A 115,161-nucleotide genomic window follows, 5' to 3' on the forward strand; every position below is an offset into this window, starting at 1 on the left:
TGCCTAGTCCAGGGTCGACTCTCTAAAAAGTCACTCTGGATTCCCAAAAGGAGGGTTTAAAAATACCCAGCTACACAAGGGTTCACTCCTAGAAATTTTGTTAACAATCAGTGGGAAAGCAAAGTACTTGGTGTAAGCATTTTTGAATCCCCTAGCCTATTCTTACAGATCACCGACCTCCAGGGTATGAGTGAACAGGTCGGGGCGGGACCTGGAAATCACGTAGACCACTCCATCTGCGGTGGTTCATTGGCTCCGACCAGGAGCGCACAGTGCGAGGAGACATGAGTGCCCCGCCCCCTTACTCGCACACTCCCCCGCGACCCGCCCCATCGCTTTCCCCGACCAGAGAGTTGCGAATCCTCCGAGGTTCCTAGAAGGTACTCGGGCGGGGACGCTCTGCTCGGCCTGCGCTAGTGGTCGGGCGACAGGCACAGGGACCTTCCGCATGGAGCCCTCAGGTGGAGGTTAGCCGAGGTTCCGACCTAATTCCGAGTCTGGCCTGGCACCTCCATAATGGAGGCCAGCTCCATGGCAGCCGCAGGTGCATCCTGAGGACTTCCTGGAGGAGGAGGCGCGGCGGGGGTCGGAGGCGCGGAGGTTTGGGGAGAAAAGAGCTAGTGTGATGGGCGGAGTGGGGTGCCAGGGGAAGCCACGGTGGCCCCGCCACAGGTGTGAGGGCTGGAGAGACAACCCCCTTTCCTTCGAATCCCGTGCCCCCCACGCCTCCCCAAACCGCCGGTCTTCAGGGCATTTACCGAGAGACTTCCTGAAGACGCCAGCCTCTGAGTATCGTGTCAGGTCTTTTGGCTTTAGAGAAGTACAGAGTCCGATGAACGAATGGCTGGCTAATACTATTGTTTGCTTTGGCTTTGTGTTAGTCGCTCAGCCCCGTCCGACTCTTCCCGACCCCCATGGACTGTGGCCCACCAGGCTTCTCTGTACTAGAATTCTCCAGGCAAGAATGCTGGAGTGTGGAACTTCCCTGATGGTCCAGTGGCTAAGACCCTGCGCTCCCAATGCAGGGGCCTGGACTTGATCCCAGGTCAGGGCTTGATCCCAGATCACGCATGCTGCAACTAAGACCCTGTACGGCCAAATAAATACACATTTTAAAAAAAGAAGAAGAAGAATGGGTAGCTATTCCCTTCTCTAGGGGAATCATCCGCACCCAGGGATCCAACCCAGGTCTCCTGCATTGCAGATTTTGTTATAAATTTAATTATGGATTCTGACTTCCAAACACACGGTGCTCACAGCAGGTAATCTACTTTAGATAGTGAAAGGGTCGATGTCCCTTCCCCAGCCTTGGAGCTGTTGATCACAAGTGCCTCCTTGTTTAAGAGGCAAGAGGGCTTACGAACATTGTTTTTAAGGAAGGAGAACAGCATGTGACAGACTTTCTTAAAAATGCACTTAGATAAAAGAAGGTTTGCCAGTGGCCAGAAAGACAAGCGAAGAAAGTGGAAATCCTCTGTATCTCATCACTTGTGTACTCCCTGAGAGAAACAACACTAGATTTATTATGTTAAAGAACCAAAGTGAAGGCCATAGTTTAAGTATACTGCCAGGCCAACTACCCAGAGCTGCAGAATCAAAACTTAAATTGTCCTAATTTCCCATGAAGAGCTGGCTCTGTCCTTACAGGAAACTTAAGCTTTCTTCATGTCTGGGTAACCTTGCAGCTTCCTAGCAGCTACAAACAAGTAAACTTGTATGCTGGTACTCTTCTGAAAGGACCGTCAGTTCTAGTAACCAGTCCCAATAGAAAACAATGTACTTCCTCATTCCTGTGCATAGGAGGAAAATAATTTTCTCTCCCCCCTCTGAATACTTAGCTGAGATTCCTGCAACAAAAAATGAAAACAAACAAGTTTCTTAACATGTATACCTCATGTGAGAGGCTTCCCAGGTGGCACAGTGGTAAAGAATCCACATGCCAGTGAAGGAGATGCAGGAGATATGGGTTCAAACCTTGGGTCAATATTCTTGCTTGGAAAAGTCCATGGACAAAGGAGCCGGGCGGGCTACAGTCCATGGGGTCACAAGGAGTCAGAAATGCTTGCATATGCATGCAGGCTTACCTTGTATAAACATGGAGATGCCCAAGGAAAAATGATTAACCACTAAGATGGCTTAGAATTCAGGTCTAAATGCAGCCTTCATAGGGAAGGGGGTTGTTTAGTTGCTAAGTTGTGTCTCTTAAGACTGTCTTGAAAGTCATGACTCTTTTGAGACCCTATGGACTGTAGCCCGCCAGGCTCCTCTGTCCATGAGATTTCTCTGGCAAGAATACTGGAGTGGTTTGCCACTTCCTTCTCCAAGGGATGTTCTTAACTCGGGGATTGAACCCACGTCTCCTGCATTGCAGGTGGATTCTTTACCGCTGAGCCACCGGGGAAGTCCTAGGGCAAGGGGAGGGAGGTTCTATACCTGGAAGAGGCTGAAACTGCAGTTAGGTTAAGTATTAGGTGTCGGTTTGCTGACATGGGGCTTAGCACAAGTGAGTCCACATGGCTTGTGAGATCTTAGTTCCCCCAACTAGGGAGTGAACCTGATCCCCAACAAGGAAAGCACTGAATCCTAACCACCAGACCACCAGGGAATTCTCCTTTTGCCCCCCACCTTTTTTTTTTTTTAAACAGCTGTTTTAAAGTGCCTGCAGCTCAAAACAATCAGTTTTCCAAAGTGGTATATTAGGGAGCGACTTATTCTGCCACCTATTTACATGTTTTATAAACTGAAGGGTAAATGCGGAGAGCTTAACTTCTTAAGACTTTCCATTTTGAAGCCTCCTTGTTTGCGGTTTGGTTTTCACTCCATAAACTGTTCATATCAAGTAAAGTCCTCTGAATTTTCTTTTGACAACAGCTGTGCCTGCTCAGTCGCTCAGTTGGTGTCCAACTCTTTGAGACCCCATGGACCCTGCCAGGCTTCTCTGTCCATGAAATATTCCAGACAAGAATACTGGAGTGGGTTGCCATTTCCTCCTCCAGGGGATCTTCCCAACCCAGGGATCAAACCAGAGTCTCCTGCATCTCTTCCATTGCAGGTGGATTCTTTATCACTTGAGCCACCTGGGAAGCCCCTTTGACAACAGTTAGCTCTTTATATATCATATTTAGCCTAAAATCTCTGATAACCTCCCGAAAATCATTGTTACACTCTCTGAGCTGATTCTGTGTGACGCAGACATAACCTTAGACCGCCCAAATGTAGAGCAGGCAAAGGCTCTTCATGCAGAGCTTGCTATACTAAGGGAACTGGCCACCATCAGGTGTTTAGCAGAGACTCAAAAGCAAGCAGGAGAAGCTTTAGATGGAAAAAAGGGAAAACTCAACTATGCTGAGTTTTTAGGAGATTGGCTTGGAAAAGCTGGAGGCAGGTTAAGTAAAAGAAGGATTCCCCTCCACCCGGCCTCGGGGAACGAGCAAATAAAGGAACCAGCAAGTAAGGGAACCTGTTCTTTGTTCTTGCTCCCGGCTGCTGCAGTAGGGGCCCAATAAAACCTTGCTTGGAAAAAAAAAAACAAACAAACAGGGCGGGACATCCTATGTGATTTGGTAGGGGAGCACACCTGACTCTCTGCTGGTCCCGGATGGAAGAGGGGGATACATGTTACGGACAAGTTCACACTTGCCACCCAAGTCCTGACTGGGGGCCTGTTGCCGAATTGCTTCTGGTTTGGGTTCCAGGCCGGAGCTACAGGTTGCAGGTTAGAGTTCTGTTTTTTCCTACAGTCTGGTCCCTTGATATATTGAGTCTCTCATTGAGGTGCTGAAGAATATATTCTAGAGAGAGGGAGAGGGCAGAGGCGAAGGTGTCCGAGGATAAAAATTGGAAATTGATCTAGCATCAGAAATTCCTAAGACCATTCTAGGGATTGCTTTCATTGTAATCCCACATTCCAACACCAAACACTGTGACTTTGTACTCTCTGAGGTTTGTTGGCCCCATTGGCATTCCCTAAAGTCTGTCTAGTGAGAGAGCTTCGATTCGGGGCCGAACTTAATTGTTTTCTTTTTCTCTCCAGCTTAGCCTGATGGCCAGGATCCAGCCCCATCTCGGAGACCAGGCCTTGGAAGCCATGTTCCTGCCAGTCTCATGGAAGGTGAGCTGGGTTCCCCCTGCCTCTACTTCCTTGGTGTAGTCTCAGCGGCCAGGCAGTGGTTTTCACATGACCATTGGGGTTGAGCCATCTTTATCAGCTGGGAGGTGTTTCTTTCTTGGAGGATTTGATGTACAGAGCTTGAACTCTGGGGTCAGACAGGTTCAAATCCAGGCTGTTTTAGACGTGTCACCTAATCTCTCTGGGGCACAGTTTCCTTAGTCTGTAAAATGGGGCCATGACAGTAGGTGTCATGTGAGGATTCAGTGAAGTGAGGCTCATGGAGTGCTTGGCAGAGGATCCAGCGATGTTCCGAGCGCCCTGTAGGTTTTAGCTGCCATCACTACAGTTGCTCCATGTTTGTATCAGTGAGCATTCTTGGGTACCTAGTGTACCAGGTAGTTCTGTCCTTTGTGCTGGGAGAGAGACTCTTACCCTAAGGAGTTTAGAAGCTGTTTAGGGAAGGGGATATGGAAACAAGCTCATATCATTCTGATCTGTTGCATTAAAAGGTACAGTAGAAATTTAGGTACTGAATTGGTAACAAGAGGGAGGGTGATCGTGAGAAGTCGAGGTGAAAAATCAGTGAAAAGTCAGGAGACACGTGAGGAAGCCATTGTGACAATTTGCAAAGACCAGTCTTGGACAGGAGGGAGTTCAAGGGGCAGCAGTTTGACCCCACTGGCCCAGCATGTCCACATTTGCTGCGGGAACACAGAGCTTTGCCTGCCTTTCTCGTGTCATCTTCCCACCTTCCCTGAAACCGGAGGACCTGCACATGGGGATGTGAATGCTCTTCCCCACCCCCCAACCCACCCCCACCTTTGTGTATCCTGTTCTCCCCGCCCCCAGGGAAACTTACATCTGCATATGTTAACACTCAGCTCAAAAATCATCGTTTCTGTGAAATCTCTGATTTTCTGCGGTAACTGTATTGCTCTCCCCTGTGTTTGCACATGGGCAGAGGGCTGGCATGAGGCTCAGAAGGACACTCCAGGGGAGCTGTGAAGACTAAAGTCAGAGGGGGGTTTGTGGGGTGACTGCAGATGTCTGTGTAGGTTTTCTTTACACAACTGGCCCAGTTAGGGGCAGAGAGAGTGGGAACAAGAGGAAGGCAGACACGGGAGCATCTCTGTAAAGACAGGAACAGCGTGTGCATCCTTGCTGGCCTTGGGGAGGGAGGCAGGGGAGGAGTGCGTGCCTGGGGAGGACACAGCTGTTTCTCTGCTTCCTCACTTAACCTCTGCCCTCAGGCACGTGGGGTGTCTCTGCACATGGAGCAGTTCTGACACCAGCTGGGTGCCCCACGATTTGACTCAGTTCTGACACTACCTGAATGACCGCAGCAGAGACCAAACGGCCAGAGAAGCCTCACACACTGACCATGTGTCCCTCTAGAGAGAACATGTGTGACTCTAGTGCAGAAGAAAGAACACGCATGGCCTGAGGGTCAGAACTTGAGTTGAGCCCTGAGTCTACTAATTAACTGGATGAGCCTTGCCTGTAGGACAATAATACCGCAGCCCGCAGAGCTGTGATAGGAGCTGCAGCTGTAATGAGTCTCTGTTTCCAGGGGTTGCTGTCCTTTGAGGACGTGGCTCTGTACTTCACCAGGGAAGAGTGGGACACGCTGGACTGGGCTCAGAAGGCCCTCTACAGGGACGTGATGCTAGACAACTACAGACACATCGTCTCCTTGGGTAATGAGTCGGCTTAAGATTTGACTTTGAGTGTCTACACAAGTCCTCAGTTTCTTATGTGCAATGCCCAAAGCAGAAAAAGCTCTGAAAGCCAGTTTTTTCATAACTCATTTGGCTATAAGACTCAACCTAAAGTCATCAGTTGGTTAAACCTGATTTTATCCTGTAGGAAGCTATTTATCATCCTTTTTCTCATTTGGTCTCCAAATATATATACATAGACAGATACATATATATATATATGGCATCATAAATATCAGAGTGTTTGTTTAAGGTTTCAGCTCAACCCCTGTTGAAGGTGGTACATAATAGAAACTATACCCACACTCAGTCACCTTTCTGAAATCTGGAAAAATTTTGAGTCCTGAAACAAATCAGGCCTCAAAGTTTTCAAGTAAGGGATTGTGGATAATGAGTAGTTTCCTTTTGTTTTAGAGTTTGAAGACATTCATCCCCCAGCCTGAATCCTCCACATCTGTAAGACCTCTAGGAGTTGGAAAGACTGTGGCCCATGCAGATTGCAAAGTCTACCCTCTTCCTCTCTTGAAAAGTCTTTTTCTTTCTTCTGTCTGAAAATGGTTTCCTTCTTTGCTTACACCATCACCGGGTGCCCAGGAGATGATTCTTCACTGACTTCACTTCTGTACCTCCTCGGCTCCCACCTTCCTGGGAGCCCACCCTCGTCTTATTCAATGCAGAGTCTCCTACAGAGGGAGGTTCCTTGATGGATTTTTCTTTCTGGGACATGTTTGACCCTGTGCTGACACTCTTGGCAGATTCTTGACCACCTTTGTGGGATTGTCCACCCACCACTGGATGCTTTAATGCTTATTTTTGTTTTGAAAGCATTCAGGGGCTCCCAGGCAGCCATGTGATCACGTGATCACAGGGGTCGCCAACCAGTTCACTTAAAACCATTCTGTTCTTCACTAGTACACTATTGAGTAAGTTACATGAGATATTCATCATTTTTATTATGAAATAGGCTGTGTGTTAGACAATTTTGCCCAACTGCAGGCTAATGTAACCATTCTTGGCATTTTTAAGGTAGGTAAGGCTAAGCTATGATGTTCAGTAGTTTAGGTGTATTAAATGCATTTCTAACTTACAATATTTTCAACATATGATGGATTTATGAAGGATGGATTTATTGGGAAGTTACCCTGTTGTAAATGGGCTTCCTTTATAGCTCAGTTGGTAAAGAATCCGCCTGCAATGCAGGAGACCCCGGTGTGATTCCTGGGTCAGGAAGATCCGCTGGAGAAGGGATAGGCTACCCATTCCAGTATTCTTGGGCTTCCCTTGTGGCTCAGCTGGTAAAGAATCTGCCTGCAATGTGGGAGACCTGGGTTCAGTCCCTGGGTTGGGAAGATCCCCTGGAGAAGGGAAAGGCTAACCACTCCATTATTCTGACCTGGAGAATTCCATGGACTACACAGTCCGTGGGTTCGCAAAGAGTCAGACACGACTGAGTGACTTTCACTTACCCTGTCCTAAGAAGGGGATGATCTGTGTATATACACACTCACACATGTAGTTTTTTGGGAGGGAGGTGCTCCAGGTCTTAGTTGCGGCATGAAAGATCTTTCGTTGCAGCACACAGACTCTCTAGTTATGGTTCACAGGCTTAGCTGCTCTGCGGCATGTGGGGTATTAGTTCCCTGACCAGGAATGGAAACCTGTGTGCCCTGAATTGCAAGGCAGATTCTCAACCACTGGACCACCAGGAAAGTTCCCAACACATATAGTTTTTAAAAACAAATTCAGATCATAATTTACATGGACTTTGAATCATGCTACATGTGAGTTTTGTATTCTGCTTTAAAATACCTGGGGAAAAAATAAATAAATAAATAAATAAATAAACAAAATACCTGGGGAGCCTTTTCCTGTTTTAAGAAATGTCCTTTGAACTCATGGATTTTCAATATTAGCCTAATATTCTGCCTTTATCATATCTGGCTACACTTGAATCCTTCCCCTGTTGACATTTGGTTTATTTCCAGTTTGTACTGTTAGGATTCTGCTGAACATCTGTGATGCATTAACCTTTGCCCTCATTTCCCTTAGGCTCTATTCCTAAGAGTGAAATGACCATATCCACGAGTGTGAATATTGTTCAGGCTTTCAAGCAAGATGCTGAACTTTCGCAAAGATGGTGCCAATTCCTCTCCTCAGATAATCCTTCTGATTATTGTCCTGATCTCTGCTTGTCGCTGCAGCCCTGCCACCCAGACCCCCAGGGGTAGACTGAGCTCTGGGACCTCTCCTGCCACTCGCTAACCACCACATCCCATTTACTTCCCCACGAGTAGGATTTCAGTTTCCCAAACCTGAGGTGATCTGTCAGCTGGAACAGTGGGAAGAGCCGTGGATCCTGGAAGTGCCGAGAGCGGGGACTAGGAAGGCTTCCGGTAGTGCCTGCCCAGGTGGGTGAGGAGCAGACCTGGCCCCTGGGGGTCACGCAGAGTTGGGGACACCATCCAGGAGGCCCCGCCTGCACCCGGATACCAAACCCAGAGTCTGGCGTGTGTTCTCCTGCTCATCCATCCCTACTGCCCCCTGCTGGTGGTGGCTATGATCATTGCCGCTGTTCCCCGGAGATAATCCCCAGCTGGGACTGGATTTCAAGTCTGCAAAGCTCATCCTCTTTCTCCTGCAATAACGCTCATCCTATTTCTACTCGAGGCAGGCTGGTGCTTTCGACAGCTCTCGGGCCATTCTAGAGACTCCTTTTCTCTACCCTCATCACTTACCCTTTTTCTGTACCTTCTCTTGTTCCCTCGCTCTCATTCTGTTTTCCACATCCCCTCGGTGTTTCTTGATGTTCCTGCCTTTTCCTACTTACTGTGTCCTGATGGCTGCTTCTTTCTACCCTTTACCACATCCCTCCGCTCCTTGGATTCTCAGCCTCAGCTCTTGATGTTTTGGGCTGTTCAATCCTGGGCCTCACAGGATGTCAAGCATCACTGGCCTCCACCTACTACATCCCGGCGGTACCACCCCTGGTGGAGAATCATTGCTCTGTTCCATTGCCTTTTGTGTGGTTTCTCAGGTTCCTTTTCTTTTCTCTCTGACACACTGCCTCCATTTTAAAGCAGTCGTTTCTCCCAGAATTGTGAAAAACATGCTTCTCTAGAAAGTACAAGATGCTCCCTCTCTCCTACAGCTATGTGACCCTGCTGGGTACCAACAGGAAGCTGTTTTCCCCACTAGTGGAGAAGGGTGTGTTCAGTTCTCACGTTCTCTGACACACATGCTTGTGCATATGTTAGTTGGTTAGTTCATGATGTCAAGAGCTCTTTCTGATATGAAAGCTGAGGGACCTATGAAAATCAGAGTACTGGCTCTTTAATATGGCGATGGAACCAGGTGAGCACCTCTTAGCCTCGTTTGAGTCTCTCATATCACAAACAGTTGCTTCTTTCCTTTTCTTCTGTGGCAGTCAGGTAATTTGCATATTCTTTTGATTTGGCTAGATTTGGAAGCCAGATTCCAGATGAAAGAGCTTGCTCCAAAGGAGAACGCTTCTGAAGATTTAATGTTATGGAAGATGTCCTCAGTAAAGCAGAAAACAGCCAAGGAGCCTCCAGAAGAGTTACATGAATATAATGAATTTGTGGACATTTACGGATTTTCACTCCCTGCTACTGGTGATGAGTGCTGTAAGGACTTCCTTCAAAGCCTTAACCTTATTCACAGTTGGAGAGCTCAGACAAGGACACAGCAGGGCAAATATGATGAGTGCAGAAAACCCTACCATCAGAGATCACGGCTTTTGAGGCATAAGAGAACTCTGACAAACACAAAATCCTATGAATGCCACGAATGTGGAAGAGCCTTCCAGCGGCAGGCAAATTTGGTTCGACATCAAAGACTTCACAGTTCAGAGAATCCCTTTGAGTGTGACATATGTGGGCAGGCCTTCAAACAGAAGTCCACTCTGATCGACCACAAACAGTGTCACTCACAAAAAAAGCCATATAAATGTCACGACTGTGGAAAGTGTTTCCGTCAGATGGCATATCTCGTCGAACATAAGAGGATCCATACCAAAGAAAAACCCTATAAGTGCAGCAAATGTGAAAGAACGTTTAGTCAGAATTCAACGCTTATTCGACATCAGTTAATCCACAGTGGAGAGAAACCCCACAAGTGCACTATATGTGGAAAAGCCTTTGGCCGGCACTCAACCCTTATGAGCCATCAACAGATTCACAGTAAACAGAATGCTCACAAATGCAGTGAATGTGGAGAATCCTTTGGTCGGAATGTCGATCTCATTCAGCATCAAAGGATCCACACGAAGGAGGAATTCTTTGAGTGTAGAGAATGTGGGAAAACCTTTAGCTTTAAGGCAAATCTTCATCGACATGAGGTCATTCATACTGGAGAGAGACCCTACAGATGTGACAAATGTGGAAAGTCTTTCAGTTGGCGCACAAGCTTTATTAAGCATCAGGGTACCCACAGAGAGCGGGTATCTGCGTGATGTTAACTGGAAAAGCTACCAATTTAAAGCCCAGAACTTAACCACTATGGCAAGTATGTATAACCTGATTGTTTCATGAAAATTAATAAACAAGAACTGGTTTTTCTATGGGGACCGTCTCTTCATAGGCAACCTTCTGGCTGCAGTAATTAATAGAGGACTTCTTGGTGGTCCAAGGGTTAAGACTCCATGCTTTCACTGCAGGAGGTACAGGTTTGATCCCTGGTCCCCCTGGTCAGAAAAGTTCCACATACCACGCAGTGCTTCCTAGGTGGCTCAGAAGTAAATAATCCACCTGCCAATCCAGGAAACGCAGGTTTGATCCCTGGGTGGGGAAGATCCCCTGGAGAAGGAAATGGAAACCCACTCCAGTATTCTTGCCTGGGAAATCCCATGGATGGAGGAGTCTAGCAGGCAATAGTTCATAGGGTTGCAAACAGTTAGACATGATTTAGTGACTAAACAACAAGGGTATCTATTTATACATTTATACTTATATAAATTTCTAAGGCCTATTTGTGTGTGTGTATATATCCACAACCCCCCCTTTTTTTTTAAATTGTGTTTTCTTATGATCCATTTGGTTACCAAACCTGAGATGATCTGAATTTCTTTGCTGGTGAAATAAAGACTGTGTATCCCCATTAGTGTACATATTCACACATTTTGTTCCAATGTGTTCGGTTATGGAGTGCTGGCTTCCCTGGTAGTTCATCTGGTAAAGAATTCACCTGCAATGCAGAAGACCCTGGTTCAATTCCTGGATCGGGAAGATCCTCTAGAGAAGGGTTAGGCTACCCACTCCAGTATTCTTGGTCTTCGCTGATGGCTCAGACTGTAAAGAATCCACCTGCAATGTGGAAGACTGTGTTCGGTCCCTGAGTTGGGAAGATTACTTGGAGGAGGGCATGGCAACCCACTCCAGGATTCTGGAGAATTCCCCATGGCCAGAGGAGCATGGTGGGCTACAGTCCATGGAGTGGCAAAAAGTCAGATACAACTGAGCAACTAACCACAGTGCAGCACATGGAGTATTAGTGCAAACCCCTAAGCAGTTTTATGTAAAATACCTTACCTTTCTACAAACCAAAAAATTCTGATTTTTGAAACATTTATGCCCCAAGGATCAAGGATCTGGGGCTTTGAGAGAGGCACATGTCATATCAGTGAAGAGTAGCTTCAGTACAACTATTGGGTTGACAATAAATAACATCCCCGCTTCAAGAACTTTCTTTCCGAATGCCAAGCAGAAGCCCTGATAAGACAAAAAGTAAAAGGCAGCTTGGTTTCCTGATGGCAGCTCTCTGCACAGGTAAGAACCAATCTGGAAATCGGCAATCTACCCAGTTCAGTTCAGTCACTCAGACTTGTCCAACTCTTTGGACTGCAGCACGCCAGGCTTCCCTGTCCATCACCAACTCCCAGAGCTTGCTCAAACTCATGTCCATCGAGTCAGTGATGCCATCCAACCACCTCATACTCTGTTGTCCCCTTCTCCTCCTGCCTTCAATCTTTCCTAGCATCAGGGTCTTTTCCAAGGAGTAAGTTCTTTGCATCAGGTGGCCAAAGTATTGGAGTTTCAGCTTCAGCATCAGTTCGTCCAATTAATATTCAGGACTGATTTCCTTTAGGATTGACTGGTTGAATCTCCTTTTCAGTCCAAGGGACTCTCAAGAGTCTTCTCCAACACCACAGTTCAAAAGCATCAATTCTTCAGCTCCATGAGTATGGATGTCCAACTCTCAGATGCATACATGACTACTGGAAAAACCATAGCCTTGACTAGACGGACCTTTGTTGGCAAAGTAATGTCTCTGCTTTTTAATATGCTGTCTAGGTTGGTCACAGCTTTTCTTCCAATGAGCAAGTATCTTTTAATCTCATGGCTGCAGTCACCATCTGCAGTGATTTTGGAGCCCAAGAAAATAAAGTCTGTCACTGTTTCCATTGTTTCCCCATCTATTTGCCATGAAGTGATGGGACCAGATGCCATGGTCTTCCTTTTTTGAATGTTGAGTTTTAAGCCAGCTTTTTCACTCTCTTTCACTTTCATCAAGAGGCTCTTCAGTTCCTTTTCATTTTCTGCCAAGGATGGTGTCATCTGCATATCTGAGGTTATTGATATTTCTCCCGGCAATCTTGATTCCAGCTTGTGCTTCATCTAGCCCAGCACTTCACATGATGTACTCAGCATGTAAGTTAAGTAAGCAGGGTTACAATATACAGCCTTGACGTACTCCTTTCCCAATTTGGAACCAGTCTGTTGTTCCATGTCTGGTTCTAACTGTTGCTTCTTGACATGCACACAGATTTCTCAAGAGGCAGGTAAGGTAGTCTCATATTCCCATCTCTATGGGAATCTACCCTGAGGAAGAGCCAATTACAGGCAACAGGCTTCAGTATAGGAGACTAGCTACCTGCCCTTAAGGCTTTCCTTAGGCTGTGACCAAAAGCTAAACCATACAGTCTGGCAAGTAGGCCTCGGACAATTAAAAATTATTAAAGTAAACCCTTTGCTCACCAAAATGAATCCAGTGTGGGTTCTGAAGGGGACAGGATGCCAAGACAGATGCTTTAGTCTGATCATTCAAAGTGGCAATGTGATCTCTGCTCACCAAGATGAATGGCCACAGAGGACCCCCAAGCCATGTTGTCAACATCTGCCAATGATGCCACATCCACTGTGACACCTGATGGGGCAATAATGGTTACCACAGACTGTTCAGAATCCTGCCAGAAGTTAAGCTTGTGAGAAGCAAGGGCTCACAGACTCCACCTCCCCAACCCCACCGCACTGCCTGGTAGACAGCCCCGGTTGGAAGTGAGGATGTAGTTAGGAGGTTAATGGGAAGGCACAAACCCTGTCCCTTCAGTCCCCACCCCCGAGGCCCCCAGTACAGGGCCTTCCCTTGTCCCTCTGTGCCATTGCCTCTGAGACCCTGAAGTTCTAAGCAGGACTTCGGATCTTCCGGAATAGGGCTCAGAAATGTATAAACAAAGATGGGCTAAGACAGTAGATGCTAATGACTTTATAACTCCTCCCCCAGCTCCAATCAGCTCTTCTATCACTTTGTTAACAAAAATCTAGATTTACCATCTTGCCGGACGCTGTACTAGGGCCTACAGGAAAATACAAAGAGTAACAAGATCCCAACGGTTCTGAACTGTGTGCCCCACACAAAATCCATGCACTGTACGCCCTACCCCCGTGTGACTGTTTATGGCAATAGAGCCCTTAAGGAGGTGATTAAGGTTAAATGAGGTCATGAGTTTAGGTTCCTCAAGGTTAAGACTAGTATCCTTTTAAGAAGAGGAAAGAGACACTGGGAGTGCAGGAGCATGGAAACAGGAATGGCCACAGTGAGAAGTCAGCCTCAAGCAAGCCCTGGGGTGAGATCTCTGAGAAACTCACCCCATGGGCACCACAGGACGTCTTGTCTTCAACCCCTTTCCTAATAGAACTCAAAATTCAGAGTAAGTCAAAGCACTAAGTTGGGCTGGAAGTTGGGGAAGGACACGTGGAAGAGAAACACATCCTGCTGGGGGTACTAACTACACAGCTCCTCAGGGAGCCGAAGGCCAGCAGCTGCCACACGCCTGTAGGACAAACAGGACTGGTTTTCCGGAAGGATTAGCGGAAGCGCGTCACGGTCCCCGCCCCGCCCCGCCCGGAGCTCTACCCCCATAGGTGTTCTCTAGGAATCTAGGAGGTCTTGCGGTCTCTGTGGTTCCTCTATAAATTGAGAGAATTTAACAACCTCCTCCTCAGTCTAAGGAACACCTAGAAGCAGGTCCTCACTAGTGAGAAAGAAGTGAGGAATTGATGGGGTGGAAGGTGCAGCTCCTAAGTTCTGAGAACTGTTAATAGCACACGGTACCCGCTTCACTGGCTCCTTCTACAGGGAAAGGACCGAAAGCTGGTGCCCCGGGCCTGGTCACACTCAGGTGGCTCTGATACTTCTCTGCAGAAAAACGAAAAACCTTGGACAGAATCAGTCACAGTCTTCCTCCCTGCCCCAGCGCTGTGGCAAACATTTCTGTAGAATTCAACCTGCGTGATCCGTGCACTCATTTACTGCTGTAGTTGGAATGCAGGTCCAGATTGTTCTAACTTGCCCCAAACTGACCAAACAAAATATGGTGGTCTGTTTCCCTTCACTTTTGGAGGTTTGCAAGGTAAGATGATGATGGATGTGATGATTGAGTAGCAGCAAAAAAAAAAAAACTTCACCAACATTCAAGTCATAAAACTCTTTTTTAAGTTTTTTCTGCAACTAAGAGATGTACGACTGCAGATTGGCAGAGTTTTCAGGTCACTAAGGAGTTTCTGGCAATCAGAGGTGTTTTTAAAGGGAAGAGGCTGCCTCGGGATGCAATGAACTCATCAGTGGAAGGGTTTCATGCAGAAAGGAAGCTGCCAGGAAGTGTTCTTTCCAGTTCAACACAGTTATTAAGCACTTGTTGCATGCACATGTCTACAACTGAACAGTGATTCCTCCATTGCGCGAAGGTTGAGTTTGACAGTCCCATCAAACCCTTTAAAAGATCCTATTAATGTTTTTACCATTTGGATCAAAACCTTTTTCACATAAACTGACAAGAAGTTTCATCACTTTGTAATGTTTAATCATCTAAGACATAGTCTAGTTTGGTGCTTAAGAGCTTAGCTTTTGGAGGCAAAGTGACCGTGGTTCAAATACTCATTCTGCCACTTATTGGCTGTGTGACTTTGGGCAAGGGAATTAACTACTCTGAATGTCAAGTTTTTCCCAACTGTAAAATAAGAGTGCTATTAAGTGAAACCACCGCATAATGTGAGGATTAAGTGAGGTGATCCACATAAAGCACTTAGCATGATGTTTAAAGCACGGTGGACGTTAACACCAGGCTTTACTGAACTTGTTGTTCTCAATTGTCTTAAATCACCTTTAGTCTTATCACCTTTAGCTCTGTGATTGTTTGTAGGTGACAAGTCTCCTTAAATGCTTCCAAGGAGGCCCTCTGACACTCATACATTACATCAAGTTGGTGGATATTTGCCCCAAGTGTCATTTTCTCTCTTCAATCAGTGGCTTTCAGCCAGAGCCACTCAAATCCACAATCATTTTCATTTTGTTCCTCAAAACTTACCCAAATTGGTGTATCCCTTCCTATCTGTATTCCATCCCAGTTCACCAAAGTGAGTGTCTCCCAACTGAATGGCCGCCACATGACTGGGACTACCAGGGTTCCACCCACCATTGGTGACGAGTCCTTGTTGCCTCGTGGTGAGTGGCCAGTCCATTCTTATAGGACAATTCACGGCACCATACGTCTCTGCCTAAAGCAGAGCCTGAGACAAGCATTCAAACCCACGTGATTTGCTGAGGACAGGAAGGGGAGGAGGGGATAAGACAGCACAGAGGACAAGAGAATGGATGGAGGCAATAACCAAAGTCTTGCCTGATCCACAAAGGGTGGGTCTGGAGCATACTGCATCTGCTCCCCACCCGGAGGCAAGTGAATCAGCCTTTGTAACCCTGTATCAACCAGTCATTGGCTGGGAGTGGGGCAGGCAGCTGACTCCTGGGTGGGGCAGCTGTCTTTACCTGAGCCTCCAGAGAACTGGGTGAGCTGTGAGCATCTGGCGGCCAAAACTCAAGAGCAGCTGGGAGACAGGTATGGCAGCCTGGCAAAGGGGGCCTGGCCTGGGCACCAGTGCACAACACACACAATCAACAGGTATTCATTAGGTGTTTATTGTAATTCAGGCCATCAGCAGAAGCAGGACTTCAGTGGTGCCCAAACGCCTCTCACCGTCTCTCTAGCAAACAGGTTTGTGTTAACGTTCTTTTCCATGTCATCGTCTTCCCCCATCACTCCTTCTAAGACCTTTCCAAAAGGCAGGGTGCACCAGACCCGGACCTCCCTCCTTCTATGAATGTTTACTCTCCAATCCAGTGGCAACCCAAGTAGAAACTCATTCTTTATCCACTATCCTATTGGGGAGATCCACTCCAGGGCAACTGGGAGTTGGCACACATATTGCTTGGACCACAACTCAATTCTCAATTCAATTTGGTCCAACTCCTTCTGTGGACAAAGTTACCCTCATTTGTGTGGGTAACAGAATAAACACCAGTCCACAGCCTGGCCTGTCTGCTCTATTCCCCTAAGGTCCCACTCCCCTCTCCCTAAGACATGACAGACCAACACAGTTTCTCCTGAATTTAAAACGTAACTTCTTTTCTACTAGCTAACCATGGTGCCAGGAGAATCAAAGACAAAACAAAAAGGTAGAGTGTGTTTCATGAAGAAGTTGTTGACTGAATAAGGCAGCAAGAACACATACCACCCAGCCTCTGAACCTCATCTGCACCCAGATATAAATACTTTAAAAATCAATTTCTTTTCAAAGGGTTTAAAATACTCAAGATGGGAATGACCCCTGGAGCATTCCAGTGGCTGGCATTACCGCTGAGGTTCGTTGCTGAGATACCAACACCAAGATCATGCTGAAGTTTCTCTCTTTCACTGTGCTATTCCCTGAATAGATAAGCTGTCAAACAAGGCAGAAACTACAAATGAAGCTTATTTCTACCGAGTTCATGAGGCTTCTCCCAGTGTCAATGTTTTTAGACTCACGTGAAGAATGAGTGCCTTCTGAAGGCTTCCCCCCCGCCCACCGTATTTTTCTGCTTTCCCCATTGGGAAAGCAGATCTGTACTTGCTGTGGATGCTCCGGTGTCCTAAGTTCTAAATGAAGGATCTCAACATATCTGTAGGTTTGATGGCTACGCTGAAGAAGATGCTTGAGGTTGTGACTACATTTGTTATAGGAATAGGGTTACTCTTCAGGAAGGCGTCTCTAAAATTGTGTAAGAGCTGTTCTATGATAGGAACCTCTAGACACCTCAGGTCTTTATGGGATCTGTCCTCTCATGACTTCTCAGATGTTTAAAGAGGCTACAACTCCAACTGAAACTCATGCCGCATTCTTTACACTGAAAGGGTTTCTCAGCAGTGTGGATCCTCTGATGCTGATTGAGATGTGACTGCAGAGCAAAGCCTCTGCCACATTCATTACACTGATGGGCTTTCAGGCTGGAATAGCTTTTAGGATATTGGTTGATGTGGGGACACTGGCCAACGCTTTCTCCACACAGATTACATTTATAGGTTTTCTCTGCGGTATGAGTTCTGTAATGCTGAATGAGGTCTGAACTATAATGAAAGGCTTTGCCACACACATCGCACTTATAAGGCTGCTCTTGCAACTCAATCTTCTTATCTTCGATCACCGTTAAGTTCCAGCTGTATGCTTCCTCGCAAACACCATTCTGTTCATTTTTCTGGCCCATGTGGAGCACCTGGTGTTCAATGAGGCTAACGTACTGAAAAAAGACTTCTCCGCATTCATGACACTGGTGGGACTTCTCTCTCGAGTGAAGCCTCAGATGCCCAGCAAGGTGTGACCGTCTCCCAAAGCCCTTCCCACACTCGTTACACTTAAAGGGCCTCTCCCCGCTGTGCACGCTCTGATGCTGGACCAGGTGAGACCTCACTCGGAAAGCTTTCCCGCACAAGGGGCAGGTGTAAGGCTTCTCCCCCGTGTGGACCCGCTGATGCTGAGTGAGGTGCACACGCTGATTGTAGCTTTTCCCACACTCGTCGCACCTAAACGGTTTCTCCCCGGTGTGTATCCGCTGATGCTGGATAAGATGTGCGCTCTGAATAAAGCTCTTCCCGCATTCATTACATTTATGGGGTCTCTCTCCAGTGGAGGGCTTTTTGTGGGCATAGGTGACTTCGCTGAAATTCATCCTCTTTGAAGAGGGCTGTCCTAGTATCTCTTTCATGGACATTCCCTGCTTTCTCTCCAACTTGCCCTGGTGCTCGTGGCCTTCTCCAAAATCTTGAACTGGAGACACATTTCTTTGGAGTCTGCCTGTGGGTTCCATGTCTGCTTCTGAAAACTCTGAAATTTTCTTCTTGACATTCAGTTTTGTATTCTTACTTCTTCTACTGCCACCTGAAAAAGTCAAGAGAAAATGAAAATGTTATCGGTCCTTTTATGGAAGAAATGGAAACTATCAGGAAAAAATGGATAATCAGATGAAACTATGATGTAACAGGAGTAACGAAGGAGGAGGGGAGCATGTAGGTGCTCTGGTGTCTGTTCGGTGAACAGGATAAAGAATAGAGCGCTTACTTGGGAGGGTGATGAGAAAGACTGAGGACAGGCAGTCAAATGGAAACGCCAAACACTGTTACTACACAGACAGAAAGGAATTCTGACATGGGAGAGGTGGTAGGAAAGGTGGAAGGGATCCTCACCCAACATGAGTCAGGGAGAGAGAATGAGACAGAACAAAGATACACAGCTAGATGGTGAGAACTGACGAAGGCCTGAGGAATGGGAGGCAAAGGAATGTGAGGGGGATATGGAGTTGGAAGAATATCAAGTTAGGAGCCAGGAAAAAGAGAAATGAGCCAGAAGAAATGTTGTTGGGAGTTCCCTGGTGGTCCAGTGGCTGAGACTCTGTGCTCCCAACACAGGGGGCCAGGGTTTAGTCCCTGGTCATGGAACTAAATCCCACATGCTGCAACTAGAGTTTAAATGCGCAACTAAGACCCAGAGCAGCCAAATAAATATTTAAAAAAAAATAAACATACAGTACAAATGATAGTAAAACAGAGGGTAACTCTCCATCCCTGCCTACTACAGCTACCACCACCCCCACCCAGCTGTCCAATAGTTCTAAGCTGATAAAGCAGTTCCTGCCTCGTTTATGCTCCGAAGACCAACTGCTCACACCTACATCTTTGGGATTTCTCTCTGAAGTGGCGCTTGAGGTGCTCGATCAGGTGCGAGTGGCGCCCGAAGCTCTTCCCGCACTCAGGGCAGCCGTAGGGCCGCTCGCCGCTGTGCACGCTGTGATGCTGGACGAGGTGGGAGCTGACGCGGAAGGCCTTGCCGCACACCTGGCACGTGTAGGGCTTCTCGCCGGTGTGGACGCGCTGGTGCTGGGTGAGGTGCACGCGCTGGTTGTAGCTCTTCCCGCACTCACCACACTTGAAGGGCTTCTCGCCCGTGTGGATTCGCCGGTGCTGGATGAAGTTGGAGGCCTGCAGGAAGAACTTCCCGCAGTCATTACACCTGTGCCCCCTCTCGCCGCCGGTGGGTGGCTTCCGGGTCACGTCGGTGATGGCCCCGAGCTCTCTCTTCTGGGGAGGGGTCTGCCTTGATCGCCCCCCTGGCGGGTGGACCTGCCACCTTTCTACCATGCCATGAAGGTCGTTAACTTCTCCAAACTCCTGACTCGAGGGAACAGTTCTTTCAGGGCCTCCTGAAGTCATCCAGGATGATTCAGCTTCATCAGAAATGTGCTTTACTGTGAGTTCCACGTTGTCATTCCTGGACTCATAATCTGAGAGGAAAGAGGGAAAATGGAAATGTTAAATTTACTCCCTGATTCAGGAATAGAGAAAAATTACATGAAACCAACAAGTGCAAGCAAGGCATGACTTTGTAAAGCCATCTGCAAAATTACTTCACAATACAGGCATGGGATGAGGATCAGTGAAGTCGGAAACTGAGGCAGGAAAGGGAAGACAGAGCCGGCAGGAATGGATCAATGGGATGAGACTGGGAGAGCAGTCATTTCATTTAAGGACAATGACTTCCTCTTGACATGGGACTTCCGTCCAGTAGCTGTTTGTGAACACCTGTGCTGTGTTAAATATTCTCAGTAAAATCTGATGCTGGGTGATGTTACTAACCCAGTCCTCACCTTCCCCTTCCTGTTCATTCACAGCCCTGAGAAGAAAGAGGATCTCTCAGCTTTTTCAATCCCCAAAGAATCTCAGTTTGGTGTGAATCAGTCTCAAGAGAGAAAAGCATTCTTTCTACACCCGGAAAGGCCCTACGACTGTTGAGAGGTAAGTCACTGCTTGGTGGTCGTTGATGAATAGACACACTTAAGAGGCTGCAGTCCAAACAAAAAAAAAGAGGCTGCAGTCCATTCCCCGTGTAACTGGATCAGCAACATGCATTTCACTCAAAACATGGAAATTTAATAGAGTCTGCAAAGATAAACTTTCAGTGGTTAACAAAAAACAGGAATGTTTCTTTAAAGGCTAGAGAGAAAGATCATAGTCCATTGAGAACTTTCCAAAAAGATTTTTTATAAAGAGAAAAATTGTTTTCAAACATTACATAAAACGCCCCTGGCACCGTCTGGCATCCCGTGTTTGATCCTGGTCCAGGAAGATCGCACGTGCCGTGGGGCAACTAACCCTGTGCACCACAACTATTCAGCCTGTGCCCCCGAGCCTGTGCTCTGCAACGAGAGAAGCTACTGCAGTGAGAAACCCGCACACCACAACTGGAGAGCAGCAACTAGAGAAACGCCTACGCAGCAAGGAAGACCCAGCACAGCCAAACAATGAATAAATTAACTAAAAAAAAAAAAAGAATTCAAAACAGCTTGGAGAATAATATGCAGAAGAAGTGTGCCAAGTTCTGCAACTCTGAAACCCATTAAATACCTATAAAGTGATTGAAAAAGATAAAACAATACTGACTCAAATTAGACCAAGAAATTAGTTTTAAAAGAAGGGAATGAAAGAAATTTGCATTAAATGTAATATTTATACTACATAAGCAATTCCTTGAGACTACCACTAAGATCCCAATAGACAAGTAAGCAGAGGGCATGTGCAAATAACTCAAAGAAAACACAAACATATATCAATAGTAATAAAGGAAATAGAAAATCTGAAAGAGCAGTAGAAAATGTTCCTTTTTAAATAAAAGCCTGTGAGTGCACTAAACACTTGGACACTGTGGGATAATGCTTTTCAAAAGAAATTTGGGCTTATAAGTGGATGGATTCCATCTAAAGTCCACCAGCGTGCCTGACAGTGACTCTTCCAAAAGAATTCATTCAAAAGAGGCTACAAGCCATAAGCTTCAAAATATCTGCCATAGTGCTGAGGTTTTCTATAATTGCTCCAGGCAGCATAGCCAAATATTACTTTCCAAGATCATTAGCTTAGAAATAGGTTCAAAAATCTCATCTGGGGTACAAAATTCAAGAAGGGATGAGACATGTGAAATGCAGATGCCAAGGCGAATGTAAGGCCAGTGCCAGTGGTCTGAGAATAGTAATGGAGTGAATTAGCCATCCATGCACGTGCTGTGTGGTGCTTAGTCGCTCAGTCATGTCCAACTCTGCGACCCCGTGGACTCTAGCCTGCCAGGCTACTCTGTCCATGGGGATTCTCCAGGCAAGAATACTGGAGTGGGTTGCCATTTTCTACTCCAATCATACTCTTATTATGATGGAAATAATCAGAATAAGTTGAATAAGAGAAAAAAAAAGAGAGAGACGGAGCAAGCTGATTTACTCTCACAGAAAAACAAAATAACCAGTCATGGCAATTACATGCATACATGTATAACAACCTCTGTGCCGTACACCTGAAACTAAGACAACACTGTTAACCAACTATATCCAATATACAATAAAAAACTTTAAATAAATAAATATAACACGCATGCTTTCACTAGATATGCTGAAATACTCTTTATGGATAACAAAATGAAGATGTCCTACACCACGCAAACAAAATCATTCTTACCCATGGAAGTCATACTCCCATAATTCTCCTTCCGGTCATCCCTATAGAGGGACTTCTGGGACTGGTCCAAATGTCCCCATTCTTCCAGGATGAAGGACACAGCCACGTCAGCCACATCTTCAATTTTCACCAACTTCTGAAACATGAGATCGCCACTAAATCCCCATTCCCTAGGCTCAGAAGGGAGGGACTGTGCTTCACGGAGGGTGGGGGAGTGGAACAGGAAAAGACAGTGAACACAAACCCAGACGAGCCCTGTCTCTGGTTAAAGAGATAGAACTCTGATACAGAATCAGGCTTAAGGCAGCTATGTGTCCAAGAGCCAACGAGGGTCCCTCGAAGTGGGCACAGGGACGCCGCTCACCTGGGACCCAGTGGAGAGGAGCGAGGCTGTCAGCTCCTGGCTGTCCTTCAGGGGAAGGGAGGAAACTTGGAGAGCAGGAAGCGCTGAGAGGGGAGAAAAGGAGGAGTCGGTGAGAATCTCTGCCTAGTTCCAAATGCCATCATGTTCTGCTTTTTCTCAAGAAAGCACCATGGTGCCCTGTGGCGCTGAGGCCACATTTTTTGCTTGGCCGTCAAGACGTTCTCCTCTGGGCCCCCACACCTACCCCGTGCTCACCCTTCCCCTGAAAACACTAGGCTTCCTGCTGTGATCAGGTGGTCAGGCTGGTCCCGCTCCTGACCAGGGATGGGACCATTCCCCTAGAAAGGATGCTCTCTGCCCTGTCAAGGTCAGATCTCGTCACCTCGAAGCATCTCCACAGGCCCACATCTTCCATGAAGCTGAAGCACCGCCGAGAGCCCAGGCCTTCTCGAGCTTTAAGGTGCAAACAGATCACCTGGGGGTCTTGGTACAGGGTAGATTCTGCCTCAGGAGTACTGGGGTGGCCCCTGTATTGTGCATTTCTAACAAGTCCGAAGGTGATGCTGGCACTGCCGCTCTTGGGACCACAGTTGGATCATCGGCAAGGCCTTAGTCCACACTCTCCCTCAAAACATGACCGTGGTTGGTTTATAGACAGCCGACTAGTTTGCGTCCTAGTTTGTCTATGAGTAAGTGTACTCTGTGTGTTATAAGAACAGGCTGATAAAGCAAATCTTGCCTTTCAAAACCTCACTGTCTGATGCCAGCATAGGGCAGACAGCATTATCCTCAAGGTTCACCCGAGTTCCGGCAGGAACAGAGGTGGGGCATCTGTGGAGTTGACAGCAGGAGGTGGGAGCAGCAGGAAAGCCTTTCCACAGGAAGTGACTCTGGAAGGAGGGGTGGGATGGAACGAGGTGGGATCAAGGTGCCTTCGCAGTACAGTGACCCACACGTGCAACGCCTGGAGGGTCTGGTCTCCAGATGCTGGTGACCATCTGACATTCTGTTGTCACCTCCGCTGCTCCTTTGTCTGAGATTCATGGGGCATCCGGACCTGCCTCGTGCACCCTGACCTGGACAGATCCACGTGCTATCAACCCTTCACCTGACGACTCAGACCTTCCTATGGCGTCCCGGGTCCTAGAGATGTATTAACATATGCATATGGAGCCTGCATGTGTCCAAGGACTAGGAAGATGAGCAAAGACCCAAAACAGAAGAGACAATGGTTAGAGATGAAAGCCGGAAACAGAGACGGACCTGAACCCCGCAGTGTGGCTAGAGTCGAAATAAGGCATGAAAGAAAGGGATGAACACAGTCTACCCCGAAGCAATCATTATGAGTACAGACTACTTTCCAACATAACTGGAATAACTAGAATAACTACATCCTAAATAAGTCCATTCATTTTTTTAAAGTTCCTGTGAAACTCACTGTTTCTAGCTTTTAAGAAAATGACCTTGGCCCTCTCAAGCCCAGATGAGTCCCAGGGACAGAAAACTAGCCCACGGTGCCATCAAAGGCATGAGGGTGCAGCCTGCCCCAGAGCGTCAAACCAACCACCCAACCCAGTCTTCTCTATCGGAATAAGCAAACTGGCTGGGCCTGGCCAACAGGGCAGAAAAGACAGCAACACAAGAGTTGGACATGACTTAGCAACTAAACAACAACAACAACAAATATGGGGTCCCACCTCTAATCCGGATGGTGTATAAATCAGATCATCTTACTAAATCTTAAAAATTCTAAATTCTAAAATAAATCCAGGGACTTCCCTGATGGTCCAGTGGTTAAGACTCTGTGTTTCCAATGCAGGGGCCATGGGTTCGATCCCTGGTTAGAGTACAAGGATCCCACAGGCAGCAGGGCTTGGCCAAATAAAAAAAGAAAATATACCCCATAGCAAGAGATTCTGATTAGAGATGACAGGCTTGTGGACATGTATCCTCCTAAATGAGATACTAGGTGTAAACTTTTCCTCCTTGACGTGTCTCATAGAGGTTAGTAACAGTGAGGTGAGGGTGACAGGGATTGAAGGAGAGAAAGAGAGGTCAGTTACTCTAAAGCTCCTTGTGAAACGCAGCTTAAAATCAGCTATCACATGAATGACTGAACAGCCAGAAGTGCAGTTAGGAACCGGAGGGCTTTGTCGACGTGAGCCTTAGGACAACACAATGAGTGAAGGAGAGTTGCAAAACCACAATGATACTTTCATAAAAGACTTCTAGATCTTTTAACAGTACTTGTACTTAGACTTGTTTTCATCCGCAATATAGGTTTCGCGTGGCACTGGTTGTTAGTACAGCTCCTAGCCGGCCTCCAAGCTGACCAAGGACTTGATTCGCTGCCCCCACCCTTCCCAACCTCCAGATGATGCTAACTGTGAAGAGCCTGCCGAGACCCAAGTCTGTCACTACAAGAACAGCTTACCCACACAGCCAGGGCACCCACACCCATCCCATGGAAGCCCAGATTCTAACCGTCTTCCTCCAGAAGATGAGGCCCCTGTGGCTCATGTTCGGCCTGGGGGTCCACAGGCAGGAGCTGGTGACTGAAGGACTCGGGCCCGGCTCCAGGTGGCACGCTCTTCGGAGGAAGCCCTTCAGGACACGCCACAATCTGCCAATCATAACCACATTAATCAGCAAGTTATAGGAAGGGCTAAGAGTCAGATATGCAGAGGACACCACCCTTATGGCAGAAAGCAAAGAACTAAAGAGCCTCTTGATGAAAGTAAAAGAGGAGAGTGAAAAAGTTGGCTTAAAGCTCAACATTCAGAAAACTAAAATCATGGCATCTGGTCCCATCACTTCATGGAAAATAGATGGGGAAACAGTGGAAACAGTGACAGACTTAATTTTGGGGGTTCCAAAATCACTGCAGATAGTGACTGCAGCCATGAAATTAAAAGACATTTACTCTTTGGAAGAAAAGTTATGACGAACTTAGAACAGCATATTAAAAAGCAGAGACATTACTTTGCCAGCAAAGGTCTGTCTAGTCAAGGCTATGATTTTTCCAGTAGTCATGTATGGATGTGGCTATATCCATACATATAAAGAAAGCTGAACACCTAAGAATTGATGCTTTTGAACTGTGGTGTTGGAGAAGACTCTTGAGAGTCCCTTGGACTGCAAGGAGATCCAACCAATCCATCCTAAAGGAAATCAGTCCTGAATATTCATTGGAAGGACTGATGTTGAAGCTGAAACTCCAATACTTTGGGCACCTGATGGGAAGAACTGATTCATTTTAAAAGACCCTGATGCTGAGAAAGATTGAAGGCGGGAGGAGAAGGGGACGACAGAGGATGAGATGGTTGGACAGCATCACTGACTCAGTAGACATGAGTTTGAGTAAACTCCGAGAGTTGGTGATGGACAGGGAGGCCTGGCGTGCTGCAGTCTATGGGGAGGCAAAGAGTCGGACACGACTGAGAGACTGAATTGAACTGAACTGAAGAAAGAGTCCAGCAAGTTCACATTATTCTTTCATTCATTCCTTGCCCAAGTATTACCTGTGTGTCTACAACCATCCAGGACTAATTACACAGTGGCTGAATAAACAAGTCTATGTTGAAGACGACTTGCATTAAATACACCAACACACAAATAAATACACAATTATAAACTATGTTACATGTAAGAAAGGAGAAGAATGTGATGCCATGAGGCAGAAGAGATGAGACCAATGTTAGACTGGGTGGCCAACGAAGGCTTTTTTGAGGACGGGTCACTGAAGTCAACACCTGGAGGATGAAAGAAGTCAGCCAGGAGAAAAGTGAGGAGCGACCCAGGCAGACAGAGTGACATACTCAAAGACACTCAGGCAGAAAGCCAGAGTGGGCCAAGTTTAGTCAAGTGGGGAAAAAATGAGAAATGAGCTTGGAAAGATCAATACAGAACTCAAGAAGTCACACTCAGACACCCAGAAGACCAGGTTCAAGTAGGACAGACCAATGCCAAGACTGAAGCTAGTGCAGGACTATCTATCTCTATCTTTCTGCTCTTACACAACCTTAGGATATCCATAGCCAGTCTCTTTACAATCTGCCTCTTCTGGAAAGTACTAGCTCTGTGGCATCGAAGCAGGTAATCAGATCCTGTTTTGAGATAGAATTGCTCTCCCCATGTCTCACCCTCCCTTATGTTTCAAAGCACTTTCAATTTTAACCCTCCTGGCCCTGACAAAACACGGCACAAGAATTACATTAAGAGATGGCTGGGGACTTCCCTGGGGGTCCAGTGGTTAAGACTCTGCACTTCCGATGCAGGGGGTGAGGGTTTACCCTCTGGTCAGGGAACTAAAATCCTACATGCTGCAAAGCCAGAAAATTAAAAAAAAAAAACAAAAAAAAACCAAGCTGCTCCAAGACAGAGAGGACAAGCAGAGTTTAAAAAAACAAGAAAGGGAAAAAAAAGAGGCAGCTGCAACGCAGTTGTGGCAGACATGACTCTGCATGGAAGTGCGTGTCTCCTTACAGACTTGCTCAGGACAAGTGAAGAAAATGCCAAGTAGGTCAAAGGGCACCTGGGCCCCAGAGAAGCGAAGCAGCCCCAGAGGTCCCCTGAGAAGAGGACAGAGAAACCCAGGAGGAGGGACAGAGGATACAGCCTGGGAAAAGGCTTGCCAGAGACAAGAACTACCTGGAGATAAAGATGAGGAACAACGTTGGGGATACAGAGGGCAGGGAGGGAGAAAGGCAGACACAGAGAGCTGAGTAGGCCCTTAGGAAAACCCGCACCTCTGGGCCTCAAATCCCCGACTGATCCCCACCAAGAAATGATCCGAGTGTTCCTTTCACAGATGGGGTCATGTCGCAATGACAGAAGTCGATGTGGAATACCTGCTGTAAATTCTCCATTTAAAAACGCTCTGGGGGCACTTCGCTGGTGGTCCAGTGGTTACAATTCCGCACTCCCAGCATGCAGGGACCGGGTTTGAGCCCTGGCCAGGGAACTAGACCCCACATGCCACAATTAAAGATCTCACGCGCCGCAGCTAAGACCCAGCACAGCCAAATAAGTATTTTTAAAATAAATAAAAATGCTTTTTACTTTAAACTAGGATTTTGAATATTTACTACTATAAAAGAGTAGGGTAAAGTCTGTCCGCAAGTCAGTTTTATAAAGTGTTAGTGTTACTTAGTCTTGTCTGACTCTTAAAGACCCCATGGACTGTAGCCTACCAGGATCCTCTGTCCATGCCATTCTCCAGGCAAGAATACTGGAGTGGGTCGCCATTCCCTTCTCCAGGGAATCTTCCCAACCCAGGGATTGAACCCAGGTTTCCTGCATTGCAGGTGGACTCTACCATTTCAGGCACCAAAGGAATAACCAAATGGCACCAGGAATCTTTACTTCCTGTCCTAGCAGAAGCAATAAAAAGATTCAAACACTCCTGTCTGCAAGACAAACATTCAGCCCAGCTGTAGGGTCTGGCGGAGGGTCTGCTGTAGCCCCCTTTGCTGCCCCCTTGCCTCGTGCGGTGAGCCAGCCCACGATCTTAAGAGTCTGAGGATGCTCTGAACACTGACACCTGAAGGTTCTGGAACACCCTGACCCAGAAGAGAAGAAGAATGAGGCTGGTCCCATACAATGAACGGCAATAGCTATGAAGAATGAGGCAGCTTCTCTAACTAGCTTCAAACTCTCATAGACCCAGGATCCCATAATTTTTGTTTCTTTGCTATCAAAAAACAAAAATTAAAGTTTCAGAGAATGTGGGCCTACCAACAGGAGGGAAGTAGAAAGTCAGGTGATAAATGAGCAAGAATGGGTAAGAAAGGACAAAGGACGAGGAGAAGAAGAACAATGAAAAAATACAGATCCTCCCTTAAATTAACATCTGATTTCAGGCCATCCCAACACAAACATCAACAGGAGTTTTGGGGTGGTAGAAGGTAAGTATTCTAAAGTTCACATGGAAAAAACACAAAATATTGGGAAAAAAAATTTGGAAGAGAGAAACGCAGACCTATTGAATACCAAAACACTTTGCGGAGCTCAAATAATTAAAATACTGCTATGTGAACAGACAGTAAGACAATAAAATAGAATAAAAAGAACAGAAATGGACCCAAATACATGGAAAAATTTGGTATTTAATAAAGATGACATTTTAATCAGACAAGGAAAAAAAGGGACTGCTGGGACAACTGGACAGACATCTGGAAAAAAACTGAGCTATAAACACCGCAAACACCTCATTGCAAAATGAATTCCAGACAGATCAATCATTTCAAAGGGTCAAACAAAAACAATAACAAACACACAATGGAGAAGAAACAATGAGAAAAGTTTCTTATAATACTGTAGTGGAGACAGCCTTTCTAACTATGGTACAAAACCCGGAAATCATAAATTAAAATTTAAACTGACTGCATAAAAAGGAAAAAGAAAAACCAGCAAAGCAAAAAAATCTCCAGAAGCAAAGACAAACAACAAAAGAAGGAAATGACTCTTGCAAATCAGATGGCAGACCCAGTGCTTACTTTTTCTAATAGGTGAATATAAACAGAGCGTTCACAGAAAAGGGTATATGCACAGCCTTTTAAAAAATGTACAGTGATCAAGCTCACTCATAGTAAGAAAAAAAATGCATGTTAAACTTGCAAAGAAATGGAATACTGCGTCTTTCAGACTGGCAACAATCTCAAAGTTGGATAACACTGTGATACCAGGCTTTGAGCAAAAAACTTCTCTGATACATGTCTGTCGGGGATATAAATTGGTATAACCTCTACAGAGGGCAATCTGTCAACAGCTATCCAAACTACAAATGCGTATGGGCTCTGTGCCAACAACTGACTTCTCAGTTTTGATTCTACAACTAACGATGAATGGAAAGGATATTCGTGGCAGCAAAGTTTGTTAAAGATTCAGAGACAATCGAAAGGAACAACTTAAATAGCCTTAAATTATTGTACATCCATACAATGGAACACAATGCAGTTTCAAAGAGTGAGGCAGCACTCTATGCACTGACGTAGAACAAGCCAGGATACACTATAAGAAAAAAAGCTGGGACTTCCCGGTGGTCCAGTGGTTAAAGAATGTCGTGCAATGCAAGCGACATGGGTTCGATCCCTGGTCTGGGAACTAAGATCCCACATGCCAAGGAGCAACTAAGATAGGGCACAACTACTTAAACCCACACTATCTGGAGCCCACACCATACAACTAGAGAGTCCACACACCACAACTAAAAGATCCCGTGTGCTCAACACGGGATTAAGACCCCACACAGCCAAATAAAAAAATTATTAAAGAGCAGGAGATACATTTAAAAAAGAAAAAAAAGCAAGAGGCAGAAGTGCAAGGTGATGCAAAAAACATTTGTGTTTTTTTTAAAAACATCATACACATGGACACTAATACAGAATACAGTGTACCTCTGTAAGGACAGACAAGTATCATGGGACAATGGTTGCCTCTGGTGAGAACTCAGGCAGCTGGGGAATTAGGGGTGGGAGGGGCACTTACTTTTCATTACAACCTTATGCACTTTTTGCATTTTGTATCATGTCACTCAAAAAACAAACAGGGTAATTTAAAACAAACAAAATCGCAGACTCTCTTCTCCAGATTAACACATGGACACTGCTTCTCTTTGCTGGAGTGGCAGGAAATCTCCACAGTGGACCTAATCCCAGGAGAACAAAAGAATATGAATGAAGCACCAGGGCGCTCAAGACCTCACCCCTGCTCAGCTGCTCCTTAACTCTCTTCCTCTTCTTCCTCATTGTTCTAAGGCCTTCTCTTTCACTCACCTGTTGCTGACGTTCCTCTAGTTCTCTTTGTATATTTTCTACCACGGCCACAGCCTCCTCTCCGCTTTCAGGGTGATGCTCTCTCACCCAGGTCTGGAACTGTTCAGGCAGGATGGTCAGGAACTGCTCGAGCACCAGCAGCTCCAGGATCTGCTCCTTGGTGTGTAGCTCCGGCCGCAGCCACTCGCAGCAGAGCACTCGGAGTTGGCTGAGAGCCTCCCGGGGGCCTGACGCCTCGTGGTACTGGAAGTGCTTGAAGCGCTGGTAAAAAGTCTCGAACACCGGCGGACTGTACTCCTGCATCCAGGTGCAATCTTCTTCTTCCACCTTCACTATCAGAAGGTCTTCTTGCTCTGGTGAAGACTCCGAGGGAGGGTCTAGGTCTATAACTTCCCCAGATCCTGTCATTATCATTCCAACTCAGCGGGATCTCGCTCCACGTAAGCTGGGTTACACTGATCAAATCCGTTTCTCTGCTCTCTGAGATCTTCTCAAGGACACTTTCATTACTGTGCAACCTACTGATATATTGGAAATCGTTATTATCAAAGAGATGACAAAGAGGTCATCTATCCTAAAGATGACCATGCAGCAGAGTAACTGACTTTACAAGGTGTATTACAAAACAGCCATCACTCCACCCACAAAATGATCAACACAGAATATTTCTAACATTTAAAAAGTGTAAAGGAGAGACAGCAATAAAAATCTGACCTATGGCCTCAACAAATACAATTTTAGTGGTGAAGAACGCTGAATATCATATAAATAGTAGGACTACTTACTAACTAGTCCAGACGCAGCCGCTCCTCCTCTCTACCACAAGCCAAACTTAAGTCGGAACAGAGGTCAAAAACGTTACAGTGGTCAAAGTCGGTCTTGTCGTTCAAGCCATAAGAGGTTGACTGACCAACAGGAGATTTCATGGGTCCCGAAGAGAACCAGGGTTTTAGATACAGATTTTGCACCTGGATTGCGCACCATCGCCCCTGACCCCGAGCCACGGAAACCAGCCCGGTCAAGGTTAGGGACAGGACCTTCGTCTGGACACAAAGGCCATTCCTTTTGCTCAAGGCCCCCGTCCCTGGGAGCTCTCCTGGAAGACCAAGCTCCCGCAGCGAAGGGTGGGGAAAGACGGGTTTCTTCTTACAAACGGAGATAAAAGCCGAAGCCGACACTCCGCAGCACTTCCTCGCCGGAAGTAAGCACGTCCAAGCGCTCCCGACCAGCGGGGTAGAGCCAGAAATCCCACCCCCGCCCCCCACGAGAGCACTTCCGAGTCCTCTCTAGGAATCCCGGAGGTCCTTGCCTCGCCACAGGAGGAAAGTGCCCGCCCCAGGCTCCGCCCTAAGACCCGCCCCCGGAAGGGCAGTGGGCCAATCGGCTGGGAGATGGATCCCAGTCCAACCTCCAGCAACACGGCCGTTCCCCGCCCACCCACACGCAGATACTTCAACGCTAGCGCCGAGTTGAAAACACTGCCACTCTCTGCCCCCACTCAATGCCAGAGCCGTTTAAACAGTCCGAGTCCGCCCCTATCCTTGGGGTGGGGGCAGAGGCGGGAACTTAGGCGTCCAGAGCGCTTGCTTGGCCACAGTTGCTAGTGTCTAGCCGTGGAACTTGCGCTCCCTCACCCCCGGCGCTCTTCGCCGCAGTTCGAAATAGGTCTGTACCTTTGTGCGAGCCGGCAACCTTCACTTCTCTTTAATGGACCCTTCGGTTTCTCCACCCGAATCCACTCGCCACTCCCCTCACCCCGTCTCCAGACACACCCACCTCCTCACCGCAGTGGTCAGCTCACCCGGCGGAAACATCCAACGTCAGACCGGAGGCCACAGCGGCTCGGAGGACTACAACTCCCAAGAAGCACCGCGCGGGCCACTCCCTCCAGCCAATTGGGGCAGCGGCTCTCTTCGCAGCCTTGGTCTCACGGTGCGGGAAAAGCAAAGAGGCGTTTCCTCAGAGGCCCCAGTGGAGGCCTGAGAGTGTAGGGAGAGACTCGTCTCCTGGCTGCGGAGAGAGAAGGCGGAAGGTCCGCGTTCTTGAGAAGTGGACGAAGTGGTATTTTCAGGGCTTCTCTAGCCGAGGCGGGGGTCCCATCTTTAGTAGTCTCATTTTGTATCCATTTGCGAAGCTACTCGACAGACAGGACAAGAGTCTCTGTCTTACAAGTCACGAAGTGAATGATGCTCACCGACTCCACTCTGAGTTAATATATCCTCCTGAAGGCAGGAGGAGAAGGGGACGACAGAGGACGAGATGGTTGGGTGGCGTCACCGACTCAACGGACGTGAGTTTGAGCAAACTCCGGGAGACGTGAAGGATAAGGAAACCTGATTTGCTGCAGTCCCTGGGGTCGCAAAGAAACGGATACGACTTAAGCGACTGAACAACAGCAAATCCTTCGATACTCCCAGGAGTTATATTTTTATAGTACGTTGTGAATTTTCACTCAAATCAGGGATTTTGAGAATGCCTTGCTCGTGCCGTGGTCTACCTTATGAATGAAAAAATGCAAAAAATTCCTACTATCGCCAAAGAGACTAATAGCTGGAGAGGCTTAAATTGACACTGCGGTTTGTGCAATGTAGTATTTTTATGGTTTTACTTTTTATATTTAGAATCGTCAAAAGTTAAGGCCAAAAAAAAAAAAAGACGTGAAACCACTGAATCGCTGAAGTAGTAATTAGTGAAAGCTTACTGTGCACACACTAAAAAGTTAGCAAACCGGGAGCCCTCAAACCAAAACGTGGAATGAGGGACAGAGGTATATTGTTTTAAAGCATCTTATATAGGGTGGAGGCGTGCTTGAGTACTAAGTTGCTTCAGTCCTGTCTGACTCTTTGTGACCCTTATGACTATAAATTTCTCTTTCCTCTTGATACTAAGAATAGCTCGATTTCTCCTAAGCCATTATAATAGTTTGCTCATGTAACTGATCTTGTTTTCTTCTTGAATTGGCTGCTGAGGTTTCTCAGAGCAGAACTATGGGCTATCTTTTGTCAGTAGACAGGAGTGTACAGTGGGTAAGTTCTAATCCCGGCCTATCCCTGGCTCTATCTTATTTATCCCTACTTTGTTTTCCTTTTCTCACTTTATTTACTTGCACTTAATTATTTTTTTTAAAAGATGAGACATTTCTTCAGTTAACTTCTATGAAAAAAGCACCAGAAAAGGCATTGGGAACACACAAATATATCATTCAGTGATACCAGTGGGAACAGATGAAAGCACTTCATGTTCTGCAAGTGAAGACAAAAGTTACATTACAGGAGAAAGGGAGAAAAGAGCTAAGCAAATCACTTAATCATGATCAGAATCCAGTCATACAGCCCAGACACTGGAACTAGTGGGGCCAAACTGGTAATCAGCAGGAAAGAAGACCTATGAATACATCTCCTCTCACTGGGAGAAGATGAAAAATGCTTGTACTGTCTTCATAGTACGTAATATTCTCTTCTGGATTCCATTACTAGTTACATAGATGGATATTTTCTGGAGCTAGATTTGCCTGTACCATAGAGTTTTATTTGTGAATTTGCATTCTGTCCTAATTCCCTTGCCATCCTTGATAACCTAATCCTAGTCAAAGCCTTGTCCTGCAATATTGGGAAAAGAACTTTTGACTTCCTGCCAGATCACGATAGCATTCCCACACAGATGAAGAAGTAGACTTGTGCAAATTTTCTGCCCTCCAGAGACTTTCAAACCGACTAGGGAGATGAGATGTAAACATTCGACAAGTTATCTCATTAAATTATCACATGTTGCTCCAGATTTGTAAAATGACAAAGATGAGCCTTGAGAGTAGTGAATTTGTTTCTCTTTAAGTGATTTTTAATATAAAAATTGGGCTTCCTTGGTGGTTCAGACGGTAAGGAATCTTCCTGCAATGCAGGAGACCAGAGTTCAATCCCTGGATGGGGAAGATCCCCTGGAGAAGAAACTGGCAACCCATTCCAGTATTCTTGCCTGGAGAATTCTATGGATGGAGGAACCTGTCAGGCTACAGTCCATGGGGTCACAGAGTCAGACAGGACTGAAGTGACTTAGCACGCACACTGGTGTAGTATATATGCGTATATGTGCATTATATAAGATATTTTATTATATTTACATGGACTGAGCGACTAACACTTTCATGTTCAACATAAAAAATAATCCTGAAAAATCTGCCCCTGCCTGTTTCATGTCCTATTAATGTCCAGTCAAAACAGATCACAACAGACTAGTACAGTCACTTCAACTGCTAGAACCCAAAGTAGGAATTGACTACCTGTGCTTTTGCACAAACTTTGGAAAGAATTTTTAAAGTTTATAATTTAAACTTTAGTCCATAAATATGTTGTATGAAATCTTGACCCTGCTTGGGAATTTGCATTCATAAATCAGGACATTAATTGTACTTAAACAAATGGTTTTTAAATGAATTTCCCTTAGTGTAATTTACATAGAGCTTCCCTTGTGGCTCAGTGGTAAAGAACTTGCCTGCCAAGCAGCAGACGCTGGTTCGATCCCTGGGTTGGGAAGATCCCCTAGAGAAGGAAATGGCAACCCAGTCCAGTATTCTTGCCTGGAAAATCCCATGGACAGAGGAGTCTGGCAGACTACAGTCCTTGGGATCACAAAGAGTCAGACACAGCTGAGCACGAACACACACATATGTAGCTCAGATAATTCTTCATTTCTTAAATAATGCAGATGATTTAATGTAAATTTTAAACTAAAGTATGCATGTGCTAAGTTGCTTTAGTTGTGTCTGACTATTGCCTATATATTTAACCCATTTTTTAATTAAAATATGTCTTCAGTCCACATGGACTTTTTCTTTTTTTTTCACATGGACTTTTTAAACTTAATCTCTTCTGTGAAGCCTTTTACCGTACACTCCCCATCAGGCATGGTTGATTATTTACATCTCTGTTTATCCAAACAGATGCTGCATACACCTCAAAGTATTACATTTACCACACTGTCCTGTAATTTAAGTGTCTGTCTCCATGAGGAGACTGTGAGCAACTTGAGGACAGGGAATATATCTTCCCAGTGTTGCATCTATAGTGTCAACTATGATGCCTTCACATGTGGAAGACACTCTACAAACCTTTCTTGCCTAAGTGTAACTGATGGATCAGTGACCACTTTATTGTACAACTGGAACTTTTAACTTTCCCTAAAACCAAATTTATACAATTTTCTTCACAGATAATTTGTTAAGAATGACATTCTTTCTTTTGGTTATTCTCAAATAAAAGTGATGTTTATTAACATAGAAACAATTGAATGGTACATATTTTTATCACCTATACAAGTTTTCATATACAATTATATTTTAAATTTATTTTACGATCATATGAAACATACTTTTAAAACATAAGACATATAATTTGACAAATATATTCTCAAACAGTATAAATGTTTAACATGGTAATGAGCCAACTTTGAGAAGAAAGTTGCTACAAAGCTAAGGCATGTGATTGCTTTTGAATGATTTTTTGCAAAATTTTGATTATGTATTGCATACAAAGGAATGCAAGTGAAACACAGGTTTGATATTTTTCTTTTGTTTCTTTTTTTTCTCTTTGAAACAATGATAAGATTCCTTCTCATACTTAATCTAAAGATGAAAGATTTTCAAGAATTCAAAAGGAATGACATTTATTTTTAAAGGAAGAATATCCTTTAGTTCTGCAACCTTAAGGACTGTAAGCTCCACACTACACGGTGAAAGTGAAAGTCGCTCAGTCGTGTACGACTCTTCGTGTCCTACTCTTTGCGACCCCAGGCACGGTAGTCGGCCAGGCTCCTCTGTCCATGGAATTCTCCAGGCCAAAATACTGGGCTGGGTAGCCGTTCCCTTCTCCAGGAGATCTTCCCAACCCAGGGACTGAACCCAGGTCTCCCGCATTGCAGGCGGATTCTTGACCGTGTGAGCCACCAAGAGTACCTCTGGAAAAGGTAATGATAACAAACCACAGAGATTCAAGTCACTCCTCCGAGGAGCCTAGAGAGGCCCAAGAAATGCCCCGAGGGGAGGGCACCGCGGGGAGCCGGTGACGCACTTCCGACTCTGGCTGTTAGTAATTTTTTGTCGCGGGATTTGACAGCTTCTAGGTAGGGGAGCGGTTTCTGGGTAGGAGGAGTCTGGGAGGGGGCCCGGGGAGGTGGGATCCTTTTAGGACCCGACAGTCGGCAGCCGCTTCTTTGGGGAGATCGGATGTGTTCTGCGGCTTTTTGCTGGGTTTGCTGTCACCTCAGCTGAAGGTGGAACTCCGGGAAAGTGCGCACGAGTGGGAGAAGGATGAGTTGGAGCTGGACCGCAAGTCAAAGCAGGGGCGCCCCTCTGGCCCTAGGTGATGGACTTCGGACAGTGAAAGTGGAGGAAGACTCCCCCGGAAGTGGGGATTCCCACCGGCCCGGGGACTGTCCGGATCGCGAAACTTCCCGATGTCATTTTAGGCAGTTCCGTTATCAGGAGGTGGCCGGACCCGAAGAGGCGCTGAGCCGGCTCAGGGAACTTTGTTGTCGATGGCTGAGGCCCGAGGTGCACTCAAAAGAGCAGATCCTGGAACTGCTGGTGCTGGAGCAGTTCCTGACCATCCTGCCTCAGAAGCTCCAGGCCTGGGTGCGGAAGCACTGCCCGCAGAGCGGGGACGAGGCGGCCACCTTGGTGCGGTCTCTTCAGAGAGAGCCTGCTGGGACCTCACGCCAGGTGAGAGGTAAAAGTGTTCTGGGAGTGGGGATGGAGGTGTGAGGGATGCTATGGGTTTCAGAAGTTCTTTACTTCCTTATTACATTTTGCGTGAACTTTAGGATGTGCATGAAAGAAACAGTCTTTCTTTTGTAGGAAGCGGTGACAAATAAATCCGTCCAGGAAGAGGTCCTTGAGTTGTAGACCTTTCCGCACAAAACCGGCACAGAAGTATTGTTTACTCAGTGTAAAACACCCTCGTATCTAACTAGATTGTTTGGGAAAGAAAGATGTCAAGGTGGAAAGTGTCCTTAAACGATGTATAAGAACAGAGTTCCCCACTACTTTGAATGTGAGCATCCTTTTACTTTTTAACGGTTTGAATGACTTTCTCCCTCCTCCCTCAATTGATAATGATACTGCAGAACAGGAAGAGAGGCCGGAAATGGAGTTAATAATTGACCCTGCCTACATGATGAAGCCTTCATAAAATCACAAGAGTATGGGGTTCAGAGAGCTTCCCAGTTGGTAAGCTCATCTACTTAAGTGGGAGGGTAACACAGCCCTGCCCCCATCCCACCTCCAAAAGGAGAGAAGCTCCTGAGCTTAGGACCCCCCCACCCCCAGACCTTGCCCAATGCATCTCTTCCATCTGAGTGTTGCTGACATATATTCTTTTATAATAAACTGGTAATCTAGTACGTAAAATATTGTCTTGCCTTCTGGAGTCACTAGCAAATTAATCGAACTCAAAGAAGAGTCTTGGAAACTGCCAATCTATAGCTGGTTGGTCAAAAGCAGGTACATAGGTGACAGCGTGGACTTGGAATTGATGTATGGAGGAGAGGAGCAGTCTTGTAAGACAGCTGTTAACCTGTGGGATCTCACACCACCGCCAGGTCGGTGGGGTCAGAGTTGTTAAACTGTAGGAAGCCCACCAGCTGCTGCCGCATAACTGCTTGACCTGTGGAAATGCACACATCTGGTGTCGGACGTGATATCGTTGTAGTGAATATTCAGAGTACTCAGAGCAGAGGAGACACACAGGAAGGTGGTTTTCCTTTACAAGGAGAGGAGAGAGAGGCTCAGGGAAAACAAATAATTACTCCTGTTGGTGAGGTACCTTCCTCTGAAGATAAATCTTTGTATCCATGTCACGCAAGAGGAAATAGTGTCTGAGAGCCAGCACTGGAACTGGGGACTTCGGTTAACCTGTGTATTTTGAATCCATATCAGGTTTCTGTTTTGATAAATCAGAGTGCGTGTATGTGTGCTCAGTTGTGTCTGACTCTTTGCGACCCCATGGACTGTAGCCCGCCACGCTCCTCTTGGCCATGGGATTTCCCAGGCAAGAATACTTGTGGGTTACCACTTCCTTCTCCAGGGGATCTTCCCAATCCAGGAATCAAACCCATGTCTATTGCATCTCCTTCATTGGCAGGCAGATTCTTTACCACTAGCGTCACCTGCGAAGCCCGATAAATCACAGCAATATAACTCAAAGGAGTATTTTGCTCTTCCCTCAAATGAGTGTAGACAGTCCACAGAAAGGCTTTTCAGGGTTGCAGGAGAATGCCTGCTTCTGTCTTTGGTCACTTTGCAACTCCCACATCAGTACAAGGCTCACTGATAAAGACTCCCTCAGTCATTACTTGGTTTCTCAGGGCCTGTGGTCTCTTCTCTGAATCCAGCCTCATGCCGGCACTGCTGGTGACACCATGCTGGGATGGCAGGTGCTGAGGGGAGGTCTCATGTTGTTACAGGGGTTGGTGACAGTCCAGGATGTGGCCGTGTCTCCAACCTGGGAGGAGTGGGAGCGTCTGGGGCCAGCACAGAAGCACTTCTTCAGGGAGAGTGCACCAAAGGATCATGGGAACTCAGTCTCACCAAGTAAGTGCTGGGCTCCGCCTGTCTCCAGCTGGGTGTGACTGGTGGAGGGCTTGCTTCGGAAAATCCCTGAGCCGGGCTGCCATTCACAGAGATTGAGAGCCTTCAAGCCCCTTTTGTGACTGAGGCAAGATCTTTCTGTTCTATGTTGTCAGGTGACAGAGTCAGCTTGTCATATGGTGCATATATTAACAGCCATAGCACCAGCTAAAGCTCTGTGCACCCCCCCTCGAAAGCTATCCCCTCACTCCTTCTCCAGAAGTGACCAATATCCTGATTTACCATTTCTATGCTTGTTGTATATTCTTTGTACATATACATGTAGCCACAGGGAGTATGTATTATATGTAAATATATATAAACATGTAAACATATATAGTATTTTGACATGTTTTTATGGTATATATACGTTGTATTACTGTATGGTTCTTTTCACCTTGCCTTTTTTCTCCACATCACATTTTTGGGATTTTTATCCATGTTGATACATGTAGCTCTAGTTTATTCCTTTTAACATCTCTATATATTTCATCCTAATATTCACTTATCCATTCTGTCAACAGATGTTAAGGCTTCTAGTTTTTCACCATTACACAGAGTATTATGCCATTCATTCTTGTCTGTCTCTCCCTGTGTTCTTATGAAGTGGGGTTAGGGGAAGAGAGATGGGTTGGTGGGTGCAGGCACAAGTATAAAAGGAAAGAAACAGGACTTGTATAGGTAAGCACATTTGACGGGTTAATTAAAATAATTTAACTTCAGGAGTGGTTTCATAGAGAACATGAAAAGGGCTTTGGGGGGGTTGTTTCTCTGCTAGTGCTTTCTTAATCATTCCTGCCAGGGGATGAAATGTCAGCAACTCGCATTTTAATATTTCAGGTTCGGAAACCAGAATTGAGAGCAAAGAGTTGATTCCAAAGCAAGAAATTCTAGAAGAAGTGGAGCCTCCAGGGCAGCTACAAGGATTTCAGGAGAAGGCCCCCCTATCTTCTGAGTGTGGTGACACCCAGCAGGACAGGGGAGAGAAGCCCTTGGGAGACCCCTCATCGCTGAAATGTGACGATTCTCCTGCAGATCAGGGAGTCACCCACATCTCAGATCTCAGGAACGGCCCCAGGGAAGAAGATGTCAAAAACAATGAATTCAGGACCAGTGCCGAGAGTTCAGACTTTGTTCCTGGTCAGTACATCCCAACAGCAGGGAGACCCGTCACTGCGGATGAATATGGGAACAACTGCCAGCACAGGTTAGATATGGTGAAACCTCACGAATCTCTCGACAGTGAGGAAAATCGCCATCATTCGGGCCTGTTTGAGACTCAGAAGTGGTTCCATAAAGAAAGGCCTTACACATGTGACACCTGTGAAAAGAGCTTCAAACAGCGTTCCGACCTCCTTAAACACCATCGAATCCACACCGGGGAGAGGCCCTACGGGTGTCCTGTGTGTGGGAGGCGCTTCAGTCAGAGCGCGACCCTCGTTAAACACCAGCGGACACACACTGGAGAGAAGCCCTACACCTGTCCCAAGTGTGGGGACAGCTTCCGACAGAGCTCACACCTCAGCCGGCATCAGAGAACCCACCTGAGGGAGAAGCGCTGCACATGTAAGGAGTGCGGGGAGACCTGCCGCACCTCCGGTCGTTTTAGACACCAGAGGACACACGAGGGGGAGCGACCCTACACGTGTGAGGAGTGCAACAAGAGCTTCAAACGCTGCTCCGACCTCTCCAAACACCAGAAGATCCACACCGGGGAGAGGCCCTACGGGTGTTCTGTGTGCGGGAGGCGCTTCAGTCAGAGCGCGACCCTCGTTAAACACCAGAGAACTCACACCGGAGAGAAACCTTACAGATGTCTGGTCTGTGGGGACAGCTTCAGACAGAGCTCACACCTCGTCCGACACCAAAGAATCCACAGAAATAAAGTGCCATCATTTTGACCTGCTTCTTCATGAGTCGTTTTATTCCCTTCTCTCTTTCCCTCCTTCTCTTTCTCTCTCTTTCAGAAACTATGTTCTTTGGAGTATTTCAGTAATCATGGATTGTATTGCCTTTTGGCATCACACCCAAGACAGACTGAGTTCAACTATTCTCAGGGTGCCCTTTGAGAGCCTGTTGCCCTGAAGGAGGAGGGTCTGAGTCAGGAGCACCTCCCTCTCCCCAGAACACACTTTCAGCAAGAGCGAAGGTGACCCGTCAGAGTTCTGCCCTTGTCACTCTTCGGGGGCCTGCACTTTTGGACCAAACCTTTTTTTTTCTTTTGAACTTTTTATTTTGTATTGGGGTATAGCTGATTAACGATGTGATTGTTTCAGATGAATAGTGAAGGGACTCAGCCATGCATATACGTGTACCCATTCTCCCCCAAACTCCCCTCCCATCCAGGCTGCCACGCACCATTGAACAGAGAGAGTTCCGTGTGCTATACAATAGGTCCTTGTTGGTTACTCATTTTAAATATAGCAGTGTGTACATGACCTTCCCAAACTCCCTAACTATCCCTCTCTGCCAGTAACCATAAGTTTGTTTCATGTCTGTGAGTCTCTGTTTTATGAGTAGGTTCAAAATATTTTTTTAAATGAAAGTGAGTCTTTTTTTTTTTTTTTTTTTAGTACCGATGTTCTCCATGGGATTTATTTACTTCTTTAGAAATGTGGCATCTCAGTGCCCTGACCAGAGATCGAACGCACAACCCCTGCATTGGAAGGTGAAGACATAACTGCTGGACCACCAGGGAAGTCCCTATTTATATACTTTTGAACTGCCAAAACACATGGACCAGTTTATTGTGAAATACTGCCAACATACAGGCAAGCATAGAATAGAACAATTTTAAAGAACGTTCACAAATACCCCACACAGATGAATCAATTCTTGAGTAGGACATATTTGCTTCATATCATTTTTAAGGAAATAACACACTTGTAATAAATGCCATGTACACTCATGAGCCCTCCCTAAACCCATTCCCCCCACCTTCAAGCTGGCTTAATACCCAAGAAGATGACATGTCTGTAGTTGTCCAGCATCACGTCCCTATAGAGGGCCTTCTGAGCCCAGTCCGACGTGTCCCACTCTTGCCTGGTGAAGTACAGAGCCACGTCCTCAAAGGACAGCAACCCCTGGAAACAGAGACTCATTATAGCTGCAGCTCCTACCACAGCTCTGCGGGCCGCGGTATCATTCCTGTCCTACAGCCATGACATCCAGTTCATCAGCAGACTCGGAGCTCAACTCGTCTCCAACCCTCAGGTCACACATGTTCTTTCTTCCATGCTAGAGTCACACATGTTCTCTCTAGAGGGACACATGGTCAGTGTGTGAGGCTTCTCTGGCCGTTTGGTCTCTGCTGTGTTCCCTCAACTCTACTCTGGCAGCACAGACAACAGGAGAGTGGACGGGTGTGGCTGTGACCCCATAAAACTGCTCCCGGGTCCAGGTGAGCTTGCCGACCCTGCTGTGTGCACTCCCACCTTCCTCATCACGCGGTTCTTCTGCCCAGTTCTCATATGAAAGAGACGGCGCCCTCCCATGGGGATACTGAGAATGAGGCAGCGTGCGGGCTGCTCCCGCAGGGATGGACAGGCTACTGGGACTCACCAGGCAGGCAGAAGCTGCCAGGCTGGCTGTCATGGGCACCACTACCTGCCAGGCCTGAAGGGGGAGGAAGGGAGGGGTCACTGAGATCCAGAAAGTTGTTGGAGGAGCAAGACTGGAGCCGGGGCCTCAGGGGAGGCAGCCCAACAGGAGAGGCTGTGGATAAACGTCCAGAGACCTTCCCTGTGTGGTCCTCACCCCTCCTCTCCTCTCCCCCTGGGCCCTGAAGTCATTCTCTCTCATCTCCTCCAGGGTCTTAAGCAAATGAGTCTTTTTCCTTTTCCCCATTGTGATATTGTGATTTAAATAAGAAATATATATTTGGTCTTCCTGCCTGTTTCTGGCACAGAGTTCCTAAAGTGCTTGGAATTTCTTAGGGAATAAGTGCAGAGGAGCATCTTTTAATATTTGGGCTTTTCTCTTTGGTTTTTTATTTATTTTTGGCTGTGTTGGCTCTTCATTGCTGCACATGGGCTTTCTCTAACTGAGGCAAGCAAGGGTTACTCTTTGTTGTGGTGTGCAGACTTCTCATTGCAATGACTTCTCCAGTTGCAGAGCATAGGCTCTAGGTGTGCAGGCTCCGTAGTTGTGGTACACGGGATTAGTTGCTTCACAGCATGTGGGATCTTCCTGGACCAGGGATTGAATCTGTGTCCTATGCATTGACAGGAGGATCCTTATCCACTGTGCCACCAGCCATCAGGGAAGTCCTCCTCGGTTTCTGAAGTAGCTGCACAGCCACACAGGTGAGAGAAGCGTCTTGTTATCATGATAAATCCCTCAACATCTGAGTTTTATGTTAATGAGGAAAACGAAGGATACAGCTAGTTGCCAGGGCCAAGGCATGTGAGCAAGTTAGAACCTTCACCCCTAGCACCTGAGGGGAGGGAACAGGCTGGGGTTCAATCAGTCCCCAGAGGCCAATGACTTGGCCCATAACACCTATGCAACGAACCCCCATAAAAATGCAGACACTGGTTGCTGAACTGCTGGAGGTGCTGGGGGCGTGCCCGGAGAGGGTTGGAAGCGCTACTGCCCTGCCCCCTGCATCCTGAGCATCTCTTCCCTCTGGCTGATCCTGAGTTCTATCCTTTTACAATGGAACAGTGGTAAGTAAACTGTTTTTCTCAATATTTATTTCTTTGGCTGCTGTCAGATCTTAGTTGCAGCAGGTGGGATCTAGTTCCCTGACCAGGGATTGAATCCAGGTCCCCTGAACTGGGAGCTGGAGGTCTTAGCCACTGGACCATCAGGGAAGTCTCTAAACTGTTATTTCTGAGTTCTGTGAGCCACTCTAGCAGATCAGTGGAATCTGGTCAGGGAACTAAGATATACCACATGCCTCCGAGTAACTTAGCTCTGATGGGTGCCACATCAAAAGATCCTGCAAGCCATAACTAAGACCTGATGCAGCCAAATACATTTTTTTTAAGTAGTATGCATTCTGAAGTTGTTGTATATTCTATAAAGTATTTTATATATGTCAATCAATTCAAGATTGTAGACAGTGTGGTTCAGATATTCTATGTCTTTAATATTTTGTCTAGTTGTTCTATCAACTTCTGAGAATGGAGTGTTAAAATTTCCAATTATAAAAAAAAAAATTTCCAATTATAAAATTGCACACTTTTCTATTTTTATTTAGTTCTGTCAGTCTTTACTTTGTGATTTTGGAGGGTGTGATATTAAGCACATAATATATTAATAACCCAGAATTCTAAATTTTATGTGTAACACTAAAATTGCATTCATAATTGTGACCTAATTACACATTAAACAATTACTCACCTTGGTGAATTGATCCTTTCATCATCATAAAATCCTTCTATATCTAAGATAATATCCCTGTTCTTAAATTCTGTTTTATCTGATATTAATATATCCATTCCAGCTTTTTATGATTAGTGTTTTCATTGTATATCCTTTTTCATCTTTTGAATTTTCTGTATTTAAAGTATCTTTTACATAAATCAAACCAATGTTTTCTTAACTCAGTCTCCCAAATGAGACCTAATCAAACTTACAAGCTTTAGCAAAGCAAACTATAAGGAAAATGAAAAGACTAATATATAGTTTTTGTAAATTATGCAACTAAGGGCTTACTTTGCAAAATATACAAACAGTTCAAACAACTCAATAACAAAATACCAGTCAACCCAATCAAACAAATGGGCAGATGATCTAAATAGACATTTCTCCAAGGAAGACATCCAAATGGCCAACAGGCACATGAAAAGACGCTCAACATTGTTAGTTGTAGAAACATTTAAGCCAACACTACAATGAGGTACTACCTCACATCAGTCAGAATGGCCATCATTGACCAGCCTACAGAGAATTTCCTGGTGGTCCAATAGTTAGGGCCCTGCACTTCCACTGCAGGAGGCAGGGGTTCGATTCCTGGCCATAGAACTAAGATCCTACCTGCCTTGGGGCAACTAAGCCCATGTGCCACAACTAGATTCTGTGCACTGTGATGAAAGATCCCACACATCTCAGTGAATACACTGTGTGCAGCAGCTAAGACCCAGTGCAGTCTAATTAATTAATTTAGAAAGATGATGTTATTAGCAGGAGAAAGATAAAGCAGAAACAAGGACACAAAGAGCTCTTGCGAGCTAATGGAGATTGTTAATATCCTTTTGGCTGCCTGTAACCCTCCTCTCTCATTGAGTTGATCCTTGTGCAGAAAGAATCTCAATCAGTGGTACTTTTCATCTTGGTTGCACACTGATTAACCTAAGAATTTTTTTAATTAACTTACTTATTTTTATTGAAGTATAGTCAATTTATAATGTGTTAGTTTCTGGTAGGCAGCAAAGTGATTTGGTTATATATATATATATATATATAAATTCTTTTTCAGATTCTTTTCTGTTATAGGTCATTATAAAATATTGAGCATAGCTCTCTGTGTGACACAGTAGGTCCTTTTTGTTTACCCATTATATATATAGTAGTTTGGATATGTTATTTCCAAATTCCTAACTTATCCCACTCCCGGAACTTTTCCCTTTGGTAAGAAGAAGTTTGAAAAAAAAAAAGAAGAAGTTTGTTTTCTTTGTCTGTGAGTCTGTTTGTTTTGTAAATAAGTTTATTTGTATCATTTTTTAGATTCCACATATAAATCATATTTGTCTTTCTCTGTTTGACTTACTTGCTGCTGCTAAGTCACTTCAATCGTGTCCGACTCTGTGTGACCCCATAAATGGCAGCCCACCAGGCTCCGGTGTCCCTGGGATTCTCCAGGCAAGAACACTGGAGTGGATTGCCATTTCCTTCTCCATTGACTTACTTAATTTAGTATGATAATCTCTAGGTTCATCTTATGCACGTATGCTAAGTCACTTCAGTCATGTCTGACTCTTAGTGACCCTTTGGACTGTAGCCCAACAGGTTTTTCTGTCCAAGGGATTCTCCAGGCAAGAATACTGGAGTGGATTGCCATGCCCTCCTCTAGGGGATTTTCCCCATCCAAGGATCGAACCCCCATTTCTTATATCTCCTGCATTGGCAGGCAGGTTCTTTACCACTAGTGCCACTTGGGAAGACCAATATTTGGAGGTCTGTACAATCAGGAGATAGTGCATAATTATTTCATCAATTCACTGCCTTATATTCATCATGAATTTCTCCATGTTGATGAAAGGCTGAACACATACTGAAAGTTTTCTCACATTTCTTATATTTGTAGCATTTTTCTCCTGCATGAATTTTCTGGTGTTGAATAAGAGAAGAACTCTGGCTAAAGGCTTTGTCACAATCATTGCATTTATATGGTTTCTCTCCAGTGTGAGTTCTTAGATGCTTTGTCAGGGATGAGCTCTGGCTGAAGGCTTTCTCACATTCTTTACACTTGTAAGGTTTCTCTCCAGTATGAATTCTCTGATGTCTTATGAGAGCTGAGCGGTCACTGAAGGCTTTCCCACATTCATGACATTTGTAAGGTTTCTCCCCAGTGTGGGTTCCTTGATGTTGAATAAGAGCTGAACAGTAACTGAAAGCCTTCCCACATTCACTACATTCATAGGGCTTCTCCCCTGTATGAGTTCTCTGATGTTGAGTAAGGCCTGACCTGTCACTAAAGGCCTTCCCACACTCTTTACACCCATAGGGCTTTTCTCCAGTATGGACCCTTTGATGTTTAATAAGGGAGGAGGTGTCATTGAAAGCTTTCCCACACTCTTTACATTTATAGGGTTTCTCTCCAGTGTGTATTCTATGGTGCTGGATGAGGTACGTGCTTTGGTTGAAGGCCTTTCCACATTCATTGCACTCATAGGGCTTTTCTCCAGTATGAATGATATGATGTTGAATAAGGGCTGAACGGTGACTGAAAGCTTTCCCACATTCATTGCACTCATAGGGTTTCTCTCCAGTGTGGATTCTCTGATGCTGGATAAGGGATGAGCTCCGGGTGAAGGCCTTTCCACATTCAGTACATACATAGGGCTTCTCTCCTGTGTGAATCCTCTGATGTAGGATAAAAGCTGAGTAGTAGTTGAAGGACTTGCCACACTCACTGCACTTCCAAGGCTTTTTCACTGAGTAAATGTTCTGATGTTTAATTGGGTTTGAACTTTCCCCTATTTCAGTACAATCCTCCATAGGGTTTCTCTTGTGCTTAATTACGACTTGCCTTAAATCTTTCTTCTGATTTCCTTGCTGCCTTTCTAACATGCCTCCATATTCCCAGGTTTTTATCCATCCGGAGTCCCAGGAATCATCCTTTATAAGTCTTTCTATTATCAGCTCCCTTTCTGATGATATTCCTTCAGAAACTTCCTGCATTGAAAGGGACACTTTAGTTTCAGGTGTAGATTCAGAATCTGAAATAAATAAAGAGTACAAATATTTGTGTTCTCTGTGTGGAGAGAAAGAAAACGGCTGAGGTAGCAAGAAGTTAAAGAAAATTAAATTGATGTCCTTTAAAAATGTTTGTTTGAATGTTCTCAGAAAAAGCCTCATGGCAATGGCAGGTGACAAAGTTTCAGTGAATAACAGAGATGGGAAAATGATGAAGATGAAGCACAATACAAGGTCAGACAATGATGATGCTACACCTGAAAGAATGGAAAACTGAACAGACTAGCCAGGGAAGAAGATAAGCAGGCAGGATGAAAATAAATGTCAACAAAATAACTGAGGAAGTGGGTGGGTGGGGGGATGAAAACACAGGTCGAGACTGGGCAGTTTTGAAAAAGTATTGAACAAAAAAATCACTTACATGAAGACATATATTAGAGACAACCATATTTGATTTTTTAAATCATTATCTTTAGTCCTTTTTTAAAAGCAGATTTTTTTGTTTGTTTAGCGTATGCTTTCCCTATGATTTTGTGTCTCCACTAACCACTGCCCCCTCCTTCCCTCCCTTCTTTCCTTCCCTTCTTTTCTTCCTCCCTTCCTTCTTTCCCTCTCTCTCTCTCACCTCTCTTTCTTCCTTCCTTCTTTTATTGCCAAAGTCAAATTTATCAGATTTTGGACATCATCTCCTCACACACTTGCTCCTGACTCACCACAGTCTGGCTTCTCCCCCCACCACTCAGTTGGAATTGGTCTCACTGAAGTCACTAACCATTTATATGTCACCTAAATCTAGTGGATCCTTTTCATCTGTAGATCACCCGGGCTCCTCAACAGCACTTGACACCATGTGCTCCTCCTTACAACATTTTCCTGGTGCTTTTCTCCCCATCTTTATTGAGATAGAATTAACATACATTGTCTCTTGACTTCTGTGTTGCTAAGCTCTCCAGGTTTTTTCTCCTGATCCCTACTTATTTGGAAGTTTTCCTGCTGTTTCTTCTTCTGAAATGTTGATGCTTCTCAGTGTTCTGTCTTAGGCTCCCCTCTTTGGTCCCTGCCCCTTCCCACTGTCTCCTTTAAAGACATCATCCAAGACTTCCCGCTGGTCTAGTGGTTAAGAATCCACCTGCCAAGGCAGGGGACATGGGTTTGATCCCTGCTCCAGGAAGATTCCACATGCTGCAGGGCAACTAAGCTTGTGGGCCGCAACTAGTAAAGCCCGCACACCCTAGAGCCCATGCTCCACAGTGAGAGAAGCCACTGCAATGAGAAGCCCACGCACCACAAGTAGAAGGCAGACCTTGCTTTCCGAAACTAGAGAAAGCCCAAGCAGCAACAAAGACACACCACAGCCAGAAAAATAAAAATAATAAATAAAATTAAATATATATATATATGTAAAGGAGCTCTCCTTTTTCAGTTCCACAGATGGTGAACTTTTACATTCCCAGAGAGAAAATAAGCCCATTTCTGAGCTCAAAGTGATCAGGGATCCCCTACAGGATCAGAGCTCTCTGGATCATAAGCAAAACTATGGCATTTAGATGTCATTAGTCACAGCGGAAGTTTTATGTCACAGTAAGCAGTATGCGTTGAAATATAACTTCCTTACCCCAAAATACCAGGTTCCCACAATTCTCCACCTTCATATCCATGCCCATGTACCTTCGGGCAGAATTTATCTGTTCCTCCTCCACACAGGTAAAGTCCATTTCCTCATCCTTGACTGTGGTCAATTCCTGGAAGAATAAGTACATTCTTATAGGACTTGGTGATCCTTGAGGGAAGAGAACAATCTGGAATAGGAAGTTCTTTTTAATCTGAAGGTTAAACCTTTATTTTAACCATTTTAATGGAATATTCTAAATTTTCTAAGCATTAGTCGGAGTTAGGGAAAACAGTAATAATAGCTAACATTTATCATTTTTTTCTATGTATTAAGTCCTTTGAACAACCTCTTGTAATAACTATATTAGGTAAGTACCATTGTTAACATTATCTACAGATGTAAGAACAGATCTGAGATTTGGACCCAGGCAGTCTGACATCAAAGTTAGACTCTTTTTTAAATTTATTTTTTATACAAGTTTTACAGATTACTTTCCATTTATAGTTATTAGAAAATATTGGTTATACTCCCCCTGTTGCACAACACATTCTCTTTTCGAAAATATTTATTAGGCTGTGTCAGGTCTTAGTTGCGGGTTTTACTTGAGGTACACAAGATCTCAGTTCCTGGACTAGGGATTGAACTCACATCCTCTGCATGATAAGGCAGATCCTCAACCACTGGACCACCAGTGAAGTCCCTGCATGACACATTCTTGAGCCTCTCTTACACCCAATAGTTCGTACCTCCCACTCCCCAACCGTGTATCTCCCCACCCCCACAGCTGGTAACCACTAATTTTACATCTGTGAGTCTGTAAAGCTACCAGAATGCCACACTTTTGGCCTCCCCTCCCTGCCTCACTGGCCACATCCTCTCAGTCTCCTTTGCTTCTTCCTCTTCATCTCCCTGACCTCAAAGTGTTAGAAGTTACAGTAATAAGATCTCATCTCTTTTCTACCTACATTTATTTGCTTAGTGATTATAGCTTCATAGTGTGAAATATCATTCATACAGATTCCTCCCAAATTTAAAGCTCCAGCCTGAGCTCCCCACAGAGCTTCAAGTCTCCAAGGAAAAATTACTTTGGTTCAGTTCTCCAGATGAGATTTCCATGAACCTCTGAAGTGAGATGAAAGAAAGAAATGAGGACACACTCTGAACAGCAGGCTGAGATTTCACAGGAGGGAAATGGAACACAAACTCACCTGGAACTCAACAGGAAGAGGCTCTCCAGGAGGCTCCATTCCTTCTGTGCTCTGTTCTGGGGACAAAGAAGCATCTTCTGTAGTCACAGCTGGAAGGAGCAGAAGTAAAGCCATGAAGCAGGTAAACTCTATCTTCCCACTTACAAATCCACAAGGACAAAAGCTATCACAAGCCAGAGGAATTATATACACAAGACTACTCTACTTAACTCAAGATCAGATAAGGATAGAGGAAGATAATAACACAAGAGCACTTTGACCAAAAAGTCAAATGCAAAAAAAAAAAAAAAAAAGTCAAATGCACACATAGTATGTCAATACTTTGGTACACTCCTATGGGAGTAGAAAAGTGTGACCTGTTCTTTAACACAAAAGCAAGCACTATGGAATAGTCTCCCTTCCACGGCCTCAGAGGGAATGTGTATGACCACAGAAGCGCTGAAAGAGGAAGATGAGAGAGGGGAATGTTTCAGTTTTTTAAGAAATCTCCACACTGTTTTCCATAGCGGCTGTACTAGTTTGCATTCCCACCAACAGTGTAAGAGGGTTCCCTTTTCTCCACACCCTCTCCAGCATTTATTGCTTGTAGACTTTTGGATAGCAGCCATCCTCACTGGCGTGTAATGGTACCTCATTGTGGTTTTGATTTGCATTTCTCTAATAATGAGTGATGTTGAGCATCTTTTCATGTGTTTGTTAGCCATCTGTATGTCTTCTTTGGAGAAATGTCTGTTTAGTTCTTTGGCCCATTTTTTTATTGGGTCATTTATTTTTCTGGAATTGAGCTGCAGGAGTTGCTGCCATATGACCCAGCAATCCCACTTCTGGGCATACACACTGAGGAAACCAGATCTGAAAGGGACACGTGCACCCCAGTGTTCATCGCAGCACTGTTTATAATAGCCAGGACATGGAAGCAACATAGATGCCCATCAGCAGATGAATGGATAAGGAAGCTGTGGTACATATACACCATGGAATATTACTCAGCCGTTAAAAAGAATTCATTTGAACCAGTCCTAATGAGATGGATGAAACTGGAGCCCCTTATACAGAGTGAAGTAAGCCAGAAAGATAAAGAACATTACAGCATACTAACACATATATATGGAATTTAGAAAGATGGTAACGATAACCCTATATGCAAAACAGAAAAAGAGACACAGAAATACAGAACAGACTTTTGAACTCTGTGGGAGAAGGTGAGGGTGGGATGTTTTGAAAGAACAGCATGTATATTATCTATGGTGAAACAGATCACCAGCCCAGGTGGGATGCATGAGACAAGTGCTCCGGCCTGGTGCACTGGGAAGACCCAGAGGAATCGGGTGGAGAGGGAGGTGGGAGGGGGGATCGGGATGGGGAATACGTGTAAATCTATGGCTGATTCATGTCAATGTATGACAAAACCCACTGAAATGTTGTGAAGTAATTAGCCTCTAACTAATAAAAAAAAATAAAAATAAAAGTTGCAACACAAAAAAAAAAGAGAGAGAGAGGGGAATGTATGACAAGGAGTCTACTTAGTGATTTCCAAACATGGTGGATTACAGTTTCTCTACTTTGGGCTCTTCTCCTGACATGTGTCTGTTTCCCTTTCCCATCATGCAGGGGCACCTAACCTTTTCATTCTTATCGAGGGTATTTCCTCCATTTGTCCCCACTTTCAACTCCATGTTTATTTGTGTAATTCTTACCATTTTCCTCAACTTCAATGGTCAGATAATCCATGATCAGCTTTTCCTTGTCCTCTTGTTATTGCTAGGACTTCCTCCTAATTCACTGTTTCAGATGAGATAAACATGGACTCTTCAGCAATATATAATCCACTTCTTTGTATAAATCATTCAACTCTACTCTGAAGCTTCAGGGAGAGATTTTGGGGTTAGCCTTGCCCCGCTCTGAAATTGATTACTACTCCCTGGGGCGTCTCCCTCTACCTCTTCTCCTAGGAGGCTTATTCCTACACATTTAAGTCCTAGGGCCTCAGTAGTAACTCTGTTTTAGGTAGAACCTTCATAACTTAGCCTAGATTAAATTTCACAGCTGGAAGACCCTCCTCTGGAGTCCCCAGGTCAGACACTACATTCTACACCGAGGCAAAGGCAGGAGAGCGCCAGGGCAGTGACCGCGAGCCCTAGTCACACACTGGTTCTGTATGATCCACAAATTCTCCTACGACCCTGAAGCACAGAAATGGCTATAAGCTGGCCTGTGATTAACGTCGCAATAACTAAAAGTAGGGCTCCCACAGTTACTCCATCCTTCCTACTCACACTCACAAAACACAGGGCAACTGATACATGGGGTCCTTAAACATCTGATTCTTCGCTCGCTCTTTAAGACCCTGAAAATAAACAGGCCGGGATACCCCTTGCACGTTCACAGTCGAACCCCTTACCCTGGACCCCAAATATAAGCAGCCCCCAAAACTCTAATCCAGACACCGCCCCCCCCCCCCCCCCCCCATCCCTCACCCCCGGTGGCTCAGTTGTTAAAGAGTTGGCTTGTAATACTCGGGTTCGATCCCTCGGAGGAGGAAATGGCAACCTACTCCAGTATTCTTGCCTGGGAAATCCCAAGGACAGAGGAGCCTGGTGGGCTACAGTCCACGGTCCATGGGGGTCACAAGAGTCGGACACGATTTAATGACTAAACCACCAAACTCTAATTGCGCAAGCACAGAAGAGAAATGAGTACGACATGGACTCCATTCTTTTCTTTCTGTCCCCAAAGTTCAGAACCTGTAGTGTTTCAGTGGAGTGACAGGACCTAAAGCCAACACCAGCGGGAGGCGCTCTCGCTCTCCGAACCTCGGAAGCCGAGCCCTCCAACCCCTACTCTCCCCTTCCCCAACTCCCCCGTCGGCCGCGCGCCCTTCAGGCTCCCGGACTCCATTTCCCAGAGTACGTAGCGGCAACCTCGCTTCCGGGGCGCCCCTTCGCTCAGGACAAGGGTAGCCGGCTCGCTACCCAGCCGGAAATACCCGGCGGAGCGCCCGGGGGATGGGGCCGGGAGGCAGGCAAGGCCTAGCCCTTTTCCCGCTGAGGCCGGAACCTGAGAGCCTGGCCCGCGCTGCCGCAGGTGGCGTTAGAGGTGCGCTTGACGGGCGGGTCGCGGAGACTCGCGCCTCTGACGCGCTTTCTGTTACCCACGGACTCGTTGCGGACCTGGTTCCGGCTACAGGGCTGGATCGCCTCCGGGCTGCGCTCTGGGAGGGGCGGGGGAGGCGGACACCGTCGCCTTCTGGACCCACCGAGCTGCGGGGAGACAAAAGGCTCGAGCCCGAGGCTCTGTCTGGAGTCGCATCTGCGCACTTGGAGACGACCGCGCCGGGTCGGGGGTCCCAGCGGAAGGACTCCACTTCCCAGAGGGCTCGGGGACAGCGGTGTCTGTCCTGGGGGCGTCTGCAGAGCGAGGGGAGAGAACTGCGGGCCTTCCCAGTCGGCCTCGAAGTGGAGATCATTCTCCACCTGGTCTCTTTTCTGAATAAACTGAGACGCTCTGAGCGATTTTAGCGTCTGATTATTCGCTGGGGGTGGGCGATGCGTCGCTATGACACAGTCTTTTTGCTATATTTCTCCTTTCTTATGATAGTCTCAATTCTGGAAACCTAATGCTAACGCTGATTTGGTTGAAAGCATTCTGGCTGATTTTAAAAGCATTGGAAGGGGTGAGAGAGAAGCCGTTCTCCTGATAGATGAAAGAAGTCTGAGTTAGCAAGAAAAAGATGTGAGAAAGAAGCAAACAGGGAGAATCGTGCGGACCTAGGAACTTCACTACGGGGAGGGCCACTCCCTGGTACCGAAGATCAAACAAGACAAAAGATACTTATACCCTCAGGGTCAAGAACACTGGAGGCTCTACCTCTAGTTCTTCACAGAAATCCACAGAAACCCATTGCATCTCAGTTGGCATTCTAGTCCAAATCGCCATAGTCACCTAAACACTCTCCACCTCTAATTTTGCCTTTCCTCAATCCCTGCTGTTCAAAGCAGCCAAGATGATTTAAAAATTAAATCTATTTTTGTCACTCTTCTCAGAACTCTTCAGTAACTCCTTCTGCCCTGGAGTAAAATGTAAACTCCTTAATGAAATGAAAACATGTAAGTGAGAGAAACCAGACACAGAAGATAACATATTGTTTCATTTCATTTATAGAAAGTATCCAGAATAGGTAAGTCTATGGAAACAGAAAGTAGATAGATTAGTGATTGCCTAGGGCTGGAGGGGACAGGGGCACAAGGGAGTGAAGGGTGAGTGCTAATGGGTAAAGGGTTGTTTTTGGTGATATTAAAAAAAATTGTTCTAAAGTTGACTGTGGTGAAGGCTGTACAAGTCTGTGAACATACCCAAAGCAGTTCTCTGTACTTCTTTTTTGTCCCACCCTTTTCCTTGGAAGAAAAACTATGACCAACCTAGACAGCATACTAAAAAGCAAAGACATTACTTTGCCAACAAAGATCCATCTAGTCAAAGCTATGGTTTTTCCAGTAGTCGTGTGGATGTGAGAGTTGGACTATAAAGAAAGCTGAGCGCCAAAGAATTGATGCTTTTGAACTGTGGTGTTGGAGAAGACTCTTGAGAGTCCCTTGGACTGCAAGCAGATCCAACCAATCAATTCTAAAAAGAAATCAGTCCTGAATATTCATTGGAAGGACTGATGCAGAAGCTGAAACTCCAATACTTTAGCCACCTGATGGGAAGAACCGACTTATTTGAAAAGACCTTGATGCTGGGAAAGATTGAAGGCGGGAGGAGAAGGGGACGGCAGAAGATGAGATGGTTGGATGGCATCACCGAATTGATGGACATGAGTTTGAGCAAGCTCTGGGAGATGGTGATGGACAGGGAGGCCTGGCGTTCTGCAGTTCATGGGATCACAAAGAGTTGGACACGACTGAGCTACTGAACTGTACTGGGCATGTAAGATCTTAATTTCCAGACCAGGGATTTAACCTGAATCTCTTCCAGCGGAAGCACAGTTTTAGCCACTGGACCACCAGGGAAGTCCTGACCATATGCTTTAAAAGAGTGAATTATATCTCAGTTCAGAGATATTTTGAAACACATTAAATTTATAGTGTGGTAAAACCGGGGAAATTGTTTTACAGGAAGACTTTCATAAGATGTGTGAAGGAGTCTTTTGGGCCTAGAAAAGAGGACAACAGTCTCAAAGGCCCCTTGCTGAATCATCTAACTTCGGAGAAAACAAAACAGAATTTTAGTTCCACCCTGATGCTCCAAGCTGGTGGCATCTATCTGGGACTAATCAACCCCTGTCCAGAAACCTTCCACCCCCTACACCTGCCCAGAAGACTTATCGCCCCCTGTCCAGAAACTTTGCACCCCCTACACCTGCCCAGAAGACTTATCATACCCTGCCCAACTACAAATGTCATCTCAACAAAAGAATATTCAAAATATCCTGCCTGATTAACGTTTCCCTTATCGCTTCCACAAACCTCCCTATAAGTATGACGCCTCCCTGATCCCTCTTGGCGCTCAGCCTGGTCGTTAGGCCGACTGTCGCCCCTCCTTGCCTGAATAAAGGTAACCTACTTCTGTTGAGGTCGTCTTTCCTTTTCTACCTCGCCGGAACTATACCCTACAATGTGTAAGGACGTAGAGACAGAAAGATCCCAGCGAAGTTGTCCATCCACACAACAGCCTTGGTTTTCTCTGAGATGTTTGAATTTGAATCATTTTAAGTTTTCTCATCAGAATGTCCTGTGTTTGACAAAATTTCTTTTAAAAAACATATTTTACTCTTAAAAACAACAACTAGTAATTGCATTCTTTACAAACTAGGGCAAAATAAAAACTCTTCCTCAGAGGTGTGACTCAAGTACATGAAGGTTTGGAGGGAGAGGGTCTCCATTCTGATCATATCATCTCTTCAGTCTCTGTTTTGTGTTTTACTTCTCACATGTCAAAATCTCTTCAGACTGATTAGGAGAGAGGGAGCTCCCTGAGAGGCCAATTTATTTTATTCTCTTCACCACAGCTCCAAAGGGGCTTGGACATCCTAGAACATTATGTGGATGTGTGTGGGTGTGAGTGTAATCCTGTTATGATTTTGCAAATGCTTGGGAAATAAATGACAATAACCGCTTTTTAGAGTCACTCTAAAGAGGAGAAAACCTTCAGAAGCGAAGCAACCAGCGTAGATAGAGGACTCCCCCAGCAGCGCCCGTTTCTCGTCACAGAAGCCGGCGCATGGTCAGTGCTGCAGCAGTAAGTTTCAGGCATCTGGAGGTGCTGAAGGGATGGAGGAAGCGTCGAGCATGACCGGCCCCAGGCAGGTAGCGTGGAGTCCTGCAGGAACACGGACCTAAGGAGCGGGGAGCACCGGTCTGGTCCCCAAACCAGCTCCGTGCCCTCGCAGTAGGACTGGCTCCAGCTAAAGCGCGAGGAAGGGAGGACAAGTGACCTCAGCGTTTCCTTCCACGAGTTGCCCTCCGCTTTCCCTGGATGGTGGAACTTCCCCCTGGCGCCTGCTGATCCTTAGGCAGCTACTGTGTCAGTGGGAACCCACCCACCCCAACCCGCACAGACACACATTCCTCTGGCTTAGGCGCTACGCGAACCTCGGTCCGGGAGAAGGGGCCGGACCAGCAGCGCTGCTCGGAGGATGGGCGGATCCTCAGAAGTCCGGGGACCGCAGGTTCTTTCAGCAGGAGAGGCTCCTGTTGTCCGAGCCCCTTTCCCCTAACTCTGTCTACCTCTACTAGTTTTTCCACCTTCCACCTTGCTTGTTCCTAATTCAGTCGCCCAGTCGTTTCCGACTCTTTGCCACCGCATGGACTGCAGCACGCCAAGCTTCCCTGTACTATTAATACATCCCAAACCCTCTGGACGCAATGGGTAACAAATATTGAATTCTGCGACGGAGTAGTGAGGAAGTTAGCACATAAAATATGAAACAGACTAATACATAAAACACATTACCTTGTCATCCAGGTAACTGTTAAACCCTCAATCCTGAGATTTCACTATTACCCTTTTGAAGACCACATTCTGGAGTCTCTTCTGGTGTGCCAGTGGCTAAGGGTTTTGCCTTACAACGCAGGGGACACAAGTTCGATCCCTCGTTCGAAAACTAAGGTCTCTGTGACGCAGCCAAGTAAATATACCTTCAAAAGCAAAACCCCACCCACAATTTGTAGGCAGGGTTTTCTTCTTTTTTTTTCTTCCTCCTCCTGCCCAGCGGCAAGGCTTATGACACTTTAATTCCCCCATCACTGAGGGCTTTCCCGGAGCTCAGAGGGTAAAGAATCTGCCTGCAATGCAGGACACCCAGGTTCAATCCCTGGGGAACATCCCCTGGAGAAGGGAATGGCTACCCACCCCAGTATTCTTGCCTGGAGAATCCCACTCCAGTATTCTTGCCTGCAGAATTCCAGGGACAGGGGAAACTGGTGGGCTCCATAGGGGTCACAAACTGTCCGACACAACTGAGTGACTAACACTTTTTTTCACCATGGATGGAACTGTTGCAGGAAAGGGGACCCCTTCCAGGGCCCGAAACTGGGCTCTTGTCTAACACTCAGAAATGAACTGTCCAAGGAGACACATGTGCTGACAAAGTAAGAGATTTTATTGGGAAAGGGCGCCCGGATGGAGAGCAGGGGGGTAAGGGAACCCACGAGAACTGCTCTGTCTCGTGGCTTGCAGTCTCGGTTTTATGGTGATGGGATTAGTTTCCGGGTTGTCCTTAGCCAATCATTCTGACTCAGAGTCCTTCCTGGTGGTGCACGCCTTGTTCAGCCAAGATGGATGCCAGAGAGGAGTCTGGGAGGTGGTCAGACAGGTGGTGTCTCCTTTTAACCTTTCCCGAATTCTTCTGATTGGTGGAGGCTTATTAGTTCCCTGTTCCTTACCAGGACCTCCTGTCCTAAAACAACTCATGCAAATGGTTACTATGGTGCCTGTCCAGGGTGGGCGGTTTCAATCAGTGTGCTTCCCCTAACAGAACCGGACCCTCAGCTCTGACAGCACAGAGCCCTAATCACTGTTTACCTATCTATTCATTTACTAAGCTCAGAAACGGACAGACTCAAACTGAAGGGGGATTGGGGCCGGCTTAATTAATTCACTAAGTGAAAGCTAAATCCTGTTAAGTCTACAACAATCTCCATTTCTTTTAACTTGGGTTTTTCCTTGCTCAGGTCATGTATCTGGAACTTGATTGAATCATATCCCTCTGGGAGATATGTATTTAAATGAAATCTAAGTAACAGCATGGTAAATTCCAGAGTAATTTTTTCCCCACTCCCATAGAGTTCAAAAACTCCATCATCAACATAATAACTTTTTTTTCCCATTTATTTTTATTAGTTGGAGGCTAATTACTTTACAATATTGTAGTGGTTTTTGCCATGGATTTACATGTATTTCCCATCCTGATCCCCCCTCCCGCCCATAATAACTTTTTAATCAGCTTCACAGTATGTTGTCTTCAACCACAATGTTCAGGGGGCTTTTGACAGAGGAAGCTCAGACCATGAAGTTTGTGGGGTGGTGGTGGTTGGGGTGGGGTGAGAGGGCAGAGAACCTGACTTCATCAAAGTGACACAAATATCAACCCAGGGACACTATACCATACCTGTGTGGGGACCCAATAAAACTCTATTCACATCAGGGTGAATTCATCAGCAAAGTCTCTTCACACCCTGTTTTACTGTCCCATCTGAAGTCATCTGATGTCCCCTCTGAAGCTTAGTCCTGATAAGGGAAAGAACCAAACAACTGACATTTTGGCTCACCTGGGTTTTTCTTCCCTTTTAAGGCATTCTTCCCTTTCAGTTAATGCTTGTCTATTGCTGAATGGTTCACAAGAAATCTCTCTGGACTAAAGAAAAGATAGGAGAAAATATTCTGCTGGGAGCCCGCGGACAGACAATTGTTTGGTTCACTACCGAATTTATCTCTTGGCGCAAGAGAAAAGAGTGCCTTGACCCCGACGTGATTTGAACACGCAACCTTCTGATCTGGAGTCAGACGCGCTACCGTTGCGCCACGAGGTCCCGGTGGCGGCTCTTCCCGTAATGCCTTAGGGGGACAATTTGAGAGGTTGTCGGGTGTCAGCTCTGTTCTGCTTTTGTTTGTTTTTTTTTACTGCTCTCACGACCGTTTAGGAATGACTATACGCTCTTTGTCCCTTTTATGATGAGTCTATTCAAAGTGAGATGTAAATCAAGCAGGGTCAGGAGCTTAGGGCTCAAGGAATATTCGACCCCAGTCATTTCGGGAAACCCACTCTCTCTACAGAGGTTTTTTTTTGAGGGAGAGATGTTTGGGAAGAGATTGGAAAATGAGAAGTTCGGCTGTAAGGGAAGGCGGGGTTGGGTGATTGGCGCTCCGGGTGCTTTCTTTTTTCCCAGTCCTTCTGCAGGCGGAACGCCACGGGGATTTGCATGTTGCCGGGGCGGGGGTGGGGGGGCGTCTATCACACCTAGGGAGGAACACAAGTGCCCTTTAACAAAAAGGGGCTTAGAATTTTTTTTTTTTTTTTTTTTGCTTAAAAAAATAGCATATTCACACATGGGAGACGGGGTAAATTAGGAGTTTGGGATTAAAACATACACACTATATAAAAGAGATAAATAACAAGGACCTACTCTATAGCTGTGCTATATCTTGCAATATTCTTTAATGGAAAAGAATCTGAAAAAGAATGCATGCTCAGTCATGTCCGACTGTCTGCGACCCTGTGGACTGTAGCCCACCAGTCTCCTCTGTCCATGGCATTTCCCAGGCAAGAATCCTGGAGCAGGTTGCCATTTCCTTCTCCAGGGGATCTTCCTGACCCAGGGATTGAACCCGTGTCTCTTGTGTCTCCTACATTGGCAGGAGGATTCTCTACCACTGAGCCATGGGTGTATATATATCTGAATCACTTTGCTGCAACCTGAAATATTCTAAATCAATTATACTTCCATTAAAAACATTAAAAATTAGAAGTTTAATAACTCCAAAGTAACCCAGAGAAATAGCAGTTTTGAAGAGGGCAAAGTGGCATAAATAGACTGTTTAAGGTGATAGATCAACGTATGTTAGCATGCTGAAGACAGGGTTAATTGAAAAGATAGAATTTGAAGATGCCAGAAAGAAAGATATAACCACATAACCAACGGAGCAAATCCCTTTCACAGTGAGACTGGCTCCTAGGTCCATGGGATTTTCCAGGGAAGAATACTGGAGCTGGTTGCCATCTCCTTTTCCAGGGGATCTTCCCAACCTGGGAATCGAACCCATGTCTCTTGTGTCTCCTGCATTGGCAGGTGGATTCTTTATCACTGAACCATAGAAGTATATATAGTGAGACTGAAGTAAAAAGTGAAAGTCGCTCTTTGCAACTCCATGGACTGAATTCTCCAGGCCAGAATACTGGAGTGGGTAGCCTTTCCCTTCTCCAGGGGATCTTCCCTACCCAGAGATCGAACCCAGGTCTCTCGCATTGCAGGCGGATTCTTTACCAGCTGAACCACAAGGGAGGCATCCTAAGTCTTTCATTTCAGATTTGTCTTTTCTAGCAAGAGAAGAGGGCACAGACGCTCTCCCATAATGCATTAAACAAGGATACTATGGATAATTTTATTTCACTTCTGGGTGGTGAGAGGACGGCTCCTCTCTCGCCCAGTGAGATCTGTGGCACTAGTGGTAAATCACACGTGCAGAGGAGCCTGACCGGTTACCCAGTCCATGGGGAGGGCGACTGAGCACATCAGGTGAAAGAAGGGGGAATAGAAGCCAGATGAACACAGAGCAGGTTGGTTACAGATGTCGGGGTTTCAGGGAAATAATGTTATTAGAGAAACATTCATTTATTGGTGTTCAGTGCCCAAATATACACTCTGGCTCTCACCCTAGCCTCTGTTACCCGGAAGGGGTAGGGGGTTGGGGGCGGGGTGGATGCCCCTCCCACGTCCCACTTTCCTATCCCCATCCCGGGGGCGCCAGGCGGGACAGGAGGAGACTGTCACCTGTGGGCCGGAGAGGCGGGTGTGGACAGTAGGGAGTAGGTTTGGCGGCAACGTGGCCTCGGCACCGGCTGGTCTTGAAATGCTGACAGAAGTACGAAGACCGCGGAGGAGCCGCCAAGGAGAACGCCAGCACGCTTGCTGGCGGAGTTAAACTTCTAATTCCTAGTTAGACTGTCTTCCTTAAATACCAATATGCAAAATGTAAAAAAAAAAAAAAAGAAAAAGAAGAAGGGGCATCTTGAGGCTCGTTTACCATCACCAAGGATACCAAGTGCGGGGCGGAGCTTTCTGGGGCGGGGCTTCCGTGGCCCCGCCCAACGACTACCTGTCCGGAAGCAGCTTTCTGCTGGGCTTGTAAGACCTTTGCTGGGCGGTCCTGGGTTCAGCGGGCTTTTCATTTCCAGCTGGCGGTGTGATCCTGGAACAAACCACCGTCTCTGAGCTCCAAGAAATTCACCAACGAACTGTGGGACGTATACTGACTCACCTGGGCAGAGAGTAGGTGGGGTGAAGGAAGGGAGAGACCCTCCGCGGCGCGGGGGGCCCGCGGCACTGCTTCGGGGTGACTTCCCCTGGGGAGTCAGGTGGGGGTGGGGACGGGGACAGCACCACGCCCCATTGTGACACGTCCCGAGCCTCAGCGGGAATTGGCCGGGCGGACGTGGGGTGTAGGGTGGGTCTAAAGCCCTGGTCGCCAGGGCCAGTGCTGGACACACAGTCTTGGTGCCCAGAGGAGGCCCCTCAGCTCCTGCTCCTTCTGCTGGCCCCTTTCTTGCAGGCACCTTTTAAAGATGACGCTACCGAGGTGACCAGTCGGGGCAGCAGCTCCTCTTCCGAGCCTCGGGCATGGACTCTGGTCTTCCATTTCTTCACCCCTTGGGGAAGCTAAAAACAAAGGCAGAGAAACATAGAAGAGCTGAGACCCGTTGGGTTGGAAGGAAAAACTATTATTCTGATGCTGGTGGAATTGTGGCAACAGGATGCCACCCCAGGATGAACACCAGGAGCTCAGTGACCCTCAGGAGATTATGGGAAATCTCAACCAGCTTCAGGAACTCTGGCTGACAAGGGAAAGAGACATGAGGGTGTCAAAGTACCGTTGGCGGTGAGATCCACTCGCAGGACACCGGAGTGCAAAAGAGAACCTCAGAAGGGATAGATGTCAGGTACTTGTCACAGCGAGTCATTTCCAATGTCGAAAAATCTGCAGACCTCTTTGACCAGGGAAATGGAAGAGGTCAGGTGGGCAGGTACTGGATGAACCTGGAGGAGGCTGAATCATGACAGGTGCTCACTGCTTGGAGCACCAGCCGGAGAGGAAGATGTGGTTAGAGACTTGGAACACATCAGAGCCTGAGTGAGCACCATCGTCAGGTTCAGGGTTGGCAGGAGGAGAAAAGGAAAGGCGTGCTGAGCAGTCAGCCTCGTTTAGTGCATTTTCTTTTCCACCTAAGCAGATGAGTGAGCATGTGAGTCCCCACTAACAACTTCTTCATGGGGGAGTTGCCAATGCAATGGTTGTCCCAGCTGTGACATTAACACGCACTCCTAGCAGGCACACTTGGAGAGCAGTGTGTCCGTGGGGTGAGGTCTATGCTCCTTGTGCCCCGCGGCTCCCTTCTGAGCTGTGGGAGGCCTCCTTCCACCTGTCCAGGAACTGAGGGTAAGAGGTTTCTGGCAATCCCTCAAGGAATGTGGGTAATGGTTAATTATGGTCTTGTTTTGAACAGGCTCCCCCCCTCCCCCGCATTGTCTTAGTATCCCACCAGGTCCAACTACCTTAAAACTTCACATCATTTGCATGGGGACCTCCACAAAACATGAAAGGAGGGAGGACCTCATAAAGTTTTCCCCAGCATTTAAATATTAAAAATTTGAAATCTAATGGATGGCTGAAAGAATTTTACAGTTTATACCTGTATCCTGCAAACATTTATCATTAATATTTAGAGGCACTTACTTTAGCACATATCCATCCATCTCCCATTCACCGACCCATCTTATTTTTATCCACTTCAAAGAAAACTGCATACATCAGTAAGCCAGTACATCAGTAGTCCCGTACATGTGTTGGATTAGATCCAGGGAGCCCCTTCTGTGCTGGCTGCCTCCACCCTGTTCCTCACCTTCCTGGAGAAGCTGCAAGAAGCTCCCAGCTGAGGGAGACCCAGAGCACCCAGTGGCAGGCAGGTTGTGTTGCTGGACAGCAAGAAAAAAGATTATTTTAATTGCACCCACAGGAATGGGATCAGAGAGCTGGGGACAGATTGAGATAACCTATTAGTCACTTGGCAGAGCTTGCTTTAGACTCTCCTCTCTCTTCTCCCTTTCATTTGACTTCACTTCCAATTACAAAACTCAATGGGTTTTTATTCCCCCATTAAAAAAATTTGAAGTATAGTTGATTTACAGGCTTCCCTGGTGGCTCAAACCATAGAGAGTCTGCCTGCAATGTAGGCAATCCATGTTCGATACCTGGGTCGGGAAGATTCCCCTGGAGAAGGAAATGGCAACCCACTCCAGTATTCTTGCCTGGAGAATCTCATGGACAGAGAAGCCAGCTATAATCCATGGGATCGCAAAGAGTTGGACATGACTGAGCAACTAATGCATAGTTGATTTTCAATATTGGTTAATTTCAGGTGTTCAGCAAATTGATTCAGCTATATATTTTCAGGTTCCTTTCCAGTATTGGGTATTACAGCTATTGCATATAGTTCCCTGTACTATACAGTAGGTCATTGTTGTTGATACACAATTAACATGTGTATCTGTTTTATATATAAGTGTGTGTCTGTTAATCCCACAGTCATAATTTACTCCTCTTCCCTGCTTTCCCCTTTGGTAACCCTAAGATTTCTTTCTATGTCTGTGCAAAACTCAATGGTTTTGAGAGAGGATCTGCAGAGACCAATTTGAACTGTTTGCAACTTCCTAGAATTCAGTCACTTGATGAGACTGCTTTGGGGAGGGGGGTTTAGAGGGATTTGAGAAGGTGACACTGTTCTTCAAGACAAAAGCTGCCCTCCTGAGTGGATTCATCTCTGAACTGCTCCTCTTAGGCTGAGATGCTTCCGCTGTGAATGGCGCCTCTGATATTTGCCTCAGCTCTGCTGTGGGGTGCCATGTGTACATCTGGGCTCCATCTGCATTTTCTGGAGCCCAATTCCTGGTTCTCCCAGGAGCTGCTGCTCAGGTCTTCAGACCTCCCAGCAGAGCCCCAGGTCTCGATGCCTGCAACCCCAGGTCACCCATCCAAGGGCCTTGCCCCTACATGGACTTCCTTTCTTGAGGTCCCAGTCCCTCCCATCTGAGCATCCCCGTTGTCATTCTGGGTCACCTCATTTGTGCAAATGAAGGTGGGGGGACAGGACCGCGCTGAGGCTTGTTCACCATGGAAACTGCCAGTGGAGTCAGGGTCCTGGACCCAGATGGAAGAGGAGGTCTCCCAGGCCCGAAGGGTGACTCCAGGAAGCGTTTCTGCTTGGCTTCCCTACTCAGGCTTGACCATGTGTCCTGTTCTCCCTCAAAATCAGCCAGTGCTGGGAGGAAGCGTGGCCCTGGGGACCCTGGGTTTCCTGGGGGTGTTTCCTCTCTTCTACCAGACATCATGATAGCTGCCAGTCGCTGTCTCTGAGCTGCTGCAATTTCTCTGGTAACTGTGAGGCATTTCCCAGTTCTGCAAGAAATGACAGGACTGGAGAGAGAACAGGCAGGACCAGGAGACTGAGGCAGAAGCTACAAGAAGCAGGATGCAGCAGAACAGGGCCCTGAGGGACAGGGACAAGGACGGGCAGTTCTGGAGGGCCTTCAACCCATGTCAAGATGGGAGACGGGGACCAGACTCCCACTGTGATGCTCCGGAAGCCCTGACTTCCGACTGGCCAGATTTGGGGAGGACAACGATAAAAGCCCAGGTGCAGGCCAGATACTGAACAGACAGAGTCTGAGCGCAGAGAGACGGGTCTCTGGCTCTGTGCCTTCTGCTGATCCCTTCCAGAAGCTCTGTAAAGGTGACCCCACTGAGGAATCTGCCCTTACCGCAACTCCCAACTCGTCTTACAGGCACAAACTCAGGTCTTGGCTTTCCTGTGCCCACTGTCCCCTCCTCCACCTTGTTCCCCACCTCCAACTAGGGCTGGGGCTGCTGCATCCAGCGCTCACATCTTCACATCTCCGGGGTCCAGCCTGGCTCACTATCAGGCTTGAGGTCGTGATAACACCTGCAGCTCCTGGGCTCCTGTGCATATCCGTCCGAGGCCACCAGAGGGAGCTGCTGAGTGCCGGAAACCGGGTTGGGAACGGGCTTCAGGGAGCCGGAACAGGTGTAGGGTTGAGAAATGAGGTGTGTCGGAGGCCTTGGTGTTCCCGAAAAGTACCCTTTTCAGGACAATAAGGTGTCCCAGTGAAGACTTCTGGACAACTGGAGAATAATGTTTGAGGTTAAATGAACAAAAGACAGCTTTAAAGCCATCCTGAATGTGACAGTCATTCTCTGTGTTTCTATAGTTTTGGCAAATGTGTATTGTTTCATGCAATCATTTTAATCAAGTGATACTGTGCCATGTTAAAAAAAAAAAGCACCATCAAATATTGTAGATAACTGTGACTGAAGGAAATGTGGGTCACAGAGGGAGATTAGAATAGAGAATGAGAAACTACGTCTTATGAATGTCTAGAGACAGTTTTCACAGGCACAGAGAGGCAGTCTGTTGGATCTAGTGTTGGCTAAGAATCATTAAAACTTCAGGGCATGGCTTAGAAAAGAGCCTGAGGTTTAGAGGTATGGAAAGTGAAGATGTTTCTGTTAAGGAAACATGGTAAGATGGACTCAAAGGCTAATGGCTATGGTAGGGTAGGGTGAGGGGTGATTCTGTTCTGTGCCAGAATTTGAACTTGAAATTTTCCAGGACTCTAGTTTATTCTTGGGAACTTACCGCTCCATGAAGAGAAGACACCAACTAAAACTGAACACTGGAACCAGCATTTAGTTCAAAATACCTCCATGAATTGCAAGAGGTCTTTACAATATTAACGGAATATTAATGGAAGTCAAAGAAGAAAAAAATCTTTTTTTTTTTTGAGAAAAACATGCAAAAGACTCCTTCCATAACAAAGAATGGGGTGAAAATGAGTAACGATGATCAAGGGAGGTGGAGTTGTATAAAAAAAATAACTCAAGTACCAGAAAATGAGTACTGCTACAAACCCAGGAAAGTAACTCAGGAAGAAAACCATGGCTTCATGTTGCAGCTCAAGTGCTCTCTAGAGAGATGATACAGGCTATAACCTGTGGCTGGCACTTGATGCATCCTTTTTTAATTAATTATTTTAATTGGAGGCTACTTACTTTACAATATTGTGGGTTTTTTGCCACACATCAACATGAATCAGCCAGGGGATTACATGTGTCCCCCCATCCTGGAGCCCCCACCCACCTCCCTCCTCACCCCATCCCTCTGGGTTGTCCCAGAGCACCGGCTATGAGTGATGCATCTTTTTAAAGCCGTTTTTTAGAGCAGCTTTAGGTTTGAGAGTGGAGTACAGAGAGTTTTCAAATACTTCCTGCCCACCCTACACGCATAGCCTCCCTGATTATCAACACCACTCACCGGACTATTATATTTTCTCTGATGAATGCATCTACACTGACACATCATAATCACCTAAAGTACATAGTTTATCTTTGAGTTCACTCAATGTATATTCTATGGGTTTGGGACAAACGTATACTGGCATATATCCATCATTATAACATCATAAAGAATATTTAAAATCCTTAAAATCTTCTGTGCTCTGCCCCCTGCATTGGGAGTTCCAAGTCTTAGCCACTGGACCACGGGAGAAGTTCCATGTCTGACTTCAAGGTCTCTAGTGCTCAGTACATAGCAATGTGTATTTGGTGAATGAATAAGTGACTGATAAAAATGAGTTTGATAATTAACTCCTCCCAAGTCACTTTCCTGAGGAAGCCATCAGTTCACTGGTCCAATTCCTACTATCCACTCAGTTGTTATTATTTTATTTTGACACACATTGTTTCCTTTAAATCCTACAACAATGATGCCAGGTAAGCATTATATCCCTATTTTACAGAGAAGAAAACTAGGATTCAGGCCATTGAAGCATCTTGCCCAAGTCAGAATTGCTTAACCAGAAAGGGTTATCACCACCTTTCCAGAAAGAACAAGATGGTGGTGAGGCATCATCATTGCTTCTGGAGAAGGGGCAAAAAGAAGTTGTGTATCCCTAGTGTATTGCTTATTTCCGACCTTAGGGTGCAGTCCCAGAGCTTGGACACATAGTTACTCTGCAATCAAACCGAAGTAAAGTGAAAGTCACTCAGTCGTGTCCCACTCTTGCGACCACTCGGACTGTAGCCCACCAGGCTCCTCTGTCCATGGGCTTCTCCTTCTCCAGGAGATCTTCCCAACCCAGGAATTGAACCCGAGTCTCCTTCATTGCAGGCAGATTTTTTACCGACTGAGCTATGAGGGAATCAAACGTATTTAGAATCTAAGCCTGGACACAGACTTTTCCTGGTGACCGGGGATTCCTTGAATCTCCCATCAAGCACAGTTGGGACAAAGATCTTAATATGCCCCTGTCATCCTTCACAACAAATTAAAGCGACAGAGTAAGAAAGCTAAGATGCTCTTCCCCTATATCCCCTCACCCCCCTTTTTTGGTCCCTTCCAATCTCCTCCTGGGGCTGGAAGCCCAAGGTGAGCCTTATCACTTCCACTCCCACCCCTTCACCCCCGCCCCCTTCCCGCCCGGCTTCCCCTGCGGGGTCGCGGGGCTTTGCCTTCTTTACTTCGCCCTTCAACGCATGGCGTACTTGCAAGCCCAGCCTCCTCCCAGTCTCGACCTGCTTCCCGTGAGCCTCTGCTTCTGGCCCCCAGAGGGCATGCTCCCTACCCAGCAGTCCTTGCGCGGCCCGGCCGAGCGGACAGCCAGGACTCCAAGATGGCGTCAGTCGGTGAGTCTCCGGGTCCATTTAGGGCTACTCGGGTGGAGGCAGGAGTTGGGGTTTGGGGCCCAGTGCCCAGAGTCACACTGGGAAGAGAGGGACAGAGTGCAGGAGCCGCCTCCCCTTCGCTCAGGACCTTCGCCGCGCCCTCACTTGAGGCCTACCGGACCCTCTATTCAGGGTCCAGCGCCGCCCAACCCTCCTCCGCTCGCCCAGCGGTGCCTCCTTGCTGCCCAGAGCCGGCGCCGCTCGGCTGCGGCCGGGAGGGCGACGGCATTCCGGCGACGCGCCTCGGGGCCTGGGAATGCGCGCCTCGGACCACCCTCCTCTCCCCGCTGAGGAATGGCACTCTCATCCATGCTCTGGCAGTTTCTTTGCACCTGAGCCCTCCGTGTTAAGCGGAAGCTCAAATTGAGTTCCCGGGGGAGCTATGCCTGGGACAGAGTCTGACACCACGGAAGGGTCGACGCTTGAGTGTGTTGAATAGGCTTGGAGAGGTGAAGTGACCTATTCAAGGTCACTAGTGGTGCGTGGGGTGAGCTGGGATTCAAACCCAGGCTTCTGGGGTCTTGTGGTAAACTGAGCTTTTAGTCACACAAGTGACCGTATGACCGTCAGCCTTTTCGATGATATGCGTGTATAAATCTCTACACTCACCAGACTGTCCACACTTATTTTTTAAGAAATACTGAAACCACCCTGTTTTAGCTCTGGATCCTCACAGTAACCTTGTCAGCGCCAGGAACGTTGATCCCATTTTAAAGGTGAGGAAAGTAACAGGTCAGAGATGTGGTATGGCTTGCCTGTGGTCACACTGCATGATAATGGCAGAATTCGACTCATGGGTCTGTGTGTTCCTGCAGTTTCTATATTCTTAAATCTCAGCCTGGAGAAATGAAGAGGGGGTCAAAAAAGATGATAACGATGCTTTTTTTTTTTCGTCTGTAAGAACGGGCATGAGAATGTTTATCCAGGGTGGTTGTGTTGTGTAAACAGGACAGCATGTGAAAAGGAAACCTTGAGTCTTGGTTTGTTATTGTAGCAGAGAGTTGTGGAGAGCACTGTGAACTAAGGGTTAAACACGTGATGTTTGTAAGGTGCTCGGAACACTGCCTGGCCCATTGTTGAGTGCTGTCATCCAGCTTTCCCTGTGTGACCTTTGGGTAAGGTCATGTCACATCTGGCCCATCAGTGTCACCCAGGTGAAGGGATTGAAGTCCATGTACTGATGAGCTTTTAGGTGATCTCTGTCACCAGAGCATAAAGCCACGAATTCATTATCAGATAAAGTGATGGAAGTACCAACAGGGATAGATGAGATCTGGGTTGACAGAGTGGCCAATCAGTTGGATTTCCTGTGGCCTATTTTTTGTATGACCTGTGAACCAAGAATAGTTTTTATGTTTTTAAACTATTTGTTTTTAGTTTTAGTTTTAGTTTTAAACCATTGTTTAAACTATTTGTTCAGGGACCTCCCTGGTGGTCCAGTGGTTAAGGCTCTGTGCTTCCACTGTGGGGCAGGGGTGGGGGTGGGGGTTTGGGTTCCATTCCTGGTCAGGGAACTAAGATCTTGCCTGACTTGCGATGTGGCATGTGTGCATAAATAGTTGTTTTTTCTTTTTTTAAGACTATGTTACAGAGACCTTGTGTGACCTGCAAAACTTAAAACCTTTCACTCTCTGGTTGGATTTAGCACACAGAAGACACTTGTATCTCTCCATATAGGTGGACGGTATGCTTCTTGAAGTCATAAAATAAGTCAGGTAGTCACCTGCCCTCCCAAGAACCTGTGGTCCTTTCTTAACCTTCAGTGAAATTCTGTCATGACCAGGAACTGTGTGTGGGGAACTCCCACCTTCAGATAGCTCACAGACAGGCAGGAAGACAGATAATAATAATTCCTATTTACATAGTACCTAGAGTTCAGTAGCAAGGTGGGTACTATTCCTGCTTTATTTTACGGAAGAGGAAACTGAGGCACAAAGAGGGCAGTAAGTTGGCTGAGGGCACACAGCGTCAAAGTGGCACTAAACCCAGAATACTTGGTGGTAGAGTCTGCTCTGTTCTTCACCACGCTCCACTGGTATGAACCAGCCACTGCGGAGGAGTGTTGGGGGAGGGCCAGTATGCAGCCAAGGACTAAGGCCTTGTGTTCTGCTGAGAGAGAAACTCTTGGAGTGAGTGAGTGTGCATGCATCTCTGATGAATCTGATGGTCTCCTGGAGTTTTGTGATGGTGCTGTACTTGGCTCTCCTTAAGGCTAATGTGTGTGTGTGTGTTTTTGTTTTGTTTTTTTCCTGTGCTTATACATTTCTTGGTTTTGGTTACAGAAATGCTGTCTTCCTCATAGTACAGATATATAACTCTTGGAGCTACTCTCCATGGGGTTGCAAAGAGTCAGACACAACTGAGTGACTTAACCATCACCACAGATACATAAATATGAAGAAAAATAAATGGTTGACATTTTTTCTCCTGTGATGTGCCAAGGCACTTGTCAGCCCCTGAACAAGAATGCAGGATATATGAATGTTTTCATAGTTTGTGTGAATGTGCCATTAAGCCTGATGATGGCCCTTGCCCTTGATAAGAGTTCATGGTGGGATTTCCCCGCCAGTGAATTCTCAAGGTTAGTCCCTAAGGAGCCCAAGCCTTTCCTTAGATCCTGAAAATGGAGAAGAAACCTTGGAATGATTAAATCCGGCTCCTTCTGGTCATCTTTAAGAAGAAGCAGTACCCTTTGACTCCTTGCTCTGAAGAGTACACCTGCCAAACAACCTTTTAAAGTTAACGTCTGGGAAGAGGACAGCAGAGGAGAGACCATTTCCTCCTTTTATGAGCATATGAATCTGAGCGTTCACAGGGCCAACCCCTCCCTGGCCCCTTTCCTATTTTACTCTTAAGCCCAGAGATGAATACAGTATGACCTCAGATAAGAGCCCTTCCTGTGTCCATATTCTCATTGGGAAATGATCTGGGGCCCATGGGGCCTCTGAAATGGCTTTTACTAAGTCATTTGGTGTCTGTGGTCTGAGGTGGGATGCTGGAGGTGGGAGTCAGACTGGCTGCAGGAGCATGGGAACCAGACCTGAGGACCAGTTGTGCCTCCACGGCCTGCCGGCTCTCTGCCTTTGTTCAGGATTCACCAACTTCTCTGAGTCAGTTTTCGCCACTCCTCCTTATAAAATAAAGGCATCCATCCTCTACTTTTATCTCTTCTTCATGGCCCTTAGTTCTCTTTTTACATAGTTATTCCTAGCAGGCTGTTATTCAGGATCTTGTTCTGCGATATATAGACTCTGGCTTAAGATAATATATTTGGTGTGACATGTTTACCCATCATATTACTTATGTGCAGCCTCTGTTTAGTGATCTTATTGAATGCATCATTATTGAGCGGTTGACGTGACACAGACAGATGCTGTTTGTGTTACTGGGAGACTCTTTCAGTGGGTGTGTTTTTGCGTTGTCCTTTTCAGTACCACTGAAGGAGAAGAAGCTCCTGGAAGTCAAACTAGGGGAGCTGCCAAGCTGGGTACTGATGCGGGATTTCACCCCTTCGGGCATCGCTGGAGCATTTCAAAGAGGTCAGAGCCTTATGGGCATGTGTAAATAAGAGCAAGCCTCTGGGTCTTCAGGTATTTTTTTTGCCCTGAATTAACTTCACCAGTTTTAGACCTGAAAGTTATGTAGAGGACAGAGTGAGATTATTAGGCCTCAAATTTGCATGTTTGATGAGTCCTGTGAAAGGCTAGCTTGAAAATATTTCAGAGAAGGATATGTTTTCTCTTGTCTGGAATGTGTACCACTGCCTCTGTGTTAAAGAAATGTCCTAAGCCTACAAAAGAAGATGAGCTGGAAGCACAGGGGATACCAGTCTGCGATGCTCGTCTCCCTGCGAGCCCAGACTTCCAGGATGGACGTTTGAAATGGTCTTTCAGGTCTGTCCTTTTAAAGTGCGTGACCAGGCAGATCAGTCCTGTGTCATCATGTCATGGGACCTGTGTGGTCGCCAGCCCCCCGAGGGGTGGGGCGGGGGGCTTATTCTGCTTTCCTTTCTAATTCTGACCAGCCTCTGCTGTCTTCTGCGATCCGTTTCCTCCTGCCCTGAGGCCTGTCCTCAGCTTTGCCCTTTCCCGTCAGAATGTGTCCTCAGAGGAGTGGCCTCCCCCCTGTTCGCAGGCTACTATCGGTATTACAACAAGTACGTGAACGTGAAGAAAGGGAGCATCGCGGGGCTCTCCATGGTGCTGGCGGCCTACGTGTTTTTCAACTACTGCCGCTCTTACAAGGAGCTCAGTGAGTCTCTTCTGGGTTGCTTTGCCTCTGGTGGGGTTTCCCCTGACAGGGCGGGATTGGTTCACCTTCTCATTTAGAAGTCATGCCACAGACAGCTGAAGAATTGGAGGGACCTACCAGAATATGGCATGTTTTAAGAGAGAAAACTGTGGCAAAGAGAAAGACAGGGAAAGTAACATGAACATGAGGTGAAAAATTTAGGCAGCGTTTTGTCAGATACTGCAGGCTCTGCCAGAGGTTGGTGGGAAACTTGGCTTTATCTTCCTAGCAGCCAGTGTGAAGAGGGAAGTGGGTTGAGGGCTGCAGTCTGCTATTTGTGAGCTCTGGAAAAGTGTGGCGTCTCCCATTCTGAGATCTGAGAGGAGTCTGTCTGGAGGGGGAGGCCACTGACTGGGCTTCGTGGACGGTGCGCGCCAGTGTCCAGCCCCCTGCCAGCCTGGGGCATCCCGAGCAGCACTGGCCCTGAGGGTGGCCGCTTGGGTGGTTTTTCTGAGCGGGAGCGCCTTCAGGGAAGGCGGAGCTGGCCGGGGAGGGGGGCAGATGAGCTCCTGATTCCACAAGCAGGCTGTGGGGTGTCTCCTGAAAGGAGTTCTCAGGAGGGCTTCACGCGGTTTTGGCCTGCTGCCCTCCCTGTCGTCCTGTGCTTTCTCCACGCTGGTGAAGAAACTACCATTTTGCCTTTCTGACTCCAGAACACGAGCGGCTACGCAAGTACCACTGAAGAGGGCGCACTCTGCATTCCTGACCATCACCTTTGCCCAGCACCCCCAAATCCTTTCATATCCTAATGGAGAATTTAACATCCAATAAAAAATGACTGGTACTTGGACTGCTTCACTGGCTCAAGCGATTACCTGCCCTGTAGCTGCTACTGCTGCACAAGCTGGGGTGGGGTGGTTCTACAGCTCCCAGAGGGAACTGTCAAGACAGCCCAGGACTTTGAACCGTGAGCTTCAGGATCTCGCCCCAGTGTCCTGGAGGTCACCTAGCGCCCCGTCAGCAGTACTAAGGTGTTTATCTTCTCTCTGCCTCACTTTTGGTCTTTTGTCAGCTGACACACTCACAGTATAAGGCAGATGCCCTAGTTCCTAAGAATGGTCTCCCACCCCCATCTTTCTGCACCATCCTGGGGTATTGGGATCTCAGGGAACCAGGCGCATGGGCTCATCTGGTCCTGGTAAGTAAGCCTGACTTGCAGGAAGGCCAGTGGGATGACAAGGTGGGAAGGGAAAGCCCAAGTCCCGACAGGAGCTCAGACTGCTGTGTCCAGCACCCTCTTCTTACACTTCACCAGAGGCCTTTAGTGAAGTGACAGCAAGGTCAGAGTCAGTTTCTTACTAAGGGGTGTGTGGTGAGCATATACACGCGTGGAGTGTCCGGTGAGATGCTCTGTCTGATTACCTCCTGCACGGTCTGAAGTTGAAACAACCCCAACCCCAAAGTCTCCCAACATCTGAGATGAGGGACGCCTGCCAGGTGACTATCTCCGTGACCAGGCTTCCAGTACGCCCCGCCCTGATGCCCCAGCGTCACTTCCTGTCGTGAGATTACACTCGCTCAGAGGGCAAGAGGGAGCACCAGCGTCAGCCAGCAGCAAGGACCCTGTCCTTGTCATGGAGGCCCTGAAGTAATGAGACGGCGCTTACAAAACAAGCTTTAATCAGCTTCATAGAAATGGTTCCTGTAGTTGAACTCGAATAGGCCCATTTGCCCCGCAGGTTGCAGGTGCCAGTTTCACATTTCCAGGCTCAGAGGCAGGGGCCTCTCCTCTGGGCCGGTGGTGTCTGACAGTACAGATGCTCGATGGCGCGGGAGGTAGGTGCACAGGTGGACTGCGTGTCTGTGGAAAGGCTGGCGGCAGCTCCAGCGTAAGGTGTACCTTAAACACCATCAGGCAGGTGCCCCGGGAAGATACGCCCAGAGGAAAAAGGCCATCACACCTGACAGCCTTGGCCCTGCACCCTTCCTCAGCCGTGGCCACCGGGGAGCAGGACCCGGCTGAGGCAGCAAGCGTGTGAGCTTGCCCTGGGGGGCCGCCTCGTTCAAATCCCACCAACAGATGAGCCTCTGATTCGGCAGGACAGGGAGGAAGCGGGCACGACCCGGCTGCAGCTTTAAACACTCCACCAGCCCCCGGTGTTTAAGGAGGCCCGAGGGGAAGGGCTGCCCTCGCTACAGAACTACCATAAGCACAAGCCCTTTCCCACAGCTCCCTCTCTCCTGAGAGGGTGGTGTGCAGAGTCCCAGAAAGGAGGCCAACCTGAGGGGCCAGACTGGAATATGTCCCCCTTTTAAAGGAGATTACAGCAAAATGACGGGGATACTGACAAGACGGAGCCCCTAAGGGTAAAACCCAGGTGCCTGCCTGCCGGCTCCAGCCAGAGCTGCACCACCGCTGGCGTTAAACAGATGCACACTCCCAGGAATGGCCCAGAGCGCCGCCCGCACGGGGCCCCCAGGCGGCACGGGGCCCCCCGGGCTGCTCTGAGCCGGCTCCGGCTGCTGTCACTGTCCGCTGAGAAAGGCCAAGTGCCCTTTGGTGCATCTGTTGGCGTAGTGTCCTTTTTCACCACACTGGGAACAGCGGGGAGGGAGGAACAAACAGAAAACACCGTTTCAGATGCAGTTCTCAACTGAGGCAGCACCCCACCCAGTACCAGGCTGGGGACAGGGACGCTAGAATTCTGGGGTGTACAGACTCATTCAGGTGGGAAGCGAGTTCCAGAAAGTCAAGGGGCCCAGGAACCACAGGCAGCAGCTAACTCAGCGGGCAGAAGCAAGCACGTGGCCACGGCAGCCTCTGGTGTTCCGGCTCAGAAGAAACGCCCAGGGCAACCAGAGCGCCCCCTGAGCAGGGACCGCGCCCCGCTGCACCTGGCCGGCCAGTCACTTACCTCTGAGGCACAGCTCTGGGACTCCCCGGGGACAGGGAGGCGGCAACGCGGGAGAGCCCCAGGCTGCTCCCCCAACTCAGGGACTCTGTGCGTGGACAGAGGGTGGGCTGCACCCAAAGGGCTCTCCCTCGGGGCTCCTGCATACTTGTCTAAGCTACCCCTGGGCCAGGTTTGGTCACGGGATCAGAGAGATGGGAAAATTGATTAGACTTGGGTCAACAGATCTGGCAGAATCTCCTTAAAACATCTAGCACTGACCCTGGCTTCCTGTCCTTGCTGACGATCCAGACCCTCCCTTAGTTTCTCTTCATCCATTCTCCTTACTCCTCAGAGAGCACAAGGGGATTATAAGGAAGGAAAAGGCAGCCTCAGCCACTGAACAAGGGGTCGGGAGACAGACAGGGGCACCCATCCGACACCAGCCCCCAGCGCCCTCTCAGTCCTCTCTTCCTCGGTCTGGAACTTGGGGCTTTGGCCTGTTCTACCCCCTGACCCCACAGTCCCCGAGTTCTCGAGCCCGTCTGATCTGCAGGTGTAAGCCGTGTGCACGAGTGGCCTGTATGGCCGCCAGCTGGGCCTTTGGTAACCAGAGGGAGGGACTGAGCGCCTCCGCTTACAGCACCTGGCATGTCTACTGGCCTCCTGGAGTCCCAAGGCGGCTTGAATATCAACTGTGCCCGTGGCATGAAGGGGTGGTCAGGTTCGTCCCCTAGCCCCGTCTTTGTATGGAAGCTGGCTCTTCAGAGGCCCTGCTGAGTCCTGGAGGGGCGAGGCGACAGCACAGCTGACCCAGGACGCCCGAGGCGCCTGGCTGCGCTTGGGCACTGCCTGGTCGGAAGCCACCTGACAACCTCCCCCTCACTCACCTGCTTCCACAGCCCCTTTCCACATTCTCCTCGCCGGTCAGGGCTCAGGCTCATAAATTTGTGAGGTCTTCCCTACACACATGGGCACTCCTAACTGGTGTCTGGGCACCTGCCTCCCCCTCCCTCAGAACACAGACCCCCTCCTGGGAAGGAGCAACGGCAGAGGAGGTGCTCACCGAGTGTCTGATGGCCATGGTGGCTCAGCCCTTCCTGAAGGCAAGTTCTAGGGACAATATAAGCGTATAGTTTTTGACTCGGCCCTTCTACTTGTGGGTGCTCCAGACGCCAGACAAGAGCTCACCAATGTCTGTCAGGCTTAGCGCTGTCTTTAGCAGCAAAACTAGAACTAATTACCAACAGAGAACTGGTAAAATGATGGAGCCACTGAAAGACCTTGGAGTAACTTATCCTGACACAGACTCAGAATGTAAGGTAAAAGGGACCCGAGGACACTACACCCGAGGGCCCTGTTTATATTGAAGTTCATCTTGTCCTTGTGCTCGTGTGAGTAGGTTCGGAGGAGCACGTCTCCGAGTGGTGCCCCTGTAGGAGCTGTGAGTGCAAAGGGCACAGAAAACAGCGTGGTGGGTGGGTGGCCACGCGCAGCAGCTTCCCTTAGGAGAGGTGGGGATAAAGGACAGCACCCACGGTGCACCCCCAGCACTTTGCATCATCTAGAAGTCTTCACAAGAAACAGACTCATTCTGTGTTCCGTCTGATCCCCCCAGATCTGAAGCCTCTGTGAACCTTGTTCTGCTGGTCGTTTCTGCTCACTCGCTGGTGTCTATTCCCGTCTACAGTGTTTAGTTCCAAGCTCTCTTCTGGGGAAACCTCATTGTGGGAATTCTGTGTGGGCTGGGTTGAGAATTAATATCTCGAAGCTACGTTACCGGGGGCTGTTTCAGATTAGAAAACGCAGCCTGTGGCTTTTTGGCCCTCACCAAGGCTCAAACTTGAGGAAGGGCTTGCCCACCAGTGACGAACATCTCTGAAAGGACTTTCCTCATCCACTCTCCACCCAGAGCCAAGAGTTTTCCCTGAAGGCCCCATTTTGTGTGTATGTGTCCTGATTCCTCAGCATGCAGACCTAAAGCTTTGTCCCTTCCCTCAAGTGTGCCGCATGGGGTGTGAGGACCCCGTGCCCGCAGAGGTTCAGGGCTCACTCCGTTCCTGGGCTCTGGAAGATCCCCATCCCTTTCTTGTGTGCGCAATCCGTTCACGCAACAGCAGCTGTTTAGTTGTTAACCTGGCCTTAGTGTGTCGTGGAAGTGGCATGGTCTAGCTCACCGGAGTGGCCCCGTTTTGCTCTTCCAATTAGCAAAAATAAAGATGTCTTCATTCTTCAACATGAGCTAACTCTCTGGGGAAGGAGGGAATGGCCATGGACTGTGAAAGACGCCCCCGCCAGCCCCAGGACTCACCTTGTAGCAGGTGACCTGCTCCAGCGGCCGGGGTCCTCGGTTGCCTGCACTGCTGTTTTGACTCTGCATGACCCCGATGACCTGCGGGGTTCTCTGCTGGTTGGGAGAAGAGTTCTGACTCGTTAACTGGATCAAGGAGGACGACCTTTGTAATGGCGGATTGTTACTTTGCTGGAAAGAGTTACACAACACGGTTTTACTGCGGAAAACACGTGCAGGCAGACTACCAATGGGGAGAGGAAAAAAGAGGGCGGGCTTTCTCCCGCACGACCGTGACCGTGACCAGCAGGAAGAAGGGCTTCCGTGGCGGCCCCACTCAGGAGAGCAGGCGGAAAAGAAACGTCTGGTGATGATGGCAGGAGCCGCTGCCCGAAAAACACCATGCAGACACACAAAAACGAAAAAGAAAAGTGGAAAACAAAACACCAAAGAGACAGGCGGTCTCTGGGGCGGCAGGGCGAGGGCATGAGCAGGCCTTACTTTTGTTTGTGAGGTTCTAGCTTCAGGTCAGGATGAACGCTTGGTTCAGCCAGCTGTTTAGAGCCTACACGGCGGGCAACAGTCACAGAAACGAGTCGGAGGCTGACACGCTGACCTGCGGTCTAGGGGCTGAGAGGGCCCTCCACTAGGGAGCAGGGGGCACGGGGCACCTCGGCGGGGCCCGACCCGGTGGGACCCTGCGTCTGGGCCCATCAGTGCAGGAGCCCGAGCTGGGGACTGGGAACGCCTGGCTCAGCTGACAGCAGTTCTCTTGGTTTATCCCACACACTCGGGGTGGTGGGGGTCAGGGTGGTGAGGGTGGCCGCATCCCCTCCCAGCTGCTTGACCTCCAACACAGACGGAGGGCCAGACTGGGCCCCGACAGTGGGCTCAGAGTCCAGCCAGGTGAGAGGTGAGGCTTCACGACCGGCGGGCAGCTCATCAGCCTGCTGAGACCCCACCGGGGACACCCGCCTGGCCTTCCTCCAGGACCTGCCCACCACCCGTAACCAATCCCAAAGTGCCCTTCGTTTGGGGGGCACTGTTGCAGATTCCCATGTGTTCAGGGCAGTTCCCTCTCCTTACGCTCGAGGGGAACGGCCCACTGCGGGGTGGGTGTGGGGCCCCCTCGCCTAGGAGACTGGAGCCAGCTGGTCCCTCAGCCTCTGTGCCCAGCATCCCTTCCCACAATTGGGCCGGGCCAGAGAAACAGGCGACCTCGCCTCTGCTCCCAGGTCTGCTCCCGCCCTGCCGGGCCCCTCGGGAGGGTTCCGTTGTGGAGGGAGGGGTCTGCAGCTAGCACGGCAGACATGGGGCGCCCAGCTGCCTACAGGCCCACAGGCCAGACGGGAAGAGGAGCCTGGCGGGCGCCTGGCTGTAGCAGGCCGCCCTCCACCTCGAGCAGGTGCCGGCTGCTCTGCCCCCTTGGAGTTTCTGCCAGAACTCGGGTGACTCCCCTCCGCTCCGGCCCCCGCCCCTACCCTCCTCTCAGGGCCTCCCGCCGGCTCCCCGGCGGACTCCGCACTGAGGCGGGCACTGGGGGCGCTGTGGCCAGGGCGCTGCCGGGCCCCGCAGCACCGCGGGCCCGGGGCATGGTACCTTTGTGGGTGGCTGTGTCTGCTGCGGCAGCGGCGGCTGCTCGGTGGTTCCCATCGGCAGTTCAAATCGAGGGCTGGTCACGAGAGGAGAAGAGGAGGGGAGAGAGGAGCTAGGCGGGCGGGGCTCCCACGTTCTGGCCCCAGGAAAATCCCAGCCGGCCTCTCGCCGAGCCCAGGGCCACATGAGCCACCTGGACAGAGGGTGGGGGCTGGTATTCAGCTCCGCCAGGCTTCGGGACGGATCTGAGGCATCTGGACTAGACCCAGCTCTGCCTACACTGAGCCGTGAGCCCTGGCGAGCAGTGCTCAGAGAGAGGAAGGAGACACGGTTGGAGGGCACAGAGACGCTCCCGGCACACACCCTTCGCTGCAGGGACGGGGTTAGACCTCTGCCCACAGAGTCCTGGTGGACATGCCCCCCCACCCCCCGCCCACACAGAGGAACCCCTGGGCCACCTGCAGGCTCCCGGGCTTGCATCTCGGGTGGGGGACCAAGCCAGCAGCACCAGCCACCTGCCCACCACGTGGCAGTGAGGACATGGCTGCCAGGCCGGTGTCAGCAGTGTGGACGGAGGAAGCGAGGGGTGGGGGCAGCTGACACTACTCTGGGTGCCGCCACCCACGACCACCCATGACCACCCAAAGTGACAGACGGGCACGGAGGCCCAGGGGAGGAGCGCTGGGCCCTGCTGGCAGGAGGACTGGGCTCTAGAGGCCACAGACCTGCCTCTGACCAAGCGCCCCCACCTGTCCCCACCTGCCCCTGGCCAGGGGCAGGGCTCGGAGCCTCAGCATTCCCATGTGTGAAATGGGGACCTTCTTTCACACGAGGGTCTCTGAACCAGTGAAAAGGGAAGCCCAAGCTCAGTGCCTTCACGCAGGAGGCCCTGCCTGAGACAAGTTCCCTTCCATGAGGGCACAGGTTCTTAGCTTGAGGTCATGTGTGTCTGAGTTTTTCTGGAGTACAGGCACCAGAGTTTTTATCTGAAGCCAAGATGGACTGTGACCCAGTAAAGGTCAAACCCTGGTTTAGGCAGGACCACCTCTGGGCTCAGAGCAGTGGTGGCCCCTCCCTGCCTTCCACCCGTCCCCAGACCCAGTCATGACGCTGCCCAGTGATCAAAGCCCAGATGGGCCCAGGAGAGACACGGGAGCACGGGGCCTGGTACTCACTGCATGAATTTACAGGAGGGCCCCTCCGGGCAGAATCCCACGAGGTAATTGACACAGATGACTCTCCGCGTGTGCCGGTGCCTGCACAGGGGGCCTGCGGAGCCGAGCACAGGCCCACTCAGACCGTCTCCTCTCTGGGGGACGCCCTCATGCCCCCCTGCAACTCGAGCCCTGCCCACACCGGCACCCCGGGGTCAGCGCACAACAGGGCTTCAGATGCTGGCTCTGACTCGTGTTCAGCAGGGCGGTGGGCAAGACACACAGACTTTCAAACACTAGTCTCCTGGTCAGACATCTAGGTGAGGATGTGGTCCAGGGGTGCCTGTCCTGGGGAGGGATGTGAGGGTGTGACAAAGCCTCACCAGCCCCCAAATGCCTAACACGATGTTTGTAGGAACAGGAGGGACGTGGGCGGGGGGGGGCAGGACGGGCCTCTGGCCGGGAGCCCCGCTCCCCCACACCTACCGTGCTTGCAGAAGCCGCGGTCGTACCACGGGCAGTCCTTGATCTTGGACTCGGGGTCAATGTGCAGGAAGGGGCACTCCTTGTTGCTGCACTCCCCTGCGGGGACCAGACAGGCGTCCACCTCGGGGCGCGGGACCCAGACCCACCCCCGATCCTCCAGAGGCCAGGGCCGTGGGACAGCAGGGAGGGCTGGGGGTTCCGGTGCCCTGTCCTGGCCCAGCAAGCCCTGAGACCCAGGGCAGTGTGTCTCGGAGCCTCAGTCTCCTGGCCTGTACCTGGGCTGTGACGGTCCTTCCCCCACAGTCTGTGCTGCCTCGAGGGTCACAGACACTGACAGAGGCGGGCACCGGGTCCACCTCATCAAACTCGTCAAACAGCTCCCGGCTCCACCCCTCACCCAGAGGAGGTGTCCTGGGCATTGTGGGGGGTCCAGATGTGCAACGTACCAGCTGAGACCAGTGGGGAAATTACCGGTCTGCGCTGATGCGTTCTTCATGTTGGGACAGGGAGAAGATCTGAGAACTGCCTCTCAGGACAAGAGGAGGGAAGCTCTGGGAACTCACAGCTGGGGCCCTCTGGTTGTCGTGTAGTCGCTCAGTCGAGTCTGACTCTCTGTGAACCCGTGGACTATAGCCCGCCAGGCTCCTCTGTCCATGGGATTTCCCAGGCAAGAACACTGGAGTGGGCTGCCATTTCCTTCTCCAAGCAGTCTTCCCAACCCAGGGATGAAACCAACTTATATTGCCTCTACAAAAAAAGCTACAACTATCAGGAACAAGCCAGCAGGCCTACCTGTCGGGCCACTGAAAGAATTGAGGTCTCCTCGGACAACAGTGCACAGCAGGCTGCCAGCCCCCTGCCTGAGGCCAGCAGTTCCAGGGCCAGAGCCCAGCCTCATCCTGACCAACAGGGCTTCTTCCTGGGCAGCCTCGCCCAGGGCAGAGCCAGGGAGTCTAGTTCCATCGGGGAGCACGTCAGCTGCACCGAGCCCTGGGCCAGCCCTACCGCCCCGGCTTCACAGAGTTCATAAGCTCAGCGGAGGCCACGTGTCCTTTAGGCAGAAACAAAGGCAATCTCCGTTTCCCAGGTAAAGAGGAGGGCTTTCTGCCACCAGAAGATGGTGCGCCCCACTGGCTGTTCTTAAGGACTGTTTTAAGGAGATCAGTCCTGAGTGTTCTTTGGAAGGACTGATGTTGAAGCTGAAACTCCAATACTTTGGCCCCTGATACGAAGAGCTGACTCATTTGAAAAGACCCTGACGCTGGGAAAGACTGAAGGCGGGAGAAGAAGGGGACGACAGAGGGTGAGATGGTTGGATGGCATCACTGACTCAATGGACATGAGTTTAAGTAAACTCCGGGAGCTGGTGATGGATAGGGAGGCCTGACGTGCTGCAGTCCATGGGGTCGCAAAGAGTCGGACACGACTGAGCGGCTGAACGGAACTGAGTGAGGACAGCCAGGCGCCTACCTGGGATCACACTTGTAGAGAGAAGGCCTCTAGCCACCACTCCAGCAGCAACGGGTGACTAAGGGAGAAGGTTCACTGGAGCAGAAACAAGGCCCCCAGCCAGCTGCCCTGTGCCTGTGCCCGCCGCGAGACCCAGATCTGCCTCAACCTCCCAAAGAAACAAGGCCCCCAGCCAGCTGCCCTATGCCTGTGCCCGCCGTGAGACCCAGATCTGCCTCAACCTCCCAAAGTGCCCGCAAGTGCTCGAAAACGGACGCACGGGGAGACACGGGGGTCAGGAGAGAATAACCCCAAGTTCCCACAACTAAAGGGCCTGCTGAGGTCGGCAGGCACCACGCGCGCAGGAGCACCCGCTCACGCCCAGAGTCTCATGCCTGTGGAGCCTCCGGGGGCTCCCCACCCCGCCCCGGGGGGCCGCCTCACCGAACTTGGAGTAGAAGTAGCACTCGGGCATCTTGGTCATGTCGTACTCGTGTAGGAACTCGCACTGGTCCCCCTTCTTGCACAGCCCCCGCAGCCAGTGCTTGCACACCACCGTCTTCTCACCACTGATGTGGCGGAACGGGCACATGCCCCCTGCCGGGGAAGATGCGTGTGAAGACCCAGCGCCCCCACGAGCCGCGTGTCTGAGAACATGGTGGCTGCCCTGGGGGGAGGTGCTGTGATTTCAGGCTGCACATGAGCACGCGCTTCAGGTTTTAATAGTTGTGGATTTTATTGTGATGTGTCTTGGGAAAATATAAAACATCCAATCGAGGTATCAACAGATATTTCTCTAAGATGGAAACTTAAGAAGCCTAAGGGAGGTGGGGGGAAGGGGGGGCATTTTTCTTAATTTAAAGAAGAGTTCTGGTGATATAAAGACTCGTCAACATTTGTAGAAGCAGTAAAAGACTGGGGGTGGGGGAACACACCTAGGGACACCGTGAGTCTGCAGAAAGCAGTGCGAACCAGGGATCCGACAGCTTGTGGGTCTGCCCAGGGACAGGGTGGTGGAGGGCACCTCGGGGGGATGCAGGAAGCCAGGGTCTCTTACCTTTGCCACAGGCAGCTTTCAAAAAGAATTCACAGACAGCAGCCCCCGACTCTGCAGAAAGAATGAGAGGTGTCAAACAGGGTGAGGTGTGACTGCTACCTGTGACATCTGAACACGGGGTGGGGACCCTTCTGGCCTTTAACCCATGGAGGAGTCAAGGTACAGGAAACAGAAACCTGATCACAGTGGGGAGGAGAACGCTCCCCACTGTGACATCCAGGACCTCCCACAAGCAAGATGCTTTCCAGGGGTCAGAAGTGGATGGGAGAAGGAAGGACGGAGGACAAGGTCACAGAGATTAATTACTCCCAGCCCAGACCTTCCAGAAGGCTGATCCAGGAGGCTCTTTATCCTGAGGGCAGAGGGATGTAATGATCTAGGAAGAACAAGCCAGTGGAGATTCTCAGGAGGAGCCTGCCCCAGAGAAAAGGCGGGTGCCTCGGAGACGCTATTTTGGAGGCAAGAGCATCACTGAAGACACGGGAGAAGGACTGCTTTTGGTATGCCACGCCAACATGCAATAATTAAAGGAGCACGGACTTCCGCTCCCACAGATGCAGCTGGTTCAGGTGAGGGGAGCAGAATAAAAGCTGAGCGCTGAGAAACCAATGGTGTCCAGGGCTGTTCCAAGGAGCCCAAGAATTCACCTGCCATGGCCACCAGAACAAAAAGTCTGTGGCTTCTCAGTTTTCTCTATCAGCAGGCATCGTGGGAAACCCACCGACACCATCTCTAAAGACCACTTGCATGCCTCTGCTTGCTAACTTGCAAGAGACTTCGTTGGCTTCTTGGAAGCAGGCAGATTTTGCTAGGACAGATTTAAGGTTACAGAAGTAGGAGTCACAGGGGTGTCACTTGTTCGCATTTCAAAAAAGTCTGAGAAGTCTTGTTAAGACATTAGAAAAGTACCATTTAAGAGTATTTCTGGGCCTTCATCCTTTACAGAGGTTAAGTCTGTTTCATTCCTTAAAGTACACTGCCCTGGGGGTCAGGTTTTAGGCAGACAGGATAAAGGAGTTTGCCTTCAGGACAGAACTGATATGTCTACTCCACATCAGGAAGGGAATGGGGACTTCCCTGGTGGTCCAGTGGTTAAGAATCCACCACCCTGCAATACAGGGGACAAAGGTTCGATCCTTGGTCAGTAAACTTAAGATCCCACATGTCCCAGAGCAACAAAGCCCGTGCTCTGGAGCGTGAGGGCCGCAATGAAGATTCTGCTTGCCACAACTAGACCCAACACAGCTAAATAATATTTTTAAAAAAAGAATGAGGTGTAGGGATGAGAGAGGAAGGGCCGTGGCCTCCCTGGATTCTAACACACTGACCGTGATCCTGGGCAGGTGGCGCGAGTGCTGAGGGCGCTCACCAAGTCAGAGGTAGTACCTGTGGCCAGGTGTGTCCTGGACCCTCTCTAAGAACAGGTTTGTTCTCACCTCTGCACCTGCCCTCAGAGTCAAGTATCTGCTTCCAAGCTGGAGCGGGGAGAGAGGGAGAGAGCTGCCCTGCATGGAGGGCAGCTAGTGCCATCGGCCAAGGAAAAGGCCACACGTGTGAATGAATGTATAAGCACGAAGTGATCACGTGAGTGGACGAGTAGGTTTAAGAGTATCTGAATGTAAGCAGCAGTTTATAAGCCATGTACAGTGGAGACAGTGTAAAGTAAGGCTGTTTGGGTTATGTCTCTGGGGCGTGAGCATTATCTTACACAGAAGTGTCAGCGCGAGAGCGACACCTCAGAGGTCATGTGTACATACGAAGTGTGGCCTCTTGAGGGGAATGAGGCTGCAGGGAGACTCGACCAGCCCGGGGACAGCAGGAGGACCGTGGGCTGCGGCCCATGTCCTCTGCGGTTATGGGAGACAGCCCGGGAACTGCAGATGGGAAGATCAAGAGCCCCAGTGAGCTCACCTGGCTCCATCTGGAGCTCAGTGGTCTTTGGCAAGTCCTCCCTCCACCCCCAGGCCTCAGCCCATCTGTGGCTTGAGCTCAATGAGCTCTAAGAGTCCTTTGAAATGTAATGTTATAGCATTAGATTTCAAGTATGTCTGGAAAGGAGAAAGGAAACTGTTCATTTCTTTTCAAGTGCTATACGTCTCAAGGAATTCCCTGGCAGTCCAGTGGTTAGGACTCCCCACTTTCACTGCCATGGCCAGGGCTCAATCCCTGATGGGGGGACCAAGATCTCAGCAAGCGGGGTGGGGTGACCAAAGTAAATAAAGTGCTAGACATCCCATCTGAGTTGGGGGGTGGGGGGGGAAGCCAGGAGCCATCATGTGGTGGGGGAGAGTGAAGTGAAGGGAACTTAAGTAGCTGCCTGGGTGGCTGAATGACCCAGAGGTGGGGTCCAGAGAAACACTGAGGTATGGGGTCCCAGGAGCGCGAGTCCTAGGAGAAAAATGGAGCTTGAGAGTCTTCTTGGGGGTCTCCTACAGAGACGGGGGGGTGGGTCCTTCCCACAGCAAGGCTTCTCCAACGGCCCAGTTTTGACGAAAGCAAGAAGGCGCTCAAAGGGGGGCTGGAGGTGGGGAAAGGGGCTATCTTAGTACGTCTCTGTAGCTGGAGAGTGTGTGCCAGTGGGGGCAGGATTTCCAACCCAGGATACCCGCCTTCTTTTAAGAGTGATTCCAACTGCCCGACGTCGCCCTGCCTTTCTGAAGCCTGCATTCGAACAGCCCCCGGGAACGGGGGTTCCCTAGTCAAAATAACGGAGGGGGAGGTGTCCCAGGATCGGGGGGAAAGGAGTCCCAGGACCGAGGGGGAGGAGCTCCCGGGCGGAGAGAGAAGGCGTCGGAACCAGAGGAGGGAGGTACCGGGGCTGAGTCGGTCGCGCCCCTCGCCCGCCCGCCCGCCGCGACCCCGCGCTCACTGTCCATGCCGGGGAAGGGCAGCGGCTGCGCCCCGAGCTGCTGCTCCACGGCGATCTCCAAGTCGAACTTGATGTGGTCCACGCTGGCGATGATTTCCTGCATGGTGGCGGCGGCGGCCACACCGGCCCGGCTCCCGCTGAGATCCCCGGCCGCCCTCACACCTCTACCCGCCGCCGGCTCAGCCGCACACGGCGCCCCGCAACCTCGCCTCGCCTCGCCTCGCCTCGCCTCGCAGCCGCCGCCGCCGCCGCCGCCGCCCGAGGGATGCCGGGAGCTCCGGGAGCCCGCGCCGGCCCTTTTCGCCTGTTCAGGCCGGGCCAATGGAGAGCAGAGCGCGGGTCGCTCCGCTAGGCTCGACTAGCCGCTCACCGAACGTCCCACCTCCTTGCGCGACCTGAAGCCACGCCGGGAGTTCGCGACGCGGACTGGGCCTGCGCGAGATCGGCAGGGGCGCACCTGGGAGAGCGCGTTGGAGACGCGGAGCCGGGGACGCGGCGCGGCGTGGCGGGGTCGGGCCTGGCTGTGACGCCAGGCGGGGCGGGGGTGGCGCGGACTCCGGGGCCGAGGTGCGGGCGTGTTCACTAGGCCGGACTACTGGAGTGAGTTTCTCGTTTGACCGTCTCAGGAGCCCGGGCGCCGGGCGAAGGCGGGCCAGAGGGCCTGCGAGGATCGCTGCGAGGGTCGGAGGTGGAGGCCTCTGCTGAGGGGAGCGGTTTAGGCCTGTGGAGAGAGGGCTCGAGTGTCGGCCTGAGGTTCCCCGGAAGGGTCTGGGGAGGGGTGAGGCCCCCTGGGGGAGGACGGCGGCAGCGGGTCTCTGATTCAGGGATTATTAACCGCGGGCTGGTGCAAGAACTCGGGGAGGAAGACACCTTTATTGTCATAAGTGAAACTTCGTAAGTCTTTCCTCACCTGACGTTGTCTGTGCCCAAAACGAAGTCGCGATTGCAAATAGGGATGAGTGTAAATGATGGAGATAGGAGTATCCACAACTCCTACAAACTCATTTACAGTCATCGCTGCTTCATCAGATCGATAGGATCTTGTTACTTAATGCTTTGAAAAGAAGACTCTGTAGTAATATAGCATGAGTTTGTTTTAAAAGCATCCTGGTAGCGATTTCAGTATCAGTAATTACAATTCTCTGTCTTTTGATTAATGTGTGTAAACCTTTAATTTAATGTGGCTACTTGAAGATTTAAAATTACATACTGGCTCGCACTGTGTTTCTGTTGGAGCCTCACCGGGTGCAGAATGGTACAGATAGGTAGTTTATCGGGTGCTCACCGTCCTGTGCCTGCATCCTGATATCTTGAGATTAGATCGTTGCCATGGTGCTGTGTGGGTGATGTTATAGGTAACTCCAGTTTACAAGCAAGGAGACTGAAGGCCAGAGCAGTGAGTGCCCGGGGACACAAGGATGGTTTGATGGAGCTGCAATCTGAACCCAGGCTTTCTGACCTCAGGACTGATGCTTGTGCCACTTAGCCATCTTCTTTCTGCCTTTTGTGACAATGACATTGACTTTCATTATTTTGCCGACCTATGCCAGGCTCCAGAGGAGAACACCAGTAATGGACTTCGTGAGGCTTGCTCGGCTCTTCTCCAGCCCCCGCCCCGTGGGACTGTCCATCCTGTGCCACCTTGACCCTCTCAGAGCCCAGTGGGCTGGAGGCAGGGAGGGACCGGTGTGGCCTAGGGCCACAGGGTGGATTCGGCCAGCGCCAGCAGCCTTCTCCAGCTCTCTCTCTCAGCTGCCCCTCGGCTCTCAAGGCCAGAAGAACACAGGCAGCCTCAGCTCTGACCCCGGCCAGCCCAGCCCCACGGCCACCCAGGAGGAAGGGGAGGAGGAGAGCTTTGGGATGCTCTCCGACAAATACTCATCTCGGAGAATGTTCTACAAATCGACAGCCCAGCTGTATAACTTGCGGCTCAAGGAACAGAATATTGAAGATGATGAGGAAGGGGAGCTGGAACCAAAACCACGGCGGGGCCCCAGAAACACCCCTTACTGGTACTTCTTTCAGTGCAAACGCCTGATCAGGGAAGGAAAGGTAGGGAACATCTGGACTCTGCTGCTGCTGACTCCTGCTTCCGTGGTGCCACCGTCTTTTGTGAGGGGCCACCCTGCTGTCCTGTGGGATGCTCAGGGCTCCTCTCCCCTCTGTCTTCATTCCCCCCAGTGCTGCCTCAGGCGACCCTCCAGCCTCCTGGCTTCCCGTGCCCCCTCCTCGATGCCATTCTCATCTTCCTGCTACCAGCCCAGCCGTCCCCTGGGCTCTCCATCTGTGTATCCAGCTGCCTCCTCACCATCTCCATTATACTTACCCTCAGTGGCCTGGAATTCTTGTTCCCAACCTCGATTTCTCTACACTTTGTTCATCTCACTAATTGGTAACCCGGTTTTTCCATCCATCCAGGCCAAATCCCTTCACCCCTAAGTCTTCTTTCTCCCGCCAACTCTGCCTTCAAAGTGTCTCCCATCCTAACTTCTCACAACCCTCCCCCTGAATGCCCAGGCCTAGCCTTCTCCTCCCCACCTCTCCCACTACCCCCACCCCCGTCAGCTATTATGACACGTGTCACTAGTCTCCCCGAGGCTCTCTCCACCTCTTACCCCGACGTGGACTTCGAGCCGTGAGCAGATAGCAGGTGGCCTTTCTCCACCCTCTAGCACTCCCCGTGTATTCAGTGACGGTGGGGGTGTTCATTTTCTTAGGTATTGATAATGACATTCCATTTAGGTTTAAATATCTCTTGGCAGCATGTGTTGAAGCTTTTGTGAATGAAGTGATAAAATGTCTGAAATTTGCTTTTTAAAAAAAATTGAGTTGGAGGGAGGAGCACAGGATATTGATGAAACAAGATTGGCCAAACATTAATAGTCTTTGTAATTACACCTGTCTACTCATGTGTATATTTGAGATTTTCCTTAATGAAAAGTTGAGAAATAAAGAGAAGCCAGAGTCCTCATGATAGCTTATGAAGCCTGCAAAAACTGCCTCTTCTCCCCCTCGACCCTCCCTTCCCTGTCTGCCTGCATCTCCCTTCCTTCACTCTCTCCCCTGCAGCCACACCCCCCACCGCCCCCACCCAGGTCCCAAGCACACTCCTGCTTCAGGGCCTTTGCACTGGCTGTTCCCTCAGAGAGCCGCCTGGCTCCTTCCCTCACCTCCTTCAGATCTTTGTTTACCTGGGCATTGCTCCTGTGCTCGCGGAGTTCCCCCACAGCTGTGGGGCCAAGAGCGCTCATAGGTGGTGGGAGTCTGGTGGGCTTTCCTTCCCGTCCACCACGAGGTCCCCTTGCAGTGGAGCACAGACACCGGGAGGCTGGTGGCAGGGGCCCAGGCTGCGTGTTTGGCTCCTGGGCCAGCCTGGGCTTGAGCTCAGGGAGGGTCCCTTAGCCTCGGTCTCCGTCCCTCTGTTGAGCCCCCTTTCTTGTGTCCCCCCTTCCCCGACCCCTTCCCCAGCTGGCCGAGGCCCTGGACCTGTTTGAGAGGCAGATGCTGAAGGAGGAGTGCCTCCAGCCCCTCGAGTGCAACTACACGGTGCTGATCGGGGGCTGCGGGCGGGCCGGCTACCTGAAGAAGGCCTTCAGGCTCTACAATGACGTGAGCATGGGGCAGGGGGGCGGCAGGCCAGGCGCCCTCCAACACGGGCTTTGGGCCCCAGAAGAGTTGGTTGCAGGTCCTGAATGTGTTCCCTGCTAGTGCATTACCCTGGGTGGACAGTTTCACCTCTCCAGCCTCAGTTTTGTGGTCTTATCACAGCTGACGTTACCTGGGCCAGAGTGGTTTATCTACCACGAAGGTGCCCTTTCCAGCCGCTTTTCATTGAGTGTCCTTCACATCTTTATTATTGTTGCTGGTTACCTATTTGCCTGTCGTGTGTCTCCCCTGTAGAGAGTAAGCTCAGTGGAGACAGGCCTTGCCTGTTCTGGTAACCCCAGTGGCCAGTGCCTGGCCTGTATTAAGTCCTCAGTACACGTCTGTGGAATATGTGAGCACATACAGAGTGTCCCCCCATCCTCAAAGTTGGGATCACCATCTTCGTTTCTCCAGTGAGGACACTGAGGCCTGGAGAGAAGTGCCGTGTCTAAGGTTACCTGTCTCGACCGCTGACATGGAAGTTGAGCCCAGCCACGGCTTGAGAACAGGGTTCTGGGCACTCTGCGGCAGCTGCTTGCTGCCCTTGGTCAGGTGGCCCTTCTCTGGGAAATAGCAAGCATTTGCCTTTACCAGGAGCTTCTCAAACTCCGTACCCTGGAGGGCTTGCTAAGCAGTGTGAGCCGGGCAGGAGGAGGGCTGGGGAGGCCGGAGATGTGCTGCAGGGCCGTGCTCCAGGCTGCCGCTCCAAGGGGCCACTCTCCCAAGACAGTCTCCTTTGTAACAACCTTCCAGTGTGACTTATCACCCCCATTTTTCCAATGGCAAGCTGATTGCCCACAACCCCTCAGTTACTAAACATTGGAGCTGGGGTTTGATGACCCCTCCTGCCCTTTTCCAGATCAGATCTCTTCCACAGATCTTAACAGTCAGGGCAGCCTGGGCGGCCAGAGGGCAGGAGCGTCGGGAAGACCCTGCCGTAAGAGCACTTCAGGCCCAGAGTGGGCTGCTGAGTGCCTTGGGGAGGACGCTTTCTTGCTTGGTGCCTCTGGGGAGCGAGGCCAGCTCTCAGGGCCCCTCAGGGTGAGTCAGGGGTTTGGAGAGCTCGGCTCTGTGTGCTGGTCGGCTCTGCCTTGGCACAGGCCCCGCTCCAGGCCCCTTTGGTGCAGTAGCAGAGTCCTCTCTAGCCTCCTCTCCCCGTGGCCTGTGCGTCCCGCTGACCCCAGAGCCACCTCCAAGTTTCTCCCTGTCTCCGCAGATGAAGAAGCGGGACCTGGAGCCCTCAGACGCCACCTACACGGCCCTATTCAACGTGTGCGCTGAGTCCCCCTGGAAGGACTCCGCACTGCAGAGCGCCCTGAAGCTACGGCAGCAGCTTCAGGCCAGAAACTTCCAGCTCAACTTGAAAACGTACCACGCCCTGCTGAAGATGGCCGCCCTGTGCGCGGACCTCAGGATGTGCCTGGATGTGTTTAAGGTGGGGCCGTCCCTTCCTTCCTGCTCCCCACTCAGAGTGAGTCCTGCGAGGCCGGGCTGAGGCTGTGCCCTTTGTGTTCCTCACATGGGAAGGTTCAGGCACCAATGAGACAGGCCCCCTGTCGGCCTCTGGGGCTCACCGAGGCGTCCCTGCGGTCAGAGCCCTGGGCGGGACGGGGAGGCCCCCGCCCCGTGAGGTCGGGGTGTTGTGTGTGCTGCGGTGTGCTGTGTCCCGCTGAGGGCCCTCGCTCGTGAGATGCATAGCACTGAAGAGGAATCGGCGCTCGCTGGGGCATCGTTCCAAAGATCTTACAAAGCAAGTCCTGTGGCTTCCACTTCACTGATGAGGAAACTGAGATGGGCGCCTGATGCTTCCCAGACTCCTAGAGCAGGCCAGCGGCGAAGCTGGGACGTGAAGCCTACTCTGGGCAGGTCCAAAGCCTTGTGTGCAAGAGTGGCTCCTGGGTGGATCTTCATGGAGGGGCTGCACAGAAGTGATAGGAGTAGAGCCAGGAAGAGAGGCCTGGGAAAGAGGGGAGGAGGGAGCGCAGGCCGCCGGGGGAGCTCTGCTGCGGCTGGTGCTGAGCCGGCCCAGGCCGGATTCGGGCCCACTGCTCGGGATACGCAGCCCTGGGTCTGCCGTGGGGTGTCTGTCGGGCCTGAGCCAGACCCAGTGGGCCTGAGTCTGGGCCTCGGCTCTCCTGCAGAGTCTCAGCAGGCCCTCTTCGTTCCTTCCCCTAGGAAATCATCCAGAAAGGGCACGCGGTCACGGAGGAGACCTTCAGTTACCTGCTCATGGGCTGCATCCAGGACAAGAAGACCGGCTTCCGGTACGCCCTGCAGGTCCGTCCCACCTGGCTGTCCTTCTTGTCTCTTGCTGCCCCTCTCGCTCCCCCTCCACGTGCCTGTGCTGGGGGCAAATGGTGATTCTGGGTGCATTTCTTGAGCACCTGCTCCTGCCCCATGCCGGGTACTTTTATATTTGTGATCTTTTGGCCTTCCTGGAGCACATTGTTCCCTGAGGTTTACAGATGGGCGCACACCAGGCACTCAGAACGTGCAGCTGAATCCAACCCTTAAGTCGGCCTGGACTCTTCCAGAACTTGGCTTCTCTGGCCGTTTCCTCCCCAGGGAGTAGGGAGAAGGGCTGGGAGAAGCAGAGGGGTGGAAGTGCGACACAGTTTGGGATGAGCCAGGAGGGGAGGTGGCGCTAGTGGTGAAGAATCTGCCTGTCAGTGCAGGAGACCCAAGAGACACGGGTTTGATCCCTGGGTTGGGAAGATCCCCTGGAGGAGGGAATGACTACTCACTCCAGTATTGTTACCTGGAGAATCCCATGGACAGAGGAGCCTGGTGGGCTACAGTCCCTGGGGTTGCAAAGAGTCGGACACGACTGAGCAGCTAACACATACGTAGGAGGGGAGGAGGGTGCCTGTGTGGGCTCCTGGGGTTCGGGGACCAGGTTCCTGGGTCCTCAGTTGCCCAGAGCCTGGAGTCTTTCCCATGCCCCATTTGCCCACTGATGCCTGTTCTGCTGAAGGCTCGTTGGAGAGGGGGCTGGGGGCTAAGGTCTGCCTCTCCTCAGCAGGTGTGGAGACAGATGCTGAGTCTGGGGCTCCAGCCAAGCCAGCACGGCTACAACCTGCTGTTGGGGGCAGCTCGGGACTGTGGGCTGGGGGACCCGGCGGTGGCCTCGGCAGTGCTTCTGAGGCCCAGGGAGGAGATGGCCCTGCTCCAGCCCCCGGCCGGGGGGCGGAAGACTAGGAGGAGAGCCCAGGTCGGGGCGGACCGCAGCCTGTCGGCCAAGCTGCACGTGGAGGCCCTGGAGAGGCAGCTGTTTCTGGAAGCTTCTCAGGCACTTGAGGGGCTTCCAGAGCCTCAGGAGGCCAGAGCCCCTGGCCAGGCCCAGTCTGGGATGGAGACCAAAGCGGAGCCCGAACACACGGTTGCCCTCACCTCTGTGGCCCCGGAGCTGCCTCCCTGGGGGCTAGAGGCCAACCTCCTGACCCCGGGGGCGGCCCCCTTGGCTGTGGTCTCCTTTGGGACCGTGAGCACCCCTGCCGACAGACTGGCCTTGATGGGGGGCCTGGAGGGCTTCCTCGGCAAGATGGCAGAGCACGGGCTTCGCCCTGACATCAAAACCCTCACGCTGCTGGCAGAGGTGGTGGAGCCTGGGAGCCCCGCAGAGTCCTCGCTGCTGAGCGTCCTGGACATGCACGGGGTGGAGGCCGACCTGACCTTCTTCAACACGCTGATGAGGAAGAAGAGCAAGCGGGGTGACCTGGAGGGGGCAAAGGTGAGGGGCTCGGGGGAGGAGGCACAGGCTCCCTCCTCTCCTTCCTCCCGGGACTCTCTTCTGCAGGCGTATCGGTTCATTCCTGCCAGAGGCGGGCAGACTGCCCAGAGCCCCGTTCAGGCCTGGGCTTGGGTGACAACTGGGAATGGGGTGGTGGACCAGCCATACCCCCCGCCCCCCTGGGGGGCTCCCAGTGATGGGGCAGACTGCAAACAAGCCCTTGCACCGATGCAGCATACGGGAACATGTGGCCTGAGAGGCTGGTGGTTCCTGAGTGTGCCCACCCCCACCAACCTCAGTGACATCGTCCATTGTCACACTCACTTTGCTTGATGCCGTCCTGAGAGCTTGGCATCATCTGTGTCTTTACTGACCACACCAGGAAGCTCTGCCGCCCGTGGCTTTACCCATTGCACACACGGGGACACCAGGGCCCTCGGGTTTTGTCCATTCGTACATATTTCTGTGTGCTGCCCTTTTTGCCAGAAGCTCTGACCTGGGCTCTCATGAGCATCACAGGTGACAGAGCAGCCTCTGCCATCAGGCCCTCTGTGTCCAGCACAGCTTTCTCTCGAGCTCCTCCCCAGCCCCGCCCTGACCCAGCCGGCCTGAGCAGGCATCCTCTTCCTCTCCTCCCGCCCGGGACTTCCTCAGCCCGCTGTTGTTGGCTTTGTCTCTGGCCCTGGACCGTGGGACCGCCGTGCCCTGAGGCCCCTGGTGCTCGATCCACGTCCAAGTCCTGGGCACAGGGTGGATTGTGGCTGGTCAAGGAACAGGAGGGCAGGAACACAGAGGATCCAGAGGGGAGATGGCCTGTTGGGGACCAGCAGGCCGGAAGGCAGGGTATCCTCGCAGAGCTGCTGAATCCAGGGAGCCGGGCAATGAGGTGCTGGGCCAGACCCCGGCCTCTGAGTGCTGGGCTGAGGCCAGCGCCCAGGGTGGTCAGCAGGGGGAGCCGCGAGGCTTTCGAGAAGAACCGTGCCCCGGTGTCTCCAGCATCCAGCCTCGGGCTTCACCAGAGAAGGCTTTCGCTGGCCTGGTGGGTTACAGCTCACGGTGATGCCGCCTCTGTCCCCACAGGCCCTGTTGCCTGTCCTGGCAAAGAGGGGCATCGTCCCCAACCTGCAGACGTTCTGCAACCTGGCCATCGGGTGTCGCAGGCCAGAGGACGGCCTGCAGCTGCTCTCGGACATGAGGGTGAGTGGGCCCTGCCTGGGCAGGCCCCGGGGGTGAGGATGCAGGGTGTGGGGGCCTCCCGAACCCCCCAGGCCTCTGTACTCAGGGTAAGCTGCGGGGAGCAGGGTAGGGAGAGCGGGGTCTTGAGCTTCAAGTGAGAAGGGTCATTGTCCAGTTTGGGAGAGAGGAGACCGTGGTGAGGGGCTGCACGGGCGCTGAGAGCCAGGGCTGTTATCACTGAGGTGTGGCCGTGGGGTGAGGTTGAGGGGAGGGGATGGCTCTTGGCCCCAACCCTCTAGGGGCATAGAGGCCGTGATGGGAACAGGGAGGGCCAGAATTCTTGGGGGACAGGTGTGCAATGAACCCCCAGGAGGCATCTCCTGCCCATGGTTTACTGCCTGAGTTCGTTGCTCTCTGAGAACAACCCTCTGCTTTCTCTCCAAGTTCTTCAGGGCTGAGAGGGCAGGGCCTTCAGCTGCGGGGGATGGACCCACACAGGGTGTGTGGAGTGGGGAGTACAGCCTGTTGTTACTGTGAGGTCCTGCCCTTCTCACCCCTGGGGGCTGGTCTGCAGAGCAGGCCCGGGCGGCAGGGTGGCTCCCCAAGTCTGACGTGCCCCATAGGGCCACGCTCTCCCAACCACCGCCATCCTCTCACTGAATGTTCCAGGAATCCCAGATGACCCCCAACGCCCACATCTACAGCACCCTCATCAACGCGGCCGTCAAGAAGCTGGACTACGCCTATCTCATCGACATCCTGAAGGACATGAGGCGGAACAGAGTCCCCGTGAACGAAGTGGTCATCCGCCAGCTGGAGTTTGCGGCCCAGTACCCACCCAGCTTTGACCGGGTGAGTGCACCCGGCTCTGACGTGCCCATTGTCTCCCTGGCCAGCGTCACCCTCACGCCCACCCCACCCGACCCCCGTGCTGACCTCCTGGGATTGGCATCCTCTCACTTTAAACTGTCTGTGGCCCCCCCTTGGGGAGGATCCACACTCCTCAGACCACAGCTGGCCAGTCCCTGTCCACGTGACTCATCTCCCATCAGGTCGCTCTCCCCTTGGTGCCATCAGCCCCCGGCCCGCGGTCCCTTCTAGATAACACCGGCCTCTTCCGTGCCTCAGGGCTCTCGTCTTCCCAGCAGGCTCCCCTGCTTTTCACGTTCCTGCTTCTGTCTCATCCCGTTGGTCCCAGCTCGGCTGGCTCTTCCTCAGCGGGGCCCCGCTGGCCGCCTCCTTACGGCACAGCTCCTCTTCACCCTGTTTCACGGCCTGTGCTCACACGTACTCGTGTGTGACCCTCACTGTAAGGAGAGTGACCGTCCCTGGAGGTGGGGACTGTCTGTCTTGCTCACCGGGTCCCGGGTCCCTGCCCGTTGTCAGGCGCCCAGCACACACTGTTGTTCATTGAGTGAATGGGGATGGCAGGAGGGTGGTGACAGGATGTTCTGTAATGGCCACTTCTCTCCTTGCTGTTCCCAAGGTGTGAGGCTCTGCGGTTCTGGTTTTGAGGTCTACCGCGTCAGGCTCTGTGGCCTGATGGGTAGGGAGCAAGTCAGCCAGGACACACCAAGCCACGGGGCTGGGGTCAGGGACGGCTGGATGCTGAGTGCCATTAAAGAAGGCTTGGTAATTAGTGCGACAGCCGTGGAGAGTGTAGTGGGCAGAGGGCGGGGCTGGGCATCTTTGACCGGCTGATTGTCTTACTGATTCCTCAGTTCTTTACATACTCCATAGACTAGGCTTTTGTTGCTTCCATATTGCAAGTGTCTTATAGTCCTTCCATATTGCAAAGTTCTCCATGGAGGACCCACTAAGGGTCTTCTCAGTTTCAGCCAAGAGTCACCAAATACAAGCCTAAACCTTATTGTATTCACTCATACATTCATACTCACTCATGATGGGGAGCTTGTGTCTGTTGTCAAATTTTTGCTGCACGAACTTTCAGGCTCTATCAGGTACGAGTTCAGAATTGCTAAACCTTTGGAATCAACCCGTTTATCATGATGTGGTAGCAGTGTTTAGATCATGCATCTTTGTCTTTTTATCTATGTACTCTGTCAGCTTTCTCTTGGTATCTACCTGGCGCATCTTGTTTCCTTTCCTTTGTCCCACCTCTCCTGAGACCCCTGCGGCAGTGTCTGTGCCAAGCAGGAGCTGCTCAGCAGTGCGGACAGAGCAGTGGCCCCCGGCGAGTCTAGCTTTGGGGGGCTGGGGTGCCATCCCTGGCTAGAGGGGCTCAGCAGCACAGACTTATAGGAAGGCAGTACTCTCTGCTGAGCAGCTCCTCTGCCCTTTTCCTTTTGACCAACTGCAAGCAAGAACAGCTTCCCTGAGGCCTGAGCCACCTGCAGTGGTTTGGGGTCCGCTGTAAGTAGCAGGCAGTGTCTTCTTGTGGCCCCTCTGAACCCCATGCTTTTCCAATTACAGTACAAAGGGAAAAACACCTACTTGGAGAAGATTGATGGCTTCCGGGCTTATTATAAGCAGTGGCTGAAAGGGATGCCAGCGGAGGAAACCCCCCACCCTTGGCAGAAATTCCAGACGAAAACAAAAGGAGACCAGCACACCATCACCGAGGCGGATATGGACAAAGGCCCTGGGGGCAGGTGATGAGGAGGTCCTAGGGGACCCCCAGCAGGGCCGGAGCAAAGTGCACAGCCTTCACGTGGCTCTGTGGGAACCCCCCGAGTCCCCTTCACATGAAAGACTGAACTTGCCGGGGCAGCTGCAAGCATGAGGCAAAGTCCAGGGTCAGAGCTCCAGCTTAGGTGTCGGTCTGAGGACGAATGCTGGCCCAGGTGCCCAACAAGTTCATGGCAAGTGCCAGAGCAGCGTGGGCCACCTTGGTCCGTCATCTCAGGCCATCCCCGTCTGAGGGTGACGACGAGGAGGGTGAGTTCGCTCCAGGTCACACGGCACTGATGAGATGGAGTCAGGATCGAGTCCTAAGGGTGACTAGTCTCCGGGGCCTGGTGCCGTCCCCCTGGGTGCCAGACCGCTGGCCCTGAGAGAGAAGGGACATGAAGCCCAAAAGGTTTAGAAATTTTTTTTATTTCTACAAATCATAGCTGATGAACACCAAAGCCTTCCCACAGAGACCATGCTCCTAGTCGGGCCTGGGGACCGCTCTGAGGAAAAGCTGCTCCCAGCAAAGGGTGACGTGACGGGCGGAGTCCTGCGCAGCCCAGAGTCCAGGGTGGGTGGCGGTCCGGGCCCGACGCTCAGCCAGAGCAGCCCCGGCAGCCGCAGTGCGTGCACTCGATGATCCGGCCCTGCGGACAGAGGACCCCTGAGACCCCGCGCCCACACACGGGAGGCCCTCCCCCCGCTCCAAGGGAAGCGAGGCCACAGGACATCCACTCCCCATGGACCCTCCTCAGAAACCCTCTGTGATGGTGCGGGATGGGGAAAATTCGGTTCCTTCATAAAAATGGGAACAGCTGCTGTTGACAGTTACATCTCTGTCTGGATTTAATTCATACAAATTCAATGTACATACTTGCTCCCAAAAAGAAAGAAAAAAAAATCTGAGTGATTGCTCTTGTTCTGTGAAGCAAGCATGACACACCATTCAACAAGCTGGAGCCAACTGTGCTCTGCGCTCGGGGCTCAGTGCCAGGGCCTCACGGTGTCCTCTGGGCTGAGGAGCTTTCTAGTAGGGTGTGGGGAGAAGAATGGGGTGTCCTTGAACCTGTATGGTGGCAGGACAGTTGTACCCCAGGCCAGGTGTGTGGTCTAGTGTCCAGGCAGGGGCCTGCCCAGTTCAGAAAAGGGGTTTATTCTCCTTTTCCCTCTTTTTTGGAGATGCAAGACTGGTCTAAGGAATCAAGATCCAGTGGTGAAACTCAACTAAATCTGTTCTGGACACCGCACTGTGGGGCTCCTGCTGCTCTGCCCGCCCCACCAGACCTGCACAGAGCCTCCCTTGGAAGGCAGCCTATGCCCGCCGTCCACTACTCCACACGCCCATCCTGAGCTTCCAGAGAACGCGGAGGGACAGACCTGCCTGCTGAGCTGAAGCCCATGGGCCAGAGCCAAGGCTCTGCACACGCTAACCAGTGCTGCAGCCTGAAGGTCAGACCGTGAGAAAGAGAGCATCTGGCCTGACCTTGCTCACGGGCAGCTGAGGGGCTGTACTCACAGGCCGCTAACGGCCCGGTGACCCTCCTCTGTGCCTGCTGCCGCTCCCCCTCGGGGGCCTGCGCACAGAGCTAACCACTGCGTGCCCAGCACCGTTCCCTCGCCACCCCGAGAGTTCTGGCATAAAATGCAGTGAGGCTCAAGGTGAAGTGTCACTGGGAGCAACAGGAGGCCAGGAGAAAAGGGGGACGAACCCCTGCGGCCTGGCCCACCCTCCCCTGGGTTAGCCCTCTCAGCCACGCTGGGGTGGGGGTCATCATCCGCATTTCCTGTGTGAGGATAGGAACCAGTAACTTTGCTGACACGGATCCCTGACCAGAGGGGCTCCCTCCCAGGGGGAGGGCCAGCAGAACACCCAGCCACAGAACAGAACATAAAACCCATTGTGGTCAGTTAGGTCAGCTAAACTGCTCATGCTAGCATCACACTCAATTGTCAGGCGGGGGGTGGGGGGGGGTGGCATTACCACTTCCAGCTTGCTTTTGGGGACCCGGCAGATGCAGTTTGTCCCAAAATTGGTGTCCCGTGTCTGGATGCACCGCAGGCAGCACAGGTTCTCATACCCTTGCTTTTTCCATTTTGCAATCAGGTTTTTATCTGCATAGCCTTCTTTAATACAGTACTCATACAGTTCTGCAAAAAGACAGGGAAGGGCCATCAGACCACAGTTTAACAAAGCTCTCCAGCCCGCAGCCCATCACTGCCCACCCTGAGAAACAGTGTTTAGTCAACACTGGCCCCCTTTTGTTTTTTGGAAACAGGAAATATCATGATGCTTGCTGAGGTTTCAAGAATTACTTAAATCGGACAGCCAAGCAAGCTGGAAAGGCCAAGAGAACATGTGGCCAGTTACCTCTGCTTATGGCTTTCCGCTTGTAGAAGAGGTCAAAGATATAGCGGGTCTTCTGGTGATGGATCCTGAAGATGGGCCACAGAGATTCCACTTTCCTCTTTCCCTCGTGAGGTTCTGTCTCAGCTGCAGAGAAAACACGGGGGTTTGCTTTGTTGTGGAGAGCAGGTTAGTCTGCACAGAACATGGTATTGTTCTGTCACTTGGGATCTGTAATTCAGCTCAATAAACAGGGTTCTGTGAGCTAAGCCAAAGGCAGGGATGAGGGTTTGGCGACACCGCCTGTCTGCTGAGGGTGAGAGCATGCTCCGGGTACCCAATGCACAGCAGTGAACAAGACAGACCACAGCCATGACCTGGGGGGGAAGGGGCAGACCAGCCCCTGGTGCTAAGGGGAAACGGCCACAGAGGAGAAAGGAACATGGAAGGGATGGCGAGTCTAGTGTGGAAAGCCACGTGGGCGCATGGGGTGACTGAGGGAGGTGGTGGTGGGGACCACAGAGCGCCTCAGGCCTGGCTGTCCTGGAAGTGGAACCTTCCCATGCTTTGGTGGTGGTGTGTAGTTGCTCAGTCATGTCACACTCTGCGACCCCATGGACTGTAGCCCACCAAGCTCCTCTGTCCGTGGGATTCTCCAGTCAAGAGTACTGGAGGGGGTTGCCATGGCCTCCTCCAAGGGGATCTTCCTGACCCAGGAGTGGAACCCCCGTCTCCTGCACTGCAGTACCACTGAGCCACCAGGGAGGCTCCCGTGCTTGGAGTCATCTCTTAAGGTTTCAATCACAGCATTTCTCTTTGCACCTTTTACACAAGGTCATGTGAACATTCTTAGATATCATTTTGGACAGGTCCACACACACAGTGGAAGGCAGCCTGCAGTGGGCTGTGTGGAGTCCTGCCCCTGGGAGGGTATGAAAAGAGGCCAGGGGTAGGGACCTCGTGGCTCAGGGTAGATTCAGGTTTCTGCCTCTTAGTTAATGCCTCAAATGACCTATTAACTCCAGAACCTGAGCAACAATTCTTTTAAAGTGCCACTCTTAAAAAGTCTAAATACATGTTCATTATTCAAGTACTAATTATGCTTGACTTTCAACTAGTTTAAAGTACTTGTAAAAAGCAAAGTTATTTACAAGTCCTGGTTACAGTCCACAGAGATAGTGCCTACACTTCTCAGTCACCCATAAAACCCCCACCACACCCTTCTCTGTTCCTCAGTCCCTATAATCAGGCTTTTTTTGTTTGGGGACTTCTTGGGTAATAGTGGCTATACAAAAACCTGAGTAGTAAACTAGGAGATATACAAAGAGCTGGGCAGTTGTGCTGAGCTAGGAAATACCAGGGACAAACTAAAAGAGAAAACAGCAACTTTCCTTCCTAAGGTAATAGTGCCAACTGCTTCACCAAGTGTGAACAACTCACATCAGAAGGACACGCCAGTAGTGCCACTGGCTTTGGTCCTCTGTGGCCTCAGAGCGTGGCTGCAAATCCCAAAGGCAAAACTTGAGTTGAAGGCAACAAACTGGAGGCAGGCTTTGGTTCCCCCATAGACGCTTTTTTTTAGGTTTGAATGTTAAATTGGAAGAGTTCACATAGAAAAGCTGGATTTCTGGCTCATCTTGGGGTGGGGGTGGGGGGGGAAGCAGCAAAGCTGGAAAAGCTGAGGCTGCATCTGACATGGCAGAAAGGGCCCTGGGTGGGGAGCAGCTTCTGCCCACCCCAGAGCTCGCTGCTGTCCCCAATACTGAATCAGCTCTGCCACCACCTGCCATCCACTCTTTTTCTTTATAGTGGAAATGAAAGCAACAGGAAGCTGGGGCTTAAAACCTGCGTATCAAAAATGGGAAAGCCGAGAAGAACTAGATGGTTAAAGAAAAAGAACACTTTTGACAGTAAAGAACATCTTATCCACCTAAATGCTCTCCCTTCAACAAGTCACCTCTTAAAAAGAGGTTTATTTCCAAGGACTCACAAATTATCTTTTCTATTACAGCAATCTCTTTAAATTCCTTTATGTTGAATAAAGATCTGTTAGGAGAAAAAAATCAGCCCCAAATGACCTTGATTATTGCAAATTCTGGATATTTAGTAGAAGTTACCTGATATACTCAGCTTCAAAAAAAGGATGACTTCAGAATAACATGGGTTAAATACCAAAAACCTTTAAGAAAAAAAGACTGCTTTAAAAAGCAATTCAGTAAGTAGTTAATACTGTGATAGGGCCAACAGGAGAAGAGGATGGTGGAGGATGAGACGGTTTGATGGCATCACTGACTCAATGGACATGAATTTGAGCAAACTCTGGGAGATGGTGAAGCCCAGCGTGCTGCAGTCCATGGGGTCACAAAGAGTAGGACATGACTTAGGAACTGAACAACAACAGGGCCAACAATGCTTGTGGCTTCAGGTTAAATTTCCCAAAACTGCACACTGTACTGATTCAAACACTGCAGGACCACATAACACTTAGGAGGAAGTGAAGATTGTGCATTCTGGACAACTGGTAGATGATGCAAAAACAAAGTGATGATGAAAACAAACCCACAAGAAAAATGCAAATAAAACATTTCAGAAAATTTGGAGTGAAAAAGAACAGGATTTTCCAAGTAAATATATTTTGTATGATTTTAAGTATACTTCTACCGGTAAATAATTCTAAGTAGACTATTTGATCTATACTCCCTAAAGGTCTTATATACTCAAAAACATTTGTTTTTTCCCAAAAACACTTTTGAGGACCTTCTCATTTGTATTATCTTACTTTCTGGCATTTATAGTATCCCTATCAGTTAAAGAGCAAACAAAACATGTCAGTGTCAGGCGGCCTCGGTGGTGCAGCCTGTCTCTTCCCATTTATCCTTGGGACACAGCCCACCCAGGCAGGAACTCCACAACTCACCTTCTCTCATTTTTTGATCTAATTCATCCAGTGTTGGCTCAATCAACTCCCACCCATCTGGGGGAGCTTTCCGGCTTCTTTTAACTTTAGGCATTTTTTCCCCAGAAGATAGTCTGCAAAAGTCTGTGGGGGAAAAAAAATTAAATGAATTGGTTTCTGAGCCTCAGGATCCCCGAGGACTTCACAAGTCACAACTCTGGTGCACATTCATATCTGTAAATCTGTTTCCTCATCTGTGTAATGGGGAGAATCTACTTATGGGGCCATGTGGGGACTTGATTATATGTAACGTGCCTGGTATTTAATGTGTGCTTAGTAGAGTTTTGCTATTATCATACACAGAATAAGACACACACTGTCCCTGAGAAGGTGATATTCTAGCAAGGAAATGCAAAGTGGAAAGGGAATTACAACACAGTGTAAGGGAGACTGATTGGGAGAGCAAAGATGAGTGTTTAAAAAGGAAGAAGAGTGAAACCAAAGTACCTTAGGGTCTGTTTCCCAAGACTATAATAGAAAGATCTCAGGTGTCTTCAGTTACAGGCTCGGATTCTTGTCCAGCTATGACTTTGGAGAGGTCACATTCCCTTTCTGGTCTTCAATCTTGTCTATAAGGTGAGGACAGTGTATTAACTGGATTGCCAAGGTCTCTTTTAAACCCAACAGACATACTATATAAAGGAAGTCATGTAAAGCCCAAAGAACAGACCAGCCCAGATCTACACAGCAAGTCATTTTTCAAACCGCAAGGCATTTCATAGCTAACAAAGAGAACTCAGGGTGGGACTTCCTGGTGGTCCAGTTGCTAAGACTCTGAGCTCCCAATGCAGGGGGCCTGGGTTCCATCCCTGGTCAGGGAACTAGTTCCCACATGCCGCAATTAACAGTTTGCATGCCTCAAGGAAGACCCGGTGCAGTCAAATAAATATTTTCAAAATATTTTTTAAAATACACTAAAAGAGAACTCATGTTAATTATCTTTAAGCAGAGCAGACTCCTCCTTTCCCACGCTCATTCAGTTCCTCCCTCCTGATGTTTACGAAGCCCCGCCCTCTTCGCCCCACTACGTGAATTCTCAGTAACAACCTTACAGAAGATCAAACTCGGTCGCACAGAGCTGGGAACCGGCAGAGTTTGACCCATCGGGGGCTCCTGACTCCCAAATCTGAGGTCTTTACACTTGTCTCCCCTGCTCTAAAGCTAGAGACGAATGGAATCTGGTCCCTGTCCCAAGGAGCACGGGCTGGGAGGACAAGGACAAGGGAATGACCACTCTGCTAACTAAGACCCACGGAGAGTCTAGGGCCTGGCCCAGCTTGGGAGTCAGTAGAGGCCTCCCATGGGAGGTAACAGCTAAGAAGCAACATGGTCAGGAAGAAAGAGTTGTGGGGCGGTGTTAAGAGTGGGGGTAGCGCGCGGGAGGGGCGGAGAGCGCAAAGGCGTTCGGAAAAAGCGAGTGAAGACGCTACAACCCGGGTTGTAAAAAGGCTCAGGAAGACTGTGGCATCTGAACCGGGATTACAAGGAAAAGCAATATTTAGACAACAAACGTTCTAGGCGAGGGGGGGAAAGCGGGAAAAATAAGGGCGGGGAAACCTAGAAGCAAGGGAACCCCCACATTTGCCATCCCCTCCGCGGAACCAGCAAGACGCCGCCTAGTCTCGGGAACTCACTTAGACCTTCGGGTCCAGAGGCCCGAACCTGTCCCAGTTCGGCTGTTCAGATCGCCCTCTGGGCCAACGCAGACGTCCGATCCCTGGCCCCCAGCCGTCACCAAGATCCTAGAGAAGAGAAGCGAAACACTCACTACGACCTCCGCCGCGATGCAACGTACCTTCTGTATCCACCGCCGCAGCGCCCCCGAGTATCTCTTCACGATGAGGTCCTCGCGGAGCCCCGCCCCGCAAGAAGCGCGGCGCTTGCGTTGCCTTAGGTGTCCGCAGCCCTGCCTGAGCAGAATTCCAGCGCCGCTGTCTCCTTTCGTCCGCACTTCCCGGCGGGGTGGGCTAGCAGGCTCACGCGCCTCCCACAGCGGGGGTTGGGAGGGGCTCTGTTGCCCAGCAGCGCGCGGGAGAGCCTGGGCTCAGGCGGTGCGTGGGACAGCCCGGCCTCCCCGAGGGCCGCGGTTCTCGCGGCGGCGGCGGCGCGCTGAGAGGGGGCCGGGTTGGGGGGGGGGGGCGGGGAAACTGGCTGGGCGGAAGAAGTCGAGCCCGAGAAATTTCCGGTTCCGGTGTCAGCTCGAGGCGCCGCCGCCGCAGCCGCCGGAGCCGCGATGCCTAAAGGAGGTGAGGGGCGGGCGCGTGTCGCCCGCGGGCCTCGAGGAGCGGCCCGAGTCCGGCTCCCGCCGTCCAGTCAGCCCGCGGGCGCCTCAGAGAGAGACTCGGAGGGAGAACGTCCGCTCCGGCTGAGGGCCAGACCTGGGCCTCGACGCCCAATTGTCCCGCTGGAGAAACTGAGGACCGTAGTAGTGGCCTCGAGCCACTCCCTCGGGAGTCTGAGGAGATTTGGAGGCTCTGGGTCCTCGCCCACCCGGATGGCCTATCTAGGGCGCGCTTCTCTCGGCCTGGGGGAGTCTGGAGTTTCCTACCCTTTTCAGGCTCGCCGGGGACTGAGTCACCGCGTCCCGCGCCAGAGTCGGGCCCGCCTGCCTTGCGCGTAAAACGTGGGCCTTTTCGGGCTCTGGGCGAGCTAGGCTTGTCTGTTGCCACCTAGCTGGATACTCTTGAGCCTGGCCGACCTAGCTTTGACTGCCCTTTTCGAGCGGCTCGACGTGGGTCTTTGAGCCTGCCACATAACCTCCCTGTGTTTTTGCAAGTATAGGGGTATGATTGTATCTACCTCATAATACTGATGCGAGTCTTGAAGTAGGTAATCCACGTGGAGGGCGCTGTATGGTGGTGATAGTCGCTAAGTGTCCAGTAAGCATTAGCTATTGTCACTCCTAAGACTTTGCCAGTTCTTTGGCCAAGAACATAAAGAATCCATGGCCTCCCCGGTTCGGTTGTACACCGTCCTTCACCCTCTTCCCCTGAGAGTCAAGAGTGCTCGACTTGAAGCCCAGCTGTGTTACTGTCTAGCCTTATGGCCTTGAACAAGTTGTTCCCCATCTGAATCACCTAGCTAATAACCCTTAGCCTGGAGAGTTGGGATCAGGATCTTAAATACATAGAGCCCTCGCTGTGCCTGGTGGCTACTGGCGCAGAAGAGGTGTTCAGTTAATACTGGTCTCTCCTGTGACATCTTGGTTAAGATGTCTCAGCCCACAGGAAGATCTGCTTGGAGCTTTTTCAAACCTAAATGACTTCCTGACTCTGCTCCCAGAGATGCTGGGGTTTTCAGAGCTGAATCTCTTTAAATCTAGTTTTCTAGTGGTTTATTCTGTGGTAGGAAGAGCTTTGTTTCCTCTGTCTCTCTCAGTCTTCTGTTCTGCAAAAGGAGGAGTATTAGGGGTACCGACCTGGGTTCGATCCCTGGGTTGGGAAGAGTCCTTGGAGAAGGGAAAAGCTACCCACTCTAGTGTTCTGGCCTGGAGAATTCCCTGGACTGTGTAGTACATGGGGTCGCAAAGAGTCAGACACGACTGAGTGACTTTTACTTCTGGTGCCAGAATTCTGAGAGTCCTACTTAATAGGTGCTTTGAGCCAAGGTTGGCGGTTACAATTAGAAAATCCTAAATAGGGATAGTTGTTTCAATGACTTGGCCTTTTGGCTTGTGAAAGCTTTATGGGCAGATAATGTTTACATTTCTTGCTGGTGTTAATTTGCTTGAAAAGTAAGAGAGAACTTGAAGATGTAAAAGTGTAAAATTCTCCAAGAGCCAAGGACCAGCTCTTGTTTCTGTTAGGAAACCTGTGAAACATTTTCAAAGGCATGGAGAGCTTCTGATAAGTTACTGTAAACCAAGTTAAGATCAGTGTCCCACAGCCAGACATGCAGGATCAGAGCCTGTAGTAGTCAATTTTGAGCTGTTTCTATTCCTTAGAACATTAAGAGGGCAAGAAAAGATGTTGGGGTTTTGGATGGCAAACTTGATCTCTCACAATAGGACTTTAATGATCCTTGACTGAGACACCCCTGGGAATCCCAGGTAGTCATTAAAAATGGGTGGTGTGGTCTGTAGCAGCCCAATTATGGCTCTGCAGCTGCTGTCTAGGAAATTAGAGGAGGCTAGTATCTCTGCTACTGTCTCTGGAGTTCAGAGCAGCTCTGGCTGCCTCCTCATAGATTCTCTGCTCTCAGTGACAGTCATGAGAAACCAGATGGGGTGCAGCTTCCAGGAGAGGTGAAATGGATCCAGGCCACAGCCACCAGCATCCTCCAGAACCAGCTGAGGAGGTGCTGCCCTGCTATGAAACTGGCTGTTGGCTTTGTGTGTGTGTGCTCAGTTGAGTCCAACTCTTTGTGACCCCATGGACTGCAGCCTGCCAGGCTCCTCTCTCCATGGAATTTTCCAGGCAAGAATACTGGAGCAGGTTGTCATTTCCTCCTCCAGGGGATTTTCCTAATCCAGGGATCGAAACTGTGTCTCTTGTGTCTCCTGCGTTGGCAGGTGGATTCTTTACCACTGCGCCACCTGGGAAGCCTGTGGCAGGGGTCAGTCTAGTGTCTTGGTTCAGAAGGGTCAGGCTATAAAATTGACTGATTCTCTGTGATGAACTTTAATTGCTAGTCACATTTTTAACTCTTAGAAGGTAGTCAGTTTTATTTTTGATTTTACCTTTGTTTGGCAGTTGTGTTTCTACTCTGAGCACAGAAAGTTTTCTCCGATAGGTTTTAAGTTTTCTCTTTCTACCATAAATACCACTTAAATATTCATGAATTAGCTTATATTCCCTGCACCTGTAGTAAATTGTCATTGTGACCAGTAGCTTTGTTTTTTTCTTTTCCCCCCACACCAAGTATTATTGGGAGGTGGGTGGGGGTGAGTGGGTGTGTAACATCTTACCAAAAAACCTGATTGAACTTTTTGGTCAACCCAATATATATATACACTAGAAGAGTAACAACTATAGCAAACTTTTTTGTAGTGCTCGTCTAGTGCCGAGCACTGTTCCACCATCTTCACATATGTTAACAAATCCATGTTCACAACAATCCTATGTGGTAGGGAAACTGAGACTCAAAGATTAAGTACCTGCCCAGAGTCACAAAACTATTAAGTGGTAGAGCTGAGATTTGAACCCAGGGATTGGACCCCAGCATTTGTGCTCTTCGCCACTCTGCTTTAGCCTCAGGTCTCCTTGTCTGTAAAATGTGACCAGCCATGATGTGCACCTTAGGTTTAACCTGGGGTTCAAGTGAGCCCGTGGCTGTGACGGAGTGTTGCAAGTAAAGAGCACTGTAGTGACGGCAGGGGTGAGGGTGACCCCTTCTCATGCCTGCATCTGAGTCCGCTGCGTGTGGACGAAGGGACCAGGGGACTTAGCCGGTCACTCCCTGTGGTGCCCCCCAGGTCCTCCCCTCAGGCCTTGGTGGTGGGAGCCTGCATCCCGCATGCGGGTTGGTGCTGCCACGTGCTGCCTCTTTTGTCCCTTTGAACAGGTGAGGGGCGAGGTACAGGTGGGTGGGTGGTCTTGGTGAGGGGCAAGGGAGGTCGGCAGCCTCTGCTGAGAGCACCTCAAGCAGGACCCAGTCTGAAGTTCAGGGCGATCAAGGGAGCTGCCTTCCTGCTGCCTTCCTAAACTTCTGGTCCTCGTGCAGGGAGAAAGGGGGGCCACAAAGGCCGGGCCCGGCAGTACACGAGCCCGGAGGAGATCGACGCCCAGCTCCAGGCCGAAAAGCAGAAGGCCAGGGTGAGTATGCCACTCTGCGGGCCACTCCAGTGGCCCAGGGTGGCACCCAGAGAGGCTGGACAAGGGCCACCCACCCTCTGGAAGAAGCCAACACCTGGGGTGTGGTTGGAGGGGGCGGGCGGCTGATAGGAGGAGAGCGGGCCTTTGGTTGATCCCTTAGAACTTCGTTTCCTCAGCAGCCAGTGCCTGGGTGGGTCCTGTTCCTGTCTGTGGGGGCTCTCCGCGCCCGCCTTGTGTGCGCCAGCCTCTGCCAGCCCCACTGGGGCTTGACACCCTGCCTTCACACTCCTGCCACTGACAAGAGTGCCATTCGTGCTTAGCACCCCCTCCTGTGTGCTCCCCTCACTGGTACTCCCTACCCTTCCCCCTCCAGTCTAAGCTTAGGAGCTCCCTCTGTTCCTCGGTGCTTTTTCCAGCCCACTGTCGGGAAACAAAGCATGTTTCCGTCGTTGGTGTCCGTGACCCTCCCACACCATTAGATGCTCACCTGGATGAGGGCCACAGGGAGCTGTCAGTGCGGATGACTGAGTGTGACGTGTGAGGGAGAAGGGAGAAGCCGCAGTTGGGGAGGGTCTGGCGGAGCAGCCTGCGGCTGAACAGGACCTTGGAGAATATGCGGGCAAGAGCTAAGGCAGGGGAAGTGCTTACGGTTTTGTAAGGGATGTTTCTACTAGGGAGGCAAGAAGGGTAGAGGGAGGCGGCCCAGCAGGGCATCTATGTGGGCTGGTTGGAGTGACTGACCCACCACTGACTGGGGGAGTGGAAAGTGGGGGAGGGAGGAGGCTTGCCCGGGAAAACGAGTACAAATTGGCACCTGTGTGTGGCAGCAGGGAGAGTGGGAGGGAAACGGAGCGGGACTGTGGTTTCCAGCCCCACGGCCAAGTCCTGTGAGCTCTGTGGGACAAGCTGCGTACCAACGCAGTCCCAGGCACCTGGGCTGATAAGAGGAGCAGGGCCTTGTATGGCTGTGTGAGGGGTGGGTTGGACTGGGAAAGGCTTCTAGGCTGTGGAGCCAAGTGAATAGGATGTCTGTGACCCAGGTCCCCCATGGAGGCCAGCGTAGCAGAGTAGGACTCATATACTTGGTCCCAGCCTTCTGGGGGCTTAATTTCTCAAGGTGCACAATCTGGGGCAGGAGGGATGGAAGGATCATGGTCTTGGGAGTTTGGTTTGCATCTTTTGATTCCTCAGATTGTCCATTTCTGAAACAGGAAGAAGAGGAACAAGGAGAAGAAGGTGGAGATGGGGCTGCAGGTGACCCGAAAAAAGAGAAGAAATCTCTAGATTCTGATGAGAGCGAGGATGAAGAAGATGATTACCAGGTACTGAGTCTGATGGGGACCTGGGTTCTGGACTCATCCATTCAACAAATGTTCATCAGTTGTTTCCCAGTCCCCGTGGTACATTCAGACAGAGTCCTTACACTTAAGAGTTTGCATTGTAATAAGGAGATATAGACAACAAGGAAGTCCATGAACAGTATAACTTCTGGTAGCCTGAAGTATCATGAATAAGATCACCCATGATTGAGGAGCGGTGTGTGGTGAGAAGGTGACTTTTAAACTGAGATCTGAAAAACAAGGTGGAGCCAGTCACGTGAAAATTGTTTTGCTGAGTAGTCGAGGCAGCCAAGTTAGCAAGTGCAGTCTGGGAGTCGGAACAACCTAGGCAGGTCCAGGGAACAGAGAGGCTAGTGGGGCTGTGACTTGGTGGGTAAGAAGTGGAGTCAGGAATGGAGGAGGAGAGAATGGAAAGGCGCGCCTGTGCGGTTGTTGCAGAGGTTTTGGTTTAATCGTAGTGGGTAGTGGGCAGCTGGTAGAGTGGGGTGTGGGCGCGAGAGAGGGCCAGTGTGTGCATGCTTAGTCACTTCAGTCATGTTTGCCTCTTTCATGACCCTGTGGACTGCAGCCTGCCAGGCTCCTCAGTCCATGGGATTCTCCAGGCAAGAATTCTGGGCAGATTTGCTTTTATCTGCAGAGTGAGTTGTACAGTGTTGAGCATAGAAGCCAAGAGCTGGTAGCAGGTATCCAGACAAGAAATTGTGACTTCCCTGAAGGGGGTGGCATTAGCAGTGGAGAAAAGTGGGCAGATTCGAGCTGTGTTTTAGAGATGAACTCGTTGGGATTTGTCAGGGGTTGGGGTGGTGGGCTAAGGGGAAAGAGAAACAAGACGTTGCTCGGGGTTGTGGGGAGGGACGGGCTGAGCCTGCGGTTCTGTGTTAGACGAGCTAAACGCCAGATGTCCGGTGTCTGGGTGGGGTGTATACACATACCGGCTGGGCAGAGGTGCCTGGAGCTCCGTACAGTGCTCTGATGAACAGGCGTTTCGAAGCTCTCTCCCTGGTCTCTTAAAGAGAACAGCTGGGTTGACAGGGCCTGAAGCTTTGCTCAAACCTGTTGCATCAAGCACTTGTGCTCTCATTTCTTTCTAAACTTTGCCTGGGCAGCTGGGAGGTGCAAGCTGCAGGTGCGCCTCCCCAAACCTATAGACGTTGAGCTTGTTCCCAGGTCCCACTTCCCTGCAAGCAACCTCTTCAGGGACCCAGCATGGCTAGCAGCCAGGCATGAGGTTCCATGGAAATGGCTTTCAGAGGCTGAGCTCGAAGTGAGGGAGTACCTCTCTGTGCTGAGAGCTTGTGAATTGGGCTCATGTTCACATCTCCCATCTACTTCTGGGTTGATGTCAGGCATTTTATTGTGTCTCTGCTCTGTCGCCTGTGAAACTAGGGTGATGGTCCCTGGTGGCCCGGACATGGCACAGGCTAGACTCGGTCACTCACACTCCTGCTGCATCTCCTGGGTTGGTGCAGACACACCTGAGCGCTGTTCCCACCGTGAGGCTGGGCCCAGCGTCACACAGCCTGGAGAGGAGCAGTTTGTTCTAGGCCAGGCGGACTGTGGAGATGGGGGTGGCCCTCGGGCGCTGCACGACCAAGCTTCTCCAGTGTCCGGCTTCTTGTCCTACCTTAGCAAAAGCGCAAAGGCGTGGAAGGGCTCATCGACATTGAGAACCCCAACCGGGTCGCACAGACAACCAAAAAGGTCACGCAGCTGGACCTGGATGGGCCCAAGGAGCTGTCCCGAAGAGAAAGGTAACTGCTGCTTCCGAGCTGTGTGGCTGAGGCCCCAGCTCCTCTGCCCTCACTTCTGGACCCTTAGGTCTCCAGTGGCTGGGTGGGGGCTCTAGTTACGGTGTTTATTTCTATGTGATCTCATTCCCCAAAGGCCCTTTAGAAGTTTCTCGAAAAAGGAAAAAAAAAAAAAAAAAAAGGATTTTTTTCACCAGTGGAAACATAGGGAAAATAGAACACCAGATTCAGACCTGAGCGTTGCACTTGAAGTAATCCCTGGGGATGCGGATGGTCATGCTGCAGCCCCTCCCTCAAGACGCTCTGCTCCAGGGCACCTCCCTTACCCAGCCTGATCGGACCCTCCTGACCCGCATCCGTCCCTGGCGTCATGGCTGTGGGGTTGGGGGCCTGTGCTGATGGGCAGTGTGGGGAGACCCACCAGCTGCCCAGTCCTCTCGCCTCAGGTGAAAATGAGGCTGCAGAGAGCTCCCTGTGGGCTGTGTGAGGCTTGCACCTGAGGGCTAAAGTGCCCTGCACACAGCTGGTCTCTGTTTTCATGCCTACCTGGTGACATCTAGGGCCTCACAGGAGGTTGCAGGCTGCTAGGAAAAGCCACCCTGATTTCTCTGCTGATTGCACTGTTAGATTTAAATCCACCTTGCTGTGCTGACCCCATGAGAGCTGAAGGCGGTCTCTGTAAACCCCACGGGGAAGGCCCACCAGCTTGGGGTGTGACTGAGGCTGCTCAGGACCCTCCCCCTCCAACTGCCTTCTCACCACTGAGGACCCCCACCCCCCAAGGTAGCAGAGCGACAGGCAGTCTGTGCTAACTTGCTTGTACTCGGACACAGCCCCTCCTCCACTTGGGCCCCAGGCCCGAGGGTTTGGCCTTGATTCTGGCTCCCGCGTCCAGCTCAGCTGACAGTGGGGGGGAAGATGTCCCCTGTGACACCTCTTTACCCAAACAGAGAAGAAATCGAGAAGCAGAAAGCAAAAGAGCGTTACATGAAGATGCATTTAGCGGGGAAGACAGAGCAAGCCAAGGCCGACCTTGCCCGGCTGGCGATCATCCGAAAACAGCGGGAAGAGGCTGCCAGGAAGAAAGAAGAAGAGAGGAAAGGTAAGTCTTGAGCCACTGGTATGACAGCCTGACCCTGGTTCTGGACGGAGCCAAGCCCTGTACTTCGATGTCTTGCTGTGAGGTGGGTTTGGGCCAGATTGCTCAGGAGGCCCACTGTGTGTGTGTGCGCGCACGCGCACCAGATTGCTCGGGAGGCTGTGTGTGTGTGTGTGTGTGGGTGGGTGTTTGTCAGATGGGAGGTGGGCATTCCTGCCTGCCACCTCCCAGAAGGCACCTACTTTCGAGGCTAGCAGGTTCCACTAAGTCTCTGGTGCCTTGTATAGCCAGGAGACCTGCTTGGCATCACCACTGTATGTATGAGAGGCTTGGGAGGGTGTGGTGGGCTGGGCTTCCCAGATGAAATCTGGCCCAGGTGTCCCTCTTCCCCATGCCTTCCAGTGGGGCCGAAAGTGGTAGGGTTCTTCCAGGCCAGGTTGGCTGTGAGGAATTGGTCTGATTTAAAGGAGCGTTTGTGTCGGGGCGGAGGTGGGGGGGAGCCATGAGTATTGGGAATCTTGCTGTCCTGCATTCTAGAGGCCTAGAGACGCCCCAGGACATTATCACCATGTTGGAGATACCTGGTGATCTCAGCTGCCCACCAGTAGTTTGTTTCACAAACCCCAAGCAGGAAAGGACTGTGTGTGTGACTGCATGTTGCTGAGTTCAGACTTCAGAAGCCACAGGGAGAGGTTGGAATTACAGACTTCTCCTGGGAGCGGGCTAAGAAGAGTTTCTATTTGCCCAGTAGATTGCGTGTTGGTGGGCCTTTGTGGAGGGGGGTAGCCACCCAAACTTAGCAAGAATGTCTGGACACGTGGGTCCGCTGGCTTCTGTGGGAGGGCGTCAGGCCGGGCCCTTCTCCTTGGGTCTCTTCCTCATCTGCCAGCTGAGCCAGTTGCACAGACTGTTGTCTGAGGCCTTCTGGACCTACATTGCGCTGATTCTGGGGTGTGCAGGGCTGTGTGTATGGAGGGGTGGTTTCATCTTGTGACTCTCTCCCTTCCTGCTTCTCAGCAAAAGATGATGCGACCTTGTCAGGAAAACGAATGCAGTCGCTCTCCCTGAACAAGTAGCACGGCCTGTGGGAGGAGAGACCCGGGAACTGGGCCGTGCTGCCAGGACCTCCGCTGCGTCTCACCCGCCCTGTGCCCCGGTGCCGCTGCAGCAGCCCCTCGTGGCGAGGAGCCCCCCACGGCCTGGGACCTCCTCTTCATCTTGGCACGGAAATCGTTTGGGGGGATGGTGGGTGGGGGGCTGGGGGAGGGGCAGCTGCTATCTTTGAGGCAGAAAGATGCAGGACAGCATTTCATATGTAACCATTCAAATGTTTTGGCTGTTTTTAGAATTCAGAACCCTTGTTGGGGGGTACCTGGGAGGTGGGTTAAGAGGAGCTTCCATTTGTCTGGTAGATTGCGAGGCAGGGGGCGGTTGGGGCCGCAGTAGCTGCTGACGAGTTTGCGATGGCCTGTCTGCCCATCCCCCGGTCTGTGTTCCCTGGGTGCTCACTCAGAGGGGCTGGCAGCTGGCAGCCCGTGCCCATGGGTCCCTGAGGGTCACGGCTCATCCTGGCCAGTCCCCTCTGATGGACGCCTCCCCTTGCCCTTCCCACCCCACTCCCTGCCCCCTACTCTGGCCAGGCCCCGGCCCGTTCGTAACCCCGCCCGTGGATCATTTCGAGAAGCCTGTTTACTGTGCAGCACCCAGGCACAACACGCTCCACAGATCCAACTTGTATATTTGGCAAATTAAACTTGACATTATCGTAATTCTGGTCCTGTGATCGCTCTTGGGGGGCCCCCAGGCCTGAGCTGTTCTCACCCAGCAGGACCCGGTGTCCCCTCTCAGGCCCACCCCGCAGGGTTCCGGTGCCACCAGGCCCGGGTACAGAGACTGGACCCCTGGCTCAGCCTGGGCATCTGAGCCGGGAAAGACCTCAGGATACAGGAACCACCCGTCTCCTCTTTAACCCCCCGGGGACCTTAAGCCAGAGGGGCCAGGGACCTGCGCGGTGTCGAGTCCCGCCTTCCTGATGCCCCCTAGTGGTTACAGCCCCAGGATTTCAGCGCTGGGAGGAAGCGACCCAACACCCAGCACTTCTGCTTGGCCTTACCTCAGGCCTAACCCAGGCTTGGCTCAGTCACATGGGCGCCTGAAGACTCCGCACAGTGCCTGTCTTACGTATGCAGCAGCCCTCTGGAAGGGGCGCCACTTCCCAGGCAGCAGCCTCCTGAGAGGTGAACAGGTGCCAGGCATGGGTTTGCTGAAGAATAATGGGGAGCCGGGGGGCTTCCCAGGTGGCGCATTGGTAAAGAACCTGGTTGCCAAGGCGGGAGATGCCAGAGATACAGGTCTGATCGCTGGGTGGGGAAGAGCCTCTGGAGAAGGAAACAGCAGCCCCCTGCAGTCCTCTTGCCTGAAATACCCCTGGACAGAGGAGCTGTCCATGGACAGGGTTAGCGTCCACGGGGTCATAAAGAGTCAGATGCAGCTGATCACACAGACACGTGGGGAACCATGTAGCCTGAACTGTCTCCTGGGGACTTAGAATTTTTATTTCCTGATTTAAAAAGAATCAGTGGGTCTCCTCCAACTCCAGAGGTTATCCTGAGAACCCACAGGCCCTAGAACAATGGGGAAGAAGCCGCCTTTAGGTGCTGTTTTTCCTGTAAATGTGGGCCTAGTTTACCATTAGAAGATCTACTGATGTAACTCATTACCTAGTTAGACCAAAAACCATGTTATTAAAAAAAAAAAAAAAAAAAACAGTAAAATAGGAAGCGGGGGTGGGGGGATTGTCCTAAAAAATGAGCAGTTATTAGAAACCAACTGCAAACATCAAA

At 50.1% G+C, this 115,161-nt stretch overlaps 7 protein-coding genes and 1 non-coding gene across 33 annotated transcripts; 4 read left to right on the forward strand and 4 right to left on the reverse strand.

Annotated features, from left to right (window-relative positions):
* The first annotated feature begins 323 nt into the window (after positions 1-323).
* On the forward strand, positions 324-10,403 carry ZNF789 (zinc finger protein 789). 8 transcript variants are annotated; one of them, XM_061153648.1, is made up of 5 exons: positions 324-380; positions 4,034-4,111; positions 5,682-5,808; positions 8,124-8,237; positions 9,288-10,403. In XM_061153648.1, the coding sequence occupies exons 2-5, from the start codon at positions 4,043-4,045 to the stop codon at positions 10,298-10,300; spliced, it is 1,323 nt and encodes a 440-aa protein (XP_061009631.1). In that variant the 5' UTR covers positions 324-380; positions 4,034-4,042; the 3' UTR covers positions 10,301-10,403. The 8 variants fall into 8 exon arrangements, with proteins under 8 accessions (XP_061009631.1, XP_061009627.1, XP_061009628.1 ...); XM_061153644.1 differs by having other exon boundaries at positions 337-467; XM_061153645.1 differs by lacking the exon at positions 324-380 and adding an exon at positions 391-600.
* Positions 10,404-16,022: 5,619 nt separating this feature from the next.
* On the reverse strand, positions 16,023-56,859 carry ZKSCAN5 (zinc finger with KRAB and SCAN domains 5). 10 transcript variants are annotated; one of them, XM_061153608.1, is made up of 7 exons: positions 31,841-31,894; positions 30,065-30,585; positions 24,774-24,912; positions 22,290-22,372; positions 21,926-22,061; positions 19,102-19,710; positions 16,023-18,311 (listed from the first exon to the last, which is right to left on the reverse strand). In XM_061153608.1, the coding sequence occupies exons 2-7, from the start codon at positions 30,476-30,478 to the stop codon at positions 17,194-17,196; spliced, it is 2,499 nt and encodes an 832-aa protein (XP_061009591.1). In that variant the 5' UTR covers positions 30,479-30,585; positions 31,841-31,894; the 3' UTR covers positions 16,023-17,193. The 10 variants fall into 10 exon arrangements, with proteins under 10 accessions (XP_061009591.1, XP_061009592.1, XP_061009589.1 ...); XM_061153609.1 differs by having other exon boundaries at positions 30,065-30,582; positions 31,841-31,860; XM_061153606.1 differs by lacking the exon at positions 31,841-31,894 and adding an exon at positions 31,738-31,813.
* Positions 35,477-40,587, forward strand: ZNF394 (zinc finger protein 394). 3 transcript variants are annotated; one of them, XM_061153629.1, is made up of 3 exons: positions 35,477-36,022; positions 36,524-36,776; positions 39,522-40,587. In XM_061153629.1, exons 2-3 carry the CDS (start codon positions 36,593-36,595, stop codon positions 40,580-40,582), a joined length of 1,245 nt encoding a protein of 414 aa, XP_061009612.1. In that variant the 5' UTR covers positions 35,477-36,022; positions 36,524-36,592; the 3' UTR covers positions 40,583-40,587. The 3 variants fall into 3 exon arrangements, with proteins under 3 accessions (XP_061009612.1, XP_061009613.1, XP_061009611.1); XM_061153630.1 differs by lacking the exon at positions 35,477-36,022 and adding an exon at positions 36,121-36,178; XM_061153628.1 differs by lacking the exon at positions 35,477-36,022 and adding an exon at positions 38,519-38,645 and having other exon boundaries at positions 36,193-36,776.
* A 1,963-nt stretch (positions 56,860-58,822) lies between the features above and the next one.
* TRNAW-CCA (transfer RNA tryptophan (anticodon CCA)) lies at positions 58,823-58,894 on the reverse strand. Its single transcript has one exon. It is a non-coding gene; the product is annotated as a tRNA-Trp (tRNA).
* Positions 58,895-67,741: 8,847 nt separating this feature from the next.
* On the forward strand, positions 67,742-97,984 carry PTCD1 (pentatricopeptide repeat domain 1). Of its 4 annotated transcripts, XM_061153663.1 has the most exons (11): positions 67,742-67,835; positions 71,306-71,413; positions 80,451-80,463; positions 87,456-87,948; positions 89,365-89,505; positions 90,758-90,976; positions 91,717-91,818; positions 92,564-93,271; positions 94,352-94,468; positions 95,117-95,299; positions 96,881-97,984. In XM_061153663.1, exons 1-11 carry the CDS (start codon positions 67,823-67,825, stop codon positions 97,061-97,063), a joined length of 2,280 nt encoding a protein of 759 aa, XP_061009646.1. In that variant the 5' UTR covers positions 67,742-67,822; the 3' UTR covers positions 97,064-97,984. The 4 variants fall into 4 exon arrangements, with proteins under 4 accessions (XP_061009646.1, XP_061009644.1, XP_061009643.1 ...); XM_061153660.1 differs by lacking the exons at positions 67,742-67,835; positions 71,306-71,413; positions 80,451-80,463 and adding an exon at positions 86,347-86,496 and having other exon boundaries at positions 87,447-87,948; XM_061153659.1 differs by lacking the exons at positions 67,742-67,835; positions 71,306-71,413; positions 80,451-80,463 and having other exon boundaries at positions 86,424-87,948.
* CPSF4 (cleavage and polyadenylation specific factor 4) lies at positions 73,768-86,152 on the reverse strand. Of its 3 annotated transcripts, none has more exons than XM_061153665.1 (8): positions 85,897-86,152; positions 83,028-83,078; positions 82,415-82,567; positions 80,522-80,617; positions 80,057-80,150; positions 78,885-78,957; positions 77,307-77,477; positions 73,768-74,699 (listed from the first exon to the last, which is right to left on the reverse strand). In XM_061153665.1, exons 1-8 carry the CDS (start codon positions 85,997-85,999, stop codon positions 74,631-74,633), a joined length of 810 nt encoding a protein of 269 aa, XP_061009648.1. In that variant the 5' UTR covers positions 86,000-86,152; the 3' UTR covers positions 73,768-74,630. The 3 variants fall into 3 exon arrangements, with proteins under 3 accessions (XP_061009648.1, XP_061009650.1, XP_061009649.1); XM_061153667.1 differs by having other exon boundaries at positions 77,307-77,399; positions 85,897-86,151; XM_061153666.1 differs by having other exon boundaries at positions 77,307-77,402; positions 85,897-86,151.
* Positions 97,485-104,418, reverse strand: BUD31 (BUD31 homolog). Of its 3 annotated transcripts, none has more exons than XM_061153670.1 (6): positions 104,174-104,418; positions 102,826-102,947; positions 102,340-102,462; positions 99,447-99,569; positions 99,060-99,226; positions 97,485-97,725 (listed from the first exon to the last, which is right to left on the reverse strand). In XM_061153670.1, exons 3-6 carry the CDS (start codon positions 102,431-102,433, stop codon positions 97,675-97,677), a joined length of 435 nt encoding a protein of 144 aa, XP_061009653.1. In that variant the 5' UTR covers positions 102,434-102,462; positions 102,826-102,947; positions 104,174-104,418; the 3' UTR covers positions 97,485-97,674. The 3 variants fall into 3 exon arrangements, with proteins under 3 accessions (XP_061009653.1, XP_061009654.1, XP_061009652.1); XM_061153671.1 differs by having other exon boundaries at positions 104,147-104,228; XM_061153669.1 differs by having other exon boundaries at positions 104,013-104,227.
* Positions 104,419-104,500: 82 nt separating this feature from the next.
* Positions 104,501-114,087, forward strand: PDAP1 (PDGFA associated protein 1). The gene is made up of 6 exons (XM_061153668.1): positions 104,501-104,624; positions 108,040-108,131; positions 109,343-109,453; positions 111,101-111,222; positions 112,170-112,321; positions 113,336-114,087. The coding sequence occupies exons 1-6, from the start codon at positions 104,612-104,614 to the stop codon at positions 113,392-113,394; spliced, it is 549 nt and encodes a 182-aa protein (XP_061009651.1). The 5' UTR covers positions 104,501-104,611; the 3' UTR covers positions 113,395-114,087.
* The last annotated feature ends 1,074 nt before the right edge of the window (positions 114,088-115,161 follow it).

Source organism: Dama dama, chromosome 10, assembly GCF_033118175.1.
Source record: "Dama dama isolate Ldn47 chromosome 10, ASM3311817v1, whole genome shotgun sequence".
NCBI classification, from domain to species: Eukaryota; Metazoa; Chordata; class Mammalia; order Artiodactyla; family Cervidae; genus Dama; species Dama dama.

Bases quoted from the DNA above. Each gene is read 5' to 3' on its own strand.
- ZNF789 (XM_061153642.1), top strand. From the start codon at position 3,599: ATGGAAGAGGGGGATACATGTTACGGACAAGTTCACACTTGCCACCCA. The intron at 3,716-4,033 runs GTTAGAGTTCTG...TTTTCTCTCCAG, and splicing joins GCCGGAGCTACAGGTTGCAG to CTTAGCCTGATGGCCAGGAT. The intron at 5,809-8,123 runs GTAATGAGTCGG...CCCCACGAGTAG, and splicing joins CAGACACATCGTCTCCTTGG to GATTTCAGTTTCCCAAACCT.
- ZKSCAN5 (XM_061153608.1), bottom strand. From the start codon at position 30,478: ATGATAATGACAGGATCTGGGGAAGTTATAGACCTAGACCCTCCCTCG. The intron at 19,711-21,925 runs GTAAGAATGATT...CTTTCCTCTCAG, and splicing joins TGGGAGTATGACTTCCATGG to ATTATGAGTCCAGGAATGAC. The intron at 18,312-19,101 runs GTAGGTGTGAGC...TGACTTTTTCAG, and splicing joins CAGAGAGAAATCCCAAAGAT to GTGGCAGTAGAAGAAGTAAG.
- ZNF394 (XM_061153628.1), top strand. From the start codon at position 36,366: ATGAGTTGGAGCTGGACCGCAAGTCAAAGCAGGGGCGCCCCTCTGGCC. The intron at 36,777-38,518 runs GTGAGAGGTAAA...ATGTTGTTACAG, and splicing joins CTGCTGGGACCTCACGCCAG to GGGTTGGTGACAGTCCAGGA. The intron at 38,646-39,521 runs GTAAGTGCTGGG...TTAATATTTCAG, and splicing joins TGGGAACTCAGTCTCACCAA to GTTCGGAAACCAGAATTGAG.
- PTCD1 (XM_061153663.1), top strand. The intron at 94,469-95,116 runs GTGAGTGGGCCC...TGAATGTTCCAG, and splicing joins AGCTGCTCTCGGACATGAGG to GAATCCCAGATGACCCCCAA. The intron at 95,300-96,880 runs GTGAGTGCACCC...TTCCAATTACAG, and splicing joins ACCCACCCAGCTTTGACCGG to TACAAAGGGAAAAACACCTA.
- CPSF4 (XM_061153665.1), bottom strand. From the start codon at position 85,999: ATGCAGGAAATCATCGCCAGCGTGGACCACATCAAGTTCGACTTGGAG. The intron at 82,568-83,027 runs GTAAGAGACCCT...CTTCCCCGGCAG, and splicing joins GAAAGCTGCCTGTGGCAAAG to GGGGCATGTGCCCGTTCCGC. The intron at 78,958-80,056 runs GTGAGTACCAGG...TCTCGTGACCAG, and splicing joins CCCTCCTGTAAATTCATGCA to CCCTCGATTTGAACTGCCGA.
- BUD31 (XM_061153670.1), bottom strand. From the start codon at position 102,433: ATGCCTAAAGTTAAAAGAAGCCGGAAAGCTCCCCCAGATGGGTGGGAG. The intron at 99,227-99,446 runs GTAACTGGCCAC...GTCTTTTTGCAG, and splicing joins GCGGAAAGCCATAAGCAGAG to AACTGTATGAGTACTGTATT. The intron at 97,726-99,059 runs GTAATGCCACCC...CTCTGTCCGCAG, and splicing joins CCAAAAGCAAGCTGGAAGTG to GGCCGGATCATCGAGTGCAC.
- PDAP1 (XM_061153668.1), top strand. The intron at 109,454-111,100 runs GTACTGAGTCTG...GTCCTACCTTAG, and splicing joins ATGAAGAAGATGATTACCAG to CAAAAGCGCAAAGGCGTGGA. The intron at 111,223-112,169 runs GTAACTGCTGCT...TTACCCAAACAG, and splicing joins GAGCTGTCCCGAAGAGAAAG to AGAAGAAATCGAGAAGCAGA.